The sequence below is a fragment of the Pelecanus crispus genome, chromosome 2, assembly GCF_030463565.1.
Source record: "Pelecanus crispus isolate bPelCri1 chromosome 2, bPelCri1.pri, whole genome shotgun sequence".
Lineage (NCBI taxonomy): Eukaryota > Metazoa > Chordata > Aves > Pelecaniformes > Pelecanidae > Pelecanus > Pelecanus crispus.
In genome coordinates, this window is record NC_134644.1 from 91,824,681 (window position 1) to 91,951,180 (window position 126,500).

The 126,500-nt window shown below is 42.8% G+C and overlaps 1 protein-coding gene across 1 annotated transcript; it reads left to right on the forward strand.

The window, feature by feature from the left end:
* The first annotated feature begins 5,576 nt into the window (after positions 1-5,576).
* ANKH (ANKH inorganic pyrophosphate transport regulator) lies at positions 5,577-110,919 on the forward strand. The gene is made up of 12 exons (XM_075705160.1): positions 5,577-5,711; positions 65,349-65,565; positions 73,894-74,012; positions 75,128-75,211; positions 77,740-77,910; positions 78,519-78,653; positions 81,692-81,784; positions 85,616-85,711; positions 105,688-105,817; positions 106,811-106,934; positions 107,525-107,624; positions 110,012-110,919. The coding sequence occupies exons 1-12, from the start codon at positions 5,616-5,618 to the stop codon at positions 110,126-110,128; spliced, it is 1,482 nt and encodes a 493-aa protein (XP_075561275.1). The 5' UTR covers positions 5,577-5,615; the 3' UTR covers positions 110,129-110,919.
* Positions 110,920-126,500: the final 15,581 nt, after the last annotated feature.

The window sequence follows — 126,500 nt, forward strand, 5'->3', positions numbered from 1 at the left end:
AGAAGGTATGTGCTGGACCGGTTCTCTGCTGCAGGGGACCAGGGACAGCACTTTGATTCTCACCTGAAAAATGAGTCAGGCACTTCCGAGTGACCCGGGTCTCCTTGTGCCACTGAAAGCTGACATTCTTTTTCTCTTGGTCTATTAAGCATTAATAGGAAGCTTCTGCTTCATCAGCTGGGAAACAGTTTTGCCGGAAGCTGCCGGCGCACTTGTGCCAGCCAAAAAAGAAAGACACGGGCTTCCTGCAGGGGCACATCCTTATCATCTAACTTGACAAGCCAGCTGTGGACGGAGCAGACTGGCCTGAGGAAGGGGACATAGGATGATTGTAAAGACCATTTTTATTCTTCACACAGAGCTGTAGCTAAATTGGAATTGGATTAGCTGGACACTTGTCTGACTGACAGCCCCGATTCCTTTGGCTATTTTCTGATCTTTCAATTCAGCCCTACCCATTCACAAAATAAAACATTATATAAATACACAGACTTCTCCTGCAGCATTTCTATAGCCTTTCCAATTATGGACCGCAATAACCTAGAAGTCATGGCCAGGCACACAGCCCAAGAATATAGTGTCCCTTGATCCTACGGCTGATGCATGAGGACTAAGACAAGGAGAGTTCCACCACCCCTTTGAGACGAAGGCTTTCTGCACAACTCACAGTGACTGCAGTGACATAGGCTTAGTTTACACCTAGAAAGAAAAAATGTTGTTCATAGAGCTCTCCTTTGCCCTACAGGAAAAGAAGAGTCTGAGCATACATTTTTCCTAGGAACAGGCTTTCTGCAGAACTGGGGTCCCAAGGGAAGAAGGGGACCTTCAGCTGGGTCATGAAGATTCCTTAAAACCAAGCTTTGTGTCTGGCCAGGACCCTAAAAAAATTAGTGGGTAGATGATTTTTTTGCTTTTTATTCCTCAATACTAAATAGGAATGAGTATTTTTCCACGAAGTGCACAAGACCCACATTCTGAGCATTCCTGCACTAATATTCAGTCATAGTTTGACAACATTTTCAAATGACAATCTTATTGTTTTAATTATTGTTGTATAAAGAGCTGGAAATATGCATCAGACTGAGTTCCAACTTAAAAGTTATGTCTGCAAGAGGCAGCTGTTGCAGAGGGAGGAATAACTCAAGATAGAAGCAGAATATGACTGTGGAGATGTCCTTCCACTTTGTCAGATAACAGACAGGAAAAGACAGTCGTCACTTGCTCTCTCCCAGCCCAAGGCCATTCAGAGACCAGAAATATTGGCCATCCTCTTCACCTGTCCTCTTACGGAACGACTGTGTCAAAAATTTTGTTATCCACTACTTTCAATTCCTTATACAATGAGTGCTTCCCAATCACTAGACTATAAGGAAAAAAAAAAAAAAAGAAATCCTAGGTAGAAGGTAAGGTTCAGAAGAGAGCCAGTAGCTCAAAAAAGCAGGGGTGACAGCTAAATAGCCAACCAGGGATGGAAAGACCAAGCACAGAGATTTTGAAAAAAAAAAAAAAAACAAAACCCAACCAAGACCCTTTTTCTTTAGTAGGTAATTAGCAGTAGCCTCAACAAGGAAACAGAGGCATCTTTCCGAAGCAAGGCAATACCAGAGGAGGGTCCTCTCAAGTTCCTCATCATGTATTTGTGGTGAGGGGCCTGCTTTAAGTTCAGGAAAGGACTGGGACTCTAACACATGTTAAGGCTCATGTGCTGATCCACGTTGGATTTTTGACTGCATGAGTAAAGCTAACATGCACTGCCCTGATATGATCTGCTGCTGGGGACACCTTCAGACTTTGACCGTGTTGCTTAAACAACAGCTACAGACACATTTTGCTGCCAGGCACAAGGGAGTTTTCTGATACATTTCATCATTTATACTGTAAGATACCGCAGAGGAACACATTACAGCACTGTACATGCTCCATACGGACTTCCATCTCCAGTGAGATGCCTTCATCCAAGATACTCCTGGATCAGATCATTTTTCTATCAAAAGCAGAGGGATTATGTCTAATTATTTCCTGCTGTCCTCTCTGTGTCTTTTTTATTCCATTAAACAAACAGACAGTGTTTGGTATATGAGCAAGAAATGTAGTGTAACAGAAAATATGCTAGAAAGGAAATGATTACTAATCACTGCTTTTTGCCCAAGGCAACTAAAATGACCTATTTCCTCAGCTCATCAGCTGAGCAAACTACTGGCTTCAAGATGTGAGAAACCATCCTTGTTCTTTGGTTCCAAACACAATTTTGTTTCTGTAATGAATTTGAGGAGCAAATATGACCTGGGCTGAAAGTGAAGCACACAAGAACTAGATTTATCCCAAAACAGAAGACATGAATGGGAAGCAGACAGACAAACCTAAACCACGGCCTAACAGTTTATTAAATAAGTTTGATGATTTTAATATACAGGACTCAAGAGAGCATCAGTTAGGTTAACATTTTCCCAGGACGTTCCAGGACATGCTATGAAGTAAAACCTAAACTACTCTTAAAATAAAACTGTACTATTTCTTTGGGCAGCAGGAAGATAAAAAGTTAATCAGAGCTCTCAAGTGACTGACCAGATGGAAATTAATTACAGATGTAAGGGGCCTGATTCATTATCTACTGGAGTTAAAACGTACCGACTACCTTATGAACACATAACAAACCTCCAAAAGGATATGCTTCTCTTGTACTCCATCAAACTACTCGGGTGCCTCAGTATTTCCAGGACTGAACATAATTTTGTGACAAAGTAATTAATCACTATGCATGCTTTATAGTTAGCACCGTGAGCTACACGCTCAGTGTCCAAATGTTTTGATTCAGGAAACTTTAATTTTGTGGTGGCTTGGTTTTGCCAGGAATGAGAGGAGGTAGTCCTCAAACATCAGCTCACCTGAAAATTTCAAACGGCAAGTTAAAATCATGTATTTACAAGTGGCTTTGGGGCTTCCCTTTTACTTTTCTTTAACTCAAGAACAGCACGAAAGGTTTCTTTCCCCTAAAAAAAAATTTCCTCTAAACTGAAACAAAGTAGGGACACTTTACCAAGAAAATACGTAAAAATACAGAGCTGTAAACAACATTATTCCACAATTTCAGCTATAAGTTGTTCTCAGACCCATGGCAAGGAGGAATGACCTCACTCCCAATAAAATCCAGTCCTATCAGAAAGAAATTAGTTACTGGCAATACAGCTATCTAAAACCAAATACAGTCTCAGGAAGACAGTATTTAATACTGAATTAACGCTTTGAAATATATCCAGCCCTGTCTTCCAAAGGCATGAGACTTGCTTCAAAGCAAGGGACCTGCTACGCAGATCTTCTACAACTTACACATAAGCATACACCCAGGCTATGTCTAACTTGGCAGGTAATCCAGCTCAGCGCAAGCGAACAAGCAAAACAAGGCAGCTGGCGTAAGGCCCCTGCACCCACATGAGAGCTTCTACTTCAGTCCAGCTTTAGGCTGGCTGGTTGGAGACCGAACATTCCCCGCTGAGGACGCAGTTTGAAGCTGTCCAATGGACCAACCACTGGTCCAGCTGGAGATGATTAGACCTTCCTTAGGATGATGAAGATTTGGTGCTGTGAATTCAAAGACACACTTAGGGAATGACAAACAGCCCCTGCTCCCCTCTTCTCAGTTTATCGTCCTCTCCTGCCTTGCGCTGCTCCGCTCCATCATCCCCCCGGACAGCATACCCATGGCATTTCAAGTGATCTACAGGATGAAGGCAGCTTTGCACTCTTGGAAGCATTTGAGTTTGCTCCTGTGTGCCCGCAAGGAAGGCTGTGCCAGCTTAAGGGCTGCTAGGTGAGGCAAACTCCAGCTGTAGGAGGGAAAAAAACCCCAGCGACAGCTGAGGCTGACTTTGCCAAGTCACCCCGGGAACGGAGGGCTCTCCCACTCCAACCCCACCCCACAGCCTGTCATCTGCCTGTCAAGGATTTTCAGAGCTCGCCTCCTGTTGACTCTCCAAAATACGTGGAGTGGCTCTTGGTTACAGCAGCATTTTAGTACAGGAGACTTTGGGTGAGGAAGGCTGCCCACCACCCCTCCACAGGCCACTGCTCCTCTGAGGGCCAGATATAGACATCTGACTCCTCACAGGGCTTCCACCTTCCCGAAATATTTGCCAACCCTCCTTGAAGGTGGCAAGGTGAAGGTGACCCCACAAACCGAAGCGTCCCAGAGGAACTCAATTACAACCCCCCCGCCCCGTGAGTTTGAAAATGTTGAGAAACTTCCACAACGCGTTCAGAAGGGTTTTGCTTTCCCTCCTTTCCCCCACCCCTTAGGCTGACAGAGCCCCGCGGTTTGTCGAGGCCGTGGGCCGGGACGGCGTGCTGCCAGCCGGCGAGGACCCTCCTGCAAGCTGCCCTGGGCCCACGGGCACGTTCCCTCGTCCAGGACGCGGGCAGAGACCTCGAAAAACGAAGCGGTCGCGCTGCCAAACGTTCCCCGTTGATTTATTTCGGGTGTTTGAGCCAGAAGAAAAGCCGGGGGTCAGACATCTTGGTTAACGCCTCGTTAAGGACCCCCACCTGCCCTGCAGCTCCACAAGCGCCCCTGCGCGAGGCCCGAAGCCCACCGCCGGGAAAAGCCGGGGGGAGGCCGCCCGCGGCTGCGGGAGGAGGGCGAGGGTCGCGCACGCAAAGGTGGGGTGGGGGGACCCCCACAGCGGGGACGCAGCCGGGCGGGGGGGGGGGTGGCGGGGGGTGTCGGACAGGTGCCCGGGCGCGCCGCTGCCCCTCGGCCCCGCCGCTACCGCGGGCGGGGGGCGCAGCGCGGCCGCTCCGGCGTCGGGAGGAGCCGCTCGGTGCCGCTCTTTCCCCCGCCGCCGCCGCCGGGCGTGTGTCAAACCCACGTGCTGCGGCAGCCCGCGCGGGGAGCGGCGCCCGCCGCCGCCTGGGCCCCGCCGCCGGCCTCGCCCCGCCGCCGCCGCCGGCCCCGCACCGCGCCCCGCCGCCGGAACCCCCGCCGCCGGCGCCCGGCCCCGCACCGCGGCCCCGCGGCCTGCGCCGGCCCCGCGGCGAGGAGGAGGAGGCGGCGGCGGAGGAGGAGGAGGAGGAGGAGGAGGAGGAGGAGGGAGGGCGGCGTTTTCCTGCGCGGCGCCGCGGCCGTCGCCCCGCCGCCGGCCAGCGTCAGGCGCGGGGGGGAGGCCCCGGCCCGGCCCTTCCCCTGGCCCCCGCGCCCCGAGGATGGCAGCGCTGCCCGCACGAGTGGCTGGCGGCGGTGTCCCTCCTCTTTTTTTTTTCCGGCGGCGGCGGCGGCGGCAGCGGCGGCGGCGGATCATTGTTGTGTGGGAGGAGGGCGGCGGGGATGGACTTGATCTGCCGGGTCTCCTGCTAAGGCGGCAGCACAGCGCGCCCCGCCGCCCAGCCAGCACCCGACAGCGCCGAGCCGCGCCGGGCAGCGAGGGACCGGCCCCCCGCCCGCTTTATTTTTAGGGGGCTCTGCTGCTCCTCTCCCTCGCCCTCATCCCCCCCCCCCGCCGCACACACGCACAGGGACACGCACGCAGCCTCCTCCTTTGCCCTTTCATCCTTCCCCCCCGCCGTCCTCCCGCGCCGTCTCCTGCCGCGGCAGATGCGCTGGGGGTCACCGCGCAGCTGGGACTATGGTGAAATTTCCAGCGCTCACTAACTACTGGCCCCTGATCCGGTTCCTGGTCCCTCTGGGCATCACCAACATCGCCATCGACTTCGGGGAGCAGGTAAGGCAGCGCCTTCCCCCCGGGGGCGACCCTCGCCCTCCCCATGGCCGCGCCGGCGGGGCTCGGCGCCTCGGCGGGGAAGGGAAGGAGAAGCGGGCCGTGCCGGGCCGTGCCGGGCCGGGCTCCGCCGTCCTCCCCCGGCGCATCGCGGCGGGCGGGGACGGCGGCTCCTGCGCCTTTGGGGGCGGCGTGCGTGCCCCGGCGGCGGTCCCAGAGCAGGGGCTGCTCCGCACCCCGCCAGCTGCGCGGGGCAGGACGGCGCGTTTTGGGCTTGGGGTGTCGTGTGTGTGTGTGTGTGTGTGTGTGTTTCCTCCCGCTTGTATTTTAGGATTATATAATCTGAAATTGCATAATGCGGGTTCGCCGGGGGTTGCTTTTGGCTCATCCCCCGCCGCTGCCACGGCCGCTCAGGTGCAGCAGCCCCTGGCGCAGTGCAGCGCAGCTCGGCGCCCGAGCCTGCGAGCCCGGAGCCGGCGGCGGCGGCCGGCTCAGCCCGGGGCCCCGGCGTGCTGGAGCGGGGCGCGGGGTTGGTGCGGGGAGGGGGGGCCCGGCTGCCGCCGCCGGCCGCTGCCGAGGGTCCCCCCCCGCCCCGCGGCGCTGCCGCAGCGGCCCGGCCCCCCCCCCACCCCGCCCCGCCGCCGGCTGCCCCCGCCGCGGCATCCCGGGAGGAGGGCGGCAGCCCGGCGGGGAGCCGCGCCGCATCCCCTCGCTGAGGGGGCGGCTTCCCGGCGGGGCCGCGGGCAGGTGAGAGCCGCTGCCCGCGCCCCTGGGCCTCCTCCGCCGGTGTTCGGTGAGCCGGGAGTCCGCGGGGATGGCCCCGGGGCAGAAGCCCGGAAAGATCGGGGCACGGCAGGGGGAGCCGCTGCCGCCGTGCTCCAGCCGTGCGCAGGTCTCTGCGCTCCAGCCCTGCCGAGTCCCCGGCGCTGCCGGTCACCTGCGGCTGTCCCCTGTCCGGGGCGCTGAGAAAATGCCCCCCTGTCCCCCGAATTGCCGTCCGTCTCCCTCGCAGGCAGCCCTCCCGCTTCGGCGTCCTAATCCCCGCTTGCTGCGTTTGCACCAAAACCATGCTTTGTGCTTGATGTACCCACTCCCCCTTTGCCAGAGCTTTCCACGCAGGGTGCTTGTTTGCCACACCACAGTGGTGTGGGGTAACCTCTTCTCTCTTGTTTCGGTATTTATGCCAGGTAAGGCCCCGGTCTTGTGTCAGGCTGCACTATATAGGGCCTGTCATTACATTTTTAGTAAGACAGTATCTGCTGATAAGTATTATTAACATTCGCAAGTGTTAAGCTGGGCAGCCACAGCAAGTATTGCGTCTCAAATAGCCTTTATCCTTGTCCTAAGTCACTCAGTTTTGCTGAGAAGCTCTTGTTTTCTAAGCAGACTAGGCATTTGCTCCCATGCTCCTTGAGCAAAGACACCAGAAAATTAGTGGGTACTTTCACCCATTTGTAAAGAAGAAAGTGAAAGGAAAAATATTACAGTGGGAAAAAAAAAGCTAGCTTTAATCATATGTTTGTCACGGCTGTCTTAATCGCATTTGGCTTCCTAGTCTTTTAAATTTAAATAAGCCGCGATACTAAAAAAATGCAATTCTATCCTTGTCTAACAACTGCAGACTTTCCTACTAAGTCAGTCTTCTATAAATCATACTCGGGGAGGGGAAAAAGGGAAAAGGTGATTTAAATGCTAATAACTGTGCCACATTAATAACATATAGCAGAAGTTCAGTTCACTCGGCAAACTGAGTATGACAGGTGCATGTATACAGTTTGCTTCATACAAGGTCAGCTTGATTCAAAATCACTGTCAGCCTGTAAAAACCATCCCCTTGACTTCAGTGTGCTCAGGACCAGGATTTCAAAAATTAGCAAGCAAGAGATTACAATTTTATAAGTGAGGGGCCTTCTGTCTGGCTGGGTACCAGTGCCGCGGCAGGGGTGTTAACGTGTGGATGATACATGTAAGCACTTACCTAACCAACTTTGACAGTGTTAGGGACAAAATACCTCAGGAAATGTGTTTTGTTTGATAGCCAAGTCATAGTATTGGCCCTCCAGGAGAGCTGGCATTATCCCCTGTCTCAGATGGCAGCCTGGGGAGGTGCTTAATTGAAAAGGGAGAAATCTAGCGAGCAGGGAGACTCCTGCAGAAAACCCCAGCACAGGAGTGGGAGCTGGAAAGATGCTTTTTGTACCAGCCTGGCGGGAGACTTAGCTACATGGAAATCAGGAAACCGAGGCCGGGACAAAGTTACTCCAGGTCTGAAGAGATCCTCTTACAGACAAAAGGACAGGGATTTTATTCTCCTGCATACAATACATGAAGTTATTTTTTACACTTGTAGACATTACTGTGGGACTCGGGTGGCTGAAAAGATACGGACTTGCTGAGCCAGTCACCTTTCTGCTCTGCAAAATTGTAATAATTTTAATGACAGGGCCGAATGGAAGCAAGATAGAAGAATGGGTGTGCCAACAGATAGCTCTGGAAAGGCTGCCATACCTCCTTCTGTGAATGTATGCTGCAGATAAAAAAGATTTCTAAGAATGATAAGGGAAGTAAAATTTACATGAAGTAATGTTACCCCCTCTGGACACTGTAAATACTGTAAAAGAGACAGGAGAGCTATAGGCCAGAAGTAAGAGATGACTGTAAAAAATTAGGGAGAGAATGGACCTTGCCTGACCAGGGAAGAGGAGGTGTTTAAAAAATGCTCTAAGTTGTAAACCCTTTTGATGTGTCGCATTCATACATTGCTCTCTCAAGCGGGGAGAGTATTTGGAAGGAGAGTGTTCAAAGCAGAGCCTTTTTAACAAAACCTAATACTATTAGGTACCTGAGATTGAAAAGTGAGAAACAAAGAGAATCTTACGTTGGGTTTTTTTTTTGGTTTTTTTTTTTTTTTTTTACCTTGAGAGGGTTTTCTGGGTGTTGAATAGTTTTTTTCAATAGCAAACATCACTAGGAAATTGCCAGATCCTTGGTATGTGGCTGAGTCTAGGTTTCTTGCTACTTTAAGGGAAATTTACAGTAAGGCTAGAGAATATTTGCAGAACATAGTTTGTAGCTGTTACCCTTGCCCCATACGAGATGTTTTCTATGACAAGTCTGTTTATTTTGTAGGAAGTAAAAAATGCTGGAGCAATGCTCCTGACAACTAACAAGCTCATCTCCTGCAGTCACTTCCAGAACCACTGTAGACAGTGAAGAGCCTCCTGTTGACCCTTGGACCCTAATCCAATAACACTTTAGGACAAGGCTATATTACAGAGTTACTCCAATCTAGTGAGCTAACCTCATCTGTTCACCTCATAAAATCTTCTTGGACAAATATCTGATTTCCCTGCCTGCCCCCCACTAAAAAAGGTAGTCCTGATGCATGACCAGGTAAATTAGCAGCAGATTAGAGAAATAAACAATTTCTAACCTATTTCCGTGATTTCTTCTCTGCAAGCCATTTCCCTTACAATTTATTTACAGTACTACATAGCTTTTATGGAGTAAAATGCTACATAGCTTTCTAGAGTACGGCCTTCAGAAAATAGTCCCAAATATTCTGGCTGAATGTTCCTTCTCCACACAAATATGTGTGTGCACACGCATGTATTTATTTGTTTATTTAGTTTTCTCTAGGTATATGCATGCACACACAAATACACATAGCAGAGCATTTTCATCCCAAGAGCTTAACACTTACCACAAGAAGAGAGATTCTGTTTCATTCTGCTGGTGAGAGCATTTGACTCTCAACATCTTACCTCGAGATTCACAATAATTAGTGTTTTATTTAGAGCTCAGCTGTTGGAGAGCAAGGTTTCCATTAAAAATCCTGGCTCCCGTGAAAAATGTTGGATGTACTTGCTTGGAAATAAATAAATAAACTGTTACCATGTGATGGAGCGCAACACAACTTCAAACAACTCCCCCAGCAAATAATACCACTGGTACCCTGTGCGCTCAAAAATCCGTCACCACCCACATCAATTTTCCTTTTAACACGGCTTCAGATCGGCTCACATATATTGCGGTGGCCTGATTGGTAATGTATGTGTACCTTTGCATTAGCGTTATTATAAAGGGGGGAAAACTGAGGTGCGCATTAGTTCACTAACTCTTTCAGAACTGCCGAATCAGCCCTAGGCAGCCTTAAATACAATTTGCCAATGTGGCCGGTAATGCTCTCTGCTGCTCGCGGCGTGGCAAGGGCCAGGCAGAGAGGAACGTTTTGAACTTTGGGCCTGTCTGCTGTAGTCCCTTAATTATCAATGGGAACAGTAGGAGGGTTTTTTTTTCCTTTCTAGCTATCATATGGCCAGCCCCCGAATCATTCATTTCAATTGCTGTCACTTGTTCTTGGTTAGGCAGTTTTATTTGCCAACTTAACTTAACTGTTAGGTATGCAGGCATAATGTTGTTCAGTGGCTTGCAGGTCCTTGGAAACTAAAACCGAGCAAGCAGAGTCCAGCTGCCGCTTTCTCCTGAGGTCGCTCGGGTGCTCTGGTCCTGCAGAGAAATTGCCATACGTCGCGTGCAGTGTGGCGGTTGGGATCAAACAGGCGAGCTGTAAAGGAAGTGCTAAATGTTTTGGATTCCAAATTATTTTGCAATAATTGCTTGAAAAACAAACATTTTTTTCCTGTATTTGAATGTGGGGTTTTTTTTCCTTAAAAAATGTGTTGCCAGAAAAGGAGAACAAGTCATGAATAATGTATCAAAAAGAATTAGTGAGCTTATCATCTGTCCATGCCATTTGCAAACTTAGTAGGGGGTTAAACATTTTGATTAATGCTTTATGAAGCTCATTTTTGGGGTAAGTGTTATTGTCTGGACGTTCAGAACAGGCAATGGGAGAGTTCACGTTCCCAGCTGTTCCCCGGGGATTTGGGCCAAGTTGCGTAACCCTTCCGTGGCACAGTTCCCCTGCCTTTGAAGTGCGCCTAGACGCCTACCTGTGTGTCACAGGGATGTAATGAAAATTCATGTGTCAGAAGTGCTCCGACATGAAATGTGCTGTATGAGTGCAAAGTACTCCTGTTATTGCTGTTGTGAGAGGTCAGGGACTCATTTAAATCGTGTAGGGCTTTAGTACCATATAAACAAGAAAGCTAGCAAGGTCTGATAATTAGCATAGACCATGACTGTATGTTATTACCACAACCACGTTATTAGTATGGTGCGCTAATGGAAGTGCCCTATTTGTTTCAAATTAACATGAACTATACAGCATTTGAATTTAAATTTAGGTGAAATTGTGTTGAAGAAGCAAACATCTACAGAGTATGCTATCAACAGATTTTTTTTTTTTTTTTCCAAATTTCAGTGGTAATATTTTGAAGGAATTCATTTCTCCTGCAGGATTCACAAGCCAAACAGTCAGGGAAGCGGCTAGGCAGTATCAGTGAAACACATCTAACTTCCCTGTTTGGAGTGAGAAAATCCAGGTGAGACCTTATATGAAGGATTGAAAACCAAACCAGACAAACCTGAAGTAGTAATTTTCAGGATTTGTACCTCAGTACTGACTCCAGAGACCTTCTCCTTCTAAGGAATGCGGCTTTACTTCCTTTTGCATGCCAGCCTGAGCCCTACAGCCTTAATTCCTAAAGAGTCGTCTGCCAGGCACTGGGGGGTTTCCAGCCAGTGCTAAGTGGCCTGTAGACCACATGGACAATTCTTGAGACTATACCAGTGATTAATTAGGCTTATATGTCTATGTTAGTTACAGCAGGCGTTAGATACCAGGCATTGCGTTCACCAGTCGTGCAGAGGATTTGCAGGAGTTTCACAGCAAGCAATGCACACTGAGATCTGGGAAGAATCTCATAAAGATTCTTAATCTCATAAAGAAAGGTCTCATAAAACATGTGCAAATAAAAGTCAAATCTCAGCAATGCGTTAATGTTCTTAAATTAACAAAGACACATATTCCCGGCAGCTAAACCAATATATATTTGCATTTTATAGCACGTAGGGTACAAAATAAACAGGTTATGAAGAGCTGTGGGGCTAACACCACTGAAGATTTCAGATGATACTAGAAATTATGAGAATGAACCTGTGAAATAAGGAGTCCATCCCCTGTAGTGCTCCATGTTGCCATAGTGTAAAATATATCATCTAGAGCTAGGATCTGTGCTATGCCTCATTTGTCAGTACCTTCTCTTTTTTCATCCTACCCTCTCCTCTCTTCACAAACTCTTCCAGTTCCCCGCTTCCCACTCCCATTGCCTCCCACCCGCCATGGCTGTGTCAGCACGGCTGTAAGGACTTCTCCGGACTGTGTTATGCTTCAGTGTTAAGAGCTGGCAGGTTTTGTACTTGATGATACCCGTGAAGCATGTCTGAAGTAGTTGGCTGGCTATGTAACTGCAGAGATAGCCTATTTCCAGGAAGGGATGGAAGGAGGGAGGGAGAAGCAATCCCACGCAGCACCAGCCAGCCACTTATTTTTTTTTCTGAAGTAGTTTAATTCATCTCAGAACCGTGAGTTCAGATGATATTTGTCCGGTAGGTTGTTTGAAAATAAAACTTTTAGGCTTGTGGGGTGGAAACGATTCTCCCTACCGGAAGAGTAATGGATGCGGTGGGAGACCAAGAGTATTTACCACTTTGCCGAGCAGTCCCGAGTCCCAGTGTCTAGGGTGGAGGGCTCGCTCTGGTGATACTCCAGTCATGATATCACTAGATACTCACTGCAAAAGGGTCGTGTGGAAGCTGAGTACTTCTGGCGCTTATTTCAGAGATAGGGGAATTAGGTTCTCCTCCCTACGCCAGTGAAAATCTAGTAGACTAAGACAGGATCAGGAAGGAGAGATGAAAATACCCCAAGCCTTAATTTTAAAACATGGGTTCCAAACTGAAATTTTGAAAGGGGTTTGAACCATTGTATTCTGTGTCCTGGAGAGAAACCCCCAAAGTAAAACTTTTGGGTTTGAGTTGAACTGACAATTTGATTTGTTTCAGGGGTTTTCTCGTTCATTTCTTTTGGTTGCATTTTCACAAAACCAAGAAAGCTGATTTCTCTTCATATTTGATTTGGTCTGAACTGCTTTCTTTTTAATCTTCACTCATTTTGCTGCTGCATGGAGAACTCGGTTGTATACAAAAGCTTATATGACATGACTGAATTTATGACTTTGAAGATGAGTGACTTTTTATATGCAAAGAAGGCATATACGCAAGGCTCCAGCTCTGGAAGTACAGATTATAGCTATTAATTGACTTCCTGTCTCGATCCTAGACAAGACATTTATCTCTCTCTTTGTGTGGATTTTGTCAGTTCTAAAATAGTGATGTGTTTCATAAGGCAGTTACAAAGTTTATTCCTTCATGTTTGTAAAACATGGATGTAAGTTTCTGTATAAATAGAAAATTTAAATATATCTGCCAGCTCATGCAGAAACCTCCGTGCATAAAACTGAGCAATTCCAAACAGATTTTGCTTTGTAGCTACTTTCAGAAATCTGTGATGTTTTTAAATAACATATATATTACTGCTGAGCTCAATTCCAGTTTAAATGGCATATCAGAACATGTGTTTCTTCAAAAAAATTATGGACAATTTGTAATTACCTTAGATTCTAACAAGCTGTTGTAGCTTGTAACTAGCTATTGGTACCTCATCCTATTTGTACTTGGAAACCTGTGGATTTTGGGGGGAGGGAAACAGGAGTGTTAATATGCAATTACATCATCAGATTATGCTTCATTCTGTTTGCTTGATTTTCTACTGACATGATATTGCTGTAGCTGTGGTTTTAGACACTGCCACTGCCTTTTCAGATAACCATTAGCTGGAGAGTTAAAAAAGAACCGCCATAAGAACAAGAGACCTAAATGACCTATGAACTTCCGTGTCTGAAACAGCAAAGCTCTGCAGTTCTCTGAATTCTGTCTCCTCTATGGTACTGCTTCACTTTCAGATTTTCCACAGAACTTTGTTACCCTGATTTAGAGTTTGTCTGCATATACAATTTTTCTTGGTTAGTTCCTTTCTGATGTAGTGCAGAATAAAAATGCCAGTATGAAACATTAACTAAGAATAATTCCAGGTGTAAATACGCGTTTGGTTCCAAAGAGGGCTGAAGTTTCAGCACTGTTATTTGCAAAACCACAACTGATTTCCATACCCTTTTCAAGAGCATTCTAGAAAAGGATAAAGGAAAAATACTGGCGAGTTCAGAGCAGTTTGTTAAAAAATAAGTGCTACAATGGCATGAAATCTCAAGTGCCAATTTAATTATGTTCCCCAAGATGATGCGAAAAATTCACTGTTTCTGATGTGGCAAGAAAGTTACTGCTGGAGAAAGGGTGGTCACTGTTGCCCAGCATGCCCAGTTTGCTTTACTGATGTAGTGGTTCAGCAAGAGTTCAGCTTTTAGCGTGGGAAGCAAACTGCAAGACACAACTTATTTTCAAGTGATTTGCTTCACACAGCTTTTTTGCAGTGCTCTTGGATCGCTAAGGCGATTGTTTCCAACCCTTTTCAGTTTTCAGAGTCCAGAAAATTTTCATGTGGAGATGCAGAGAAAATTCATATCCATACAAGCTGGAGAGCATATTTGTGTTTACAGGTTTTTTTAGCTACCTGTCTCTGACTCCTTGTAAATATTCCCTAAGGTACAGGGTTCTGTGGGGCTGAAAGCTCACTGCACCAAAGCACATGCTAGTGTGTTTGCTGATGAATACATTTGAAAGGCTTTGGGCTCTTCTTGGTTTCTTACCTGTGTTTCGTACTTAAATCAGTGAATGAAGTCAGATGCAGGCCATACCTGAGCTTTCATGTGCTGGCCTTAGATCTTTGTGGCTGCGCAGCTTTGACGTACTCTGGCCGAAGAAAGTGTTGACACATGCCAGCTGGGACTGTTGTTTTTCCTTCATTCAGCCGGATGGGCAGCGTGTGTAGGTAAAAGGGGTGCAACCACACTGCACCCACTGTTCTTGCCCTGTTTTTTTTAATGACAGTATTTGACAGTTACTTCCCTGAAAATGCAGGATTTATATTTAGATTTTATTAGACTCTTCTTCCTGTTTGCTTCCTACTCACACCGTGTTACCCCTCTTTCATTCTGCTGCATATCGATAACCAGTATCTTATTCGTATAACCTCTGTGTCAGTGAGCGGCAGCTGCCGTTCCTGCAGCCATGGCCAGCTAAAGGTGAGGTAGCTGTGATCCACCTCCAGCAGCTCCCTCCTCATTGCAAAGACTTTCCTTGCTGCAGCATACCAATGTGCTCCAAGAACTTGGCAGCCTTTGATCTCAAGTCTGCCATCCTGCAGATGAAAGACAGACTTTTGCACAAGTCCATTGTTACCATTTCCTCTGTCAGCATCTTACCAATTAAAAAGCGTTTAGGTCATCTGAGAAGAAAACGAATGGCTAGCAGCACTACCGGCCAGGAAAACACTTCACATTCTTGGTTCTGGTGAGAGGTGAAAAAAATATCGGTTACGTAAGGGGAAAGATTATAGAAATGAAGCATTTATAGCTTGGACAAAAAAGGGAATTTGATAACTGTCTGCAGTTATATGAACCACAGTGTGGTCATGAAGGAGAGGAAACAGGGTTAGCTAGGTCACTGCTGTGGAGGAGAATGTGGCCAAGAGCAATGAGAGAGATTGGGGCGGTTAAACACAATTTAGACTGAAAAGGTTTTCAGATGATTTTCCATGTAAAAAGCAGGAATCATTCCCTCTCACGCATTTCTTCCTTCTAAAATGTGTTGGCATGAAGAGTGCTGTGCTTTAGACAGCATTAGGTGGTGGTGTTTTACGTAGGCTCAAATTCGGTGAGTCACCGAAAGCAAAGAGTGTTGTGATCAATGTAGAGTGCTGTACATGGTGGGTCAATACTGAAGACCACGTCTTCTGGTGAGGGAGACGAGCAGCTTGGAAACTATGTACCCCTCAAAGGCAGTGCAATCTAGAAGGGTAATGTAGTTATGGGCTGTTAGCATGGCCTCTTCCTATTAAATTGTACATACTAATGTAAAATATACAAAAACTCAGAGGTGCAGAATTTCTAGTATTAAACAGTTGTCTTACAGCCTTCTGTTTTTCACACAATGCTTCCCAGGTTCAGTGTACAGAGACCAATTGCTAGGGAGAAAAACCTGAGTTGCCTAGCTAATAAAAATACTGTGAAACCCCTGTCTTGTTCATTTTAGAAGCATAGCGCTGGGGTCTCCCAAGCAGAGCCGAGGAGGAAAAGCACAAATGATGTGAGTTTATCAAAATAGGAGGACCTTTCCAGTGTGACAGAAGTGGGGTGTTGAGATGTTCTCAGCGTGGAAGTGAGGGAGTAAAAACTCTGCTTTTAAACTGGATGCTTGCTGAGTTTTTTGAAATGCTTAAAGGCATAGCTGCCGTGAGACGAGATGAGGCAAGCACAGGGGATGTTTCGGGTCCTGTGATGCCATAAAGTGCACACCCAGCCCTGCACTCTTACCGTCTTTCCAGTTCAGTTCTGCAGATCCTTTGTTTTGCTTGGTTGTCCCATGGGTACTGGAGCGGTTTAGTTGCGCAGACGTCCACGTGGCTTTGTCCCCAGGCTGGAGCCTGCAGTGCAGCTCCTCACCCTAATTGCTACCAGGGAGCCCATCCATTTCACCCTCGTCCTGCTATCAGCTTTTGTAACTTACTCCATCAGTCCATCCCACTTCCTCCCCCATTGTGGCATTTTGGAGATGACTTTGAACGCTAGCATTATTTGCAATCCCCTGAGCCCAAGAGGTCAGCTAAGGAGATGAGTTCAAACTGGCCACCAACTCTACTGGCAGAAGTGAACGTACCAGGTGGTGCACTTGGAAGGGCAGCTGGTTTTCCCCATGTGCACAGCCTATGGGCTGCCTCACAGGCAATGAGGAATAAATCTTCCGATCTGAGTATTTGGATCATCCTCTTCATTAAATTTTAATTTTTGCTCTCTCTTGCTCATAGTTTTTTGAAGCCCGTCAAAATAACCCCAGTTGTCCTTGGGTTTGTACAGTCACAGGGATGTCTCTGGTCATTTTTCTCTGCACTTCAGTAGTACAAAAGAACTGGTAATGTGGGGCTCCAAATTTAGTACGACAGCACTGTCAGCTTCCCCTGTGTTTATGTTGGGGCATAATGATTTCGCAATCATAAGCATTTGCTTTAAAAGAGAAAGGAAGTCCAAACCACAAAACATTTTTCAGATCCTTAAGACGCTGAAGGTAGTCATCCACAAAAAGCTTTCTGTTTGCCACAGATAAATACAATTTTCAAGTACTTCTCTAATGCAAAATGTGCACACATACACCTGTACATGTACGTAGTGTGTTGTGAGCAGGGGACTGCCTTCACAGGAGCATTATACACTGAGTGGTGCTAAAGTACTGTCCTGACTACTTACTGGCTTATACACAAGGCAAAATGGTTGAGGAAATAAGGAGAAGAGCTGTGCATGGGACTGCTAGGTAATTGCACATGCACCTGATGTGTCCCTTATAGTTTGAGCTGCCTCTGGTTACATGCTATTATGATGGCTGCATGTGCAAATGCTACTTTATTTTTGAATCAAGTGATTTTGTACATGGATTTCATCTTTTCTAAATGTGACCTTGAGAGCACTCCTGATCACTGCACCACTGTTCTTTATATACTTGTGGGCAGTCATTTTGCTTCAGAGCTTTTTATTTCAAAGCATGAAAGCATGACGACCTTTCAGCATTCACCGTCTTGTTCTTATATGAGCTTTCTGAGATGCAGTCAATGGTCTACTGGTTAGGACACGCTCCAGCATTGTAATAGTCTTGGGAAGAGCTTTCTTCAGTAATGCCTTCTGGATCTAATATATAAGTAGTGTGGGTTTTTTCTGCAAATACTGTGCAGAGGCCAACATTTCTCTATTTAATAAATTTATGAGAAATCACAGCAGGTAGCCTGCTCGACATTTTCTTACTGTAGGCTTGACCTGTTGGTGAGCTTTGTATCGCTGTCCGGAAAAGGCCTGTATAGTTGTGGGCTAGCTTTTCCAAATCACGGCATGCCTTTTTTGTCAGCTGCAAGCTCCTACCGCATTGTGGGTGGTTGCATCACTAAGGAGAAAATAGCTAGCAAAGGCGCAATCATTGCCTCGGGACTTCGTCACGGAAACCTCATGTTAAGTTGCATATTTGTGATTTCAGCTCCAAGGGTTTGGTCGTGTTTGCAGTAATCTGCAGATGTGGAGCCTGTTGTACTCTCTGTGCATCCACTGATTTGAAAGGGGAAATGAGTAGTGAGAGAGAGAGAGGTTTAGATAAAGTGGGAGGCTGCCTGCAAGGAAAAAACTTGGCAACTTTGGCCTTGGAAGTACCAGCACATCCCTGAAGTCCCAACGTCCAGCAAATGCCTGTCTTGGGTCATGAAAGCTTTTCACTGCATTAGAAAGGCTGAGGTGCTTGCAGACAAAGCGGCTGTGGGGCCGTAATTTCATCACTGATATCTTGCTGAATAACGAACTAGATCTTTTTTCCTCCCTTGTCCTGCTGGAAGTCTGAAGTAGACAAAGGAGGCATGTCAGTGTAAATTTAGCTTAACAGAAAGGCAATCAGGTTCTGTATGACCAGCACCGAGAAGAATGTTAAAGCAATACTCATCCAGCTGGCGATTAAGGATAACCTGCGATGAACTGTAGAAATAAATGGAGGAAAAAACATGACTCACTAATATCCTTGACCTTTTTTCAAGAGCAGATAATAGTAGCAGCACCTAAAACCATTAGATATGAATACAGTGATTTCTAGATGAGTTTGCCTTATTTCTTGAGAAAGTGAGTGTGGAGTGCTGTGGCAAGAAATAAGCAAATTGGCCGGACAGGGACATGGTTATGCCTACAGCTGGAAGAACAAAGGATATTTGATTTTTTTTTTTTTTTTTTACTCTTAACATGCTTATAGCATTAGGGACCCTAAGCACTGTTTCACTTTGCTGTTGACACAGCGTAGGGGTGAGGGATGCACAGACAGCTTGGAACGGTTACAAAAAAGGATTAGTAGCTGTTTTGCAAGAGGTTATTATTGCAACTTCTGGGAGTTGGTTTCAAAGGCAACTACAAGCATGACCATCTCTCATTTGCTCTCTGTAAAGAATAGTGCCTCTATAGTCTCATGACATTTAGCATCAAATACCCCTACATTTTTCTTCTTTCTGTTTTGGCCAGATAAGATTCTATAACCTCAAATCTTCTGTGTATATCCCTTTGTTTTGTGAGTCCTTTGTGAAAAAAGGAAAACATCCCACTGAGAAAGAGAGAAACAGGATATAAAAATAGGGAGCTGCTCACAATTCAATCCTTTTTTTCCCTTCCACTGAATCCCTGTGTGGTAACGCATTGATGCAGCACCATAAGCAACAGTCTGGCGTCTGCAGACTGCCAAGCCGAACCGAAAAGGATTGGGCATCGTCAATCTCATCTTTTACTGTCTTTTTTTGGCTCTTTGTTTATACTTTTTTATTTAAAACTGGGGATTTTTTTTTGTTTCAGCCCTGGGTTGGGGCCTCCTGTGTGCTGCTGTGGTTTGTGGCCCTGGACAGCTCCTGACCCTCCTCCCTGCGTCGTCCTTGTCACCCTGCCACCCATTTGATGCCCTTTTTTTCTCGGAGTAGTCTGTATACTTCAAATATCTGCTTCCCTTCTGTGCTCTCTACTTTTCCTTTTCTCTGCCTGTCCAGGGGCTGCCTCCAGAGCACGTCCCATTGCTCTTCGCAGGCAAGCAGCCCACCCACAGCAAGGTTCCCACCACCCGCCCCCAGCAGATTCCTCCCTTGCAGACGAAAGGCCTGCTTCAGCAAGAGAAATGCTTAACTCAAAAACTTTTTGATGTTTGTGGGCTTTAAATTTAGACCTGAGTTAAGCTCATGTGTAGGTATTTCTCTGATATGAGGCAGCCAGGGTTCAAGTGAAGAATGTGAGCTTTGTAAAGATGCAAAACTTTATCTAGCAAAGGGTACGTGCTCGCCTCTTTGTGTTCCTCCAGACATGCAGTTGCGGTAGCAGGGAACATGCTGCCCAGCTACTTGTACTCCTCCTTTCACCTCCCACCATGTCAGGGCCAGCTCCGGGTCAGTCTGGTTCAGATACTCTTTCTCTAGGAGCAGGCATGTCGCAGTGCTGGCGAGACGTGGCTGTGACTGCTCTGCCACCGCCAGTGACCTGTGGCTCCCTATCATCCTCACTCCGGTGGCTTGTTTTGAATTCCTCCTCAGCACGATGCTGTGTAGGAGAAGCAGTGAAATTTTTCTCCCTTCATATTGATGTCTGATGGCACGTGGTAAATGCCTGCTGTCCTCACTGGTGGTTTTTTTTTTAAGATGTTGCAAACAAAGGTCAGGGTGATTATTCTCTCACTAAGTCTTAAAGCCAATTTCTGGATCACAGACGAGAATAACATTGCCTGCATTCCTCACATGCCTGTTCATCCTGCCATAGAGGTCTTGTTGCTGTAGCTGACCAGTGATGTTTTCTTACCTGCAAGGTCAGAGATAAAGATGTTGGGAGTGCTGAGAGAATCTAATCTCGGCAAAGCCTCTTTTGGATCAGAGAGTACTCCTGCTCTTTGGTGTATTCTTTCAAAGGCAGTCCTTTGAGGAAACCTGGGAGAAGCACGTTGAGCTCAGTCATTTTACATGAGCATGAATGCATTGTGTGGAGTGGTCCAGGTGTTGTGAAGTAGGTGTTCAGTGCAGGCTTCAGACAGAAATGTACCCATTGTGAACCGGTACATCGCTTGAGGGACTTTGGAGATGTTTATAACCATTCTTAACATTATAAATATTTTTTAAATGCTATATATAGTTTGGCTTCAGACGTTTTCAGGTCATAACTAAACTACTAGGCTTGTTCCAAATCAGGGATGGATGGCATGAATAGCACTGTGTGAGTCAGACCCAGCACATGTTCTAAATTAAACTTGTGCTGAGCCAACATTGATCTTAAGACTCTTTTTGAAAACCTCCCCACCTTACAGAAATTGCTGATACCATTTCTACGGAGGTTGATAACGAAGAAAAAAATAGAGCAGAAGAGTGGAAGAGAGTAAGGAAGCAACACACCAACTGGTATAATGTAAAGAATCAAAACATGCAACTAGGAGAAAGTGTTCTGAATAAACAAGTTAGTGAAATAACAGCTTCAGCAGCAGATAGCTTTTGGCTTGCCTAGCACTGTCAAGAGTGCAGACTGCAAATCTCTAAGTATACCAAAGTAGGGTCATCTCCTAATGAATACGAATGGGTGTTTCCCTACCTAGGTACTGCAAGCTGCCTGAAGTATTACCACAAAGGGCTCCTGTTCTCTGGGGAAAAAAAGAAGAATATGAAATATGTCAGGATGACAAAGATGAGAAGACTGGAGATCTTGGAGGATTTATCTGATGACCTGTCTCCCAGTAGAGATAATATATGCCTCAAGTGAGATTTCACCTGGGATACTTTGCACAGTTCTGGCCACGCATACTTAAGACAGGTCAGTTCAAGCTTGTTCAAAAGATTAGGCAAAAGAAACCCCAGCTATTAGTTTCTCCATTTTTCATCCTATCTGAGAAGGAGAAACTGGAAGACCGTAATGTCTGTATCACATTGAAGATGGGTAGAGCACAAATAAGTTTGCGGTCTGTGCGTAAAGGAAGATGTTAGCTTACCTGCAAACAAGAGCTAACTGGGTAGCACCATCTGACTTAAACAGACTGTGAGTACCTTTAAGCTGGAAATGAAGAAGGCTCCAGGCTACCAGAAGAATGAGGCTCTGGAAAGAGCAGGGACAGGAAAGCTGAACTTTTGAGATTGAGTTAATTAATGAAAGTCATGCTGTTGCATGTGTGCCTGGAGAATAGCAAAGGACCGAAGCCTACACCCTTGGAAGTTGTTTCCATTCCCTGTGTGATGGGAAGAAAGAGAGAAAGCAGAACTTGGTACAGACAACTATTATTTTGTATATATATATATGTCCAGTATATGATCCATATGTACACAAAAAGGATTGGGAATCCCTGAGTGGAGCTGCAAGAAAGCAGATGCCCTGGCTTCAGCTTACTCTTAAGAGAACCTGCTATTGATGTTCAAGCCCTAATTTCAAATGCTTTTCTCTTCTCATAGCAGATTTTTTAATCTCTCTGAATATGCAGTAGTTGTAAAATACTGTTTCTTTAACATCTCCTCCTTTTTTTTTTTTTTTTGTTTTTTTAAATCATTGCTTACTTGAGACCTCCACAAACCCGCTAGCACTTCTCTCAGAGGAACAGCAGTTAATTGGGATGCACGATTCCTGGAAACACGAGTTGTCCCCTCGGCCAGGGCTGCGGAGGCAGGGCGGCTGCTTCTGTGGGGCTGACATTGCTGCTGCTGCTGCTGCTGGCACTGGCGAACAAATGAAGCTCTGTTCATTTTCTGCTCCAGCAGAATGAGCCGGGGGCGGGGGATGGGACAGAAGAAGGATGAGGTTGGAGATGGAGGTTGCTCAATCGAATGAGGAAAAATATAATGAGAGAAGACAATGTATATTCAGGTTCATAAAGAAATGCTTTCAATGATAACATGTTAAACAAAATTTGGAAGGATTTGGTGATTCCCTTTTATTGCTGTTCGCAAGACAGCTTATCTGTTCATTTTTTTCTGTTTTGCATGCTAATGATAAATCAAAGCCAAGTGTCAGTGTTTGCTTTGTTGTTGTCATTGATCCTGATTTAGGACAATCTCAAAACATGAAATACCTTCCCATTTTCTCATTGCTTATGTCTTCTCCTAGCCCTCCAAATAGCAGGCTGGCGTTGTGATTTGAAAACCCTTTTAAACATTGCTGCTGTAGTGTATTATTAGTAGAAAACAAGAGTGCCAAAAGTACACCGGAGACGGAAGCCTCCAGCCTGCAGTGAGAGCACCGGGGGACAAATGCGTAACTCCCGTTGGCCACTTTGAAAGTGTCAGTCTGTGTAATTCCATCCATTTGAATTAGGCTGCTTTGGTCCTTCTGAAAGCAAAGCAACCATTGTTGCAGTAATGGCATATTAAAAGAAAAAACCTATCACAAGTTTCAGTACCTTCAGAAAGGAGGAATTTTAGAAGTGCGGGCATTAAATTTGTTGGCCTCTACATAAATGCAGCGACTAAGAAGCCATATTGGTGTTGCTCTAGTTAATTAAAAATGTGATTTTAAAATGTTTTCATGATGTGACTAGAACAATGCATCCTGTAAGAAGAGCAAATGCTGAAACATGAGAGGCTTACTTCTGCTCTGAGAGATTAAGCATTTTCATCTGGTGAGTCGAGGTTCAGGGAAAAGGGAGTTTTCTTCGACTTGGCGAGCTTCTGTATTCTCTTTAGTTACACCACGTACGTGTGAGTGTCCGAGCGCTGATTGAGCACGGTCTACTTTGCTGACGGCAGATGGAAGCAAACAGCCAGACTGTCAGGTGTGTCGTACTTGCTTTGACCTGTGGCCATCGTCTGGCCCTACTCCTTCTTCAGCTGTGCTGAGGGGGAGGCAAAAGGTTTGTCTCGCTCTGCCCACTGCTGTGCATGCAGAGGGGTGAATCCTCCCGCCACCCTTCTTCTCAAGGACTTTTTTGCAATCCCGTGCTTTTATTGCTGTGAAGGGACATTTGTATGGTGGGACTGGCCACAGACCCTGGCCTGTGTGCCGGGGCTAGATATGCGTAGCAAGGAGAGGATTCCTGTCCCCTGAATGCATTGGGATTAATTACTGTTGGCACTTAAAAGCTTTTTGCGAAGCAGTCGTTGTCGTCTCCAGCCATCCCCATCCCTGGGTGCCTCAGGAGCCAGCAGGATTTCCCGTAGTGCACTCGCTTTTGCAGACTCTCTCCCACAGGCAGAAGTACCTGCATCCAGCTGCATTCGGCTTGTGTCCTCATGCAACATGAAGGCTGTTGACCTTTACATTTTTTTTTTAATCAGGGCAGAGTTCATTCTTCCACAAATAAAGTGTCAGATCTATTTACTTTATACTTGCATCCTAGACTCAGAAAGGTTGAAATCTTTCTGCAGCGTAGCTATTTGCTCTTCATCTCTTGGGATCGCTCTTCCTTGCTGGACTAATGCATAGGGAAATGGGTGCAGATTTGGCGTTTCCCTGAATAGGTTCCCTCCTTGAAGAGTCATTATGCTCCCCATAGCCATATTTAGGTACCATTGTCCTTAGAAAGTGGAAAACTGGTTTTTTTTTTCCTTCTCCCGTCTTTTTAGAAGACTGACCTTTTTCATTCACTCTTGGTAGTGAATTAGAAATTTGCTGTATCATTGTTAACTAAGCAGAATAAAGATAGTCTGGAAATAGAAATTGCTGTAGCCTGTGCAGAGAGATGTCAGCTGTTGCTCAATGTCATTATGAAACTGTAAAGTCATCAGAAATAATCCTCACTGGGAACGTGACTATCGGGCACAATGGCGGGTTTCCAAACTGAAAATAGAGACACGGAAGTCTGGGAAAAAGAAAGAAGAGGAATATCACATGACATAAAAGCAGCTCCAGTTCTTTTTGGCTTACTGGAAGTTTTTGGCTGTCTGTAATATCTGATACCCACAGAAAAGATACCTGAAGATCCATGACCAACAAGTGCACTCCTAATCCAAGATGGTCTACAGAGTTTCCATGTGCTCGGTGGGAACTTTCTGCACATTAACATTGAAGCCATGCAAAAACATGACCCTTGAAAGTGAACAGGAGGAGGAGATTTAGGAAAGGATAACTTACCTTGTTAATGACACCGAAGAATAAGACACTCAGAAGAAACCCAATAGCATCAGTGGTAAAGGTCCAGTTACCACTGTCAAGGATGAAAAGGAAAGCCTTTAAGAAAAAGAGGCAATAAATTTGCTTTCCAACTCCTTTATCACCCATTACATAAAAAGCCCGAGGGAATGAGATCTTGCAGTTGGATAGAGTCTTAATGGCCCAAAACTCAGCCCAGATCTTGGAACAAAAGCTATAGTCATCACATTGCTTTGCTTTCCAGACAAAGAACTTATTATGTAAAAAGCAGAATAAAACTCAAGAGACTGGGATATGCCAATAAGCAAATCTCCCTTTACTCGGACAATAAAAGAAAAGATTAGGAGAGAGGAACAAATGCAAGGCTTCAAACAGCAGTCTGTTAACCTGTCAGGCCAATGTGGATTTAAGATGAAGGTCCACAAGTTTTTCCACCTACAGGGAATGAAACTGCCGGTGCCCTTGCAGTTTCTCTTGTTACATCAAAGCTGGTGACTCTAATGATTCCACAGCTTCTGTCAAAAGTTAGTGCTGCTGTAAAAGAGGGGGGCATGCACTCCATATAGCATGTTTTAGCTTCTTTTGCTTCCAATAATGCAGAGCTGAAATCACTGCTGAGTGCTTATTGCATGTTAGAGGTGTTTCAGAAGAGAAAGAGAGAAAAGAACAGAGAAGCTAGTAGTTGAAACTCTTGTTATTTTATTACTGCCTCAAAAATACCTTTGTTTTGTACTAACTGTATCACCAGGACTTGTTTGCCATAGACCGAGAAGTCAGCAATGAAAGAGAAGGTAGCTGGCACTCCTCATTGACATAAAAAGAGACAGCAGCAGTGTGTGAAAAGGCATCTTTACTTATGAACTATTACCAGATAATCCTAATGAGGCTGCAGGATGTCAATTGTAGAAAGCAGTAGCCAGGTCTCACAGATTTTAATGACATTAACAAAATGAGGCAAAGGATGTCCTTTCTTTTTACTGCTCCAATAGCCTGGTCTTTATTTGTGACTGAGGGTACTTCTGTGAAGAAATCATTATTATCATCATAGTAAGATGCAGAGGTCCCAGAGTTGATGAGGAAACCACTGCATCTGCCTTCACTGGGTACCCAAGAGGTGTTGTCTGCGATGCCTCCGTTGAAAGTCATTTTTGCCCACTGATGAAGCTGGACGGCGGCTGCTGGGAAGAACAAGCTCAGACCTGAACAAGCAAAAAGCTGATTCTCGCTATACAGAAGTGTGAGATGTTTTCTGGGAATAAAGCTCAGATAAAGCTGATCCCTTATAACGTTAATTCCATGAAAATGGAATTTAAGGCAGTGATTCAGGAAAGTGTGTAGTTTCTTTTTGAAACTCTAAATTGAGAACTACTGTACGTGAATAGTTCAATTTTCCACGATTTTCTATACAGATAAATGTTTATATTACTTACAGAAGAGCAACAAAACATTCAGCTGACTATACCCATTCTTAACACAATTAAACAAAGGAGGAAGGCTAGTTAGGGCCATGAAACAGGCTGCTCTGAAGCTACAGCCAATACATTTCACTCCTTTTTTGAAGATGGGTAAAGAATCAATGTTTCAATATTGTATTGCCTCAATTATATTTATAAAACTAATAGCAGGAACAGAAAACAGCGTTAAGTCTAGCCAAATTCACTAGCAGGTAGTGAACAAACCATAGACAGCTCAAAATCAGAAGGGCTGTAAAACAGTTGTGGAGAGCAGACAGCATCAGTTGCAATATTATGATTCAGAAAAAAAGATTAAAGAAAAACGTTGCAGATGATGAGATGATATAACCCTGCACAAATGTACAGTCCTACTCAAAAAAAAAAAAAGAAAGAAAAAATCCCCACTATGAAATTCAGGTGATTTACTTGATTCATCTACATTTAAGAAGTCTGTGTTTCAGGCTTTTCCTTTTACAGTAGAATTTCAGTATCTATTAAGTAGTGAAAATGCAGACTTACAGACACTAAAGCAAAATTTAACATAAAAATTAAGTGTGCTTATGCAGAGGAAGGGATTTTTTCATTGTGATATCTTGGCTCACTTACTGTGTCTGTGTCCAGGGAATTTAGACTCTGAAGACAGGACAGTTTCTGTGCTTAAGTAAGCATTGCAATAGTTCAGTTACAGTATTCTGTGTTTTAACACCATGTTTCATTCTAGATCACCTAGACTGTAGTTTCTTAGTATCTGAACAGCTGGAATCTTCTGTTCAAAAAGAACCACAGAAAGTACTAACTGTTTTCTTCCAGTGTTCTTTCTAGTTTGTACGACACTGCAACTGTAATCCCTTATTTGCTGTCACAGCAGTAGTCAAAAAAGATTGTTTCCACCAGAAACCTGAAGACCCACCTTTTCCATGGAGTTTGTTGCTTCTAAATTTGTGCTTTGCCTGCTAGCAAACATCTGCCTCCAATTTCTATGCAGATGCTCTTGATCACATGTATCTGAGTCATGCTGCTTCTGGAAACACATGTAATGAATTCTCTAAATAATCGAGCTGACCTGATGTTATACCAAATGGCCACCTATGCACTGCTTCCTTTGCTGGGGTATCACTGATCTCAGTGCTGCTGCTGTAGTCTCAGCTTATGTGTCAGCACTGGGGTAATTCATAGCCCTGCAGTCACTATCATTTAGGATGAAAAATTAATAAAATGCATCTCATAGAACCTCACAGTCCTAAGGGAATTCCCTCTCTTCCACAAAAACCACCTTCCCCGCCAGATCTCAGGACTTCTTACTCAGGTGGCACCTAAGTTTCTTCCCTTCCCTTCCCCAGCCGTCACCAGGAACCACTGAGGGATGCTTATGCTGCTGACACTCTTGCTCTCACCTGGGTCCCAAAGCTATCTTTGGTATCTTCAGCATAAGTGTGCAGCAAACCAAGCCAGAACGTAGATCATCTGTGAACTGGGGAGCAGTGACAAACAGAAGAGAACTTAGTGACAGCACAGTCCCCTGTCGCTACTTCCTTTTAGAAGGAAGCTCATTAGTCTTAAAACTAATTTCTGCTTAAATAATTGGTTCAATTGTTAGGTCATCAGCTGAGGAATTAAAAGTTAGGGACAGGAGTACTGTAAACAAATAAAATCATAATTATAATTCACTGCTGAATGTTTGTCACAATTAAGAACTCTGCTTTCAGATTTTTCTTCACTGTTAGTGACTGTCACCATTTCACCTGTTCTGTCTAATATGTGAAGTTGTGTGATGCAAGTCACTTGGTACTTTGCTCAATTTCTTCCTCCCTGTTCAATGAATACTTACCCGATCTAAAAATAAATGCGAGTTAGTATGTAAATACTGTCCTTGGGCTGCAGGCTGTTAGATAAAAGCAAATTCAGCCAGTTGTCGTGTATGTGCGATAAAATGAAATCTGTGCATTGATTTTTTCCTGCTTTGAACTTTAGGCCATTTTGTATTTCTGGCTGCTGCTAGCAGAATGAGGCTGTATCTGACAACAGGAGTGGACTTAAAAAGGCAGAATATAAATAAGATACTTGGAGTGTGCCCAAGGAGATGAGTCTTGCTTCCTCTGTTTTCCCCTTAAGTTTCACTTTATGCTTTGTGACAGCCAGTCTCCTGCTATTCACTGAAACGGTGAGAACTGCCCTTTGCCAAAATTCAAGTCGGTGTTTTTGAACTGAAGAAACAAAGCAAATTGAGAAAATGTGCCACCTTGAAAACAGATCTCCTGTGTGGATGCGACAGTTCAGTAGCAGGCACTTGGTCCTGACCTTCCTGTGGTGGGCAGGGCTCGTGGAGCCTCCCACGGAGCCTGGGAGCTGTGCATCCAATGCTGCGGAGATCGCTACAGATCTGGCACGCCAAACCTGGTACAGTGAGGTAGTTCTGAAAGCTGTCATCCAGCACCTGGTGATACTGTTGAGGGGCTCATTCAGACTAAAGAGAAAACTCATAAAGTAATACGTGAAGTTAAAATGCCTCCCTTCTCTCCTTCTCCATGACACCAAAAAAAAGAAAGATCGGCGTTTGCATTGCTGAGGCTGACTGTGGCAGACGAGCATGGTGTTGCACCATTGCTGTTTCTGTGCTTTCCTCATGGCGAGCATGAGTGCTGGCCACTGCGGAGTGGAGAAAGGATTTCTCACTTGTGGCTGTTTGGGGACAGTGCAACTTGTGAGCTGCATTTCAGAGATTATGAACTCTGTGTAAGCACATTTATTGTACAGCAAGCTCCATTCTGTTTTGAAGTCCAGTCTCTCTTTCTGCTATCTTAATTACCTCCACAGTCCACATTTGGATGCAGTTGCAAGCAGTGATGTTGCAAGGGTGTCCACAGAAAGTCACTAAACTGCGATGACCCTTGGTTATCAGAAGACCTTATCTTCCCAGCCATTTTCAAGAGAAGAAGAGACACAGAAGGCAAAGCTATGTCAGTGAAGGTCCCTGAATACTTTAAAGGCCCCCAAATTCCCTAGCAAACAATGATCAAAAGGAAAAATTTCCAAAGCTGGGAAGTGCAAACAGCAATTTTTGCTTTGTCTAATTCTGTTTATTTCTTGTAACAGAAACTTTTGCAAAATCTTTGTGCTAAATCTCAGCCATATCTGCTCCTGCACTTAAAAACCACGAACTGGCAAATGCTTAGAAAATGGAAAGTCTAGTGCTTCAACAAATGAGGATGGTTGTGCATGTTTGTGTATGTAAAGGCAGGCATGTGGGGTTGGATGGGATAGGAATAGCTCTGACTGGACACTTGGACCACGAAGTTCTACTTTCTTATGTGTTAACAGACTGAATTTGTGTGAAGGAAATATGTCTTGGGGCTAGTGGAGGGAAAAAGGTTCATCCCTAGAGCTACCACAGGCCAAAGGAAAATAAATAGACACAGGTCCACATCCAAACTCAGTTTTCTGGTGAGCATAAAACTCTGGAAACTTTATAAGTACATATCATCATCTAATAAAAAATTTTGGTACACTAAAGTTGACTGGACACACAGGAGCTCTGGGGTAGCAGCAAGCAGATCCAATTTTGAAAGCCTGTTTGTTCATTTGTTCTCGCTTTCACATGCTGATGTTATCAGTGATGGCTGATACTTCAGAGTCAGATTTTAGGTTAGTATTTGTTAATATGTAAGCCTACATGTTGAAATAACAAGTCATTCTCAACAGTTAACAAATTAATTATTAGCATGGCATGACTTATGCAGTGTTAACATCACTTAAGGATGATCTCCTCTACTCCCTCTTGTGAAATTTTGTTTCAGGAGATAGAGACGTTATCTACAGTTTTTCTTCCATTTTACCTTAATTCCTATTCCTTCTTGGCTTAAGCTGATTTTCATAAGACCCTGGTTTGTCTTTGTCTCTTTGGACAACCTACAGCTAAATTAGTGTTTGTCAGGCAAGGTTATGCAATTTTACATATTGTCTTAGGGCTCTGAAAACTCAGTCATTCAGTATAAACATAAGAGTTTCAGCTCCAAGAATTTGGAAGCTTTCTCATTTGTGAGGTGTTTTGATTCCTGCCTCACAGCCACCAGCAGATCTGATACCATTGGGCATCTCCATTCAAGTGAGGAAAACCACTTGCAATCATTGAATCATAGAATCATAGAATCATTTAGGTTGGAAAAGACCTTTAAGATCACCCAGTCCGACCATTAACCTAACACAACCAAATCCACCACTAAATCAATTAAGGGTAGAGTAATAATTTCATGTTTCCTGGCTTGGTGGCTGGATTATTTTTTAATGACAGTAAACAGTAGGAATCATTAAGGATGGAAAGGACCTCTAAGATCATCACTCCAACCATCAACCCAACACCACCATGCCCACTAAACCTTGTCACAAAGTGCCATGTCTACCTTTTTTTTGAACACTTCCAGGGATGGTGACTCCACCACCTCTCTGGGCAGCCTGTTCCAATACTTGACCACCCTTTCCATGAAGAAATTTTTCCTAATATCCAATCTAAACCTCCCCTGACGCGACTTGAGCCCATTTCCTCTCGTCCTATCACTTGTTACCTGGGAGAAGAGCCCAACACCCACCTCACTGCAACCTCTTTTCAGGTAGTTGTAGAGAGCGAAATACAACAATATTCAGCTAGAACCTCCTAATATTGCCAACAAAGTCTAATCCAATAAATTACATTACTTTTCTCCCTTTAACTCCCAAGTATCAGGTCCATCCTGCCCCATGTCTCCTTCTGAAGTCTTTCTTCCTGCCTTTCTCGTGGACAGTTTCCTGTGACCTCACCTGTTTCTTGACAATTCGGTCTCTCCTTTCAGAAGAACTTGTGTTATTTTCCATTTACAAGCAGGAGAAAGCTCTCTCTTCCATGCTACCCCTTTACTTCCTACTTCACAGTAGCTAAATTTGCAGACCTTGTTGTCATATGCCACGTCCCCATCTAAAGCTCTGAGGAAGACATTATTATTCTTTTTATAGGACACCAAGTTCTCATTATTGATACTTGAAGGCAAATGTGCATAGAAATGGTTATGTGACTAGCACGCTTGGAAGTATGCACTGGGATAAAATTGGCTTCCTACTCCTACCAAACATTTTGTACCTCTTCAGGGATTTGAATGAATGGTGGATTAGGCAAATATGTTGAGTTGCATAACAGAACAAGGGAAAGACAAAGATCTTTGCTTGTATGATTGCCAAACTGATTGTGAGTGACAGCACAAGTTGAGTTAAACATACAGACTTCATCATTTGTAAGCATGGATTTTTTACAGTTAACTTTTTTGCTTCCATAGTAGTTTGGAAAGGCATGGGAATAGCTTCACTCAGTGTTACTGCTTTTCATATGGAGGAAAAGAGAAAAGCAAGGTTCATAATTTCACAGTGCAGGAATAAGCATTCTCTGCAGTCTTAATTTTTTTTTTGTTGTTGTCATTCAAAAACCACCCATGGAGCCAGTTTTCCCTCTTTTACCCCAGCTAATAACCAACCCACTGTTGATTTCAGCAGCAGCCATGAAGTGAAAATGATACCATAAATACTTCTAAAAGGACAATCAAGTCCATCAAGTCCACAACTTTCTCCACACAATGCAATAACCATAAACTTCACAAATTATTTACATTTGCATATATTGATATAAAAATAGAAAGCCAAAATGCACCATGTGCTTGAGCAGTGTCTTACAAGTAGTCTGCAAGTAATACTCTCACAGTCAGTGTCAGTCTGGTCCTGGCACATGATGCATATGAGCAGATGCTTGTAGTGCTCCGCTGACTTCAAAGCAGCCTTGTGCATGCCTCAAGAGATTATTTCATGGTCGGGCTTGAAGACGCTCAGTACCAATCAAGTGTGGTTGGCTGTGGCTCAGAGGCAGAATAGCAAAAGGCACAGAGCATGGTTCACGGATCCAGTCTCAGGTGAGCGCGTTCTTGTGTCACAGGCTGGGATGCCAAAATGCATATTTTGTCCAACGTGATCCAGAGTGAGTTTTACTAAAGTCATCTTTCCTTTTTCCATGCAGCCTTTTCCATGGTAGTTCCTACTCATCTGTGCTTCTGTTCACCTTCCTTCAGCACCTTCACCTACCTCTCTCCCATTTTCCGTATGGCCCTTTGGTATCGACTGTTTGACAAGCTGCTGGCCTGCCAGTGCTCTGAACTGCTCATTTGCAAGAGCCGACTTGTCTAATGGCTTCAGTTCATGAATATTGTCTTGAATTCACTATTGACATCTGTTTCATTTCAGTAAAATTAATTTCATCACCTACAGAGACTACTCCCTGGCAAAGCTTAAAGCTTTTGCTTTCTTCTTACCTTTTTCTTTCCTTTAGCCTGTTCACCATTCTTTACCGGATACCCTGGCCCTTGTTAGTCTCCTTCCCAGCTTTTGTGTATTCATTTTCTGTTTTATCATAACCATCTGTTATCTCGGACACCTCTTTTAACATTTCCCTTTGTAATTGTACCTGTTTTCACAGGCTTTCTTACTGGTACTGCCTGATGACTGTGCATCTGACCTTTCAGCCTGCTGTGCAAGAAACCCAGCATCTGCTCATTCAAATCTATGCCGATGCTGTATTTATAATCCCCTCCAAACCACAAATTCTTTCCTCGAAACAAATATTGTCAAAGGAGAAACAAGACTGAGTGGGACAGTCGTAGGAAGGTCCACATCCAAATGAACATATGTTATTTTGCAGCGTGTCCCGTATATCATGCAGATAGTTTTTGGCATATGCAAAAACTGCCCAGGACACATGGCTCTGCTACCTTGTCTTCTGTCCAGCTGACTGCCTCTCTAGCCCCTCTGGCTGTTCTCCTTCCCCTAGCGACAGTATTTGTGTTGACAGTGCAGTGGCAGAGCCTGGTAACAGGATCCCATATTTCCATGTACAACACTACATGGCTCTTGCCCTGGCCCTGCTTTAGGAGTAGGGTCTCTTGCTCCGTACGCTGAACCTTTGCAATCGTTTATATGATTGATAAAGAGAGTCAAAACCTTGTTGGAAACAGGGTAACCCTCTGTTGATTTTAATTTTGTTAAGTTAATACTATTCCCAAGTTTCTTTTTGTCAGTAAAAAAACAACATTCACTCTACTAGTCTGGGTAGAATTCATGGGGATAATAAGCAATTACAAGCAGATCACGATTACTAATTCACTGCAGCATTCCTGGAACGTACTGTTTCCATTCCTGGATTGTTACACTGGCATTTAAATTATTAAAGCTGCATAATAACAAGTCATAAATTCCCCCTGGAGGACCTGAAATATTCTGACATGTCCATTAATGAAAATACTTCAAAAAGATTTTTAAAAAAAGCTTTAATCACGTACCATAGGAGCATGCAACCATGCTAATAGGTTAACTACATGTCCACTCAATTTAGGAAAAGATTAGCAAATTTAAAGTAAAGAGAGCTTGTTGGGACACCTTTGAGAGCATTTTTCATGTCTTCATTCAGATATGTATGTATTTATGTAGGCTCCTCAAGCCAAATTCAGTCCTCTTGAGTTACTGTTTTTAAGGAGTGTGTTAGGATTGATTTAGTACAAATTCTTTGCAGCATAGCTCTGCAATGTGTTTTTCCAGTTTTGCTCTTTTACCCCCATACACATGACTCTGTTTGGACCAAAACCACTTAGGGTGTCCACGTTACGGTGTTTCATCTCAGACCGCTTCCTTCCCTCCTCTGCGTAGGCTGGGTTGTTGTGCTTGGCCACCTCTCGCACAGGCCAAGAGGTGTGGAGGGCCAGCATCTCCCCCCAGTTTCATGCTGGTGGTGCCGGGGGAGGCAGCTCCCTGTAGCCCGCAGCCTGCCAGGGCACGAGCGCCGTGCATGCTTCTAATTATTTTTTTTCCCCTGAATTTAGGTTTATTGCAATCACTTTTTCTGCAAATGCCGAAGCTGCTCCAGAAGAAAACAAACAAGTTCACTCAGTGATGAAGGACCTGGTCCAGTATCGACTGAAGCCAAAGAAATGTTTCCGTTGACTTAAGTGGAGGCTGGGTTGGAGGAGGAGGAGTGCCAAGGAGGCTGACAAGGCGGAGGCTGTGTCAGACAGCTGCCTTGCCTTCGGCCGTGCGGCTGGCGCAGCCAGCCTGCTGGTGGGCAGCTTCCAGCATCTCTGCAACCAGCGTTGGGGTTTTTAAACCGCATTTTAAAGAAAAGAGCAATGGTCGTTCATATATGATATTGTGATTTGCCAAAAAAAGCTTTTGAGCAAGACGTGACATTCATTTCACTGTGGCTTTCTCATCACACGCTGTCCCGATAGCGTACACAACGAAACTTAATCCACTGGTAAAGACCTCGCTCTTGGGATGCAGAGACCGTGAGATAGCTCTTCTTCCCTCGGGACCTGGCTTATTTTTAAGCTTATTCCTATCAGGTAGTTTCTTGTCCTGAACTTTCTGGACTACTTATCCACACAGTATTTTTAGCTTGTGTGCCATCTGCTCTTCCCATGGGAAATCACTTAAGATTGACACTGGGAGCTGAAGGGGCAGATGAGCAAAAGTAATGGTGGACAACTTGGTGCGATGGTTCCTGCTGTTGAAAGACGAAATGCGCCTGAGGTGAGAAGCCAGCTTTTTAGGAGAGACCAAAATGAGCCTCATGCTCCTGCCTGCTGAAGGAGAACAACCCACCATGCCTGGGTTCAGTAGTGCAGTGATAAGGAGAAGGTTGGAAACGTAATAAATACCCCAGCTAGCATCATCTGAGGGATTTAGGCTGCCTGCTGCTGCTGCTTAGAGCCCATAGCAGCTGGGTGCCTCATTCTCTGAAAAAACCTCTCTCCTAATTGCACTGAGGAGGAACACCAACTGGAGTGTCAGCTTGAATATACATTAAAAAACCAGATCAATTAGTGCGATTTGTTTGATGTCAATTTATTAATTTCTATACACATATCTTAGAAATTATTTGGTTGGCCACCTCAGAAAGTATCTGAAGGCTCACAGATGTGAGAGTGTGACTTAATGTCATTTTTACCAAAAAATTAACCCTGCAAATACTGAATGATCTGGCTTGTCATTTTTCCTGTCACCATTGTTTTTAAGCAGACTGGCATTCCATATATAGGTTTTGTTCTTTTAGATACCTTCACAGAAAACAGATTACTTCCCATAAACTTAGGTGCATATTTTGTGCGTAGGACTCTTATCTCAAAGCACACCTCAAATGTCAGGAAATATCCTCTGAGGTAGGTTAGTAGTAGTTCAAATGGTATGAATAAGGAGCAAATTTGTGTTATTAACACCGGAGCAGCCAGTGTCACTCTAGTTGTCCATCAGTGTCCACTCAGTTGTCCATCTAGTCTAGCTACTCCTTCTGACAGTTACTAACATTTGTTAGAAGCTGGTGCTGAGGGGTGTTTTTGGAATAACTTGTGCACTGGGGAGGTTTTGTCTGTCTTTGGCAGTGACACTGCAGTGGATGTGGGGGCTCACGTGCCCCCATATTGACGAGGAGGATCATCCTATTTGTGTAAAAGCTCTCATACTGCTTAGCATCAGTTTCCCCTTATTCTGTAAAATAAAAAAAAAAAAAAATATTTTTAGCATTCAGATTTGATGAACTGCAGTTTCTTTAAACTTGCATTATGCAGAGGCTTGCACAGACCTTTTTTTTTTTTTTTTTGTGGACTGCACTCAGTTCTCTTTCCTCATGCAGGTGCCTTATTCCTCCTGCCAGGGTGCAAAGCCTCCTATCATTCTCTGAAGATCACAGCTTTTGCATGTAGAAGTCAGGTATCCAAATCCACACAGTGAAGGTCAGCATGGGGTGTTCTTTATTTCTATACTACTATTGCATTTTCCACTGTGCGGTTTCTACATACTTAAATTCTCAATGCGCATTGCAAAGACACTATTATAATGAAGGTCATATAAGTCCATGGCTGGACAAGAAACAGGACCCACTTTCTTCACTCCAGACCACATCCTTAAAAACTCCAGGCCATGTTTTCTCTCTGCTGAACAGCTCATCTTTCAGCAAGATACTGTCACTTGCTGATCTTCCTTTTTAATAGTCTTTACTTCTTCCCGCTGCCGACTGAATGTCGTATCCCTACAAATAGGCATGTCTCTGTCTATTACACCTGTATTATCTGTGGGTCTCTATTTAAGACTTGCATTTTTCTTGGCAGTGAGAGAGCTATAAAGTCCTTTACCTATTAAAGTAGTATTAAATTTAAGAGAAGCAGATGTCACTTTCTGGTGGAGAACAGTCCTTAGATGCAAAGCTCTTCTTTTGCACATGGGGCCTAATTCAGTTTATATGATATCCCCTTGTGATATTCGGTATTCGGATCAGTAACCTGGTGACACATTGTGCTAAAGCTTTTAGGTGTGACAACCACCACTAGCGTCTTACTCTGTGCCTTTCATATAACATTATGCTTCTAAGCCGTTGCGGTGTATGCAGAAGTGATTTAAGATGCTTGGCTGAAAAGGTGCAGCTCTTTCCTCCAGGACAGCTGTGTCATGGTTGTTGTCATTTATTTTCTCTCCTCCTTTGTCCTGTGGCCAGGAACAAGGCTTATTTAGCTGGCAGCCATGATCTGACTGTGCACAAATGCCAGACCAAGGAGAATTGATTCTTACCTCCGCTGTTGTCAAAGGATGTTCCTGTTAAGCTAGGTGTAATGTAATAAATTACAGCAGTAGCTCTTTCTAGGTGGAGCTACCTTTAGGTATAAACTCCACAGTCTGAGCAGCTTGCATGGAAGGTGCTGTTGGTTTTTTCCACTATAATTTGTATTTCAGCTGCTGGTGCAGGCGGATCAATTTTGGCTCCTGATTTTTTTTTTTTTTTTTTTTGCTGTGTCACTGCACTGCTCTCTGTTTTTCAGACATTGTGCCAAACTCATAATTAATCCAGTGTCAGGAGAGCAGTAAGAATTACCAACAAGGGAGACCAAAGCAAGGTACAGTTTGTGAATACTGGCAGCAAAGGAAGGAAATTCACTTTTTCTCCCACTTCAATCTAGCAAGTCTCCTGGGTGAATTATTCATGTTGTTTCCCCCCCAGCTGTATTAGAAAAGATGTAGTAACAGCACAGCCTTGCCCGAGAGTTGCTTTCTTCCCGTAGCCTTTCACACACACTCCAAGGGATGGCTTCTTAGGAATGACCCTTTTTTAATGCTGTGGCCTCCTTTCATGCAGCTCAGTCCCTGTGACTGCAACACAAATCCAACAGAATAACCACTGTAATAAACATAGCTCCATTTCTACTGTTACTGGCGTGCACAGTATTCCCTCCTTTTGCTCCCCACCTGCCCTGCCCCCAAAGGAGAGCAAAGAATAGAGACCAGCTGGGAAGACTCTCATCATTTCATGTTATTTTTCTAATTAGCCCTCAGGATCCTTCCAGGAGTCTCCACAGGACTGAGCCTAATCAAAGGCTGGAGATGCCGTAGGGAAGCAGTGCGTTCATTCAGAGAGCGTGCTTTCCTCCTGACGCTGCTGGTACTTCCTTTCAAGTCCTTTTAAGTATCCTTCTAAGTCCCTTTCAAGTGTTATTGCTCTTTTAACCTCACTGTTTTCCTGCTACTATCAAGCAGCAAAGGAATAGCAAGTCTCAGCAGTTTCTTCAGAAATTGCAATACCAAAGGGGAAAGACTGAGAAGTAACAAGACTTGTACAGAATATCCTCCTTCAGCCCAAGGATGAAACATCTGCCTCTTCAGCTTTAGAAGCTAACTCCAAAATGACAAGCCAAGTCACTAGCAGGTTCCACATAGTTAGATTCAAGCTGCATCTTTTGAACATAGGTGTTCAGTGTAATGTCAGTGGTACATTATAGTTGGGTCATTTTGTATGACTTTTTAATTAGATATTTTTGAACAGTCAGTCACTGGCAGGAAACAGCGATAAAGGGAGAAAAGTCTCTTATTTTGAACAAAATACAGTAAGATTAGGGCTCGGGAATGGCCCATAGAATTACAGACAAGAATCCTGTGTGGACATTAATAGTAATAGTATTAGCTTCATAGGTATTTGTAGGTAATAGGCCAGTATTGGTCGGCATAATGAACATCTCTTAATGGAAATTGGCACAGATGATCTTACAGAACAACGAGAAAGGAGCAGGCACCGTGAATTACTTGTTGAGAAGTCATTTATGTGAATAAGATCATGTATGTCTGTCTGGGCCCACTACTGTAACTTAGTGAGACTTTTTAGCTGTGATATGAAGAAAAGAGATTTAATGGCAGCTTTTTAAAATATTTTATTTAAGAAAAAAAAATTACTAAAATGGAGCTTTATCCTCCTACAAAATCAATCTGGGTCATTTCTCAGCATGCACTGAAAGTGAAATATGACGGAGCTGTCAGTCAAGGAGCACAGCCTCTTTAAAAGCAGACACTGCCTACCAAACTTTTGCAGGGAAGGGCGAAGCTTCTAAGCAAGAAGATACTCAGTTTGGTGAAGAACCAAACCACCCAGAGATGGTTCTCATGCCAGTTCAGTCATGAATTCAGAAAGAAATCTGTCTTTTCTTTGAAAATAAAGTAAAAACTTCCGTTTTTCTAACTAAAAAAAAGCTAAGCTAAAAGTCACTTCAGTTCCTTTCAGTAGCAGAGGCTGGGTGTCCATTCCCTGATCTCGTCTCTTCCCTACAAGGAATTTTCCTACTTTGGTTTCCATCCCGCTTGCTTTATTTGTACTTTGGGACTTGGCAGGGGCAAGGTATAGGAGCAGAAGACTTTTTAGTAATAGTCCTCTCTGACTTCCCAATTTTGTAGTACTCCCTATTTTCTCAATTTACGAGGACTAATGAGAACTTTGAAAGAAAGGAAGGAGGCAGCATGCGCTTTACAGAAAGTCAAGTTGGTTTTGCAACAGAAGACTCGTGTGTGCTTAGGTAATCTTTACCTAGAGGCTGTCATCTTATCATTATGATCCTTATGAAATGACCCTCTGGCATTATTTATTTATTAAACTAATTTTGTTGTTTCACTTTCTCGGAAAGTCTGCAGCCTGTTGGAAAGGATGTGACATAAGTTTTTCCTCTTCTAGAGCTTTCATCTTCCCAGGACAGTTGCAGGCTCTTCTGCAATAGGAGCCAAGTTTCCTTCAGCAACAGTAACAATTCAGTTCCATATTTTCCCTGCAGTTTGCTGCATCACAAATTTGCGTGCTGGTATTTGATTTCTTTCTCCCTGCCTATAACCTCACTCCCATCTCCACTAGCCATTTTTGTAAGTTAGTAAGATGCTCTGGTGTTTAGTTAGCACCAGTTCCCTATTTTGTACTGTTAGCTTGCTGCAGGAGCCCTGTTTAAGGTGTTGGCTTGCATAAAGATGCAGTTTTTATGCTGCTGAAAGACAGATTTGGTGTTACTACAGTTACAGTTTGAAATGCGAGAATTCCCAAAAGAAATTGTGACTTTATTCTTATATAGTCCTGCTGTGCTTTTCCACAAAGAATATACGCTGTATGCTTTCAGACTTTTTCTAGATAAACATGAATCAGCAAAGCCACGTATGCGTTCAATGTGACAGAAAGTTGTTGACAATATTTTTCTTCTTCTATCAAAAAAAGGCCCAAAACCAAGTTTTGGCAGGCACAGCGAGAGAGTTTTTTAAATTACCGTTTTGGGGCATCCTGCCATCTTTCTCAGTGTACGCTGCCTTCCTGTTTATGTCCTTTGCTCCCCCAGAACCCACGGGGGGGAAAAAAAGGCTACAACTAATTTCAAGCCAGCCTATGGAGAAAGGTGGGAGATTGAAAGTAGTGTCGTGGTAAATACACACATCCCGTATAAAAATAAATGATTTCTCTCAGCAATGCCTTTTCCTCTTGCTGAGCTTACAGAGAGCGTTAAGGGCTATGACAAGTTGGCATTGCTGCTGCGGTATTGTAGCAACTCCAGCAAATCAAGACGGTGCCCTCCAACAATGAATCATTCATTTAGAAACCATATCTCCTCTTTCCCTTACTTGTGAAAGATTTATTCCTTTCAGGAGGAAAATTTATAGCCACCATACAGACATGGGCTGCACAATACCTGGTGGAGCGCGTACAATAGCTTTGGAGGAATTGCTCAGGGCATTGCCTTCTGCCAAGGCAGTAGTTTTAAAGAAGTCTGAAAAAGGCAGCAGCGGTAGCTGTTTGGATAGCTGCCACTTCCCAAAGCGGCCCCCCTTCAACCTCTGCATTTTACCTGTCTCACTGAAGGGAATTAACATTGCATCATTATATGCTTTGGTTTGTCTTCTTCTGGTAGGGTAGGTGAATCACCTAGTGAGCCAGCAGCAGAAAGCACTGATACTGCCAAGCTAGTTATTAATGATCTGCCTCTAACAAGCATCTAAGCTATAAGCAGGAAAAAAAGGAGTAATTATTTTCTTACTAGGAAATCCCAGCTGAGCACATTGCTAAGAAACACATCGAAAGAGTCAGCTTAAAACACACTAAGTCAGATTTTCCTAAACACTGCTAGACACTTTTGAAATCAATTAGATGGCTGAGAACTTCTGTAAGAAGCCATCTGAACGAGAAGCCTGTGAAGAAGAAAAGTGCCTTTCCAGACCTGTGTCCAGTTGATGGAGTTAATAACAGCATCGGAGTACATGCTTTCTTTTTCATTCGACGTGCAGGTTGAAAGAGAGGACTTGGTTTAGTAAGCCAATTCAGTTGAATACAAATACAGAAGTGAGATGTCTTTGCGCAGTAAGAAGGTGTAAGTTATTCTAGCACTGGAGTTCAGCCCTTCAGGGAAGTAATATGGTGAAGTAATTGGATTAAATTAATAAATACAGGGATATGTCATACTTAGGCTTATGGAAAAAAAGTAAACAATAAAAAAATTGCTTGGGCATTCACTGTAATCAAAATTTGGCGATTCCTAAAATGCTAATTCTTCAATTTTTTGATTTTACCAATAGTTCAGCTTTTCAAAGTTGACAGCACCCCAGATTCAAAAATTCGAAACATGCACTTCAAAGGCTTAAAAAAATACAAACTTTAATTTTTTAAGCTACTTAACAGATATTTTTATATCAGATACAGATTTTTTTCTTACTGTTGCAGTGCTTCTAAAGCGCTAGAGCTGGTATGTTTTGGTTTTTTACTTTGAACTCAGGTATGGCAAGTTTTTAGGTAATACTGGTTGAAAGAATTTACTGGATTTGAAAGAGAAAGTGAAACAAAACTTGGCACAACCATTTCTTCCATGCATGGCTGAGCTTGTCAATAAAAAAACCCCTCATTTCACTTTTCTCCGCCTCCAGCTTTCTTACCAGAGCTGCATGGGAGAACAACGATGAGTGAATAAAAGGGTGGTTTCATGGGCAAGTATCCTCTCTTTTTCATTAGGCCCAGAATGCCTGATAATTCAATTAAGGTACTTTACATGGAAGGGCTTGATATCTGCTTCATCACAGTGTGCTAAACTTTAAAACATGGCAACTATTTGTGCTTTGTTTTAACCATGCAGTAGTGGAGAAATAAAATGAGCTCAATCATTCATTGCTGCCTTAAGGATGCATCAGGTTCTCTCTTACACTTCACCATAGAATAGGATAGTAGATGAGTGACAGATAAGCTTTTTTGAAAAGGCACCTGGAGATACCTTTCAAAGCTGTAGTGTGCCAGCTTTTTTATCTGAGGGCTTTTTGTTCCTATTTCAAGGTGAGGGAAATAATAAATGCTGAAAAAGTCATGATGGGGGTTGAACCTACAAATATTTTAAATAGAGCAGTTGAAAAGGACTTCCAATGCACATGAAGCTATTCGGATACATCTCTGACAGGTCTGACAAATCATCACCCTCACAAATCCATATTTCAGTCAGTGCATTTCAGTCCTTAGTTTATTTTGTCTCCTTTCCATCATCAGAAAAGACTGGGAACAGTATTTTCAGTTATCATGATGTCTTCATTAAAAATAAATATGTGTAGTGGTGCTAAGCAGTGTTCAAATATAGAGGAGGTGCTCCTTATCCTATCAGGTCTGGCCCTTGAGGAGCAAGGAGATTAGAAGAAAACACTGCAGTATTTATAAATAAGGCTGTGGTCTGGTTTCATAACACTAACTAGAGTTACATAGTGTATGTGCATTATTTTCTGTTCACCATCCTGAAAAAAGTTACTAGCTTTCTAGGGAATTGCTGGTATCCTCACCCTTTGGCAAATAAGGGAGAGAGGTTTGAGAGGTTAACCTCTAACAGAAAGGTCTGCAAAGGTATGACTGTTCACTAGGGAAGGAGGCAAACCACCTCATTTTCCATTTCAGATCTGCTCAAATTGTTCAAGCTGAGTTTCAGCCTTAGTTAAACAAAACTTCAGAGCAGTGGTTTAAGCCCCACTGTTTGGTTTGGCTCCCAGATTAGGACTTCGAAAGTGGTGTTAGAATCCATAATATAATTCTGTTTGTGAGTTTTTACTTTAAAAAAGTAAAAAAAAAGATTTTTTTTTTTTAATTAATGTCATCCTTTGTCTCTTGGCTATTAGTACATTACAGTGTCACCTCTGAACAGAAGATAAGAAACACGGAACTTCTCTAGCCGATGGGGGCAGCAATTTCTTTCTGTAGAACCCATGTGACTGCTTAGATCATTATATTGTCTTCACTTAGAAGAAGTGAATACTCCCTTCTCTCTATCAGATATCTTTTAAAGCTATTTGGGCTTTACATCTCTGGGGAGTAGAATGGTAGGTTTCATTCATCCTCTGCCAAATTGGCTGTATCAAAATTTCAGGTCTGGCATTTGAAGTCATGCCTGCCCTCGTGCCCATGAAGACACTGAAGACACTTTCATAGGCTAAATGAAATCTTAGTCTTGATGACCTTTTCCTTGTTTTAGGAGATTGTTTTTTTGGACTATGGCCTCTGGCCTTCAAGTGTAGTATCAGATTTTTCCACTCGTGTGCTGGGAGTACTTAGTCATCAGGAAGTACACTGCCAGACAAATCATAGCTCTGCCTTTCCTGTTGTCACTTTTTAGTACCATTCTTTGAACTATTCATGTGCTGATTAGTTTTTCAGCAATGAATGCAGGGGAATCAAGTTCATGATTCCCCAGTGAACTGCTCACCGCTTACCACTCATTATATTTCTTCAAAGGATTGGAAAAATGGAGGAGATACACTCAGTTTTTAATTGCTCAAAAGACGTCCAGTTTGCTCCTCCTTCCTCCAGACATTTACAGGATATTTATCCTCACTTTAGCAGTTATTTGCCTTCTCAGACATGCAGATGAACGCCACACCCAAAGGGGCAAAGTGAATAAACTTTGGTTCATTGATTGGCCTGTGGTAGGAAGAAGAGAAAACTGTAAGAAACCTTTCCCTCTAGGTCTATTTGGCAAGAAAGAAAAAGGAAAAAAATACAGGAGTTGCTATCTTCAGGAATTCAAGCCTTCTGCCCTGGAGTATATTAAATTTAGAAAACATATTAACGTACCACAAAACCCACAGGACAGATTTCAATTGACTCCACCTAGATTTTGGTGGCAAAACATCCTGGCCACATAAACCAACAGAGCATTTTGTGTGGAAAGGTTGGCTTCGGCAGTTATTACTCACAAGTCAAAACAGAAAGATTTATTTCATTTTCCATTTCAGTTCTCCTCCATCTTACGACCTCAGGAGGAGAGCTTCCTTCTTTTCAGTCTATCCAGATGCAAGTACCTATAGAAAGAAGGCAGTGAAGAATCTGCCCTGACGCTTCCTCCTGCTGCATTCTTCATGCAGAAGCTTGTTGGAAGACATTTCTGAAGTGAGAGAGGAAGGTTGGGATTCACCTCTGAATCCTCTGCAGCTGCCCCAGAAAACAAATGCAGCCACTTTTATGGTCAGGCATTTTGGCCAAGTTTGTCCCAGTGTAGTACGTTTTCTGTAAGTAATGCTTTAGAGCAAGTAGATGTATTGAAAGGGACTGTGGTTTAAGGTGGGCAGGCTCTGTAGCTGTTGAAGATCAAAGTGTCATGCAAACAAAAGAAAGTCAAGCAAAACCAAATCGTGAAAAAAAAAAGGTGTGTGAGGGTGGTGTTAAGGAAAAGTATTTCTTTCCAGTGGACTGAGCTACCAAACTAAGCAGGGTCTTTTAGTTCCTAGCCTAAAAAGTGATTTTGAGCAAGCCTCAAACCATTTTGAGGCACACAAGCTCGCTTCTATACCTAGCTGGTGTAGGAGGTTTCACGCCTTTCTCTATCTTGTACCCACTTAAAGTCTGAGATTTAAGCAGGGGAAGAAGGACACAGATCCTGTCACACTCTTAGTAAAATAAACTTCAGAGCCTGCACCCTTCCAAGCACCTTATTGAGTGTGGAGTCCTCATATTTCACTTCTAAAAAATACAACAAAAAGTCCTTAATCAAATTTCTCATTATCTTGGCTTGCAGTGCACATACAGTTATCTCCATTATATCTTTTAATATATATTCATCTGTTCTGTTTGCACGTGTAGCCAAGTAAAAACAGTGATGCTGGTAAAATATTGGTTTAACTGATGCTAAAGGAGATAACTTGAGGCAAGGCTAATAAAAGCTGAAGCCAGCATGATAAAGAAAAAAGGAGGTGATACCTGTAGATACAACAGTATTGAATCATGCTGGCGGGCTGGTGCAACATGAACGCAGTGTACAGAGAAAGAGGAGCCAGGTACTGTGGTGGTTGAGAGCACAGGAAAGTAGGGGTGATGTGGTTGGTTGGTTGTGACCCATCCCTCCCTTACAGGCTTCTTCTGAAAGACTGTAAATTTGCCCTGTTACTTGTTGGAGAGAAAGAGGAAACGGAGAGGCAAAGAAAGAGGAAGCTGTAACTACAGTGTGGGGTGACAGGCAGAAAAAAAGCAAGACTATCAAGCCCGCCCCCCAGCAACCTGCCCCTATGTAACAGAGCTGTTGCACTCACGTACCAGGCTCAGCAGCACTGAAACATGCTGCCTCAGATGCTGGCCCAGCCCTTCTGTGTTAGAAAACAGCTGGAGAAGGAGGGGAAAACACCTCTGGGATGGGATCTGGAGCACCTAAGCCAGAATCCTCTGCTGAAGTTGTCCTTGGGAGCATCCTGTGCAAAAGGTCTCCTCAGTTGAAAGTTGGCTTTTGGGGTGTTTTCTCATCCTCATGCTGCATATGGTACTGAAAGAAGAGGTGAAATGGGAAAGAGATCCAAGCAACATCAGTGCCTGTGGAAATAATTTAAAAAATAAGATGCAGGCACCCCTTTGGTTTTCCAGGTCATGTTTCCTTACCTTCAAGTGCACAAGTTGTATATTGCTGAGGGGGATTATGCCACATGTCTTTTTGCCCTTGTTACCTCTGGAGGAAAAACAGTTTTCTGTTTCAGTGGTTAGAGAGACGCCTTCTAAACTACAGCCAAAATGTATCCAAGTCCTGTTTATACCCATTTGTTGTGATGCCAGCACCATCTTCTGAATTAAATGGCTCTTCTTCCCTGTTTTTTCCATCATGGTTATGTTGAAACAGAGCAGCCTCTCAGTCTTCCCTTTGCTATGGAAAACAAGCTCTTCTGGTTTCCTCTCACTTGATCAGGTTTCCCTGTACCCCTGGATCTGCTTAGTAACCTTCCACTGAACTGGGGATACTCTGAAAGCCTCCTTGATCCAGTGCAGAGTTATTCCTGCTGTCATTTTAACAAGGCCTTAAAACAGCAAAAATATTTCTTAGTCTCTACCAGAAATGCCTCGCCAGACCCATTCTCCAATTGCATTTGCCTTTTTCCATGGCTGCATTGCACTGCCGGTCAGTCATTTGGCAAGGTGTTAGTATACCCAGTCTAACTGATGAGTTCCTGGCTCGTGGCAGAAATTCTTGTTATTAGTCCCCAGTATTTGGCTTGGCATTTTCTACTTTTTTTCATCCCATTTTTATTACACAAGTCTCAAAGTCATCTGTGCTGGTGGTGCTTACTAGATTTGCATCCTTAGGATATGAAATCTGCATATTCACAGTCTTTGTGATGTGGCGAATGAAAATTAATGAAAATGCTAAAGAATATCACCTTGATCTTCAGGAGCTCCACAAGTAAATGCCTTTGAGGCCGGTGCATCTCCTTTCAGCATTGCTGATTGCATTTTCTCTTTGAGCCAGCCCCGTAAGCATTTCAGAGGTCCTCTTCTAATCCATGTAATTATTCAGTCTGATGAATCCTCTGCTATGTGATACCATATCAGATGCTGTTACCTAATCAGATTGTACAAACACCAGCATGACAAATTAATTAAAGCCCCTGAAATTTCATGCACTGGTTCTTTCAAAGGTTTGCAGTGTAGACTGTCTAGCTGTTGTTGTCTGGACCCTGCATTAAGCTTACTGAGTGTCGCTTCAATCCTTATCATTGCCTGTGCTCAGCATCGCTGTATTTGCCAAAAATACAGTGGTGAGATATTCTTTTGATTTTGGAATGATGTTTATTATAGTTTGAACCGTTTCAAGTAACAATAAGAGGAGGAGAACATTCTACTTCATGATGTTTATTATAGTTTGAACTATTTCAAGTAACAATAAGAGGAGGAGAACGTTCTACTTCATTGGCCGTTTTCTGAAGCGTTCATCATAACTTTTTCTCCCATGTAAACACCGCTTGAAGATTTCCTCCCATTTTTTTTGTTTTCACTCCTGCAATATGCAAGCTTGGTTGTTTACTTGATGTGGGCAAAGTATGTAACGTCGTCAGAATGCACTGGAGTACCAGCGCCAGCAGTACTCCCACAGACCTGTGCAAAGGCGTCCGCAGCAGACTGGGATTTTTTGTGAGCTGAAACCAGCAGTCCTGCTTCCCACTGACTTGGTAGCATTCCACCATGAGATCTACCATCGCCTCGAAAATAAAATGTGCGCCTACAGCCAAATAGGCCTGTCAAAAGAGCATTTGCAATAGATGGGCAGCTTTGTTCCCCCCAGTTGACTTCATGGTCCCCTCTGTCATTACTGCTGTTGGTAGAGATGCAGAGGTAGAGATGTCTGCCGCAGTGGAAAAGGGAAAGATAATGACTCTCTGCCAAAGCCATACCTTGCAAGTATTTTTTGCTCTGAAGTCTTCAAGTCTCTTCCTCTGCAAGCCTAACAAGCCCTTTCTCACGGCATCTTCCAAACCTGTCCTCTCCCTCCATTCCACATCTACCAGTGCAGGCATGACTGCCTGTATGTTTCTGTATGGTTTGCTGCTTCCCTGCTAGCAACAAATTGCTTTCCTATTGTAGGCTTCCTGGTGAGCGGGTAAGCTCAGTAAGCATGCTGAATTCACATTGCTGAGCATCCTGAAGAACTCGCTGACTTGTTACCAAATCAATAAACCTTAGTGTGCAAAAATGGTTTTAAGTCATGAAGCATAAGGACTTAGACTGTATGTATGGCTTCAAAAGTCCGTTCTTGCACTGACCTGGATTTCGCTTTCCTCTTTTAAAAACTGTTTATTCCAAACTACTTTGCCCTGATGGGAAATCATAATTTTCTATGGCATGGCATAATGCTGGCGCTGAGATAACTAACAAATGTATGATATTGTTAATGTCAGGTTCTCTAGGAGCAGGAAAAAGAAAAGATTCCTGGTTAACGGCAAGTTATTGAAATGCCCTCTAGTACCAATATGATTAAGGTATTTTTGTCTAGGTCCACTGTAGGCTTGCTGTGCAGTTTATTAATTTGCTGTAGGCAGACAACCCAGCCTGGAATCAGAAAGTTGGAAAACCCCTTGGTGAGGGCTTCCAGAGTCACAGGGACAGTGGCTCGCTCACCGGCTGCTGCGCAGCCCCCCACCGTAGCTGTGGCACCTTGGCTTGCTTCACGAGGCGTACAGTCATACGGTACAAAGCCTTTTTGAGTTCATGGGTGCTTTAAGCCATTTTAGTTCTTCCGAGCTCCAGAGAAGAACGGTAATCTGAACCACTATTTTAAAAATGAAATAAATAAATAAATGGTATTTATACAATTCTTTCATCATAGCACAATGTCAACTGTGAAATACTCCAAATAAACATTGCTCTGAAATGTAAACTTGCCTGGAATATTACAGCACCTCTGTGAACAGCCCTCAAATTTCCAACAGAGGAATTTAGGACAGAAAGCAAAGGCTATTACTTAACTGAAACTCCAAGACTGTTTCACCTAACGCTTTTGTCGTGATCAAAGGTAGCAGGGTTGAGAGTCGATAGCACCCCTTAAAGGATATTACCTTAGGAATATTAAAAGCAGTATCAAATTCAACAAAGCCAAGCTTAGCGTCACCACTTCAGGTAGAACTGCTCCTTCTTTCCATTGCTGATATAATTTCATCTGCTTAAGTTTGTGAGGCTGGACAAGATGAGAGCCGGAGGTCTCAACACTCATTACATCCTTCCATGTATTCTGGTAAGACACCTGGGGAAGCAAAAGCACTCAAGGAGAGTTACTCCTCAAGGAAAAAACAGTTTTTGGGTTGCACTGAGTGCAGAGGCTACTGTATCAGGTCCTACCATTTGCATAAAATAGCATTTTAACTACATTTACTTAGCATTCATGAAACGTGAGTTTGAAAAAAGAAGCTTACGTTTCAGGTTATTATCATACTACCAGTTGGAGCCCCATCTCCTTGTGGCTATTATAAAATTCTAACCAAAAAATGTAGTGGCCTTTTTCAAAGGCCTTTAATTTTTTTCCCTTTGTTTTTTACTTTATAGCCCTCGTTTCTTTCCCAGAGATGCCTCTGACAACATGGCTTGATATTTAGTGCAGCTCCATTGACTCCTCCAGAACCCTTTCTGCCCATCAGCTGGCACCTGCCCCTGTGCTGGCTGCAAGGCGAGTCCTTTCCCAGTGCAGGCAGCAAGGATGGTCCTGGCTGAGTGACCGCCCTGTTGCTTCCCATTCTCGAGAAAAGAATGCTGACTGCAGTAAAGTCAGCAGACTGGGGTGTACCTTCCTGTGCCCTCTATTTCACTGCTAGTTTGAATTCATAGAATCATAGAATCATAGAATCGTTTAGGTTGGAAAAGACCTTTAAGATCATCCAGCCCAACCATTAACCTACACTACCAAGTCTACTCTAAGCCAATCAAGGGTAGACTGGACTAAACCATGTCCCAAAGTGCCACATCTACCCGTTTTTTGAATACTTCCAGGGATGGTGACTCCACCACCTCTCTGGGCAGCCTGTTCCAATGCTTGACCACCCTTTCCGGTCATTCCACTAGGTCTGTTAGGAGAGATCCTCTGTCACTGAAATGCCTCGTGCAGGGCTGAGACGTGGTCTAGGCTGGGTGTTTGCATTGTGAGTCTCGTTACACAAGCATGAAGAGCGTGCCAGTTCATCCCGCCACAGCTGTCTGGGGTTTAGCAGAAAACTTTGGGTTTTACGGTCATCGACAGTACATCCATTAGTGCTGTAGATCATTCTCCAGAAGTCTGAGAGCAGAGGAGGAAGGCAGTTGTGCTAGCCCAAACTTGGGCTCAAGAGTTGATCCCCAAATTGGGGGTCAAATAAATACCATGACTGAAAGAGGTTGAAACTATTCTTCTTCGGCCTATGCTATTTGGGTTTCAAGCAACAGAGCTTCAGAGTAGAATTACCTTTTAATTTTACAATGCCTATAATGCAAGGCTCTTTGGTTATAAATCCCCCCCAGTTTCAGGGAGAAAAGGCTTAACCCACTAGATACCACTGTGACAAGCATCTGCTTCCTCAAAGGCATCTTTATTAAAAGGAATCAAGATAGTCTCCTGGGGGAAAGACATGACGAAAGCTCTGTAACAAAAACAAATACCTTATTTTCCTTAAAATCTTTTGATCAACAGCAGCAGCTTTGTTACTGGCTGCAAAAAAGAATTTATAGTATTTGAATATGTAATTGAGTGGGCCTGTCTTTTGTTCAGAGTGAAATAAGTCATATAGCTAAAAAAAAATTAAATTCTTCACCCACGTTTTAACTGTATTTGTTTAAGAGATTGTTAATTGAGTTACAGAATTACTGCAGCTCAGTTCGTACTATAAAATAAGATTTTGGCACTCTTGCCTGGAGTTGACAAATCGGTCACACTGGTAGCTTAACTTTGCAGTGACAGCAACAGTTGTCCTCCACTGTAACCTCAACAAAGGATTTTATCCAATATCAAACACTAAAATGAGGTTGAAACATAAAGTCAGGTCTTCTAAAAAGAGAACACAGGAGTAGTAAGGGACTTGCCTCATAAGACAGTAAAATATGCATGAATATATATATTTTTTTTCCTTTGCTTCTAAGTTTATGAAAATACAGTCCTTTTCTTATGTTTAAGGCTACTTGGTCTTACCCCATGGCAGGGCAGGAGGCAATTTGCAGTGCTTTTAAAGCTAGTTCAGCTATCTGTGATGAGACCTGAGACGTAAGAACAGCTGGAGCCCACCAGCGTCCGGCTCAGCCGGCAGGTGGTAGAATGTATAGGTACCTGCCCCACACCTGAGTGAGAGCTGCCGGTGATGCAGCTGAGGAGGGAGAGCATGAGAGGAGGAAAGTGTGAAGAAGGTCTAAAGCATCTGAGGGTGGGCAGTGGTGAGAAGCTGTTTTCTGTGACACCATCTACTGCTCTTTGGTAAGTGCATGATGTCCTAAAGAAAGCTGAATCTGTTGCTTTTAGATCAACCCTCAAGGGACAAACCCATTGGTGTTTGTATATTATCCACTAGCAACAGGCGTAGGAGTGTATTTTCCTGGGGATTGGGCTCCAGATCTCACTGGGGGTTAAGAGTCCTGCCCTACACTGTCGTCACAGTAGAGTAACCAATTTTGGGAAATTCGCTGCCTACAGTAAATTTGGGGTGACCCAAGGGAAAGGCTCTTTTTGGATGATCTAACCTTCAGGTTAGGCTATTCAAGAGAGGTCTCATGACACCTGCTTTCACTTTGCTTTTATCAGTCATGTCTGTGACTCTTTGGGGCAAAGAGTTTCAAATAGAGAGTTTAGAAATTATATGTGCTGTGCAGCATTGCTAAAGTCTTTGAATACCTGGAGTAGAGAACTATACTTGTACAGTTCTAGTAAGCTGGTTTTCAACATCTGTCTCTTCAGGATCACCACTTCCAAATGACAGTGCTTTGGAGGATGATCCCACAATACTCCTACAGCTCTTAGCCTGCAGCTCCTAAGCTAGAGCACTTCTTGCATTCCAGCAGAATATAACCTGGTTTTAGCTCCAGTTATAAATTTTCCTTTGAGACCTGTGACTAGTATGAACAAGTTTCTTATTCAAGCCTACTCAGAACAAACATATTAGGTTATCAGCAGGAACATGACCGGGGGAGTAGCGATTAAAACCATCACACGGCATTATCTCAAAGAAATTTTCATTTTCTTTGCAAGCACACCTTCTAGCTTTTGTTGTAAGACATCAACCAGCCTTGACTGCTTCAAAATATTTCAGATGTTTGCTCCCACTACCGCTCTAGAAGGTCTGTTCCAGAACCTCATTTCCCTGACGTCCAAAAGAATTTATTTGTCAAGACCAGCATAGACTAATTTGTTCCTGACCTGCACCTGGAGGCTCAGTAGTCTTTGTGCCTTCCTGGCACTTACTTCCCAGAAGTGTTCCACAGTGGCTGTGGATATCCTCATTTCACTTTTTCTACCACACAAGTCGAAAACCAGAGTTCTGTCAGGATTGCTGTGTGTTGTTGGCTTCATGCGTGCTTCTGTAATGTTTGTATTCTAGTATTATGCACCACCCCTACAAGAGCTTCAGCATTTTATTTACCCCAAGATGGTATGCCCATTGCAGTCCAAGCTGGTGGCCTTAGCATCATCACATTTCAGAAGCTGTTTTGAAAGCACTTAACGCTTTTGCCCGACTGCCCTGCGAGCCTGAACAAAGAAAGCCCAGCAGCCTCTCAGGGCTGGAGTTTCGCCAGTGCAGAAGCTGGAGTCCATGGAAATGTGATGATGAGCAGAGCATCCACTGCTTTCTATTGGTCCATCATATCATGCCCTAAAAATGAAGTATCCACTGTGATTATTGTTTTAGGTAGAAAAACAGTGCTTCTAAATAAACAGATGAATGACGATGGAATATGTGTGCAAGTTACACAGGCAGAAGAGTTTTAAACCCTGTTGTTAAGCCCCAAGGATGAAGCCAGTAGAGTTTCTTGAGCTCCATTTTTCTGAGGACCTGCAAACACAACATAAGCTATTTACACCCACAGTTTCAGAAACTGAAGCTGAGCTGAAACATGTCCTTTGTTTCCTGCTTTATTGCTAAGCCCTACCAGAGTTGTCAGTGCAGTCAGACAGAATGCAGGCAATTTGGGTAGATTATCACAGAAATGTGCCATGTTTGGGTTTGTGTTCCCCTCTGCAAGTTTTCAAGTTTTGTTAAGGCAAAGTACAACTAGTTACAGAGACTATCAACTTGTCCATGGTAATGTTGGTCCTTTTATTAAGTTTTTTTCTTCTTTTTTTTTTAAGCCTTGTACCTTGTATTGTATTTTATCTTCTGGCATTGAAGATTTCAGCAAGGCATAAATTTTAATCCATGGTTCTTGTAGACAGAGAACTGTAGTGAAGAATTCACTGAGTAAAACTAGCTTATAGTCCATACTACACTATCAATGCAAGCCAGCTCAATTTTTCAATCCCTGCAACAGCAATAGTGTGACACTCAACTTGACTTTCTCCCCCTCAGTAAGGATCTTGGCAGGATGCCCATCCGAAGCCAATTTTGTATTTCATATTACAGCAGCTCAGAGATAAATTTTAGCTGTGCTGAATTAATGTTTTACATCCTGCACGCTTCCCTGCACATCAGCAAGAGGACAAAAAACGCAGGTACAGAGAAGACAGAAAAGAGATTGCATCTCCTCTGACTTTATGGAAATAGGGTGTTAAATGACAGAGAAAGCGGAACAAGAGTGGTCTGGGGGTGGGGGGAGTGTGACAGGAGACTTCTCCCAGTGAAACCTCTACACAATGTAGAGTACTAGTGTGAAACAATGGTAGATAGTCTATCTTCATTGCATTTCTTACCACTTTTGAAATCCAGGAGTAAGGAAATCCATTATTTAAAACCAGTGACTCAGATAACCTGCTAGGCAAAATTACCTGTTGTGCTACGATGTTTTGGCATCAGTTTCACTTAAGGTTCTGGGAATCTGTCAGTGTCTTTACTGAACTTAACAAGTCAGGGTCTTGTGCTTGTATAAAACACATGAAAATGAGCTAATCACTTTTAACTATGCAATTCAGGTCAAGGAGTTGGAGTGGGTTAGTAGAAAAATGTTCATTGCTATTGAAAGAATCACTTTTAGTAAGAAGGAATCATTGCATCAGGTCATAAGGAATGCGAGAATGAGAAAGGATGTCAGTAAAGACAGTTTTAAGCTTGGAGTTAAGTTTGGTGTAGGCACAAGGGTAAGAGAGCATTGAGCTTATATATCAAATGTCTCATGATGGTGGATGCTCTGTTGCTGAAGGTGTTTGTAGAGATGCTGTTAGACAGCAGAACCCATTTAAGAATTACTGTAGTACCATGTACAGTTCCTCAGTTAGTGGAGGAACCCATCCACTGTGCATCTGATCACCTCTTCAGCTGGAAAACATATATTTTTTTGAATTTGGATTTTGTGAACCCAGGGATGGACACCTCTGAAATTAGATTAAGCATGAAATTATACCACATATTTGGCATAATCAAGAACACTCACAAAGTCACTTGTGACTGCACTTCTGGTTAAGACTCACCCCTGCCAGACACACAGAAATAGAAGTTACAAAGCTTGCTACAACTGCATGGGTGTTTCCAAGTCTGTTCTTCCCTGAGGAGAAGGCTGCCTAGGTACTGCTTAAGGAATTCTTAGTAGAAACATTAGCCAAGGATTTGGTGAAGATGTAAGAGGATTCATTATTGCCAAGCATTTAGAAGTTACTCCAGCGAACCCCTGGCTCTAGGGTTTGTCTGTCCCAGTATATTCAGAAAGAACGCTTTTTTGTCTCCCTCTGTGACTTATGTGTGCCCAGGAGGTACAGAGGAAAAGCTTGAAACATTGACACATTTTTCAGTTCTCCTCTTTATTATCAAATCCAGTAAGGACAGAGCATATGTAGCCTGAGTGCATTTCAGATTAATTGGTATTTTACCTGTATTTCCATTACCATGGAAAGCCATTTATTGTAACAACAGCAATTGGGCTCCCACCTTCCATGAGATCACATAAGCAACAGTAATCAGGTTCTCCCATGGCCTCCTGCTCTTCTAGGAAGGAGAGGGTATTTGCAGCCTTGCTTGTGTAGAAATATTACTGTGCTTCCCCTTGTGAAAGATAGGGGGTTTCAAAAAAGAGTGCATGATTTCAAGAGAAACTTCTTAGTTATCTGTGCTCCATACACCCACCGCCTGGAAAAACCCATGTGCAATAATTTCATTGTGAATTGGCTTGTTGACTTCATGTCATTGGATACTGGGAGAACCAGTTGAGCTATTTTTAAAAGGAAATGTTAGCCAATCCTGTCAACACCACCTGCAAGAACTGGGAGTGGAGTTCAAAGTTCTCAAAACTTAGTCTGGGTGCGTAGACGATTAGATTTTCTGAGAGAAAAAATTTACTTTGGAGAAAATCTACCCATTCTCCTTTCTATCTTCCTCCACTCCCACGTCTTTTCCACCCACTTCCCATTTATTTTAAACAGGTACATTAGGTCAAAATCTAGAGGCAGAATTACCATTTTAGTGAGACCGTTGCTTTATGCAGGTATTGGAGTATTGGAAAATGCTGTAATAACTGGAAGTGCTTCAAAGCATGTTTTGTAATAAATTCACCAGCCCTAGAGAAAGAAAATCACTGTCACTATCCTCAGTTTGTTTCCAGTTCGACTGAATAACTTTAATCTCATCCTAATAAAGCTGGTACAAAGACTAAGAGTGGAAGGGAAAGAAAAACAGGTGCAAATGAAAGATTTTCTTACCGATGTTATGGACTTTGTTTATGATGGGTATTTCCAGCAGCAGAAGCACCAAACTTGGTGTTTGTATTTAGGCTGGTGATCTAGGTGCCCTCTATTTGTCACTTTAAGCACCTAACACATGAACTAATCTGGCAACTCTAGACTCGCAGTCGCAGGCACTCATACCTAACAAACTCTGCTTTGTGTAGCCCAAAGTGTGCTTTGCCTAGCCAGCAGCACGCTGGAGGGAACAGCTGCTTAATGATGGACCTTAACCAGCTGTGCTCCCTGCTCCTGACACAACAGCTGATGAAAATCACAGACCTCAAATATGTTCTGCTCAGCTGAAGTTGGGCAAAGCCCTAGAACATAAGTAACAAGTCCGTGCTGGGCCACATGGGGAGGTAAATGCTTTAAGAGTAAGCTAATGGACAGCAGATAATTGCATAGTGCACTAAGTGCACATAAATGTAGGGCTGTACTACACGTTCAGTGACAGCTGGGCAAGCTCCCACTTCTGAAGTCGGGCACAGAAGCCTTATTTGATGGTTGTGTGTATTTTTTGTAATCATAGTAGCTTTGACATGTACTTTATAGATTGTTCTCTTTTTCTTTTTGACATAGTGCAGTACTGAGGAGGATGAAAGACCAAACTGCAATTATTTGCCTTTCTTCTTCCTAAGCCCAGCCATATGACAAGTCAAGAATTTTGTGCATTTTCTCAGCAGGGTCCTTATGTCTCCGGTCTGCAGTGAGAGAGAGAAAACATTTACCCAAGCTGAATGAACAAAACCTGCAGATGCTTGCTTCAGTTTGCTTTAGCCTTTCATCATGTAGAAGTAATGTTCATTAAATGGCAGAGACTCGGTCACTTTACATATTTTGCCTAGCAGACACATGTGATGACACTTCCAGGGAGCTCTGACTGACTATGGGAGCTCCAATGACAACAGAGGGGTTGCTGTTTGCAAGCTGCACTTACTTCGGTCTGCTGCTGGCTACTGATGAATTTGAACTACACTGGGGGAGGGAGGGAGGGAGGGAGCAGGGGGCAGACACCAAAACGTAGCCCCCCCTAATTCTGACGTTTTCACCTTCTGAGTAACTAACTTGCGCTTTAGTCGCGTCTGAAAGTGATTTAAGGAAAAAATCTATTTCTGCAGTGAGTATCTTCCCTTACAGCCCCATTATCTGAAACTTCTTTGGTCCCATGCTGCACATTGTCACTGAGGCTGAACTTCACCATCTTCTGCAATCAAAACAGCCTGGACATGTACCACTGAACTAAGTGTCTCAAGGGGTTATTTCCCAAAGGGATCAGCTGCTGATTTAACAGAAGGTTCCCCTTGCCAGGACATCCATCTTGGGAGGCTTCTACTTCTTTGTTACACCAAACCCCAAAATACCTGTTTGCGTGGCCATACTCCGATGAAGTAACCCACCCCTCCCAGCTGACTACCGGTTCTGACTGTGGCAAAATTAGTAACTCTAAACAACAGCAGCAGCAGGGTCATCTCTAGAGCAGCCACGAAGTGGTAGGATAGTTCATGTGATGATAAAATATTTTGCTGCAGTATTGACAGCCTCGAATTTGATTGCTGGCTCTCGCAGAGTTTGCTGGGTATAATTATTACATCCCTTAAATTCCACGTGGAAAGATAATTGAGAGGAAATGCCAATTATTAGTCTTCCAAGTAGGAGGACATGGGATCTTAATCACTAACAAAGAGTGGGAATTGTACAGAAATAAGAGAGCTGAAGCAATAAAAGTAGATTTTACAGATCCAGCCTCCAGGGTACTTTCCACAAGAGCCAAGATAGGAGAATAAACCACCTCACAATTCCTGAGAGAAAGAAGTCTTTGTAGAGTACTGCATCTTCAGTCCATGGAGAGAGAAATGCTTTCCCTTTTGCTTTGAGCTAAAGATACAGGTAGTGTTTCCTTGTCTCCTGGTACCTTAAGGACTTGAACCTACGCAGTCTCTGCTGTGTGGTGCTTGACCTTCACTGCTCTAAGCTTAATGCCCAGGAGCACACTCAGCACAGCTGAAATATAGACAAGATTTCTGTGCAGTTAAAGTAGTTTAACAAGTTCTACCGAACCTGTGCAACTCAGAGTTTGCAGATGCTCAGCCAAGTTTTGGTGGTTTTAAAGGCACTTTTGATAGCCTCTGCCAAATTTCAGAAATTTTCATCAAATTCTGCATGCATTAGTATTTCTTTAATGTGAAAAGTTTAAGAAAAATGGTTAAAAATCTACAAAGCCAGGGACAAACCTCATTAATTTTCCTTATTCTTGCAATTGGCAAAAGGTATTTTTGCAGATATGTTAAAATATTTGCTTGTTTTTGGTTTGGTCTTTTTTTTTTTTTTCAATTTGGGTCTTTGCCCAGACTGATTTTTGTTTTAAGGGGAAAAAAATGGGCTTGCACTAGATGCAGGATCTTGTAATTAGGAGTGTCAGATAATGTGAAAAAATACCTCTTAAGAGAACTACTTATAATATGTGAAAGAATGAGAAAGCAAAAGCCTAGCTTCACATGTAATGCATGAACTTAGAAATAGAAAAGAAATGAATACAATATTAAATTACTGAAAAATACTGTTCTACTGTATGGCAAGTTATATCTATGAAAAAGTCAGTAACAGCAGAACAGGAAGGGTGAAAATTGGGAGGCAAGTGGAGCTAAATAATTTCTTGCCATGAGGTGAAAATATAGGTGAATTATTGTCAAGGTCAAGATCTCTTGCCATGAGGTGAAAGTATAGGTGGGTTGCTGTCAAGGACAAGATCTTTGGTGGAAGACAGCAGTGAGGAGAAGTGGTACAGAGCAATGAAGCAAAAGCCTTCAGGAAAGGAAGGGGAAATGTAGGAAATGGAGATCTGGGCCAATGCTAGCAGCATGGCCTTTGCTGGCAGGAGAGTGTGTTTTAACGTGCAAGGGAGATGGCCATGGATCTTCAGATGCCAGTTCTGGTTACGTGTTAAGGTTCAGAGTGAGGGTGGCCTCTCAGGGTGGCTGCCCAGGGAAGGTGTGGGGTCTCCTCCACAGCATCTCCCAGATGTTCAGCCTGGGGCAGCGCTCTAAGCTGCCCCCCAAGAGCCCCTTCCAACCCGAACCTGTCTGTGCACTTTGGAGCCTAGTGAGAAGGTGTGATCATGGAGAAAGTGGCAATCTCCATTCTAGGAGGAGAGAGACGTGAGGAGTATTTCAGCAGAGACTGAGTTAATGCTAATAAAAAGGCAATACGCCAGAGTTGTGAGAGCCTGACAGGTATGGGACCTGTGTAGATTAAATTTGCTGTGTGCATACAAACAAATCTTATAACAGTTCTTGCAGAGATTTAATTTATAAACATGAGAAAATGTGATTTTATGAAATACGCAACTGATAGTAAATCAGCTTACTTTTACTTTGGGGGTATAATATGAGGAAGAGAACAGCCTGTATCACTTGCGAGAAATTAAAAACAAAAGAAGGAGCACTGCTGCAGATACTGTATCACTTGTGATTAAGGCAAATATTCTTTGTGTGTAGATACATGTGATACGCGTTTGTATCCTCCCCAGTGTTTTCTAGCACTTAAAAGTAATCAAAATGGAATTTGGTGAAGAAATGATAGCTATTCCACAGGGCATTTTGAAGAGACAGGGAGCCAACCTTCTCCTAGTTTATGTGTCTCAATTTATGTCTCAATTTTATTTGTCTGTACTCATAGACTTAGAAACAGAAATAGCTTTTGAAAGAAATTAGTTTCTGGCCTCCACGTGAAGAAGGTCTGAAGATAAATAACCTCAGCCTGGAGTCAGCCATACTTCTGTGATGTAGTCACAAATGCTTCTCACCTTTGTGGATGAGCTCCAGGGAAACCTGAATGAAAAGCTTACATACTGCTTTGAGAGCAAAGCATTCCCTTGCGAGTTTCAACTTAAATACATTTTGGACAATTGATTAGCATCAGCCAGAGGATACCAGGGAAGTCATAATGCAGGGGAATATCTCTGACGTTGATTTTGCTTCTGTCCTGTGCCCCAACAGGCACTGCTTGCCTGAAAAAGGCCAGGAAGAGTTAATGGCTATGGTTTCACCTCAGGGGATGGGTTTCTCCACAGCCATCAGTGGAAATGGCAGTGGTTTAGGTCTCCTTCATACAGGTGTCAGCCATCCCCATTCAATAGACACTACCTAGGGAATATGTCCTGAAGGGCTTCCCACTGTCATGGCTCGTAGCCCTCTTGGCTTCAGGGTCAGTGTATTATTCTCTGCCTTGTTTTGCTGGTTGTTGTTCATGAATCTGCACACAGGCAGTAGGTGCCCTAGGGTAGCATGCCATAGCTAGTCTTCCAGCTTCCTGACATGTCCCCCTCTGCATCAGTTCTTGCAATGGGAAGAACTTCCCATTTTCACCGACTTCACTGTTGCCACTGCTGCCCTAGTTACTCTTACACCTCCTGGCTGTACCTGTTAAAAAGTGCTGTTCCCTGATGTTCCCTGTTTCTGGTCAAGTGAAAGCTGTGAGTGCTCAACAATTATGTTGTTTTGGATTTAGAGTCTTTCTTTAAACTTCTCCCAGGACACACTTTCATACAGCCTTGACATTGTGCAGTGAGTGGATAGTGTCAACAAGTAAAAGGGAGAGCCTGATCCTGGTCACAGAGTAGCAGGCATTTCAGATAAGAGTGAGAATCATGCAGAAGTGTTAATTGCTGCTCCGGAATGTGAATGGGGAAAAAACTGTTACTGATTGCATTCTAGTCTTCATGGCTTGGTTTTTGTTTCACAGGTTATATGGGCTTTCTTCTAGGCCATGTACTCCTTACTTAAGCAGACAGAGTAAATTTGAATGAAATTTTGGTAAGCTAACCTTTTTTTTTAAGATAAAGCTGTGACACCTGCCCTGCATTTCCAGTTTCTTTTGAATTAGGAAGCAGCAAGAGACAGAAGAACTTAAGCTCTCATTTTCAGAGCAGTCCTAATGCTCTTCAGAGGGTACCACGGAGGTGTCTAGGTGTCCCTCTCTCGGGATGGATATCTCTTCTTCCTTCACACTGGGGGTCAGGGCTGCCACCTCTTTCTGGGGACTGGGATTATTTCAGTGGGTTGAACTGATGTCAGCACTTGCAGCGCTGTGGACGGGGGTGACTAGCTGTTCTCTTTAGGCCAGCTTTAATCAGGGAGCAGGGGGGAAGTCAAGTATTTTAATAGTGAGCTAGTAGGAATTGACCTCAGATGGCATTTCAGTCATCTGACACCTGATCTACAACAGATGCTGACACAAATTTAGAGATACTGAATTCAGGTAAAAGTGTTGCAAACCAAAACAAAACCCAAACAAAAAAGAAAAGGCCCAAAACAATGAACATTCCTCAGTCATCATTTTCAAGCTACAAGGTCAGACTCCTTCTACCCCTTCAGGGCTCTCTCTTCATACACTATGTTTGAGCAATCTTCTTGAGCCAGAATAAATGTGTGCGTGCTGGTTTTACCCCATTTTCTCCCACTTCTATGTCTATGTCTATGGAAATCTTACACAGAGCACTAGCTGTTTCTCTCAAATTGCCTACCAGTGGCTCCTGCCTTTACGAGAAACCCACCAGAAGCAGAAATGCAGATGGGATAACACTCAGGTAGCACCCTACCAGTGGCTCCTGCCTTTACGAGAAACCCACCAGAAGCAGAAATGCAGATGGGATAACACTCAGGTAGCACCGACACAGTGGTCTGATTATGCTTATAGAGCATCGGATCTATCAGGTGCCCTTCTGGCAGTGCAGTTGATGACAGGGGGAGGCAGAACAGCCAGAGCCAACTGGTACATTTGATGCTGAAGATTTCAATGTGACAGGATTTAGTAAATGAGAACTCAGCCAACAATCATCAGGAGAAAGATTATTTGACACAGGAGAAAGACTGTCCCCTACGTCACCTTGCTCTTTAACTGATATTTTGGCTCTCTTCCATTTTCTTAGGGGAGGGCAGGTAGGAAGAAAGATGTAGGGGGAGAGGGAGTATCTTACAAATGTTCACTGAACCGAACATACATTTGGCCAAGTTACTGCCAAATTGAGCAGGTTTTTGATGTCACCCTTAGGTAGATAACTAGCTGGAACAGACTTGCAAACAGCTTAGGCAGAATCCCAGCTTCAGACTGAAGAAGCCATAGGAATGTGCCAGCTTCCACTAGGTCACAGTCTGCTTTTCCAGAAAAAGCAAAACTGAGGACTGTCAAGAATTACATTTCTTGGATTTTACTTGCTCTTATTTGAAATACATGCATTGGTCACATACTGACTGCATAGTCAATAGTTAACTACAAATGAAGTAGAAAATGTGCCCTTCTAGTTAGACATGGACTATTGAAATTCTATGCAGTACATAGGTAATAAAACATTTTTAAGAGCAGAAGAAAACGTATACAGTAGGTGTGGCTTTCTCGGTGGTTTTTCTAATGCTTTGATATGTCTAATCCAATACAAAATAAAACATCAGGCATCCAGTAGTCTCTGGGAGGGGAGGATCATGTGAGAAATGGTCAAACTCTATAGAACCAGCTTAACAGACAAACTTTGAATTTTTGGCAGCAGGGGTGTGTAGCTGTAGATTGGAACCAAACCTTTTCTGCCAACATTAGTGAATAGTGCTGAAAGCTCATGCAAAATAGGACAAGCTAGACCCTTGACATTTTTCTCGCACTTGTTGCTTTTTAAATCACTGCCTTTGCATGCAAAAGTTTGTTGCATTCATCCATTATGCATGTCCTAGAAATTTGATAGAGGTCTCATATGTTCCTTCTAAGAGGATAAAGCCAGCTGCAGTACCCAATTGTAAAGATGTGGTTACTGCCTTGAAATGTCATTTGAAATGTCATTAAGCGTATTATTTGGTATTCCTCTGACTTGAATCTTTTGGATGGGCATTTAAAAATGCTTGTCCTCTCTGATTTTAGTGAACATTAGAGACAGCACACAATTTTCATAAAAGAAGGCTCAAGGGGTTGTTACTGGTCCTGTAGTAAAGATTTCATCTTTCTAGTGATAACGTAATGTGGTACAGAAGGTGTTGCATAGAAGTAGCTGTAGATCTTGGTGCCTGCCTTTCTGGGAAGTGTTTTAGGAATATGACTTTCTTCAACTAACCTGTTCATGTACCTACCAGATCATGCTCAGCCTGGGAGTATTGTGTGTTTTTTTCTGTTATTTCTAAAAGAAGGGTTAGCAATGTCAGTGGCTTTGTTTTAATCACGTTTGATGAATTAACTGTAACATTTTCACCTACTACCGTGTAAGGTTAGCTGTTCATTAAAAACTCAGGAGAAGGTGCCATCACCAATAGTCTTTCTTCCAGCATCTGAATTTCCTGGTTCTCCCTTCAAGTTTGGTGTGAATAAGCTAGCTGAAAGTAGGATGACATCTGAAATGTGTCTGATCAAGCTAACTTCTCATATTAAGTATTGTCGTCATTATTATTATTATTACTACCTAGTTCTGTGTGATTTCATTGACAAGCTACACAAATCTTCATAGAGGTATGCTCTGTTGTGTGTGAAACAAACATGGAATACAAATGCTACTGATGAAGTTTTGTTATTGATTTTTGTTCAAACAAAACGTGCCCAAAATAGAGTCAGGTAAAAAAATGGAGACCTTGCCCTGGTTTGTATTTTTCTTCCTTTATGAGAGATTTAATTGGAAATCTAGCAGGAAATTAGGCTGGAACATTACCAACTGCATGGCTGGCATGCCATGAAAGATCAAGTGCCTGTGTCTTTCATATTGCATGCCAAAGCAGCTTTATCAAGCGTCTGGGATTTCTTGTGGATTTAAGGATATCAAATATTACCTCAGCAGCTTCAGTAGCAAAAATATTCTAAGGTACATAGAGTAGAAAAGCTACACAAGTTCTCATATAGTGTTTAGAAGTTCAGGGTGAAGAACCTTTTGCATTGTCATCTTAAAAAGGAAAAAGAAGGCTACAGAAGCTAAACAAACTGTACACAGTTCTTTTGACTGTTCATTTCCTAAGCATCTTTCCAAAGAAGCATTTAGGAGGATTGCTTTTTCAGGGCTAGCCTCTGGAGTATTTCATCATGTCAGCCAACCATTCCACAGGAGTAAATGGCAACCTACCTCTTACAAAAGTCCCTTTTGGATTTTGCCAGTTTACCTTACCTGGTACACAGTGTGTCTCTGGGGAAAATTACTCAGAAGTATCTACTTGCCTGTCATTTGTTCATACAAAAGAGATCAGAGTTCAGCCTGTAAAACCAGAGAGGGAGAGAAAGAGGAGTGCTCAAGTCTTTCTGTCTGTCCTGCTTAGGCGGAAAACTTAGTTGCCCCAGAGCCAAAGTCACACGGAGCTAGTTTCAGTGACTTGAGGACTCTGCTCAGCAAAGATCTGTCTCTATGCTGAGGGATCATAGTGCCATGCCTCTTGACAGAATAGGATTTCTTAAAGCCACATTTATCCCAGGGACCTTGTCAGAAGTGGATTACCATCCTCCACAGACTCTGGTATTCAGTAGTTGTCCAAACCAGGAAGGAAGCACTTGTGCTTGTGAAACTGTGCTGGAAATAATTCAGCTGTTTACGTGTGACAAGAAGCTTTTAAACCAGACTACTTGAAATTGGTTAGCTGTTTCTCTTTAAATTGAAGCTGCCAGAAATATTTTAGCATTGACAAAAGAAAAGAGGAGGGGAAAGCCATGATCAAGGAACCCTCTACAAGGCATAATCTAAGGCTATTTGCCTGTTACTGGCAACAGCAACAGGGAGATTCAACATCTTTAGGAAGTTTAAATGAAAAGATTATAACTCTGTATACACCTTGATACCGATTACAATATCATCAGAACCATCTATCACAAAAGGCAGCTAAACTTGACTATTCATTTCAGAGGCCACAGTCTTTTCCACAAATTGTTTGACTACAGTTTTATGCAGCGACTAGTGGGTTTGGCATGTGCAGATTAAATACAATTTGAACTCTTATCGATGCAATAGATGGAATCATCTATACCTCAGAAAAGGTTGCATATAGCAGCTGCAGATATTCCATATCTAACACATGGTATTTTCAGGAAGGGACAAACTGGAGCAAGACAGATGAAAACAGTTGGAGCCTCAGGTGTTCAGGTCAGAGCACGTTGCAAAAGAGAGATCTGGCAGATATCAAGGATGGAGAAGTGGGTATTTTCTACAGCTTTTTGCTATGTTGACAGTGCCATTGTAGTTTCAAAAATTAAGCATGTCTCACAGAAAGAGTGGAAAAGAACACTAGGAAAAATGCTCATTTTGGCTATGGGGATGCAGTTTCTTTTGAAGTCAATGGGAGTTGCTTGCTTATATCGTCTTTGGAAGGGAAAAAAAGCCTCAAAAGACTGCAATAAAAAGACTGTGCTTACATTTGAAATGGAAGGACTTCACCACGATTACCTGATGCTACTCTGCCTGGTTTGTTCATTCAGAAAAACCGGTATGATAACTGCTGTGTAAGTGAATAGACTGAAATTTGGAGGGTGGGTTGACGAGATGTTCCTGGCTGGCCTCATTGCTATGGCCCTGTCAGCACACATCAGCTGTAACCCATAGGAACTAAATACTTTTGAAAACAAGTCATATTTCATCCTTCATGCTTTTTGAATCTAATCTTGTTTTAACAGTTTGCTGGGTGTACCAGATGATTGATGCTGTCACACTGCAGATAAAATTTATCATTCTGTCATTTTTATTCAGTATTTTAGAAGCATTTTGGGGCAAGCTGGAATCTGAAGCAATGTTACACATTTTTTTTTTATGGTTCACCTTAGTTATAAAAATAATCCGTCTAATTCTCAGTGATTCATTGGCAGACATTTCCTAAATATGGACCTAGAATGAATTAGTAGGTTAGTTGAACCTGAATATGTCTTGAAATACATGTGCTGTATTTCTTTTTAAATATGCTACAAGGAGATATAAATGAATATAGGATCAGAACCTTGTGAAGTACATGGAAGGAGAACAGTAATGTTTAGTCATGTGCATATTTGGCCTAGTTTCATAATAAACATCACAGGATAATGTCAGCTATTCACAACAATTACATGGGATGTAGTGAAAAGCTCAGCAATGAGTAATGAGAACTGAAGAAAGGTTTGAGCTCCTGAAATTTCAGCATCTAATAATGTCAGAGTTTTTACCTGTAAAGATAGTCTGCAAGGACTGTGCTTTGTTCAGTTCAGGGCTGAGGCCTCAAAGCAGCATTTAAATGGTGTTGTATCATGCATGATAATTAGCAGGTCATAAAATTACTCTAAAAAGGAAAGAGACTGACTTCTGATATAGCAGGAGTTCCATTATATACTTTAGAAACAGATATTTACCGTATCTTCAAGTCTACTTGATTTGAATTTACTGTCCATATGAAATTATGAGGTTGCCTGTGTCACAAGTTACTGCTGCTGAACCCAGAGAAATAAGGTCCAACTCGGGGTGAAAACAGTGAGAGCTGAACTTGCTTGTTCCTTCAGAAACCAGCTGCAGAAGATTGGTTTTGGTACACTTCCACATGTGCTACATAATTTGCTCTTTCTGTGTTTCAACAGGCCTTGAATAGGGGCATCGCTGCTGTCAAGGAAGATGCTGTGGAAATGCTGGCCAGCTATGGGCTGGCATACTCCCTGATGAAGTTCTTCACGGGTCCGATGAGTGACTTCAAAAATGTGGGTCTGGTGTTTGTGAACAGCAAGCGAGATAGGACCAAAGCAGTTTTGTGCATGGTTGTGGCTGGCGCTGTAGCTGCTGTATTTCATACCTTAATAGGTAAGGTCACTTCACGACTAATTAATAAGTCTTTTAATTTGCTTCCCTCACTTGTTCTTCAAACGGATTAATCTGTAGGCTTAAGATTTCATTTATAAGTGCAACAGAAGATGCAAAAGAGATTAAATCTCTTGGGCTGGTATCATGCCCATCCACGCAATTTTTATGACTTTTTAAACAGGTTGTTAAGTGGCAGCTTCCACCCCCAGGGCTCTCCTGCCTGGCAGCAAAACATGCTGCTGATCTCTTTCACTCAGGTGTGTGAGCAAAACTTTGGCAAGGTTGACAGGTTGCATGAAGCTGGTAGCTCAGTCTTACTGTTAGGTAGTGATGATCAACTAGCAGTATCTGCCCAAATGGACTTCAGGGTGTGCTTGGTAGGGCTGTTTGTCAGAACCTTGTGGCATAGTCGGTGTACTCCCTCTGTACCTATCCCTTTGCTACTTATCTCACAGTGCAAAACTCTAAGCAAGTAGGTGCCAGCATCCTCGTTAAAATACCAGGTATTACTCTCTACTAGTGCTAGTCATCATCCACTTCTGTTGAATAATTAATCTGTAAGAGAAGAAGTAGTTACTAAGAGCACTTTATGCCAAACTGAGACCAGCTCCCTGAGTGTACTCTGAAACAAAGAAAATACACAAACAGATATGAACTGAGCATAAAAAGTAAGGCAGCGACAGGATTTGCCAGTTTCTGAGAGCCTGGAGAAATGGGATATCAACCCAAGCATCAGCCACAGCAATAGAAAGCCATGTGACCTGGAAGACTTTAACTTCATCCTCTCCAAGAACTGCACCAGATTCTCTGCACCTTCTGGCTCATTCTACAGAGCCAAAACCTCTAGACCTCAGCAACAAGGAACAGGAGATGCTGGAGGAAGAAGCAGAGAGTGCATTGCATTCAACAGGTAAAATCCTAAAAGCTGGGAGCTCTAAGGGATGGGAGGAGGGAGGTAATGCAACAGCCTATGGAGGTGTGTATTGGTTGACAGGCAGTAGGGTTGAGCTGGATGACCGACCAGCAGTAGGGGGTCATTCCATTGCAGAAAAATGGGAAGGGCGAGTGTGATGGTGATATCCAGAATTGCTGTGAAATTACAGAGTGGCCTGGAAGTGAGGCACCATTCATTATCAGCAGTTAGTATCTCAAGAGCACCACGTGCTGCTGGTCAGCTTATAGAATAGAATAGAATAGAATAGACTATTTCAGTTCCTGCCCAAGTAGGTACAAGAGCCACATGGTAGATACGAATGCCCCCTGCTCTTATCCTTTAACAGTCTGCCAGCTATATTCACCAGCTTTATGAGCCTCACAAGCACTCCAGGTTGTTTGACCATCATGTCTCTTATTCCACCACTGATATGGCAGCCCTGTGCTGTTTACATTTACTCCATGTTACAGTCATAATAAATGCTTACAGTAACGCTCACAAGCTGTGGCAACTCTGTGCCAGGGATAAGCTGTTGCTAATTTTATAAGCTGAATCCATGCATTCAAGTTAATTTAATTCACTGGTATTGATTGGTCACTTCCTCAATATGTTTACGGTTGAGGCTGCTTTATTGAGTTAGTATTATAGACTTTGGGCCATTTGTACGTTTGGCGCTCACATTTCTTTGCTTGGAATGTTTCTGCAGCCCCCAGAGCTGCTCTTCCAGTTGCTCACTTGTTTTCCTGCCAGTGCTGGTCAAAGTTTTTGGCTTTGCCAGCTGGATAAAGAAACATTTTCTCATCATCCAACACTTTATTTTAAGCTACAATAGATTTTAAGAAAATTTGAAGTATAACTATCAAATTTCCAGGTGAAAGACATAGCTGGATTTCCCATGTAGGACTTCTTATTAAGGGGAGGTGTTTGGGGCAATGCCAGATAAGTTTCTTGCCTTTGCCTGGAAGTAGAGACCTGCTGAGTTCAGAACCTCTGAAACACCCTCTCTGCAGATATTGGGGGAAAAAAAAGAGAAAAGGTGGCTGTACTTACCATGCTTTAAAGTCCTGAATTAAAGGGCTTCACACACTCTTTCAGCTGCTTATGGTGGCAGACTGCAAAATATTTTTTAGTATTTTAACTTGTCTATGCCTGAAAATATGCAAAGACCACAGCAGAGACTGGCAGAGTGCCCGAGAGAGTGGAGTTAGTCAGATTCTAGCACCAATTGCCTGCATGATGTTGCCAAGTTTTATGTTCCAAGTTTCCTTTGAACCTGTTTCAAATCCTGATTATTCTTCTCTGACCCACAGATGCACAACCTGCCTAGCAGGAGGAAGAGAAGGAGTCCAGTGACATATAGGCAGCCTCCTAGGACCTGCAGCTACTCCCCAGCAGCTGCAAGCCTATCACAGGCTATCTACAGGAGACACAAATACAGGTTACTGATGCTCAGCAGATGAAAAAGAGAAACAAACAGCGCTCGGGGGACTGCATTTCTTCTACATGCCATGTGTATGGGGCTAAGAAAGATGACATGACTGTCTGCCATGGACTGTTGAATCGCAGGATGGAACAGGGAACAAAAAGTCCAATGAAATAAGGAGTACCCAAAGTTAGAAGGAAGAAAACAAGTGGTGGTAGAAACACAGTAACCACAGTGAATCACCACATTTCCAATGGTGATAGAGACTATTTGCAGTCTGCACACACAGCTCCTCACAAACAGCAGCCTCTACTTATTTAAAATACCAAAACAGACTGTTTCACCCACCTGACTCATGCTTCATTGCCTCAGCACCAGCTCCCCACTACTGCTTCCCCACCGGGGCTAACACAGTCCTCTGTGGGAGTGGCTGGCTGAGCCAAAGCACTCAAACTCACAGTTGCAAGCTCTGGGTCCCTAAGTCATCACCCCACCACATTCCCACGAGCGTCCGCAAAGTCCTCAGCAACAGTTCCTATCACTCCCCTGTACAGGTGGCAGTAAGAACCAAGAAACAAGTTGACCTTGACCAAAGGGATTTGAAACCATATTCTCATCACACTTATAATGCTTCTGCAAACCTCGGTCAGTACAGTATTCCTGGAATTGCTGTTTCAGTTGCGATCTGGAAGCAGAAGATAGTATGCTGCCTTCCTTCCCTTGTGCTATTTGGGGGGCAGCTGCTACCACCAGTGAAGGTTTCCTGGTGGGAAGTTAGCTATGTAGCCAGGGTCTAAAGCATCTCGTTATTTCAGAGATTGGCTTTTGGTGGGAATATTGGGACAGAAGGGATTCAAGATGCTAAGCCTATCTGTGCGTATTTTCGACACTTACTAAGTTGCCAGCTTGACAGAGGAGAGAAATCATTTATATAACATTATGCTAACAGAAAGCACTTCATGGTGTTGCTGGTAAGCCCTCCATACTAAGTGGGTCCTTTTAACACCAGTGTCATGAAAGACATATACATTTTCTTTGGCAATAAAACAGCATTGTTCAGCCTTTCACTAGTTTACTGAGAAATAGTATACTGAGAAAGTTTATTTCCTTCTGCATTACTTTCCACGTCTCTCTGAGGTTCTGGAAATGACAAGGCAGCAGTTACTCTGGGAAAATATCCTCTTTGCTTAAGTAGACATCCTTAACCAGTGCCCACTACACCTGATTAAACACTACATGATGGATCATTTGTCATCACCAGGAAAAAAAGGTTGGAACTTCAGTAACCAGGCAAACCTATAGCAGACTGGATGGTCAAGACATGCGAGTGATTTCTTTTGTGCCAGTTTGTTACTGACAAGCTAGCAGGCATGGGCCACTGCCTGCACAGACTGCACAGGGGAAAGCTTTAGCAGTTGCTAGTAATTCCACTGATTCTTTTGAGCTTCCCACATCCATGGTCACTGCATGTACATGAAAGATCTGCATAAGAAACGAGACATAGGTGTAATCCCACCAACACTACTGGAATTTTCTAGAGACTAGGAGTTACAGAGTGGCTTATGACAACCTGAGCTATTTCTTCCAGTCAGTCTTGTTCTGACATGCCCACTGTACTGGCTCGTACTAAACATTTTGCCTTGGAAAATGATAGCACAGGAACACAAATCAGAATATAATCCAGGCTTGCGTCTTTTTTTTTTCTTTCTAAAAGATGATAAAATGTTATTCATTAAAAATGTGTCCTACTTCAGCATCTTCAGATGGCCATTGCTAAAGCAGTAACATGCTTCTCCACCTGCCCCAACCCTTCTCCCACAACAGGGGCAGTTTCTTATCAGCAAGGTATTCAGGGCAAAGGAAAAAGGCAGAAAGCCTATGACCAAAGCATCTGTGGATTTTAGGATAGCAATGATTGATTTCTAGTTAAAACAGGCTAATTTTGAGACTTATGAGATGTTGGCCTACCTAAAGATATTTCAGAGACCAATGGTTGTTGATAGATTTGGGAAAATCAACTAATACAATTTTGGAACTAGAGCTGAGCACAGGAAAAAGATGATTGCAGTAATCAGTCTATCTACATTGAGATGCTCCTAAGCTGTTTTCTTTTTAAATTCATTTATTACTATGAGCAAGAAAATCACAAAGCCTAAAACACTCTGATCATCCAGGCTTTCACAAGGGGGACACAGGCTTTTGCTTCTGCTTTAAGTCAGGCTACGCAAAGACATAAAGAAGCCTATGTACCTTGTGCCATCTCCAACTGAAGACTTGCCACTCAATTATTTTCTTTTTTCCAAATTGGCATTTTTGCTATCTGCCCAATCCACTTAGTTGAGCAAACTCCTGACCAGCACCAGTTTTGGCCATGTGAGCCATCTTTCTGACAAGCAGCAGAATAGATTTTTACTTCTCAAGTCTCCAAACCCATTTTTAAAACTGGCAACAAAGTATGAAAATGGAATGCATCTAAAAAGAACACAATTTAACCCAAAAACATTTTTCGATTTTTTTTCCTCTGGTAAACCTAATATTGACATATGTAGCTCTGTGTCTGGACGTAAATGGTATCACTTCCTATGAGGGTTTCTTTTTGTTATCTTTATGATGTAAGTATAATATGCTGGGTAGTAGACAGCTCCAAAATGACTACGGTACAGCTATTTGTTTGAGACTGCTGGCATCATCAAGAGTGTGTTCAGTTGTTTTAAGAATGTCTGAATTCTGTGTGGTAGTAATCAACTTGTTAGAGAATCAGTGTAGGGAAGAGGAGATCTAATTAGGTATGCAGTTTTCAGTGTCATTTCTTAAGCTTCTGGGTCTTCAAACTCAACTGGAAAAGCCAAAAGCAAAAATTCCTGCCTAAATTCTGTAGCAAAACTAATCCATAGACATATCAAAATAAATGACGTATTAGAGGAGAGCAAACAGGCAGCTTGTCTTCAAGTTGGACTTCTGTGTTTTGGTTGAAATTATGCAAGGAATGGGAAGAGCCATCTGCTTTAGATTCGTGTAATACTCTTCAGCTCTGTTGTCTGTGTTATTAACTTTGTACCATGCTTGATAATAAGTTTGTAAGGTTGGCCAAGGTTAAGTTCTAATTGCATCAGCGCTTGCTTTATTCACAGCTCAGAGACACATGCCTGTATATTTGTCAGTAAATCTCATCTTGCTGAGTCCTCCTTTCTGAGGATGGAAACATTCATGGACATCAGCAAAAGTGATTCTGTGCTTTCACTGACATGTGGAATAGTTCACTATTTTAAAACTATTTTAAGCTAGCCATTATGATCTTAAAATCAAAATCACATTAAAAAGTGCAGTTAGACTTTTTTTTTTTTTGATGGGGGAGAGAAAAAAGAATCTTAAAGCTTACAGAGCACGGTGCTGATACCCCTGGCAATCTTAAAAATGTGATGCTGTGGGCTGTGGTGGTATAAGTCCCTTGAGAGTGCCCTGCCAATAAACTGCAGCCCTGTGGTGAAATGTCTGTTCCTAGAAGTGAGAGTAGTTCAGCCTCTGACCCCTCTGATTCTGTGAATGTTTCTGTGATAGTAAACTTAAAAAATTTAAACATCTCAATGGCTTTTAGAGCCCCAGAAGTTACTTATTACTCACTTTCTAAACACTTTAAAAGTCTCATTTAAGGCAGGTGAAGCCGAGCAGGTGAAGTGCATGGAGAGCACAGAGGGTGACTTCTGCAGCGTGCTGTCTTCCAGCACTGCACTGCTGGTGGAGGCCCCTCCACAGAAGCAGGTTCCTCAGCAGCTGGACTTTCATCCTGTCAGTCCCCTTGTGGGGAATACGGCTGGTGTGTTTCCTGCAGCAGTTTTGAAGTATTTGTGCAGGAGAAGTGTAAAGCAACTTCAACAGAACCTAAGAGACAGCTTGATGAATCTAACCCTCACAGGTGGCTTGCCTCACGTGCCTTCCAAACTTCCTGTCTTTCATTCAAATAAGTCAATTCAGAAACATCCATGTGCTGCACCGCTGTAAAAGCAGCTTTCCACGAGGACTTACCACATGAAAAAACATGCATAACAGAGAGCTTTCAAAATACTGAGTGAAAATTGGTGTCTGGGTATTCATGCAAAAAAAAAAAAAAAAGGTTGTGCTTGATGTGTGACTGGACTGCAACAAGCACGTGAACACTTAAAGAGCTAAACTGGCCTCCCTGAACTGAGGAAAGGTTGGAGTCCTGGTTTAAAGCTCTTCCCCAACACCCTTCCAAAGGAAACAAGGCTGGGAGGGCCTCAGGAGGATGGCTAAGCAACTTGGGGATTATTGGATGAACCGGGAGACTGCGAGTCTAACGCTCGTAGATCTTTCACATGAAAGACATATAGATAGGGACCAACATAGGGAATGGGGAGATTTTAATATTTTAGTATCTTTTGGGCAGTCCTGGTTATCTGGAATGAGGCTCATGCCTGTTCCCAGTGCTGTCATACCACCTCCTTCTATTTTACTACCTTGTTTACACTGTCTTGTTCGGACTGAAAAAGTCTTTTCAGTCCTGTTAACCATTTAACTGCTGTATCCCTCAGCCATCACAAAACAATGGTGACTGAAACGCCTCTTTAATTGCTTCCAAACACTGTTTATGAGTTACGAGAGACAGTTTTAGGCTAAAAAGATTGAATTGGACGACTAGTGTTAGAATTTGTCAATCTGATTATGTGACCTGCATGCATGAAAAGGATAGCTTTCCTGAAATACCCTATATGGAGGTCTGTACAATGATAAGAGAGTTGTTATAAATGGAAAATCAGATAGATGTTCACATTTGAATTACATGTCTTAGAAAAGACACAAGTGGAAGAGAACTGAGGTAAGATTCTCCAGGCACAAGTAATTCTGCCATTACTTCTGTTGGGAGTTTGATTTTACAACCTAATCATTCTTTTAACTGCTATTACAAGTGCGTAGAGGAAACCAAGTAATACTATGCAGGTCTAGAACATAGTTTATAAAAGGTTAAAAACTATTTGGATTATTTAACTGTGCATATTATGTAAGTCCCCGTAGTTCAGAGACTCCAATCATAGCTAGCTCTTCGTTATTCCTGGTCATGAGGAGGACTCTGGGGTTGTTAAAACAGCTGGATGACATGGGTACTAACAGAGACGTAAGCAGTTCTTTAGAGAGCTGTGTCATGAGTCCCTGCGTCTGTGCTATCTTCAACCCTTGGGAAGAGAGACCTAGCAAGAGATGTGTTGCCCAACACTAAAAATTCTCATCTCGGGTTGGAACAGGACAGCAAAATAACATACTGGTGATCGGAAGTGGCAACCCCCTGATTTCCAGTGGTGCCTTTTTCTGATTTGTGGCTCCTGAGATGCCAGCTCTAGATAAGGAAGGAAAGTAAGGCTGGTCAAGGCTGTCGAGAGACTGTACAGCGAAGGGCACAGTGCCCTGACAGGTCCCAGCAGAGGTGATCATTAGGCAGAGTAAGGGAGAAGCATAATGAGTGTGATTTATTGCATGCTTTCGCAATTCATAGTATCCTTTTACAGCTTTGGGCAGGTTTGCAGGTAATGTCATGAGATTGTAGTGACAGTAGATGGTTTCAGCATTTATAAGGTACTGCATCCCATGAAATACACAAGCATGGTGAAAACAGCTTTTCTAACAAAGAGCCTTGAGTTAATGAAAGAGCAATAGATTTTCTGGAGTACTAGTGTGTTCATTTAGCAAACAGATGTGGCACTTACTATACCCATCTCCCAACCCAGCCATTTGTTATCACTCTTCTGCCAAAGGTTACTTGAAAAAGAACCATGAGAGCACTCCTTAGTCATAAACAGCAGCTGGTGAGGCTGTAATATCCTGAAGCCCCTGCAGCTGTTTGCTAAGTGGATGCATGTCTGAGCTCCTAGGCATCGCAGCCTTTCAGGTACTTCTGAGTATCTCACCCAGAGTCCACACGTAACCTTTATTATTCATTCCTATTCTTGTGTCTCTACAGCATATAGCGATTTGGGGTATTACATTATTAATAAGCTGCACCATGTGGATGAATCCGTGGGAAGTAAAACTCGGAGGGCCTTCCTTTATCTTGCTGCCTTCCCTTTTATGGATGCCATGGTGAGTGCCTGATTCAGAACTGAATTTTAATATTAATGTTATTTTTTTTCTTTGGTGACCTTAGTTCACAGTCTGTTACCTGATGGGAAACTGGAGGTGTGCAGAAGGAAGGTGTGTCCTTTGCAAGCAGTAGCTCTGGATATACCTGGACTCATCATCTCCTGCTACCTGGAAAAAGCATCTGGGTGGACTTTGAACATCCAGAGATCACGACAAATATAAAAAACCTCAGCTGCCATGTTAGAATTACTGTATGTGCATGCTGGAAAGCACTGGTCATCTTGTGATGAGCTGCACCGATTGTCTGTATGTGTCCTCTCGTTCCAGTTTGTAGTGAAAGAGTTGGATTTGCCCTGCCTTCCGAGATCATTTGCAGAGCTCACAAGGAATAAGCTCAATGTTTTCTCAAAGCAAATTTGTTGAAAAGATATTTTCTACCATCAATTTTTGCAAGCACAGCTAAGTCCAGTATATCTCAAATGCTTGGGCAAGAGAGCTGCTGCTTCCCAGATCACCAGGCTTACTGCTTGCGACCAACGTAAAAATATGGCAGCTCTCTTTAATGCCCCTGCTTCTGCGTAAAACTGGTAAAGGATAACCTTCTCATGGCATGCCTCCACCACTTTCTCTACCACTTTGTCTGCTTGAAACAGTAGCTAACAATAAAAAGAAGTTGGATCATTAAGTTTTCTTTTCCAGACAGGACTCAGTATAACTCAGTGGGCCAATGAATATTACACTTCAGAGGTGCATCCAGCTGGTGAATGAGAATAAACATTTTTTCCCTCAGATTATTTAGTATGATAATCCATCCTGTGCAGCATCTGTTTTATGAAGAAGGGACAGTTTCTTATTAGATCTGCTCAGAAATTTCTATACAGTGCATAAAATTATTCCCATTCTCCCTGTCAGCCCTGGCAATGAGGAACTGAATGCAGCAGTGCTTTCTCTGCATTACTGGCTTAACATTTGCCCAGGTTCACACCAGGTGCTGCTGGTGGATAAGAGCTTTATAAGTCATATACAATGTAACAACCAGAAAACAGCATTCTGAGGCCTGAAATCATTCACAAATATCGTAATCATTTCCCAAACTCTTCTCTGCCTTTTTTCAGGCATGGACCCATGCTGGGATTCTGCTGAAACACAAGTACAGTTTCCTAGTGGGATGTGCCTCCATCTCAGATGTCATAGCTCAGGTAATGACTCCTCTCAGCAGTCACTATTTCCATTGTGTTTCGGACTAGATGCTTTCCTAAGCAGGAACTCTCTTGCACAGAGACTTCCTTCTCTCTCTACCCTGAACAACACACCAGAAGAATTAATCTTGTGTGCTGTTCTCTGGCTGTTTCCCTGTCGTGTGGAGGCTGTTTGCTGACAGTTGTGGTTTAGGCTGGTCTCACTTGACTGCATCAAGTCAGTCCCAAACCAACGTCAGAAGAAGGGAACCAGGATTGTCTGGGGCCATGTCTTCTAGCACCTCCGCAACCCTGTTTCAGAATGGCTGAGAAACAAGCTATATATACATGTGTACATCTGGGAAAAAGAAAGATCAGGCAAAGAGACTGATGGCTGCTGCCAGTCCTGAGGCTGACAGAGTGCTTTGAAAGAGACCTTTCTCACCCTTGTGCGTTCTCCCCCACACTTCACACAGTTGCACTGAAATCCTGAGTGGGGCTTGTAGGTGGGGAAGTGAAGGCTTGATTCTCCCGTTCACCTGCCAGTTTTGCACATGGTGTCTAATCCAGTGAAATGCAGTAGTGTAAGCCATCTTCTGAGTGCCAGTATGGCACTGTTCTTGTTACTGGTCCAAAAGGTGAAGGCTCAGAACTGCAGCAGAAAGGGTCTGTGGAGATAGCCCCTGGGTGATGCAGAGAAGACCAAATGTTGTTTGAACTTTCATGTGTGAGGGAGGTGTTAACTACCCTGTTGCTTTGTACTAGACACACTTAAAAACCAACAGTCATACACATTGCTGATGGGCAGTGTTGTAGCATTTGAGAACCAATATGCATCCCTCTTTAAAAAGCGTATATAAAAATATTACGAAATGGAGAGTCCCAGCACCTGTAAAACAGTTGCTGTACTGCCCCATTACCAGCTGAATGCTGTAATGACTGAGTAAGAAAGAGGATAATAACAGTACAACATCAAAGGAAATATGAAGTCAACAGCACTAAGTTCAATTTTCCATAGCATTTCCCTCCCACTAAATATGAGCAAACCATAAACCATTCAGTCAGCTGTTATTCTATGTTTGGCAGGTCTGTCCCTCTACAGTACTGCACTAAATCCCTGAAGATAATACCAATTACTGTAAATGACCTTAACCCTCAGGATCTGCTCTTGTTCTGGTGTGACCTACAAAGTTTGCTGACCCTACATGCATGTCAGGTCACATACAGCTAAATACAGAAACAAATTCTTATTTTGGCCATAGCACACATGCCCTTTCCACAATGGTTGGTGAGTGGGGTGCCAGGGTTGTGAAGAATAAGACACCTGTCATCTTCTCTCCACAAAATATTGCACAGAGCAAGAGCAAATCCGGAAGACAAAAAGTTGTGACTCTCCATATTCCAGAACTCTCTACACCTACATCTGCTCCCTACCCAAGCAATAGGTGAACAGGCAGTAGCTAATTCTCCTTGGGCAGCTGCATAGACACACTTTTTGTGACTGACTTTGCTTCTGTTTACTGAAAAACAATTCTTTTGTAGGGTCCAAAAGAGCAGTTTAGCAAACCCTCATAAACAACACCACATGCCTAATAAACATCTGCACAGTGTGATTTTTCTGAAGTATTTCTTGAGCTCTAGCAATGAAGGAGAGAACCTGCCCCTGAACAATGTGTTTTGTATTTCTTGGAACTCATTGAATGCCAGCATGTCCCGGCAGGGTTGTCCTTGATTCTGCTGTTCACAGCACCAAACACAGTTGGCTTTCCAGTTGTGCCCCCCATCCAGAGACATTTGGAATTTAACAGGCACGCTGTCAGCTCTGTACTTAATGAAGAGTGTAATGTCATATTAATCAAATCCTTTGCATTTTCTGGATTGAGCATTTAATCTTACGAGACTGAATTACGAGCTGTTCATTAGCCCAAAAGTTTCCATTTCATTTACATCAATGTGGCACTCGGCTGAAGAGAGAATGATGAAATACTGAAATTTCACTCAAAAAAGTAGAAAATCAGGATGACATAAGACTTCTTGCTTCTAAATGCTGAAGTGAATACTTTAAAACATCTGGCTTTTTAATTGCCATTGCCTCCTCCCCGCCCCCCCCCCCCCCCCCCCCCCCCGCAAAAAAAAGTAGGGCTTAGAAGCTGACCCTAGAAGCATGTCTCCAGCCTCAGTGTATATCAGAATAGCACATTCTCCTGGAAAGGGTGACACTCGGCCACATGCTTCCTGCCAGACCTTGCCAGACTTCCATGCTAACCTTCTCCTATTTATGGCTCCTAGTCTGACACCTGCCCATACCATCAAGTACTGTTTAATAGAGCTTCTGCATGATGTTGACTCTTGTTCTTCTCATTTGTAAGACCAAATGCAGCGGGGGTCCTGACTAAAGTTTCAAATGCCACAAGCTCGAAGTCAGATAGATACTGTAGTTACTCATGGTTGTTGGTTCAGATGGACTAGCTTGGAGTCAGACAGGAGATATGTTGGCCCTAAAGAAACACACAGACAAATTACTAATAATTTTTTTGTTTGCCCTGCAGGTTGTTTTTGTAGCCATTTTGCTTCACAGTCACTTGGAGTGCAGGGAGCCTCTTCTGATCCCAATCTTGTCCTTATACATGGGAGCCCTTGTCCGATGTACCACATTATGTCTCGGATACTACAGGAACATACATGACGTCATTCCTGACAGAAGTGGGCCTGAAATGGGGGTACGTCTTAATACTTCGCGATTTTTCAAATTCAATAATTTTAAACTTGCTTTTTGTGTTATAATACTGTACTAAACCATTGCGCACGAAGGGCCTCCTCTCTCTGTCCTGTAAGAAAAAACATTTTCACTTAAAGAGACATGGTATAAACTATTCCAGCAACAGTGCACATGAGGCAATGCTTCCCATGGTATGGATGTGCTGTCTACTGAGCACCTCTGTACTGAGCTCTGTACTGAGCTGTAAGACAGCACAGCATGAACTAAGTGGACACCTTATTTCACAGGGAAGAAGGTCTCAAAATTCCTCTTTTTCCTCAAATGTCATATTGGTTTTCACATATCTTTGTCTGGTAGCCAGAACAAATTATGCAGATAGATACCTTATGCATTATTTATTGAGATCCATGACACAGCTTCTTTTGAATCAGTATTACTAACATGAGTGAAAATATTTTAGGCTCCTCGTACTGAAAACTGTGGAAATGAATGTACCAAACTGACAATGGGTGGGAAAAGCAAAAAACCTTTCTCTGTGCTTTTGGTTCAGTTCTCCATGTTTTTTTCCAAACCCACTTGTTTTTTTTTATTTTTTCCTATGTGTTGCAGGGAGAGGCTACAATAAGGAAGATGCTGAGTTTCTGGTGGCCTTTGGCGTTAATTTTGGCAACTCAGCGAATAAGCAGGCCCATTGTCAATCTTTTTGTTTCCCGGGACCTAGGTGGCAGTTCTGCAGCCACAGAGGTAAGAAAGTCAGTGCTCTCTATTACTGCAAAGGATCATTTACGTGGAGTTACCTCTGTGTTTCTCTTCTCAGCCATGCTGACAAGAAAAACTTGCCTTAAGTACATTTCTGTTTAGTGCTCTCTTTATCCTTGAAAAGAAGACTGCTTGGACTCTTACCAGGAGCATTTCTGCCAGGCCTACTGGGACCTCACCCTCAACAAGACCAGTAGAATTTTTTCACTGAACAGTTCCTGCGTCGGAGGTTTTCATGCTCTACATATAGGTACATGTGCTCTGGAGCATTCAGTTCCCAGAGATTTTAGGACAGTCATTGGTAGTCCCATGTTCCGCTGTTTCCTGTCATGTATATTTATGGCTGTGCAAACTGATGTGAAACTACTGTTAGCAGTCAGTGCATCACACAGAATAGGGCAGAGATGTAAGGAAGCACATAAAAAAAAATCTGTCTCCTGGTTGGGATATGAAATGCACACTGTCTCTCTTGAGGAATTTCAGATTACTCCAGTAGTGTCCTACAGCTGATGGGAGCCGGACTTCTGATTGTAATGCAGAGCCTTCTCCAATGCTCTCACCTATCCTTTTAAGAACTCTGGGGGACCTTTGCTGCCAGTTTCGGTGGGAGGATGAGTGAAGTCATTAGCAAATCTCTTATGTTTTTTTCTGTGGGAAAAACAAAGCTGTAAGATAGATACTAAATGGGAAGGAAAATTCAAACAACTGATGCCTAACAAATGTTCTCTCAGCACTACTAATTTGCCATACGTGTATTTCATACTGTGTGTTTCACTCGCTCAGGAGTTGCCAGTGACTGCAAGTTCAGGAGAGAATTCAGGAAACATAACGCTTTTATATGTGTAAATCAGGGATCAGTCTATGCATTAATAGCAGCCTCAGTACAAGGGGAGCCAGAGGGGGTTAGCAGAGGTCACTTTTGCATTTCTTGGTGACTTGATTTTAGATTCATCATATTTCATGGCTAGCCAATTCCATTTTGTTGCTATTAGGATGACTCCAAATACCTGTCATAGCTGGTGGTTTGCTGGCCTTTTTACACTAACAGTAATAGTCACATTTCAACTTTCTCTGATTTCTGAAATAATTGCTTCTGAAAAGGGAGGCACTGGCAAAACAGATAACAGCAGTGTCTGGAGCATCAGTAAAGACAGCAGTTTTATAGGTCCCCTGTTCAATAGCATCAGCAATTTTCAGTGTGGGCAGGATGTCCCTGTGAAGGGCTAGGCTGTAGCATGTTCATGAGGACAGCAAGTCCACTTGCATTGGCCAACTCCCACTGCTTCTGTTTGGACTGCCAGCACAGTTCTGGTGGTTGGGGTAACTTTTTTGCTGTTGGCTTTGATGGGGGACTTTTTCACCTGTCAAATACAGGTTCGAGACATTTAGGAAAGCTTTCATGCACATATTTTGGGATCCCACTGATTGAGGAAAAATACTGGCAGAAAAATCACTGCTAAAAACTTCAATGATTTAATCCAAGTGGAATCTAGCATACAACATGTGGTACTGAAATACCATTTTCTTTAACGGTTACTGTGTCTTTGAAGTCTTTTTGGACTTCACATGAAAATAAGCAAAGTATCTTTCATATTCTTTATTTGATTTAACCTAGTTAGGTTTCATACAGATGGAAATTCTGCTGAAAATACAATAATGGGAGAGGGGGGATTGCAATTAAAAAGGGTACTGTCTTAAAATTCCAATTTGGTTTCTTTAAACCAATTATTTTTTCAAGGTACATTAAACATTAAAGCTATTATTAGCAGGGAAGAATCTATCCCACTCTCTTCCTCTCTGTGGATATCACTACTTCCCACCCTCTTTTTAAACAGCAAAGGGAACAAATTAGCTTACTACGTGGTCCTGTGTTTGTATAGATCTTTTAACCAAGCAAGGACAGCAATTATAATGGGAAAATGGGCTCAGATAACCAAGAAAATGTACATTGAAAGTTTAGGAGGGAAACAGAGACAGCGGTAGTTAAAAAAGGTCATTCTTAACACTACCATTGCCAGATGTCAAATGAATCTGAATTTAGGCAGATTGTAACAGATCTGAACCTGCAGACAAAAGGCAGTCAAACGTTTTGATTTCTGGAATTAAGAGAGTCAGGCAGTTCTCAGTACAGCTGCACACTTCGGCTCTGAGGACTAGAAAACTTGGGGTGACAGTAGATTTCCAAGCAGTTGCAGGAAGAGCTCCCTAAATACCCTTCCTACATGAAAGACGTGAAGTACATGTATTTGGACTTCTTCAGAAATCAGAAACATCAGCAAAATCTTTCATACATTATTATGTGTGTGTGGGGGGGTATGTCTTTGATGTACCTCTTGAACTGTACTTGTGAAAGTGCAAAAGGGCCTAGTTTTAAACTGCAGGCAGTGAGTTGTTTCTCATGATAAAAATGGTCATCCGGAATTATTTTTGTCTGTTTTTTGTTGATGAGCACAAAAGTGGGGAGAGGGGGGTTTTTCATCTCATAAGTACCTCCTGCCCCAGAGCAGTTGGCTTGATGTCCAAAGTCAGTCAGCCACTGAGGCCTACTGTTTTGTAGTCTGTCTGTCTGTCTTAAAACTGCTTTACTTACAAATAACCAAGTAAAATGTATATAAATTAAAATTATGAAATAGGATACAAAGCTACCATGAGCTGTAAGGCATTCTGCTACTCAAGTACCTGTAGGTAAAATAACTCAGAAGCAACATGGGCAGGAGGTATTTGGCTGGCTGAGGGGCACACACCAGCTCAAGTTGACTATTATCCCAAAGTATCAGTGATGGTGAAACGACACAGCTGAGTAACGTAGCTTCATGGCACGAAAGATTTTGTAAGCTTGAAATGCTGGGCCAAATGCCGGCCACTCTGCCGGTCTTCCTGAAACAAAGATCTTCCAGTCGCCTGCCTGGTTTCTCACTGTGTCAAGGTCAATGTGGTGATATTGGTGGGAAATGGCACCCTATGTTATTTCAACTGTTTTGTTCAAAGATTTGAAGTTCATGTTTCCCTGTCTCTTTCCACAGGCGGTGGCGATTCTGACAGCTACGTATCCTGTGGGACACATGCCGTATGGCTGGCTGACAGAGATCAGAGCAGTATACCCTGCTTTTGACAAGGTGAGTGCCCATGTCAGGGTTGTAATAAATACCTTTCATGTGGTTTCACATGCGTGGTTTTCCTCTTTCTTTTACAACATTTTAATTTAGGGGTGGCTTCAGTGATGTCAGAGGAATTTCTGCCAAACAAATTGAATATAGTTCATGGCTCCATAATCAAGTGTAACAGGTTATTTAAAAAATAAACTAACCAAAGATTAAATAGGGCTGTATTAATGACCATCTACTGTCTTGCTTCTCTTTACTTTTTCTTTTGATGCCTATTGTTCCTTGTCCCATTGATAAGGTTTTCTTAAAACCCTAGTTAAAATTAATTTGTTTTCGGTGGCTTCAAGCTGTTGTCTGATTTATGATTTTAACCTTAGCTTTGTGTTACAGGGTATTAAGCTACCTTTTTAATAGATAGGTGCTGTATGTTTAAGGATTAAAAATAGTCCTCACTTATTCACTGTGATGTAGCTACTTAGCTAATGAAGTGGTTTCTCACAAAGTATCGCATCAGTGAGTGAGCAAGCTCACGTCTCTGCTCCAGATTCTGCGGTATCTCTCAAATGGGTTTGGGTTCATTTGCTTATGTTAATATTTAGCAAAGATTGTTTCATAGACTGATAGTAACTCAGATAACATACATTATTTTAGTAGTACTGACTTAGCTGACCAAGACTATGAAGATTTTTGTTGGCAAATCATGTAATTACATAAGAATGCAAGGATTGCTCCTGGAACTGAGCACAGAGTAAATATATAACCAAAATTAATTTTGTTTAGAGTCTTTTTTTGCTCTGTTTTAGAACTGGTACTCACTAGCCCATATGTTGTGCGAAGAACAGTCATGCCCTGTGACACCCTAATTCACATGCCAGATCCTCTCCTTCCCTTTATTTACCAATTAGTAACTGAACTTTCTGGTTCCAAATACTGATGAAAAAAAATGTTTGCTTGCTCAGGGAGGTACTTAACTGAAGCAAGTCGTGTTTGATATGATCCACCATATTTCCAAGGAGAATTTATAAACAAAACAAAGAAAAGTCAAATCAGTCATAACTTCTTAACCTGCCCGTGTACAGCTAAATTGACCTGTCAGATAAAATACAACATGCAGGCTTTCTCAGAAGTCATGCTGCTGAAAAGGAACTGCAGATGCAAACCAAATAAACTGCAAGAAAAAAATTATTTGGGACAGGAAACACAGGGGCTGCTAACCTCATCTGTTACGAGCCACAATCAAATGCACTATTGCCAAGCAAAATTAACAGCAATTAAGACTCCTAAATTCAGGTCTCATTTAGCTGGCAGAAGATGTGCTGACAACTGTGGTGGTGACAGGATTAGGCCATGATTTGTCTGTTTGTTTCAGTTAAAAGGCTTCTCATAGAGCTCTTGTGGAACAAATGTGAGGAAGAAAAAGCTAGGGTAAGGCACAGATAGGTAGTTTAACTGACGAAAAAGTATGTAACGGGGATTTTAGTTGCATGTTTTAAGAGCAATTTGGCATAAAATGTGCTAAATGAGGTAGCAGCAGTATAAAGTGTATCTCATCCTGGCAATAATGTCTGCAAATGCCTCCACCGTACCTTTCAGACAATAAATACCAAACCAGAAACTCACAGTGGGTTTTTTTTAGATTGTTGTGAGAATTGCTTTACCCTTGGTCACATGTCATTTGCATGTCACCGTGCTTTTCAAAAGCTTTGTTCCTTCAAGCTAAGGCTTTCTCAGAAGAGTCCAAATAGAAGCACTTTTTATTTCCGGACTGTGTAAAGCCTCCATTTTATTTTCAGATGCTGAAACAGTTTGCATGCATGAAAACTCCCGGGTTTTTGGGTTTTTTTTTTGTTGGTTACTCAGAAAGCTGGCAATGCTGATGGCCATCAGAAGCACACAGCATTGCCTTAACCAACTGATGGGATTTGGGATCCGGATAGTATGCCCCTCTTTAGTGGCTCTACTGGAGAAGTCAGATTCTTGTCTTCACAGGGAAATTGTTAAATCTTTTCATGTTTGTAAGAGAGATGCAGGGTCCTGCTTCAGTCTTTTATGAGACTCTATGTCCAGAGCAACCTCATGGCCTAGCAGTTACACTCAGGTTAAGGGTTACCACTGATTTTCTGAAAGAAAACAGGCATATCCTACTTCTGTGGTCTGTTTGCTGTTTTATACGGTGACAATGCCATTACTCTTAATGGACTGTGCCATCTGATTCAGAGCAACAACACCGACTGTCAGAGGACTTGTGAACGCTATTTATCTGATTAATAGATGGGAATGGATACTCTTTTTGCTCCATAATCTGCATAGCGTTTTGATCCAAGAACTAAATAATGTGCAAGAGATGGGAATAAAGAGTATGTGGCCAAGAGTTAGAGCAAGGGCAGAGGTAGCAGCAGCAAGGTAGGAACGAGCGAGAGCCCTTTTTCTTCACAGCCCCTTTGGATGGCTGGATTTGGGTGTGCTTTCCTTCCTCTCTGTTATTTTAGCCTTAGTTGGAAAGTTGAGCCAGGCAGCAGAGTTCGTTTAAACACTGGTGAGCGATGTGAGCGAGGCCTATCCTCACATACATAAAAACTAACAGTAACAAAATATTTCTTAAGAAACACAAGAAATAAGAATACATGCCTGAAAAAAATGTTTACAGAGAGTTTTCATAACCTGTTCCCAAAAAGGGCAGACGTGGGAGTAGCTTCCTGCTTTAGAGTATGGTTTGCCTACATGCATCTTCACGCACCCAAACTTCCGAGCAGATATTTAGGCAGGAGTGTGGGGCTGTCCAGGTGCCATCGCTGCACTGATCACCACAAAAGCTTTAAATTGTAAAACTGCATCAACTACTCGAATGTGTGTGAGATGATGTATGTACCCTTCACAGAGCTCACATTCAGTTTGTCCTCTCCCAAGATGTGTTTACTTAAGTTCCCATTTCTCTTATGAGTAACTTCAGTAAAGGAGACTGACCATGTGAGGTACTGCTGTTCCACCTGAGTTACATCAAGGATGAACAAATGTTGTACTACATCTCACGGTACAGGTTTTATCAGCGTGGGCACATACTTATGTATCCCAAACAGCCTCAGGGTAAATGCAATAGATGACCCAACAGCCTATTGCTACAGGGCTCCTAATGGTGCCCTGCTTTTGATATCCCATCCTCTTCTTTCATAGACCATTTAGTTTGTTTTGATGTGTTCCCTGAGGGCAATTTTAAATCTTCAGCTTCATTTGCTATATTAGACATTTGAAAGAGGGCTTTTGTTGTTGTTTTAAATAAAACTTCACTGCCATGTGAGTACAGAGCCCATGTTCAAGGTGGAACATCTAATAGTCCTAATTATGTTCTGTTCATTAAACTGCATTAATGAACCCAGCTGTTCAGAAGCTTTGTTTGTGTTACCTACTTGTCTAATTGGATCAGTAAGGGTGCTTGCATTGGCGTATGGATTCGGTACCACTCTGTGGTAAAAAGGAATGGAATCCTATTTTTCCTGTGAAAACATGATAGAAACTTTAAACTAAGGTAGAAACATTACGTGGAGTTTCCTTAGAAAGAGCTACCACCCTTTTTCAAAGCTGAATTTGTTAAATAGGACTTACTCCTTAGAAAAGTAGGGAGATTACTCAGCCTTCAGTGACCATAGGAGCAGTTGCTGTCAGTTTAAGCGGAAAATATTCTGTGGTGGTACAAAGTACTCAGAAAGCTCTAGGTTAAAAAGCAAACAAGCAAAGACAGACATGCATGCACACAGACAGCCAGGTCCAACACATGACCCTGGTGCCGTCAGCCTCCCACTAGTCTGGAGCCAAGCTAATGCTCGTTATCTCTTTCTCTCACCCTAGAATAACCCCAGCAATAAATTGGTGAACACCAACAGCACCGTCACAGCAACACATATCAAGAAGTTCACTTTTGTTTGCATGGCATTGTCCTTAACGGTAAGAAACCTTTGTTCAACTTTCTGGCTTTCATCTCAACCAGAAAATTATCTCCTCTACCTAATGCTAAAAGCACTAGTAGTTCAAGAAAGGTGAGTTGTCTTTTCTTATGAAGCTCTGTTGCTTTTATCTGGAGGAGAGACTGTGATCATAGTACTGGAGTACTAAGAAAATCAGCTATCATTAACTCAGGCTAGATACCTTATGGGCTAGAGTTATTTTATTTAATTCTTCTCGCTACTTTTCATTTAAAATCAGCCTCCACATGCAAAGAGGTATCAGAGATCTGCTTTTCTTTTTTCTCGTTTTTTTTAATGAACAAAACTTCTGGTAACCAGCATGTCAAGAAAATGAAGAACCACATTTGTCTCATGTGCGGTGGGATGGCAGCTTGTCCCCGGGCATCATTTACTGTGAACGGTGGGAATGGCAGCATGCGTCGAAATTGCAGTAGCTGTTCCCCGCCACCTCACGTGGCACTGGTCTTCCATGCTTGGGGTACTTTTCATGCACGTTGGTTTTGTTTCCTCTCAAAATGAACTGAAAACGGCAATCTCGGAGACAGTGCTGACACTGACAAAAGGATCTAAAGCCTTGTCTGTGCTGGGAAGCATTGCAAGGGGCTGACATTCAGGGAGAAATTTTGCTGAGCCTGCTGCATTTCAAAACAACCAGCTTGCACACATACATACAGTGCATCTTCCCCAAGAAAACTGTTTGTGCACAAGTCTTTTTAGCAACCAACAGGCAGCTGTGGAATAAAACTCACACAGGTGGTGGGGATCATAGCAAATAATGGAGCAGATTACCAGAGTAAATGCAACTTCTGTTTCTACATAGGATGGATTTATGTTAGTGCTTGGAGCTGGTCAAGCCACCCACTTGGGGTGGACTTGCACTAGCAACCATGCCTCTGTCCATGACAGCCATTAGCAGATTTGTGATCCATGCACGGTGTCCTAAGGAGTCCTGGGCCGGCTCCTGTCAGGGCACTGCCAGGCACCAGGACCACCAGGATCAGTCATGGCAGGGCACAACATGGCAGCCCCAGCCAGGAGCAGGGCAGCCGGGGGGCGGAGGGGCAGCCCCAGCCCCGGGCAGCGGGCACCCCCCTGGGGATGGGGTCGGGCCGAGGCCGGGCCGGGCCGTGGGCCCGTGGGTGGGCCCGGCTCTGCAGGGCCCCTGGCCAGGCAGGGCAGGGCTGTGGGGAGCTGGAGACTGTGGGGCCCTGCTGCGGCGTGGCTGGGGCAGGGGCTGAGGGCCCCGGGGGGCTGGCATGGGGCCCTGGGCCGCGGGCAGGTGGGGGCAGCCCCCAGGGAGGCTGGGCAGGGACGGGCAGGGCCGGCAGTGCCCTCAGGGCCATGACAGCTCCTCTCCTCAGAACCTGCACTAGCAGGACAAAATCCAAGGGGAACCTAGAAAATAAGTTTCTCAAAGAAAAAGTCCTTCTTCACGCAAGAAAAGTAAGTGGAAAATGCTGCAATTGTTTTAGGGTATGATGCTCAGAGTCCTAAACTTGAATCTGTTGATACCCCAGGCGGGTTTTCTCTTTATCCCCAGTGTTGCGTACCTTCCACAGGGTAGCTGGCTGCTTTGTAACTCTCTCCTCCCCACGTTCACAAATCTACCTTTGAGTAATGAAGGGCTGACATCATTTCTCTTTCCCCTTCTTTTTAGTGTAGAGCCTTTTGACCAAGTCACTCATGGCCTATGCATGAAGGGAAACTAATTTACATCAAAGGAAACCTTACAGTACACAAGCCTGCAGTATTTGTAACCATCCGCAACCCCTTGTCCCAGTCTGAGAAAGTGGGATATGGTACTCTATGTCTTATTTCACAGTTGAAAATGAAGCAACTCAATCCATCAGTGGCTGAATTAGGAGATTGCTGCTGCTCTTTGTTTCCTATACTTTTTCCCTAAACAGCTACACCTGGCGACTGTCAAAGACAGGACTGCACGAGCCAATGTGGCATCTCTTCTGTCTATTCATTTCCCAGATTTAAGATTGAACTCTTTTTTCATGTGGCTTAGATGCTGGCAGCTCTTGCTCTAACTTGTATTTTCTACAGCATGTAGGAAATTGGCCATTGTCCGGAGACTTTCCATGGCTCTCATGTTATCTACCATCACACACCTTGGGGTTTTCTTTTGTGTCCTGTGCCAAGCCAAGGTTACGTTCTCTACAGCTGGAGCCTCCCTTCAAGCCTGTCAGTGTTGTTAGAGACCCACAAAGGGGAAAGCTTTCCTCTTTATAAAGTGTTCTGAGAATACTATTTCAGTCTCAAAGCTTTCTCTGAACTGACTATTTTCTTAACCCTCCTGGGCATTTATCAGCTTACTCGAGTTCTGATAGATCACGAGCTTCTCACATTACCATCACCATCCTCTGCAGAGTAATTTTTAATTACTGCAGTAGGCTTTTGTTTTGTAACTTGACAGGATTTTTTTTCCAAAAGTTGTCTATAGTACTTTCAAGGGCAGTTCTTTCATATGCTCATCATAAGAGATTTGTCCATGCTGAAATACCAGAAACACTTTTGAGGTTCATAGCTTTTCCTGTCCTGTTTCTATTTTTGCCTACTAGTGACAGATTCTTAGGATTGCTTGTCAACAGACAGAGAGGAAAAATAGACACATGAGCTTTAAAGACCCAGTTTGGTTCAAGGGCCTGAGCCTGCAAATGCTTCAGCACACAAGCTCAGTAGACGTTGGTATAATTCAAGTTATTGTGTGCCACAGGTTCTAAGGAACTGGACTTCAAATTTGCCTCTGTTGCAGCCAGGCCAGATGGCCACTGTAGCTGAGCTCCCGTGGCCATTGGTAATTGCTGTGTTTTTCTGGAGGGGCTCTACTGCAATGAATGGCAGTCAGACTAGTGGCATCACTGTTGGTAACATCTTGTTCTTCAGGATCAGAGGGAAAATGGGAAACAGGCTCCCAGGCTGACCAAGAGATAAAAAAAAGTAAAATACTTAGACATGCCATGTGAATCCATTCTTCAGTGGATGATCTATAGAAGGATTCCAGAAGGTGGAAAGACAAATGAAGTCCATTAACCAGTGGAAAACAGAACAGTGAAACTTTTAGTATGACCAACAACTGTGCAGGAAAGTACCCTCCCAGTGTAAAACCCTGGGAAACTTCCCAGTCATTGAAGACATGCTGTTTCATAGAGTTGGAAGAAAAATGCCCTACCTCCTTCCATAGACCAGTCATGCCTGCACAAGAAGTACTGTAAAGCTACTACTACAGCAGCAGCACTTTTTCACCCTTGTTGACAGTGGCAGTATTGGGTCAGAGTAAAAAAAAGGCATAGTTCTGCTAAGAAACATAAACTTTGTTCTTATTTTAAGTCTTCATGGGATCTGAAAGGCTGCACTTGAGCCTTCCCAGGCTGAGAGGGCAGCATGCAAATGTATTCTGCCAAGTGTGATCGTAAGTAGTATCTCATGACTTTGAAGCATCAGGCTGGTATTAAAGCTGCTTCTTCAAAAAAAGGGAATTATTTGTATTGCTTAGTGAAAAAATTGTAGAGAAGCTGCAAGGCTGTAAATAGAAGCCATTAGATGCCCAATATATGAGAGCTGGTGTGATTAGCTATATTGATGTGGTTTTGGTTGTAAGTAAGCAGTGACTCCTTCCAACAGCCCTGTTTTGTGGCTATGTAGCTGAATGTAAAATTTATGTAGCAGAAGGGAGGGACTCAGCTGAAGAATTTTGCCCATACAATTAAGGGACTGGTTCTGATTTTAGAAAATAAGGCATGCTTGGTAATTTACTCTCAGCTTAAAGACTGTGCATAATGCTGCTTGCCATTATTTGCTATTTCATTGCCATTAGGCACTTCCGGAAAAAATGCTTCTTTCTATATATAAGTAGAGATACTGCTCCCAATGCCATTGTTGCTGCCATTGCCAGATAAGGCTGCTGAAGAACTATACAGTTTGGTTCAATGCTAGACCTGTTTAGGTGACCCTACAATTCAGCCCTGAGATCATTGCACAGTTGTAAACTAAGTGAAGACACGGGCTCCTGAGAAAGAGAACTGGTGCATTTGTAGCACACATCCCTTTGGTTGTGGGATGTGTCAGCCTCAGTACAGTGCAGAAATCCCAAAATAATTTGTCTGGGTGCTAAATTACTATATTTCTCCATTGCAGCAAAGGTTTGCTTTGTCAGGGGAGAGCATTCCCTCGCCCATGAGCTGTGCGCAGAGGAGTAGGCTCTGCGAAGAGTGAGCTACTCAAGGCAACCCTGCCTTACCCAGCAGGAGTAACAGCAAATAGGCTGCACTTCAGCAAGGGTTTTTCTTAGAATAGTGGCAGCATCTCTGAACTCAGACACCATAGTGCAGAATTCAGGGGTTTTCCAAGGCAGCCTGTAGGGCACAGCTACTGCCAAATTACCTTTCTCTTTCTTTCCTTCTTTTTTTTTTTTTTAAATTCTGTCTCCATTTCCCACTTGAGCTCTTCCTTAAGTCTCTGTGATGACACAGAAGTTGCAGTCAGTTAAGATCCTTTTCCCTGGCTAATGTTAGCTGCTGGCAGCCATGTGATTAGCGTTTGGTCATCTGCCTCTGAGCTGCAAGGCTTTCCAGGCTGATTTCATGTTAGTTAGTGCCTGCTATACGAAAGTGATGAGCAGAGGGCTCCTTTGGGAGGGCACAAGTTCCTTTGCTGCACTTGCTGCTGCCCACTCCACGTGGCGGTCACAGCCATGCCCTCACGCACACGTCTGTGTGCAAACCCTGTGCAAGTCGGTGAAGTTGCATGCCCTGAGTTGAAAGCAGGCCATCGACTGGGTAAGCAGCGCTAGGGAAAGTGGGACATTTAACTCTCTGAGGGGACTGAGAGTGGTGGCATCTGTTCGTGTCTCAGAGTCGCCTTGGAAGGCAAGTGATGTCTTAATAGGAGCTGCAAGCACCCTCGTTTCAGTCACTGCCATTGGGGTAAAAGCATGGCTGGCTTTGTGTGGCTGAAGCAAGATCACTGGTTAAGGAGCATACAAGATGCTGATCAGAGAAAGCAACTTCTCAGAGACCACTGTGAAAGCTCCCTAGTTCACCATCACTAAAAATGACCCAGAATAGTCTATACTTACTTGTTTGTTTATACCAGGGCAGGAGCCATCAGTTCTTACAGCAGTAGTTAGTGAACTACGCTGTTCAGTTCAGCTTCCTCTTCAAGCATCCTCAGCTAGGACAGACCACAGTGCTTTAGGCATACATTTCCAAACACCAGCTCCTGTTAGCTGCATGGTTCCTGTTAATTAAAGTGTCAGCAGGACATGTGGACAGTTGTATCTTCATATTCTTGAGTGCTCTATGTATTGCAACAGGTTTTCCCTTACCGATAAGACAGGCTCAAGGTGCCAAGGGTGACGTGCTGTGCGCACCACACCACGTTCATCCGTCACCAAGTTAATGTACAGCAGGAGAGCTGCACAGTACTCCTCAGTTTTAACATGTGTTCTCTTAGAAACAGCCCAAAGCTCTTTCCGGTTTTAAGTATAATAGCACCAGTGCTATTATAAAAGGAATTTCAATGCTGCTTTGATTTTTTTTTAAATGGACGCGTAGTTATGGACAAACGGGGAAAGTAGCAGTTTTCATGAATAAACAGACTGATTAAGGGGAGAAGCTAATTGTGTGGAATGCTATCTTATATTTAATTAGTGGACACCGCTTAAGAAACAAAATCCAGATGTTCAAGTTTGCCCTGTGATTTTTCATTCCATTCTATTCCAAAAGGAGACTGAAAGAGTGGAGGGAAAGCTTTCACATCTACACTCATATGTGTATGTGGTTTATGCAAGGCTTACAAATTTCAGATTTACTTGTTACAAACCACAGGCAAACTAGTAAAAACTGTAAATCCCTTTTTAAAAAGAAAAAAACAACCAAAAACATTGCCATGAACTTTCAACTAAAGTGAAGGCTCAGGCACTTAAGCTGAACTAATTTGATATGCATCAATTGTGTTGTGGTAGCCAAATTCAAATGCCAGGTAACCTGCATTAGGTTTAAATCTCAGTGAACGTTTAAATTTGATGTACGTAGGAGCAAACAGCTGGTCAGTTTACTGGCTTATACGTTTGGACCTGAGAGTTGAGTATGTGTGTGTCAATACATGTCAAAATGTCACCTGCTTTACAGTCAGGTTTGTCCATAATTGAGGAGTCTAATGATAGCTTTAAAATGTTTCTAATACTTACAATATTACTTTTTATATTATATATTAGGCCATTTTTTGTATTGATAAAACATTACCTTGTTTGTAAATAGAATGTAATATATGGATTCATATCTGAACTTACTCTTTTGACAGGGGAAAAAACACATACTGATTTCTAAGGGCTCCTGCTGATGAGCATCTGTAGTTCAAGGAGTTACTATTGACAACTCTGTTTCTTTAATTTGCTGGAAGTTACCAGCCCCTTAGGAAGAGCAGCACGCAGGCATTGTGTCAGCTCTCCAGTGCTTACATCTTGTAGCACAGCAGCGTAAGCTACCATCAGCTGGCAGTTATATTCATCTTATCTATTAATGTATAGTGTATGTAATTATAAATATGTATCTGATAAGTATGTAATCATACCCAGAGTGTAGTTATATATAATTGGAAGTGGGGTTTTTTATATTGTATTATACCGATCAGAAGTTATATATAAGCTGCAGCATTTAGCATGTTAGCCTGTTGATCTCCTATTTCCCTCCGACCACGGGCAGAAAAGTGGGACAGACTGCTGGGGACCGTAGGTTCTTTAACTGATCTTGCAGGATTCAATGGAGGGAGGGATCCCATCACAGTCTTAAAACAGCAGAGAGGGCTCCAGAGTCACAGGGTTTCTTTTGCTGGGTCCCTGTGATGGGATAATTCAGTTTCAGCCTGAAGAGGGGAGGAGGAAAGTCTCTGTCCCATTTGATGAGAGTTTACTGCAAGCCATCTCATCATTTGCCTAATCTCCAGTCATCATCTGCTTGGTTATCTTCTATAACTAATCATCAAGCACGTAGGAGATAAGAAGAAAACCCTGATCAAGAACAAGGAAGCCAGTGTAGCAGGAAAAATTCCCTATATGAAAGAATTAAAGTACACAGTACAGGACTCAGTAGTTGCTGCTTTCTACTTATTTCTTAATTCTGTAAGAGCTAGAGCCAGTCACTGTGGGAGAGAAGCAGACGTGTTTCATTCAGGCTGAGAAGCCTCGTCTGCTTAAAAGGCAACTCCAGATGCCCAAGCTTTTGCGCTCTGCTTTGGATTTGGTTATGCCAAACTAGGAACTGCCAAGTGCCAAGTGGCTACCATCTGCCAACTCTCCTGTCCTGTTGATCAACAAGTCTTCACCAGCCAGTGAAATGTAGGCACTGGCAGATAAAATTGGAGCCCACACGAGTGAAGACGGAATATTCATACCAACTCAGTATATTATTGAAATAGCATGGGTTTATTGACATATTCCCACTCTGATGCTATGCATCTACCAAATATTTTGTACTCAATATTTGTTTAATTTTCAGTTGAACTGAGCAAATCTTGTTATTTCCCAGCCATCAGTCCTGCAGCTGATTTTTCCCACGAGGGTCACCACAGACTATGCAGTTTTCTGCAGTCGCATTTGATCTCAAATTTTCAATCTCTAGTTTAATAAATATGCCATTTAGTATCACTTTCTACATTTACCTTTAAGTTCATTTTCCACAGGACAAAGCGTCCTGAGTAAAGCTCTTGCATACATAAGACACTGATGTATTTAATGATTTCAGCTACACTGTCCTGCTAAACAATGAGACATAAAGCAACTGTTGGTAAAGGACAGAAGTTAAAGAATTCTTTGCATCTCTGCAGCAAGACTGACTGCTGTCCTACTAGGCATCCTTAGCTTGCATTCAGGGTAATACGAATTAGGCTTGCATATTGAGAAATGCCAAGGAACAGGTTCCTGTTTCACTGATGAAACCTTTTGAAGGCAGAAGAGGAGCATCCATAGTGTGATATAACTGCGCAGCAGTTCCATGCAGTAGGCATCTCTTGCTGCGTGTCAGCTGGTTGGTTTCTGGAGTCCCATGCAGGCTGACATTTAGCCACTGTGAATGCACTTAATAAGTTGCAATACCTACAAAAGTATCGTGTGCTTCGCTTTGTTTCCATCTTTGAAGACCAGACACCTGAAGGGTCTTATTTCAAGGCTGAAAGACAGTAAATTGCATTCAGGACCTGACAGGAGATTAGCTTTAATTTTTAGATGCCTCAGGCAGCTTCACGGTAGTCAGAGGGTGGTGCGAAGAACTATTTTAAAATAGTATTTGCCACAGGCAGTATATGTGAACATACTTTCACAAAAATGTGGTTAATTTTTTTCCCCTTTCCTAAAGAAAATAAGGTCAGTTACCACTACTGCTGTGAAATCAGTATTAGACTGTCAGCTGCCAAGAAAATATAGGAATACTAGAATTTATGCCCTCACCTTCATGCATTTTAGCAGACTGAGTGAGAAGGTTTCCATGTACACTCTTGATTAAGTTTGGTAAAGATCAACCTAGAGCAGAGCAAAGTGATTTGCAAATTCTGAGCAACGCAAGAGACTATCAGGGCTTTTACTCCATTATTCCTCCTTCACTCTCACTTAAAAGAGTATCTGCTGCCTCATCCCCATGGTTTCAAGTGATTCAGATGCTTGAAAGGGGAACAAGAAACAGCAAGGGATACTGTTTCTGTTTCCCTGTGACTGATGCCACAGTTGTTCTCTGTGTATTGAGAGAGGGTGGCTACCTGAGAAAATCACCCGGTTATTACAACTCTTAGAGCTTTGATAGCTATATACATTCTAGGCTGCTAATGCTGGTTCTCAGCTCACAAGCTGAATAAAGCATTTTCAGAACAAGGTGGTGATTTCTGAGGTCCTTAATTTAGGCGTTCCTCTCTGTGCTTTATGCCTAACCTGCTTGCAATGCTGACACCTTCCCACTTGCCCATCTCAACTCTCATATAGGTGACTGATAGCAGACATTCAGAAGATGGCCCACCAGGGCCAAGTTGGGAATTGGGAAAGGGGGTAGAATGGGGGGGGCGGGGGGAATATGAGAGTATTTAATGCTAAAGAGAGAGCCAAAGATGTAGTCTTTGTGCAGTGACAGTGCAGGAGAGCGCAGCAGCTGAACAAGTAGTTACAAATGGACTAAGGTTAACAAAGCCTCATTTTTTTCATGAATTTGTGACTCATGGTCAAGGGAATAGCATCAGGGTCTGAAAAGGAGAAGACATACTTTAACTTCCTTGGCCTTTCAGATACTCTACATCTTTCCAGCAAAAGGGAAATGCAATATGACCCCAGTTAGAAACCTCATTAATCTCTACTATCTTCAGGATTTGGCTACTGCCAAATAAGTAAGCATTCCTGCCTTACTACAGGAAACAGCTTAGCCACACCATGGAAAACAGGATTTATCATGATGATTTCTTTCATGTAAACAATGAAATCTGTGAGTTTACCAGTGTTCACATGCCCAAACTATAACATTGCACAGGCTAAGTTACTCTGTTAAAATAAAAAATTTGAATTCTGGATCAAAAATGTAATACAACTTCTGATGGCAATGATGCTTTTCAGTTTTTGAGGTGCTAGTGTTCTAACAAACATGGCCAGGGACATGAGCTAGAGTTTTGCAGCATTGTAGTTCCAGCACATCAGTTACCAGCCATTGCATTAGAATTTATAAATGGAAGATTCCTTAAGAGACAACTTTCTTAAAGTGGCTTGTGTTACTACATTAACTAGGGCAAGCCGTTGTTATTTTCTAAAGCTGACCAAGGTTATATGATTTTTGTGTGGTTTTTTGTTTGATTTTTAAGGAAGTTAAGTCTGACTATGGAACTTTAGAGTTTGAATAATAATTTAATTTTTTTAATGTATCACACAATATCAAATCGTAGCTTAATACTGCCTATCCTCATTCCCCTTCCACCAAATTTAAAGCAGTTGTACTTTATAGTACATTGTCCAGTTCATCCAGATTAAAGCAGTAGTTTATCCTCCCTTCCAAGGTCATGCTTACAGCTCTCCTCAACAGGAGATTTTCCCTGAATATCTCCTTTTCTGCCTGTGAGAATAATTAATTCCCCCTGTGTAGTGCTGAAGAGCTTCAGACTCAGAGTAGCTACTGCAGTGTATCCCTGCATTCCTGGTATTTGTTGCTTGCTTTCAGGAATACCTTTTTACAACAAAGAAGAGCTTAGGCATGGCTAGCAATTGGCTTTAAGAAACAGTACAAACTGCATTTTCTTCAGAACTAAAGTATTGTTTCGCATTATTTAGCTTTCCATGTAGCTTTTCCTCCCAAGTTTAAAGACGAATGAAGGGAAACATGTATAGGAACCATATTTTGCTGCCACCATATATACCTGTGTCATTCAGTGTCACAGGTCAAAAAGCAGCCAAAGGTTTAAGCAATTGCAGAGGCCACTGCATCTGTGTTCAAGGTTCATTCATTTTTTCCTGTCTTTTATTGATTGTCTTTATTTTACATCTCTGCATTGCTTTATTATCAAAGGTTACAACTGGGCTGCCAAGGACAGCTTTTAGAATAGTACCACCCATCCAGTGGGTGAGTTTGTTTTCACTGCTTTGATTTTGCCCATCTCTGAACTCCCAGATTGTTTTTTTTTATCTTCAAGCTGCTGGCACAAAAATAGCAGTTAGAAAATGACATATTGGCAGACAATCGCTTGAGAAGCTTTTTACCTTTTCAAGGTCAGGTTTAGTTCCCCCTTCAGAAAAGAATTATTTCAGACATGAGTGGAAGTATTCCTGCCTGCTCAGGAAGATGCTGGACCACCAGAGGCTGACTTTATAAAATCCTCATGAGGGCCTTGTCCCATCCATGGTACTGCACTGAGCCTTTGTCCTGGAACAAAGGGTTTCTGTTTGCTCCAGTGAGGTGGAAACTGATGTCTCCTTCATGATTGTTCAGGCTTCACACACAGGGTCTATTCTGCATGAGTGGCTGGAGCAAGCAAAAGAGGAAGGGTCAAAAATTGTCACTGCATGTTTCTGCTCAAACTCCATCATCACGATAGGAAGCAGCAAGGGCTGCAGAAAACTCAGGACAGAAGAAAGTGGCTGAGTTGTGAAGTCGATGGTTTTCACAGAGAGCCTAGGAATCTGCCAGCTTTGGTTTATTCAAGCTTTTTTAAAGTGAGGCTATAGTCAGTAAAATATCCTGCTTTCTGTAAATATAAAGCAGCATAATTAAATGGGGAGATATAATGACTATCTTAAACAATTTAGCGACCCAACCAAGCCTGAAAAATACCACCTGAGTATTTCAGCAGCAGTTGGTGAGAAAGCAGATGTGGCATCATGTTAATGCTATCAGAGAGTGCAGCTGCTGGACCTAGCTTTATTTCTGAAGAATGTCGTGCTTTGCCACTCTGAACTATAAGGAAAGCTGGCAGAGGCATGGGGAGACTTAGATCTGTGGAAACCAATTATTTCAGGAAAAGATGTGAAGTTAGGGAGTTTTCCCGCAGGCAGGCTCTGGTTTCTTTTGCTCCCCCTGCTGCTTGACAAATTTTATGATGGCTGTTTTCAGCTTTACACCACCCTTCGCAGAACACAAAGTTCAGAGAAATCTATACTGACTTGCATGTGCCTGAGGGATAATTGCTGTAAGAGAATGTCCTTGTGATTCAAGTCATCAGCATTATGATAAACCACTTTCAAATACACCTGTGATCTGACATTTTTACTGCACACAGATCCAGGGCTTTTTGCTTCATAGGATCACAGGATTGTTCAGGCTGGAAGGGCCTCAGGAGTACATCAGATGCAGCCTCTGGCTCAGAGCAGGGTTAGCTGTGAGGTCAGGACAGGTTCCCTGGGGCTTTGGCCAGTCTCATCTTGAAAACCTTAGATTTCCCACACAAGAAAAGGACCCACTTTCTACCCGCTTCGGAATTACAGGACACATGAGCATATCATCATGATATCCCAACAGAGCGTCAGACTGTGGGAACCTTCAGTGCCTCCATTTGGGCCGATCAAATTTTTTTTTCAGCAAGCTTCCATAGCAAGCCAGTGATGCTGGCCTCTGCTGTCGTACCATGCCCAGCAATTCCTCCACAGCTTCCAAAGAACTTTATGATTGTTTAAAGCAGTGTGCTTAAAAGAAAAAAAACTAACACACACCCACACCCCCCAAGTCTTTAAAGACATCGTGGTTTAACCCCAGCTGGCAACTAAGCACCACACAGCCACTCGCTCACACACACCCCCAGCAGGATGGGGGGGGGAAGAGAATTGGAAGGGTAAAAGTGAGAAAACTCATGGGTTGAGATAAGAACAGTTTAATAATTGAAATAAAATATAATAATATTAATAATAATAATAAATTGTAATGAAAAGGAAGATAACAAAGAAGGAAAAATAAAAGACAAGTGATGCAAATGAAAACAATTGCTCACCTCCAACTGACTGATTCCCAGCCAGTCCCCAAGCAGCAGCCCACCGGCCAACCTTCCCCCTACTTTAATTGCTGAGCATGATGTCATACGGTATGGAATATGGAATATCCCTTTGGTCAGCTGGGGTCAGCTGTCCCGGCTGTGTCCCCTCCCAGTTTCTTGTGCACCCCCAGCCTACTCGCTAGTGGGGTGGTGTGAGGAGCAGAAAAGGCCTTGACTCTGTGTGAGCACTGCTCAGCAGTAACAAAACATCCCTGTGTTATCAACGCTGTTTTCAGTACAGATCCGAAACACAGCCCCATACTAGCTACTATGTAGAAAACTAACTCTACCCCAGCCAAAACCAGCAGAAAAGGCAACCAGGTTTTCACTTGATTAATTTAATCTTAAACTCACATGTGATTTCCTATCAATAGGGTATAATGTCTTTATGATAAAACAGACACTTTGATTTATTGCTCCACAATAAAACACAAAACGCTTTGTTTGTGTAAATTGATGAGTGGTTGGAGCTCCTTCCTTTGCAAGAACCCTGTTAAACATTTTCCTTGTTCAACTATTTGAGAGACTGCGTAGTGGAATGAGTGCTTCAGGAGGTATTAGGAATTTGTATTCTCTTGCATAACTATGTTCAACACGGAAATACACTCCCAACTGTGGTCTGAGAAGGGGTGTAACTAATAGCTATTTCTGTAGTTTCAGTATGAGTAGTTAACAATTCAAAACTGTTGTTACTTTTACTCTTTGTAAAAAAAACAAGAGAAAAGTGCAGTTTCTTTGAACATTAAGTTGCTGGAGTAAGTTTTTGAGTGACAAGCCCCAGTACTACAGAGTCATTTGAAGAACTAAATTTTCAAGGTCAATGAAGGTATGGATTTGGAATAGCCATAAGAACAGCACTAACAAATTCAACAAAATAGGTTTTTTTCCAACATCCTGCAAAATAAGATGTTGAACAGAGGAGTCAAATTTAGTTTTTCACACCAATGCAAGTTAGAACAAGATATTCTTTTGACTTACAAACATATCTGCAAGATAAGCTCATCTTCTAAGTGTGATACAAGCTCTGAAAGGAGACAGAATTACGGAAGTTCTGCTTATGTGAGAAAGACAGAGGTCATGAAGATGTTTAGTATATCAGGAGGTCAGACCACATAAGTCTCAGGCTACTTTTTGAGTTGTTTATTGCACACTTCAAAAGGCAAAATCATATGATTTATATTCTTCCATATTAATAGAAGTGATAAACTTAACTGATACTGTCCCAAAGATCTGTGGTGCAATTCAAAGCTGAGACGTGTAATAAGGTGTAAAGCAGATTTCCTCTGCCCTCACTGGGTGCCATGTAGCATAAATGGGCATGGAAAGTCATGAACAAGGCATGGGTTAAATTAGTTAAGATCCAGTCCTCAATACATACACAGAACAATATTTGGAGGGTAAAACACTTCTCTTGGACAGCCATCCTTCTGGAAATATAGCAAGTTAAATGATAGGAAACATCTGCTGATAGTTGTTTTGCAGGAGAAAAATATGAACTACATTTCATCACAGAACCTTTAGCATGTTAATAGCACCCTTCCCCATGGTAAAATCTGTTATCCTCATCCCATTCCAGGCTGGTATAAGTCTAACCCATTTTTAAAAACATCCGTTTTGGATTCCATAGCTTCTTTCTGAGGAACTGTCCTGGTTTCGGCTGGGATAGTTAATCTTTTTCCTAGCAGCTGGTACAGTGCTGTGGTTTGGGTTTAGTATGAGAATAATGCTGATAACACACTGATGTTTTAGTTGTTGCTAAGTACTGCTTACACTAGTCAAGGACTTTTCAGCTTCCCATGCTCTGCCAGGTGCACAAGAAGCTGGGAGGGGGCACAGCCAGGACAGCTGACCCAAATTGGCCAAAGGGCTATTCCATACCATATGACATCATGCTCAGTATGTAAACCAGGGGCAGTTGGCTGGGGGACAGCGATTGCTGCTCGGGAACTGACTGGGCATTGGTCAGCAGGTGGCAAGCAATTGCATTGTGCATCACTTGCTTTGTATATTCTTTTATCATTATTATTATTACTTTATCTTCCTCTGCTGTCCTATTAAACTGCCTTTATCTCAACCCACGGGTTTTATTTTTCTGATTCTCTTCCCCCATCCCAGCAGGCCAGGGGGAGTGAGCGGCTGTGTGGTGCTTAGTTGCCAACTGGGGTTAAACCACGACAGGAACAGAGCCATGTCATGTCTTTATCATGAGGCAGTGTTTCGTCTAACTGGGGACTGCACTGAAGTCTAGAAATGCTGTACTGTTGTTCATAGCTCACTAGAATACTCTTTTGTGCCTTATATTTATCAATGAATGTCCCAAAAGACAGGCAGCTTTCCACAAGTGCCTAAAAGCAAATCAGTCTAGCACCCTGCAGATTACGATACACATAACAATAGCCTTTGTCAGCATAACGTATTATAATGCACTATGTAGTGGGTCTCTGAGGTTTAGTAATCCCTGTCAGCAACCAGAATAAATGGAAATAGCTTCCAGGAGATGCAGAGCCTATGAAAAGACTGTTAGTTTTCAAGAACTACTAGCATTCAAACTCACACATGCAGCATCTGAAACAAAATCTCATGAACAGTCTTTCGTCACAATCATTAGTGAAAGTAAAATGCACGGAGTGCGCTTAAGAAAAGAGATTAAAGAGAAGTTGGACTAAGCACTACCAGTTTGATACTTCCCCTGCTGAAACAAAGCTTTGGTGCGTTCTCTCAGGCTTGTTGACAGCAGAAGTTTTTGATGTGTAACCTTGTAATATGCCGAGGCACTGAATTTGCTAGCTAAGAATAGCAAGGTTCCACATGGAAGTAAGCACATCTACTTACAGAGAGCATCTAAGCCACAAGTGAGAGGTTTTTTGACTTTTTTTAATGCGCAACTGGATTGAGGGAGGACACACACAACCCATCACTAATACTAGATATTTTGTATGCACAACATAATGCTGCATGGGATGAAGGTGCACCGCAGTTACTGAACACCTGAAGCCCTAACTGCCAGCAGCTCAGACCATGCAGCCGCAGAAAAGCGTCTCTTACTCTGCACTTGCCCTGCTCTTTGTGCCCCTTCCATATGCAACCCCCAGTGACCTTTAGCAGGGTACTAATCTCACTGGAGCTTTGACCTGATCTGTTACAGCTGTACTGATTTTCTTATGCCACTGTGAATTACTGACATGTTTAATAAAGTCTTTCAAATTTTACTACTGTAGATCAGTTAAAGACATGTTACCCAATAGCACAACCCTTCAGATAATTCAAATGATTAAAACACTTTCAGAAATACTTAGGCTACTGTTGTTTACAAGAGATAACACCATCATAATAAATATTACTGTCTTTACTCGGGCCTGCGTATTCTTTGTAGTGTTCCACTCTCCTGTTTATGTCTTCATTTTTTCCTGTGGTTTTAAAATGCTCATCTCTGCTCAGCTGAAGTTCTGTTTAAATGATCAAAGGCTTTAACAAAACTATCCTTTAATACCACGCTGTGCTCATACCATAACAGAAAATCAAGTCAATTCTGTTGCTAGAATTTCATAAGCAAAATCCTTACTCCCAAAGCATTAAAATGCTTCAGCCTCAGCAGAGTTGCCAAGTACAGCATTCATTGCTGTATATAGCCATTGCAGCCAACTGCACTCGCAACCTGAAGCTGCAGTGCCATTGTGCATGTGTGTTGCTAGCCTATGCTGAAGCATTTACTGTTTCATCTTCACGTCTTGATTAGATTAAATGAAGGTATAACTGTAACCCCACCCAAGCCTATTTATTCTATTTTTAACCTTGCAGACACATGAAGAAAGACATAAGGGCGAGGGGGAAACAAACAGTGTTTAACTAAAAGAAAGATAGGAGACATACTAAGACATATTTCCAAAAATCTTTCCTGATCTGAGCCCCAGGAAGTTACCACTGCTTACTCCAGTAGATCCCATCTCTAATTGTATGCACCATGCTCTCTGTTTCGCTGGACTACTTGCATCATTTCATGTGTTACCATCTTCTCCAGTCTCTTTTTCTGATCAGTCTTTACCCTTTACCAAGGTAATCACAAACATCAAACAGACCACTCAGCATCACAAAAAGCTAAGACTCCACCCTATTTTCAGTATACCTCATCTGTAATAAAATCAGTAGCTGAAATACCTTCCTTCCCTTGCATGTTTAATGTTACTGTTTTCCTGAAGTAGAGCCTGGTTTTTTCCACTACATTTTGAATTGGTTTTTGAAACAATATGGAAACTTTTCCCAAGTTGCAAGTGCTGTCGAAGTTAAATTGCAGAGGGCTTGCATGATGCAAAGCATTAATTTCCTGAGGCTGTGTCGCCTGCAGGCAACAAGAATATCATCTGCTCATAAGATGACAGAGAGGAATCTCTTTGCAAAATGAAACTAGTTATCAATATTACAACCAAATGATGGAAGCATACTGAGACAGAAATAGAAGGTCCTTCTGCTGCCATGTCTCACCTCCTCAAACTGCTGATTCTTGAGCTTCGCAGTCACTGCTGTCTTTACCCACCAGCTGCTATACAAGAAGTGCTCTTTGAAGCCATTTATCAGCACTAACTCTCTGCTCATCAGTGGGGTGGGGAGCAGGGAAGACTGCAGTTTGCAACTGAGGAGGAATGACTGCATACCACCTGGGTATAAGTCATTACCTCTGATTTGCAAACTGACCTTCCTCCTGTAGGAGCTGGATGGAGATTGGAGTCTGTTCTTATTAAGGCCAGAAACTAACCTCAATGAGAACAGGATTGAGAACAATGCTTTTAGTCACTTATTTGCTTACCTGTCTAACCATGTTAGAATATTCTTTCAAACAGCTACTGAAGAAGGAAAGACTGCTCTATTTGCCTTTTGCTGGCAGTGGGCAGACTCTGCTGTTAGCATAAACGTATGGAATCTTGCAGCAGCAGTAACTATACTGCTCAGTAGGATGCTAATGGCTTTGTGCAGTACAAGCAGCATAAGGGTCTTTGCTTTCATGAAAACAGAAAATTAAAATTGAAGAGCGGACATCTTTGCATCTTATTTTGGTTTTTGGACTTTGAAGAAAGATTTGACAAAATATTCCCTGTATGGTTGCTTTACAGGTCATTTGCAGTAAGAGTACAAATCACTGCAGTCTGCCTAGTGGTGTCTGCAACAATGAAAGCATTTGCTCCTGTCACTGTGCAGTTACTTTTTAGTAACTGGATTGTCAACTACACAACCTTCTCTGTTCTAGATTGTCCCCTCTGCTTCAGTTGTACGCTGTACAAGTAGTTTGGCAGGGACAGAGAAGTGCTGGCTAAAGCGGAAAAAACTCCATGCTCAGTTCATTTGTCTTCTGCTCTTACCTTCCTCCACTTACTATTCTCTGTATAGATGATGGAGATACACCACAAGACACCATCAAATTAGTCAAGTAGAACATTCAATTGTGAAAAATAAATAGTGGTTCCTACCCTAAGAAGTGGAGAAGAAAACTGAAGATAAGCCTTTTTGCAGGAAGGTGAAATGTTTTGTTCACCGCACAGGCTGTCAGAACACAAGACCTCCTACAGGCCACTCAGTCACGGACCTTGGGAAACTCCTGCGGTCTGAATACTCATAGGCTAAACAGAAACAATAATCCTGGCACACAACCAAAGAATGAGAGTGAAATCCCAGCTGTCTTGGAGGTGGTAGGGCTTCAAAGACTAGCTTTAAAAGCCATCTGAACATGTAGGGATGTGACAACTGAATAATAAGAGAAGAGCTAGATACTATAATGCTAGCTTGTAGGCTAAATTACAAGAGAGTAGTTACAGAGCCTTAGAGAGCTATCAGATTGTACAGCCAGTGTGCATAATTTACCTGGTATGCTGGTTTGTAACTTGACAGAGGAGTGCCAGAGCATTTAGGGTCCCAAGTTTTGCCTTGTTCAGTCAGCTTGCTTCCTTAACATGTGCTTTACTGTGAGAATAACAGGAAGAAATCTCTTTTTAAATCACAAAACCAAGTTAAATGGCAAAGTAGTTATACTTGAAAGGATGTCTGGTACCCTTTCTTACAGAAAAGTCTTGTAAGGGCTGTCAGCACCATTCTTCAGTGAGTGCCTTGAACTGAAGCTGGACCTGCCAGCTGCCAAAAGCCCCCTCAGCCCGGACTGAAGCCCTGCCTCAGTACTGACCAAAAAATTAAACAGCATGTACTACCGCTATACCATTTGTTGCAAGTTTTTTATGGAAGTTTTCCTTTCATGTATGGACTAAACAGCACACTCTGTAAAATAACCAGACTTGGTGAATTTGTGGCCCGAGGGCACTGTGTCTGCAGGACTATGCTGAACACCTTTGCCTTGGTATCAGGCATTTTACATACCAACAATACTAGTATCAGCAGCACGTTTAAACCCCTCATCTCAGATTTAGGGCAGATCTCTGGGTCTTGGAGTGCTTCAAATTTTTAGTTATTAAAACATGTGATAATCTGTAGGAATATGGGTGTCTTAACCAGAGCGTACTGTAAAAATCAAGTTTCTTACTCTTTTTGTAACAATTAGACCGTTCAAGTACAACCATTTGCAGGCACCATAAAAATTCTTTCTATATGCGTCAGTCTTGGTACGTGAGGAACATGAAGAGTAGGAATTGCCTCTGAAGTTAAAATGCTTCTCTTACTTGTGTGCTCTGTGTATTTGCATGCAAGCTGAGTGTAAATATACTATGTGTACACTAGAGTCTTACCGCATTTAGATATTTTAAAACGTCTTTAAATTGTTGCAAAACAGTGCTTCGAATATGTTTCTCAAAGTAAAGGAAATTAATTCTGACTGTGTTTATGAGCTTTGCTTGTGATTGTTTCTTTTCCAATATTTTTGACTGATTGATATGAGAGAAGTGAGAATCTGTTTTCCACTCTTTATTGAGAACAACAAAATTGGTCTTGACTTTTAGAGCGTTCAGCATCCTCAAATTAAGTCGAAAACAAAACCTGTTGGTGGTTGGGGTGGCTCTCTGAAGAGCCTTTTAAAACCTTCCCTCCAATTTCTTCTTGATTACAGTCAGGCTGAGCCATAATATTTGAATTGTTAGAATCTGAGCCCAGTAAACAAATACTCTGTTAGGTTTGCATGCATGTGTGGGGTTTTTTTAATGACTGCTTCATAAACTGTTGAGTCAGGACTGTTGCTTAACGTGTTATTTTCTTTCATCAGTCTATGTGCAAAGAGGCAGAAACATAAGAGAATGGTTAAATAAAGTGATTAAAGTTAATCATAAAATATGCCTGCCTTAGTGATGATTAAAACAGTAATTGCTGCATGCTACAAATCCCTGAACACTGTAGAAAAGCAAACATTTTTTTTTTCATCTTCTTCCTTCATTTAATACCAAAAATACACATCAGTAAACAAATGTTTTAGACCAGGAGGGCCTGTCTTTTGTTGTGCTTCCCTTCTGAAATACAAACATTTCTTAATTTTGTTCTTCCTAGCTCTGTTTTGTGATGTTTTGGACGCCAAATGTGTCAGAGAAGATTTTAGTTGACATAATTGGAGTAGACTTCGCTTTTGCAGAGCTGTGTGTTGTTCCTTTGCGCATCTTCTCCTTCTTTCCAGTTCCAGGTAAAAAACAAGAAAATAAAAACTCTGTAACCTCAAAACCAAGCCAACTTTGAGGTGTGGTCGTAGAGTCTGGCGTGGCTGTACACACAAGAGTGGCTAAATGCATGCCTAGCATAAGTAGCACAGTTTTTATTGAAGTTGGTGTAGACCAAGACTATTTACATTGGTAGTCAAGATAGAAATGTTGCGGTAAGAGCAGTCTGTCATTAGGCAGATTTCTGATTGTCAAAAGTCTGAATTCTGTCTATTGTAGCTGACTAAGAACACACACATGAATGGCAGTAGCAATACATGCATGCCAAGACTGAAATTAACTGTTTGGAATAGCATCTAGGACCAGCTCCACAGTAACATCACCTCCATTAGTCTCCCCTTCTGCTGCCAGACTCAGTGGCACTTCCAGATATCATCACAGCATAAACAATATAGAATAAAAATTAATGCCTGTATTCAAGAGAGAGGCAAGCTTGACAGCACTAATCAAAATGTTTCCCCTCAAAAAATTTCTAACTTCTGTAATCAAATGCTACATCATGTAGTGTTTTCTGCGTGTATGACAAGACAGTTTTGTAATAAAGGTAAACTCCAAATATAAGAATAGGTACATGCAGATACCATTTTTTGTGACTAGCTGTTACACCATGTACCACACAGGAGCTAGAGGGAAAATTTTCCTTGGTATGATTTTTGTTTAGGGAAGGGATATTCTTTTAATGAAGAAAACAGAGTGGACCATCTAAAAAATCGGTTGTAAGAGAACAGCTCTCAGGAAGGCTTGCTGTCTATAACTGGTGCATTGTTTTTTCAAAAATCAGTATATTAAAGCAATTTGGACACAAGATCTACTTCATTTCTAGTAAGGCTTCCCAGTGTGCAAAGTTACGAGACAGAAATTTCACCATGGTTATTTTTGAACAATGCTGTCTGCATGAAAAAGCTTCATATGAGATGACTGATTTTTTTTTACTACTCTCGCCTCCCTTTCATAAACAGTGACCGTCAGAGCCCACTTGACTGGTTGGCTGATGACTCTAAAGAAGACATTTGTGTTGGCACCCAGCTCAGTGCTGCGGATTATCGTCCTCATCACCAGTCTCATTGTGCTGCCTTACTTGGGGTAAATCGTTCTCCTCTCCACAGAGCTCATGGGTTTGCTTTCCTCTTCCATCCCATTTCCTGTCACTTAATAGCTGAATTTGGGTAGCTCAGAACATTTTCCCCAATTACTAACCACAATATAAAGCCTAAATAGTGTCAATATCTGGAAAAGAAACATTTACAAATTCACAAGTGTGCCTTTGCTCTAGGCAGGCATGATAGCGATGTCCCTTTTGAAGAAATAGGCAAATGTCAGAGAGGCAAACGTATCCTCCGGGGAATTTATTTCCATTCTAATAAATGCACTGTTAAGAAAGCTAATGGAAGAATATCTTGTTTATAAGTTAAATAATCTCTTTTACAGCACTCAGTACAAGACTTTAAATTCTTAGTTCATAATTTGATTCAGAATATGTTTCTTTTAAACAGTGAAGCCATAAAAAAACCAAAAAAGTCATTTAAAGTCCCAGTTATTCTTTTTGCCAGTGTATTACGTCTTTGAAGGAAATATTTCTAACAACAGACTGATTCTATATGCCAGTGGAAATACAATTATGAATCATGCATTCTCACACAACCATGACTACTTTCTTTTTATGCCGCCCACAGAGTTCATGGAGCCACTCTTGGAGTAGGATCCCTTCTAGCTGGTTTTGTAGGAGAATCCACCATGGTTGCAATAGCAGCCTGTTACGTCTATCGGAAACAGGTAAGAATTAGGCTCTGTGGGATCTGGTGAAAGCAGTTGATGAGTATAATGGATTTTAGTTCAGATTAAGAGTACACTTTTGAAATGTAACTCCCCAGCATCCCCACTTACTGAATTTGGTTTGCTTCCCCATGTGGTCTCAAGAGTGTGCAACTTGGGAATTCTTTGGGTTGAAATAAAACCAGAAGGTGCCCTCCAGCTGCTAGTGGGCATTCAGGCCATGGGACCTGCTGGTCTGAAGTAAACCTCTTGCTCCTCAAAACATGCATATCGTGGATATCATGTCCTTACCACCACCTGCTTTGCACTGTAGATCTGCTACTACGGTACAACATAGCTTCTTTACGTAGACACAGGAACTACTCACCCAAGCTTATTATATGTACGTGTATGTGTGTGTGGGGGTGAGTGGGTGTGTATATGTATACTTTTATGTCTTTATAAAACCAGCTCTGCTGAAAATGGACAAAAAGTACAGTTGCTTATTTTTTTTGTCATCTAAAGAAGTGGCTTAAAACAAGATCTACTCCTGCAGCAGTAGAGGATAGGAGCTTACAAATACTTAAACTGGCAAGGATTTCTCATAGGCTTACCTTTACATATTTCACACACTACAGTCCTACATGTACGGAGTAGTAGTGGTACATGGATTTCAAAGAATATTCCGCTAAATGAAGTCAAACACGGGATGAATATTAGCTAGGTGACTGGGTACAGTATCTGCATGTTGTGCCCTTCCAGTTATGTGTTCAAGGCACTGTGTAGGCACCAGGCCCAACTCCAAGCAGAAATGGCATGGTGTGTACATCATTCCACGGTGCCGAAGGACTCCGTGTATGGGAGCAGAAAATCCAATCTATGCATTTACTTTTTTTTTTTTAATTAGATTTGGTTGGACTGATGATCTTAGGTATCCTTTCCAATCTTAATGATTCCTAGTTTTTACTTTCATTATAAATAATCCAGCCACCAAGCCAGGAAACATGAAATTGCTACTCTACCCTTAATTGCCTTAATGGTGGACTTGGTAATGTTAGGTTAATGGTTGGACTGGATGATCTTAAAGGTCTTTTCCAACCTAAACGATTCTATGCCCACCACTTCTAATTTTAGCAAAAAAATACAGAAGATGGAATATCTAAAAGCCTTATGTTGGAACAAACTAAAACCAGTTTTAATATGTAGTAACAGTGCAGGCCATGGCAGTAGACCAGAGTGTACACGGTTCATAAGAAAACAGAAGACCTTGATCTCTGTCATGATTAGTCTGTCATGTTTTTCTTGAGCACCAAAGAGTAAAACCTGTAGACCCTGAAATGGCTGTTCTTGGCCTGTGGTTTCACAACATACATGTTTGGACTAACCTCCTTGTTGCTTGTTTGTTACAGGACTAGCTCATAGAGCATTTCTGGCCAGGGACATGGTGCTTAATTTTTTGCAGTGATGAGTGCAGGTAGTAGTAATAATAACTGTGCCAACCTAATTTATCCCCTTACCAGAATTAGTATGTAGCTGACAGCGTCATCTCAATAGCCAGTGTGACAGTGGCAGAGCCAACCGGTAGCTGTATACACCAACTTGTTTTCACCTACAGTGGTAATAAGCGCGCAGGGTTTGAGAGCTGCAAATCAACTGTTGTGTAGACACCTCTAAAATTTTGAAACTCTGATAGGCCCAACTCAGCGGAATCAGTAATACCTGTGGGGGATTTTTTGTCAGCTGTACAAGTGGTTTCTGTAAAACTAGTCAGCCTGCTGAGAAACAGATAATAAGGAACAGATGCTTCAACTTGTTTTGTAGTGGGGCTGAATGCTTCTTAGCCTTACTAATCCAGGACATCCTGGATGAATCATAGGACTTTTGAATGCCCTCCTGCTCCTGCTAGCCAAAAATACTCTACTTGGCCTTGATGGGGTGGGGGCTCACAGTGGATCAGCAATATCAAGAAAAGCCAGAATGTTCACATCTTGTGAGATTCCTGAAGTTTGACATTTGAGAAATTAGGTTGCCACCTCTGTGTCCCTCCCTAGAGCAGCTTATCTCCTCTCATATTTTGTTTGCTTTGCTTATTTTTTTTAATAAAAAGTCTGTGTGATGTAAAAGATTCCAGATGCTCTCTTCCCTCCAGTTGTGCTGAAGCCTGTTTTGGACGTTGCTTAGCATAAGAAATGCCTCTATTATTGCATTTATGTTAGAAAGGAGAATGCTGAGCCCCAGGAAGGTTATGGAAATCTAAGTTAGCCACGAATATGACACAAATATTTTCTTAATAACATACTAAAAAAAAAAAAATTATTCGCACCTCACTTCTCCCAGTGCCCAAAGTTTGTAGGACTGTGTTCATGCACAACTTACTGATAGGTTTCCAAATGCTTCTTTCAACCTAGAAAAAGAAGCGGAATGAGAATGAAGCCGCTACAGAAGGTGAAGACTCTGCAATGACCGACATGCCTCACACAGAGGAAATGACAGACATCGTAGAAATGAGAGAAGAGAATGAATAATAAATGGGATGCAATTGCTCTCTGCAGGGACGATTGGAGTGACACTTCGGCATCTTGTCGTCTCTCATACTTTTTGTTTGTTCATTTTTATTTTTGTAATAAAGAGGCCTTGATTTAAAAGGTTTCAGATAAATTCTCTAGCATACTGAGTATGCTCTCACTGATGAGGGACCTAAAAAGAGGTCTTTGCTTCCCCCCCCCAATTGAATTTGTTTTCTCACTCCATGCAAACATAAAAGATACAATTGCATCACTGTAGAGTCTTCCTTACTTATGCATCCACCTTCTCTGGACAATCTGCATTTGTCAACCAAAGCCCTGCTCTCTGTGCATGTGCGTGTGTGTGTGCGCGCACGTGCATGCACTTGCACACTCGCATACACACACGCACACGTGCCACTGGTTCAATGCTACTGCCATAATCCTACTCCCTCCCCTCTTTCCTTTTCCTTCCTTTTCTTTTATGAGAAATGTTAAGGAAAAGAAGTTTGGAATACAGAGCTTTATTTTACTTGCTTGAAAATTACTTTGCTACATAAACTAATATACTATGGTGAACTATATCTTTTTGTCTGGCCTCATCACTAGAGCTTGTACTGCACAGGGTACAAAACAGGGAGGAACTTGTAAGTCTCCACACACAAAGTGGAGAAAAACAGGTTCCTCTCTCCTGTTAAAAGTGTGTGGATGTGTATATACGCACAGAGGTACATAAGCAGAGACATACATATATATATTTATATATGTATATGCATATGATAAATAAATAAAATACACACAGGACAAGAACTCTATTTAGCTTTCATTCCATCAGAAAGATAGTAATCTTTTGAAAAATGTAAACATTTAATTCAAAATTTTCTTGAATCCTTAAGCCCCACCTTATGTATAATTTTCTTTAGGAAAAAAAAAAAAACCCACATGCACTTTCCTCTTGTGAAGAGGGTGATGGCAACTGATAGACTTTGACTGTATTTGAATAAAAAAAAATAAATATTGACAAGCTTTACCAAAGTTCTTGTCCACTGATTTAACTTTAATTTTTAAAGGTTGATTTGCTCTATATACTTATTTCTGGTGCCTATATATTTAAAAAAAAAAATCAGATAATGTAGGCAGGATACCATGGTATATGGCATTACTACACATAGCTCCATGAAATATTTTATGGAGAGATGTACACATACTCACACACATGTGTGTATATGTATAGATGCTTTTTTATATATACACACACACACATATGTATGTTTTGCTAGAATATATTTACCTATGCAGTAGATCAAAATCCGTATGGTGAAGCTCGAGTACTGATGGTCCTCCAAGTCGCTAATTAGGGACCTTGATCATGTTAGCGCTTAAGGCAAGAGTTGCGTGGAAGTGGGGAGCTGCTCACATCAGTCAGCAAGTGCTGTACGTGGAGAAGGCGCAGGCGCTGTGTGGTTGTGGTTGAAGTGGGCCTTAAAAAACAGAGTGTGAGGTCAGGTGGGCGGCAGGTACTGGGTGGAAATGAAGCCCACATAAGAGGTGACCGAACCAGAGAGGGTTTGGGTGCCACAAATGATGGCTGCAGCAGCAGCTTGTATTTCTGTGCTCTTCTGCGTTTGGCTGCGGGGCAGCGTTCGTTACCGGTTTGTAGTAGCTTGGGTCCTTTCAGATTTAATCATGCCAGAGGCTGGAAACCATTATCCTCCATGCTATATCCATAAATCAGTTAATTTAAACCTTATTTAGTAAAAGTATATTTTTCTAAGTTGTGGAAATGATTATTTAATTGTGGGCAACTTCTGTTTCTAGATTTATTTGCCAGGTAGTCCCAGCACTCAGAGAACTGATCAAAACTAAACATTACTTTAAATGTTATATCAATATATGTGTATGTAGACATACACATGTGTATAAATATATATATTGTATATTATGTACATTTATTTTAAGCTACAATACATTTCCTATTTTTCCAAGTTCAGCTAAAAACGTCTCTAAAAAACTACAAAGTTGGCTAGTAACCAGTTATGGCCGTCATGAAAGGCATTGTATCAATGAACTTTACATTTTATTGTAAACATTTGTACCAATTTGTTACATGTACAAATGCAATAAGAAAAAATGTAGAACTTATTGGGTTGAATGACAGATTTGCAAAATCAGTTCATGGTTAATGAGCAGTGGCACTAGGAGGGTAAGACTAAATCCAGTAATCACGTTTTCTGTGCCACCACAAGGTTGTTCTCCTTGTTTCTGACAGTAGTTTTAAAAAAAAGATTTAAAAAAAACCCCTCAGCAAATGAACTTTGTGCAGTATGTAGACTGTAGACATTCATGAATACAGGCTCTCAAACAGTCATATGTATATAACGTGTATATAGACTGTTACAGATCACAGTGGCCATTTGAGGTCTTCTCTATTCATGTAGTTTTGGTTTCTCCAGTACGTTTGTATCCAAGTCCACAAGACACAGTTTTTCAGGAACTGTAGAGATAAAGCAAGAAAATATTTTTCTGTAATGTTTCTTTTGGTACATGGCTAAAATTCAAACAGTGGTATTTTTTTAAGAATTTTGAGCATTACCGATGTAGGTTTCAAGGTAGTAATTGCACCAAAAAGTAAAAATTTGAAAACAAATTAAATCAAACACTGAAGCTTTTGCTTTAGATAGAAGATGAACAAATATCAAAACCGGAATTATTGGTCATACAGAATTAAAGTAATGGTATTGTAAAAGATAAATTTTCGGTGGGGTGGGTAGCACTTAACAGTCCTTTACTTTGCACGATACTGAATGAGCACAGGAGCGGTGGGATTTGAGCAAGAACTCAAGCGGTGGCATAAGGACGCATGCATCGCATCTCTTTCCGCTTCCTGTGGGTCGCGTTTTTCTTTACATTGCTCTGCTGGATTAACAAAAGGCGCTGATGTTTGTGCAAGGAGCGAGTCGAAACCAGCCCCTCGTGCCGGCCCGGGTCCTGGCTGCGTGGCAGGCAGGGTGCTCAGTGGGGAGGCGCGTGCCCCGGGAGCGCCCTGTGCCCGGCAGCCGCCGGTTCTGCTGCTGGGCAACGTTGTCAGGAGCTTCAGCGACCACCTGAAACCTCAGTGCTCCGACTCCCGGTCGGTGGCGAATTCAGCTGGGCTGGTGAAGCAGCTGGGTTACAGGCGGGGAGCGGGCAGCCGACCTCCTCGGCTGAACCCCAGTCAGAGCGTTACTGGTTCCAGTGTCTCTGTCGGGCAGATGCTGGTGCATGCCCTGTCCTGCACCTCTTCCTTCCCAAAAGGACTTGCCTGAGTTCTAGTAAAGTGGCTTAGCTGTCTCTTTTGTGTTGTTACTTATGAAACTGCGATCTATCTCTCTGATAAATATTTTCCAAGAGAAACTTGTTTGTTTTCTGCTTCATCAAGCCAGAGTGCAGTCACCTCGGTGAATTCACGTGGAGGTTTGGCCTTTCCAGACTTTCTTGAGAATTACTGAACTATACAACCGAAGTTACAATAAAAAGAGGAACAAAGTTTATTTGCATCCTACATCTTAAATTTCAGACTATGGGAGAAGAGTTCACACAGCGGGAAGTAAGAGCAGAACACTGATGAGCTGTGGATCAATGTTCCTCGGCTTTTAATACGTATGTAAAATTGTGTTAACTTGTCTTGAGTTTCCCTTTTCCAGACTTAACAGGAAACATTGGGGTTTTTTTTTTCCCCTCACTGCCCTTAGCAGCCCTCTCACCCTGACCAAGCAGTGGACTTGATGGAAAAGGCTCGGCATTTCCCAGCCAGTGCTTGAGGCCATTTGGGCGCAGGAGCAGGTTCCCAGGCGTGGGGCAGCCCCGCTCCCCGTCCCCCTCGCCCAGCCGTTCCAGGCAGGAGCGCTCAGCTGCCTGCTCCTTAGATAGAGCCACCAGAGTGAGAGGATTGGGTGAGTAACAGAGAAGTCTTTTGTTTTCTACTTATTTTGCTGCTAAATATTTCCTTTGAGCGGGAGAGATTTATATCTGGCTCTTGCTCGGTGTTTTGCCGAATCTGCAGCCAGAGAGGGAGCAGCCCAAGACGGAGGGCCAGCTGATGAATGCAGCCGATTCAGGGCAGGCCACGATGCGTGAACAGAAACCTTTTGAAGGCGAGAGCGCCTTCTTTTGTGGGATGGCGCCTCGCGCTTAGAAAGAAGGGAGAAAGGATGCTTTCAGGCCTGGGTGCTCGGAGTCGCCGGGCATAGTTTTGCATTGGGCTGCAAGGGGGCAACAGGAACGGGGCGTCCTGCGGCTCCAGCATCCCGGCCCCGCTGCCGGCGTCCTCGGCAAAATGCAGGACAGTGCAGGGGATGGCGAGGCGGCAGTATCGGCTCCGTCTCTCACTGAGAGGTTGTTGTGGCATGATCAGCACGGATTTGAGTGCAGCTGGGTATTACCTAAGCATAGTTGCAGTAGCCATTAGTGTATTGAAAAGCCATGCGTATGTGTATAGGTGTGTATGTAAGTGTTGCGCAGGCATTTTTATTACGGCCTTTATATAGTGCATTGGCACAAGGATTCAAGTCTAAACATGATTTTAATGTGGGACTAATACTAAGCCGTTTGAAAAAAAAAATTGCCATTTACAGCTACATAAAAAAGTAAATAAAACACCCTTTCAGCAGACCTTATACCAGAAGCTACAGCATGATTCAGATCAGTAAGCTGGAATGGGAGAGAAAGAGGACGTGTTGAAAAGCTTATGGGTATGGTATATCCATCCTAAAGACAACAGCACGGCATGGGGAGGAGTGAATCAGAGGGCAGAGAAGAGCAGAGGTGCGGTGGCTGCCGTTTCCCTTTCGGCTGCCCTGGAGAGAGACTGAAGGGTGAGGAGTAATGCATCCGTAAGACATCACTTTGAAGTATTTTGGTTTCTGAGTGGAGGAGCCATCAGAGAGAGGAGTCTGAAACATCTTAGAAGATTGTTCAAGCGGAAATAAAACAGTATGCAGGTTTTATAACATGCAAAGAGGAGGCATTACACAGCTTGCTATTTCCGAGTAACTGGCAGGACTGCACTGGGGAAATGTCACATAAATGTTACTTAAACAAAAGACAAAATTATCACAATTTTGGTATCAAATTGGCATTTCCCAAATACCGGCTTAACCATAAAATGTTCATGTTTGCTTTTTTACTAGAATTCAAGTGCAGAATACTGTATTTTTTTGAAGGGAGCAAGCTGCTGCAGAGGGTGGGTGCGGTGCGGAGCAGGCTGGGGGGGGCTTGCGGCAGAGCCCCAGGGGGAAAAGGAGCTCCAAATTTATTCTGTCCCCTGCAACACACTGTATTCAACTGCAGCCTGACAGCGTCATGAAACGAGGCAGAATTGTCAGCTTAGCAGCAGACTCAGTCCAAGCGTGGTCCTGACCTGCAGCAGCACTGCAGAGCAGCGGGAGGGCGCGGGGCGCAAGGGGAGCCCTGGCTCTCCGCTCGGGTTTGGACAGCTCGCGTAGATTTGCTCTGGAGAGCGAGCCAAATTCAGTTGTCGGTGCGTAGATGCGCTCCTCAGCAAAACCGTTGCCAGACTTCTCAGTAATTGGCACCTTCTGAACAAAAAGGCCGAAGACAAAATACGGGGGCAGAGAGACCGGCTTGGAGCGCGTAACTCACACAGAAGGGCATTTTGGCTGCAGCTTGTGCAAGTTAATTGCACGGTTAGAGAGTGAGCTTCAGTCTCAGCATTTCATAATCAAGATATCCACTCTATCTCAGTAAAACAGAAGAATTGTGGTCTATTTTTAGGTGCTCTTTTCTCTTTGTAACCCTGAGGGGAAAGTTTTTCCTTAGTATTACCAAGCCTTGTCACTGCTCAAATCAATTTATTGGTTTTACCTCATCATTATTTTCTGTCATTCCTAGTTCAGCGTCTTCAGATGTTTCCTTATTTTCTTCTGAAGGCTCCTGCTAGGCTTATTTTGTCTGTTGGCATTCTGAGAAGGAAAATGTAATTGTCGTGCTGACTGAATGTCAAGTAATGCCATGATTAAAAAGTAGCTTACAACTAAACTCTTCTTCGACAGACTGTTTTTTACTTTTCATTTGCTAAGCTGAAAAGGAGAGTCAAGAAGTAGGAGGAATTGGGGGGTGTCTTTATTTAAAATCAAGAATTAAAAGAATTAATTCAAGTTCATTACTTAACTCCAGCCACTTTGTGACTTTCTAATGATCCATAAGACCACGACCCAGACTTTTCCGCAAAGTTAGCACCAGAGCAGCACGGAATAGTTTGAAGCACTGGGAAACACAAGACTTCATATATTTCACGACTAAATGGATAACGTAACGAGTTGGAGAGCCTGATTAACAGGGACAATCCATTAAGTTTAAAATTCAGCTGGATGACACGAGCAGCCTGATCCAATGTCTAAGGTGGCCCTGTTTTGAGGGGGGAGCGGGGCTAGATAAGATGACTGCCTGTGGTCCCCTTCTGACCTAAACTGTTCTCTGATTCAGTCAGGAACATAGAGAGGTCACTTTATCTTAAGGGACTTGAGACTGCTTGCCTTTTTTAGGCTTTCAGTTCAGGGTTGAGAAAGAGTGCCTACTAGGGCTCTACAATGTAGATATCTGAGCAAAAATCTGAGCTGCACAGATTCTTTTGCTGATGGCAAAACTTTCATATTGCAGAGCCAGCTGTAAAGTACCCTCCCACCCTCCGGGAGCCCACAAGGAGGGCGAAGCAAAAATAAGCTATTGTATCTGCAGATGAAATATATGAGTACTGTACTGCACTTTTTCAATTAACTCTCTAAGCAAAAACGCCTGAAACTAGCAACCAATTACATCTATTACCTGCTTCCTCCCATTTCTCTTCATATGCATTATTCAGCATTTAAAAAAAAAGCTGCCCTTTCTGATAACTCCCCTTTGTAATGAAAGTGATGCAAAGTAAATACTTACATTTATGTAATAAAACAGCTTGGCCTATCTGCAAATGAGAGCATATAAGTCCCCTCTTAGGAAAGGACGCATTTTAAAATTGGAACAACAGCTTTATCCATAATTCTGCAAAAACACAACAGAAAAGCAAAGAAAAAACCACAGAACTGAAAAAAAACCAATTTTAATTGCATTAATTTTTTATGAGAATACTGCCTGGATGGAAATTAAAGTGTATGTACACATGCAGAAAACAGCAGAGCCCGAAACTAACATGCATTGCTCAACTTTGTAGTTTGCTCTCCAAAGCAGCACTAATGTAACTCTGCTTTTGTGACTTATTACTATAAACAAAAAATCTTTCCTAAGCTATAATGAAACAATTGGAAGGCCACAGGCAGTAAGTTTACTGGTTACTTAGATCAACTGATTTTATCCGCAGAGGTTGCAAGCACCACAAAATTGCAAAAGCAAAAACTCCAAAAAAGTTGAAGGTACATGGACATTTTTGTAGATTACATACCCTAAACTAATTACCATCAGCAAGCTTTTTAAAATAAATCTAATCACCCTTTAAGTAACCTAGTTCAAAGTGCACCTCACTTAACTTTAGGTTTAATAAAGATCTACCTGCAATATCTTGTATATTTTTAAAAAGCAAACGCACAAGATGCGAAATTCAACCTGTGTTTTTAAACTGGGCAGAAACCCCCACCACCGTCATAACGGCAATCAGGCTTAGATCGTGTCAGGTTTTGATCTTTCAGAACATTGCTCTCGCTGCTCCGCTATTTTAGATCAGCTTTTGGTGTTGCTGCCTCCACCTTTGTTTCTGGAAGCCAGGAGCCTATGGAGGGTTTGTGGTGAGAGACACAGGCATGGCTGGAGGATCCCGGAGCTCGTCTGCTGAGAGGGAGGATGGCTTGAGGCAGGAAGCACAGAGCTCCTTTAGAAGGACACGGTTTGATGGCTTGTCACTCCACCGCAGGGCGTGAGCAGTCATCCTCCCCAGAGCTGGCTGTTCGGAGGAGGAGAAAAAAAACAGATGTTGTCTGTTCCTGGTGGACTAGAAGTTGGTATTGCAGGCAGTGTCGGAGCCCCCTACGCTGCTTGCACTATTTGTTCTGCAAGACTGGCACAGCACGTTACTACCACAGGCCACAGCAATCCAAACTGGAGACCACGAATTGGACTCTGTGTGGTGGAATGGCTGAAATGTGTTTAATGGTGCTTGGGCAGCACAGCCTCGTGGCGTTCCCAAGCTCTGAGAAAGGCTTGCTTCATCTGTATTGGACAGAAAGCTGCTGGGGGTGCCCGAGGAGGAGCACATCTGAGCAAGTGAGCGTGGAGGAGTGGCTGTGTGTATGTGGAGAGAGAGAGGGAGAGATGGCCGCAAAGGAATGAGTTGAAGTGTCTTTTGCAAGTACCCCCCGCACTGCATTACCCTGCAAGGACCATGCTGGTGGGCAGAGAGAACCGTAACCCCTTCATTTATCATCTTTAGTGAAAGGTTCACTGGCCTTTAAAGGTTATCAGGCAGTGTTACTAGATACTAGTTACTAAATAAAGCCGAACTTTATAGTGCTAGGAGCACAAAAGACAGCAAACTTTGCCACACATTTTGCAACGGGGAAAGAGCCAAGCTTCGCACATCCTGCTCTCTCCGCCTTTGCATACTTAGCAGGGCCAGCTGCAAGGTCACTCTAGAAGGAAACTACAAAGGTTGAGCAAAACCTAAAGGGCAGAGCAGAAGACAAGGACTATTTTGTCTTCACAGCAGGAAATCATCATGGAGGAGAACCAAATTGTGTAGAGGTAACCCCCAGAAAGTCTCTCAAAGGAGATGCAGTTTCTGAACAGAGGTTCACAATAGCTTTGTCCACGTCGTGTGAGGTCACACTGCATCATTTGTAGAGTAATACTACAAGGATAGCATGTCCTCCAATCTCAGAGAGATGCTATAAGGATAAAATTCACTAATGCTGGTGAAAGATGCTTGGATACTACAGGGAACAGCGCCACAGAAATGCCTAAATATACTGAATTCGTATTTGCATGTTCTAATTGTGCCTTTGGGTTCTCTAAAATTGACTTGTTTTTAGTTTCATGGAAATACATTTAAAATTGGGAGCAGGGAGTAGTGTCTGGAAGCAGCATCCTAAAAAAGGGCAGCCCAAAGTCCGAGGACTCTTGCTTGGGAAAGAGGGGAAAGGATGCTTGGGGTCCTCGTCTTTTCCCCACCTGACCCTCTGACCACGGAGTATTCCACAGGACAACGTCTTGTTCTGTTCTCAGCAGGCTTGCAACACTGAAAGAGGCAAGAGCAGTAGCTGGCCACACTTCAGGGCATGCTGCAGTTGCACAGGGATTAAGGTCAACTCTCTAAACACCTTTCTGTTGAGAAAAAGTCCAATTTTTTCAGTTTATTTCTGTAATTTGAAGGTAAATCGTAGAACTAGGCAAATGCATATTTCACCTGAGAGGTATCACTTGGTTTTCATTTCTTTCAGAATATCTTTCAGTATCAGACTCAGATTCTTTCAGGATAAAGCTGTCTTTATGCAAAGCAGTGTGCCTAATAGCCATACTCAACTACTTAAACAAGTCAATTTTGCAAGGACTGTACGTGTCAAGCCAGAGCACCATTTGGGACTACAGTACAGGGATCCTAGATTTTAAATGAAATGTTACCTCATGCATCATTTTCTGTCATACTTGTAGAACTGTAGTCGATTTCTCTCAAAATAAATGTTGCTTTCTGTAATTTGTACACATGCTAAAGCTACTGGTTTGTTTTTTTTAATGACCATTTTGCTTTGCTTTAAACGTGGGTTTTCTTTAAACTCTAAAGAAACCAATGAAGGTTAAAACTTTGTACATTTTTAAAATGACTGCTAAGGTCAAAAGTATAAAAGTATGTGTTGCATTGAAATTGAGTGCTGTTTATGTATTTAACAGAGATGTTTGTTTTTGGATTGTTAGAAAGAATGATCTATGCTTTCTTGGGGGGGGGGGGGAATCTGTGCTCCAATACTGTCCAATAGCTTTCATATTCTAATTACTTTAAGTAAAGTTCTAACAGTTTGCATATGATTCATGATTCTGATTGCTTCTGTTTTATTCCTTCTGATAATCTGACATGGTCTAAAGTGTTCTTCTCATTTGGAACAAGCAAAATATACCTCCTGGTGAGAAATTAATCCAACACACAAATTGGTTTTGAATTATGAGCGTGATGCTGCCAACTGCAAGGTCTTAACTTGAAGTTAATGAAATCCAAGGGTATCCATAAAACGATGCAAGACAAGCTCTTTATTCCTACAAAGCCTCCAAGTGGTGTTAATATGGAAATACCATGGCCAGAATACTTTTTCCACCCTAAATCTAAAACTTTCATCTTTCCTGTTAAACAGACACTTAGTACTTTAAAGGAGAACACTATTCTCATCAGGCCAGAGCAAACTCAAATGTCATGAGAAGATGCTTCATCCATCCATCTGGCAAGCCACCAAAGCTGTTCTTACGAAGCTGTGAAAACATTCCTTAACCAAAAATGTTTAGTGTTTCATTTTGAATAATGTATCCCTTGGGTACTCCCAAATGACCAAATCTGAGCCACCCAGAGCCAGCGAGAAGGCTGACTATGGGACCGCAGCCTTAAATGTCTCTTCTGATGCAACACTTGAGCAGCCGCTATTTTAAAAAACATCTTGGAGAGATACGATGGCTTTGCTCATACCTGCGACTGACACCACCCCCCAGAACTCTGCTGCCTCAAGCTCTCCTCATGCTGGCCCACAGCAGAGATCCAGGTGATGCTCTCAGGGAGAAGTCCAGCTTCTCCAGCCCACAAAATGACAGCCTCACGTACTGTTCCCTATTTTTCAATTTTAGGCAGCCTGCAGTCTCCAGCATCCTGTATCCCCAAAGCCTGGCCTGCCTTAGGGCCCCCCACCCCTTGTCAGCCCTTCAGCTGCTGCCCGCCTCATCTTGTCCTGTTTCTCCTGGCCCTTGGTGCGGGGCTGTCCAGGGGGCCTTCGGAGACCCCCAAACTGGCTGTGGCTCTTGACATGTCCAGCTCCCCCATCCTGCTCTCCAGCCACCGACTACCGTCCCCACGGCTGGAGAAAGGATCGGCTCATGTCTGGTCACATTCCTGCCTGAGACCAGGAATGCCGAGCGAGGCCGAGAATGTAATTAGGGCATCTAAATCGGCAACTGATCACTCCCTTAGCTGCTCCCAGGCGCACGCTCATTAGCTGCTGGCACCCGCCGCTGCCTTCCCATGGCCGCTTGGAAAGAGCGTGGCCTGACCTTGTCCAGCTCGCCCTGCCGAGAGCGCTGGCCTGGCAGGAGGCCATGGTAAAAAAAAAAAAAAAAAAAAAAAAATAGAAAAGAAAAGAAGAAAAAAAAGCAAAGGGCTGGGATAGGGCTCAGAAAAAGATACTGCCTTTGTGCCTGCCAGTCTTCCGCACCCGCTCATGAGGGCAGGGGCAAGCGAGCCAACATCCCCACGGCTTGGAAGGCCAGCGCCTGTTTGGAAACAGGTATGAGAGCGACTGCCACGCTACTTTGTGTTGAGCAGGTTGAGCAAGGCCAAAAAGCGTGAACAGAGTCACATGCGGTGAGTTTGACTTTCTCAAACGAAGCTTTCTCTTTCAGGGACCTCGTAGGCTTTATTTCTGTCTCCCTAAGCAAGAAAGGGTCAGCCTGTAAGCAAGTAAAAAGTAAGACGTGCAGTATGATGGCAAATAGCATTATTAATTCACCTTCTTTGCTTGCCACCTTGAAAGTCTCCTCTCTCTCCCTCCTCCTCTGACTGTGCCTCCATCAGTAAAGAGGGCAATTAGCTCTTCCCTCGATGAGGTATACTGAAATATAATCCAGTTTATTTCCCCAAAGGGCACACATAGACCTCAGACGAGAGAGTCCTCAACCACAGACAGAAACCCTCCCGCTCGCAGACGGTAATGCACAGCATTTGCTTTTGTGTCTAATAATCAATAATAAAGGCAGGGAGGAGAGGGCAGGAGAACGCAGCTCTGCTGGAGGTCTATAGCGTATGTGCTGGGGGAGGAAGACCTGCTCTGCGCTGAGGAGCAGAGAAGGGCTCGTTACCACACACAGGCAAAGAATCCTGAAGCTAACAGAGGTACGGCACTGAGAGAGCAGAAGTACCACCGTCATCTTTTGGCCGGGCTTGTCTGAAACAGCACTTCTGAGCGAGGTGTCAGACGACCACGGCGAACGCTCTCCCAGTCCCTGCGACACGGCAGAGACACCTGCAGGGAGGAAAACTAAAGCCTAGCAGTGGCTGATGATGAAGATACTACCTAGAAGAAAGTCAAGCAGTAATTAACTCTCTCCGCAGGCTGTTCTGTAGCTGTGAAAAAGCAAGCCGCCTTCCCCCAGGTGACTTAAAAGGTGCGGCATCTTCCTATGTCTCACCAGCAGAGGAGCGCTTTCCCAGCAGCTGGAGCCAGTGCTCCCAAACCTACAGCCAAAACGGATTGCTCCGTGCTGAGCCCACCTACTACGAGCGGGTAGTTAGTTCACACATCATCCCGTGCAGCATTTCTTTGAAGAACCAGGTGTTTCGGTGGCAAGCTCCACCAACGTAGCCCTTGCGGTGCAACAGGACCGCCCTCACGACCGCAGCTCTTACACCTTTTCTCTTAGTTCCACAAAGGAAAATTCACACCATTATTTCCTTTGAATTTTCCATGAGCAGAGACCTCTGTTGCTGTTTTCTGTCTTCTCGCTGGGAAGGCAGGCACGTTGGAATGGAGCATCCACGGGGTGGGGTGATGGGGGGATGTAGTAACACCTGGACTTCTCATCTGGGTGCCTTACAAACCAGGTGATTGTGGAAGCCATCACAGATTTGCTCTAAAGAGCTCTAAGCATTGCTCTGACTTAACTTATTTTTTTAAAAATAATGTTTCCAATCACCTACTACCTTTAAAAAGGCCCTCCGTTATTTTGGTTAATTAAAAAGAGGGCTTTTGTTTGTAGCATTATTTGATGAGACAAACCCCAGCACGTCTGAGCGAGGAGAGAGCTCTACAGAGGGCTCATCAGTAAATGAACCCCATGGAACCACTTGATGGTCTGAAAGTAACATTACTGTTAGACGCTAAAAGGTAGCACACAAGCACCGTGTGCCAGCCCCCTGTGGTAACACCTGCAGGCGGTGCAGGAGGCCAGGAATGCTCCAGCTGGGGGTTTTCTGGGGACTTTCTTAGGGGGCCTGGATGGAAGACGAGAGTCTGAGACACACGGCAGAAGGCAGCACGGCCTGCCACTGTGCAAGTGCTGTTTAATGCAAGGGAAATAAACTGTTAACTCCCTGATGTTTGGGTTTTTTTCTTGCTGTTTTAGTTGTAAAAATCCCCTTCCCTCTTTCTTTTTAACCCTATTAGCCAAGCAGCTCAACGATGACCCCAGAGAAGAAATTTCATTATTGGTTCTTCTGCCCCCCTCAATAATATAAATTCAAAAGACAAGCTCGGGTGAGGGAACAGAAACTGCTGTTAACTCCTCCTTGCTGGCTTGCTGAAAGGAGCAGAGTCCTCCAAAATGCAAGCGCTCTTTCCATGCAGTTTGTTACACCCTAGCACAGAAAACGAACTTTGGCAACAAGAGCTGAACCTGCCATGGAAGTGGCAAGAAGCAGGCTCTCACCCAGGCGTTACTTTCAGCTCTGCAGAACCGCTCGTTGAGCAAAACACCCAGATCTGCAGTAAAACACAGGCCACAATGTTACACAATACTTAAAAAAAATCCACTCAAAGAAGGGGACTCTAGAAAGAGTTTGAGTGAAAAAGGCACTGTTTTCCCAAGGCCCATAAACCTGCAGACTGTACATCTCCCTTGCTCAGTATAATTTATTATTTCTCTTAACCTTTCATGCTAAAAAAAAAATTCTTATGATGCAGAAAACATTCAGAAACATGAAGAGAGTAGCCGTCCAGCAAGTGCTCCACCTCTAAAGATATAGCCTGTTACAGTTACATCCATTAGTCTATGGATGCAGTGTTTTACACTGAATACATTCCTCTCAGCTAGAAATAATTTTTGGCATTTCAGCAATCCAGGAACAACAGCATAGGCAGTAATAGAGGATTATTGTCACGTTTATTCTGTTTTTCTAGGCACTTTAAATCTTCATTAAACATCTATGGCTAGAACTATTTTTTTTCCCTATAAAATAAAGACAGTAAAAATAAAATGTGCTCTGCACACCTGCAAATGTGGTTGGAAACTAATAGATTTACACATTTTTATAGTTATTTGACTTGCTCTTGGACAATTTGAGAATCCAACTTCACCACTTCTCAACATACTTTATCCTTGACACTTTATAGCCTTGTGTTTCTGTAAAGAGAGTACGTTATCCTAGAAACACAGCTTAGAATCACACAGCATGTCTCAGCTAAGCCTCTAATTCTTAGAGAAATTAGTCTGGCTGCAAAGACTCAAATGTGTCAATACATCAACTGAAGGTTCGGATGAATAAATAAACAAAAGCAGATACTTCAGAAACCAGAGGGCTTGCTACAAATTTCAACCCCTACTAGCAGATTCTTGTTCAGGATATAAACAGAGTAACTATTTGATATTCAAAAATATTTTAAAAAATTAAAGAAAAAATCTCAAGTCTCTTACCACTCCTTTTCACGGTGTTTCACACATCTTCAAAATGTCTTTCATTCTACCTATGCACTATTACTTTTAACTAGTACGTCCCTTCACACGAGTCCGTAAAGGTAAGCTGATGCTGCTAAACCATGATCTTTCAAGGTCACTAGAAGGAAAAGCATTTTGGTCATGCTATATTCACTACCTATGATTGCTATTTATGTATCGTAAATGCCGGTTGCGTTTGCTGGAGTACCAAGGTGAAGTGACAAGTCAGCAGATCCCGTCGCGGTGACTTGGAAAGGAAGGCCTGCAGGTGCCACCAGCTGGGAAGCGGGTGAGCCCGGGCCATCCCGCCGCGCTCTCCCCTGGCCTGCAGTGGCACCTGCCGGCAAAACACCCACCCCAGGCCCCGGGCCCGGACCCGGACCCACTCTGGGTGGGACGAGTTAGTTCCTGGGCTCCTCTGCAAAGCCACTTAAACACCAAGAGTATGTACCAGGGGTCAGCTGCGGACTATAAAGTGAGTGTTTCCAGTGAGTGTTCTGTGAAGCACAAGACGACTGTTTGAGAAGGACAATACTAGTTTGACAAATATTATAGCAGCTTTGCTTTTTTCCCTTTTTTAAAAAAAAAAAAAAAAAATGGTGGGTGCACCACAGATCTAAAAAGGACAGTGTCTAAATTCTGTCCCATCCCAGCAAGCCACAAACACTTGCAGAACTATCTGATTCTAGAAAAGTAAGAGGGGGGAAAAAAAAAGTAATTGTGCCTTCCACATTCAACCTACATAGTAACATTGTTTGCATAAAGTGAGGCATCTTTTTTTTTTTTCAATCAAAAAAATGAAAAATCGTTGGGCTGACTGGTGATGACTGTCAGACTGAAAGCTTGATGCTGACGAGCATGTGCAGAGGCTACCTGCTACAGTCCCTGCCGCAGCTGTCTGCTGCAATAGCCCAAAGGAATCTAGCACATCAAAGACCTGGTGGGCAGGTGTCTAAAAAACCAACCACAAACCCCAAAATTCCCAAAAGGGGCAAACTGGGGAAACAGCTTCTGGAAGAGGCAGCTGGCGATCACTTCCAATCTCCTTCCTCTGCATGCCACAGCACTCATCCGACAGCCCCGATAAAACAATTTTTAGTCAGTACTGACTAGTTCTTCCATGGCTCAATACGTCTTGGGGTGATTTCTTGGATTCCCATCAACTTGAATAGAAGTCGTGAACAGAAATAAAAGCACGTCATCAGCACCCATGCAGAAAATGAATGCTCTGGGGAAAAGGGACTAGAGAGCCACCTTTCTTGAGAGGCCTCTACCATGCTGAGCCTTCTCCATCTCCCTTCTAACTCTGCAGAATTAGTAACATTTCCTTTCCATTTCTCAGAGGCTGAGGTTCTCCTCCTCAAGAAATTCATAAATGGAAATATTCTTTGAATCTGTCTGGCTTGAAGCACATTAGTCAATGTCATAGCACAATTATTCATCTAGCGGCAAGCTTCCAGAACGTGCCGCCTGTCATCTTCCACTGTTACCAAAAAAGGGAGCATTCATAAAGTACATTTGGCCATTTTCAAACATTCTCAGTCCTATCCTGCCAGCTAGCGTACTGGGGGAACAAATGACAATTACGTCCAGAAGACAAGAAGATACAGGGGCTGCGCAACCAACACTATGAAATATTAGGGACACAAGATCACAAACTGAGCCCTGCACTCGACACACAACGCAAGAGCTCCCTCTCCCTCTCCCCGCTTCCTTTAACACCTAAAATGGAGTATGCGACCATGTCCGCCATTCTGGCGAGATACAAGTTCCCACCTTGCTCTTCATCCTCCTT

Excerpts from the sequence above, each read along its gene's own strand:
- ANKH (XM_075705160.1), top strand. The coding sequence starts at position 5,616 with ATGGTGAAATTTCCAGCGCTCACTAACTACTGGCCCCTGATCCGGTTC. Across the intron at positions 77,911-78,518 it reads GAAGTGGGCCTGAAATGGGG|GGAGAGGCTACAATAAGGAA; the intron begins GTACGTCTTAAT and ends TATGTGTTGCAG. Across the intron at positions 107,625-110,011 it reads GTTACGTCTATCGGAAACAG|AAAAAGAAGCGGAATGAGAA; the intron begins GTAAGAATTAGG and ends CTTTCAACCTAG.